We start from the raw sequence: 144,179 nt of genomic DNA, 5'->3' as shown, positions 1-144,179 counted from the left end.
CACCTGTGCACCTGCTCATTCATGCAGTTGTCTAATTAGCCGATTGTGGGGCTGCAGTGCATGAAGTCATGCAGGTACGGGCTAGCAGCTTCGGGTAATGCTCATCATATCAACCGTCAAAATGGGGTAAGCATATGATCTTGATTTTGACTGTGGTATGATTGTTGGTGCCAGACAGGCTGGTTTGAGTATTTCTATAACTGCTGATCTGGAATTTTCATGCACAACAGTTTCTAGAGTTTACACAGAACGGCGCAATAAAGAAAAAAACCTCCACTGAGCAGCAGTTCTGCAGACAGAAGAGACAAGAAACGTCCCTTTTTCAGGAAACTGTATTTTAAAGATAATTTTGTAAAATCCAAATAAGCTTCACAGATCTTTATTGGAAAGGGTTTAAACAATGTTTTTCACACGTTCAATGAAGCATAAGCAATTATTGCATATGCACCTGTTGAACAGTCCGTAAGATCCGAACAGTTTACAGGCGGTAGGCGATTAAGGTCACAGTTACAATAACAGGACACTAAAGAGACCTTTCTATTGACTCCGAAAAACACCAGAAGAAAGATGTCTAGGGTTCCTGCTCTCCTGCGTGAACATGCCATAGACCTGCTGCAGGGAGGCAATAGCTCTGCAGATGTGTCCAGAGCAATAAACTGCAATGTCGGTAACGTAAGACGCCTAAGACAGTGCTACAGGGAGACAGGAAGGACAGCTGATCGTCCTTGCACTGGACAATTACATGCAAGTATGTGTCCCTGCAGACATGATCGAGAACCTGCAAATGCCTTGGTGGAAGAATGGAGGAACATCTCACAGCAAGAACTGACAAATCTGGAGCAGTCCATGAGGATGAGATGCACTGTAGTATTTAAAGCAGCTGGAGGACACCAGATACTGATTGTTACTTTGGATATTGACCTCCTCTTTGTTCAGGGACTCATTATTCCATTTCTGTTCCTCAAATGTCTGTGAAACCTGTTTAGTTGTTGAATATTTTTATGTTAATACAAATATTTACACGTTAAGAAATTTTCTGGAAATAAAAGCGGTTGAATGTGAGAAATAGTTCCTTTTCAGCTGAATGCACATGCAGAAATGTATGAACATAAAGGAGCTTGTATATTCTATGTTGCATGTGACTTAATTCATACGTGTTCATGAGGTTGTCACTAATTCTGGAGTTGACTACAGTAGTGACTACTGAATAATGTCTTCCTCTCTGCTCTTTCATTACAACTACACAACCACTAGGTCAAATTAATCCAGGAACCAAAAAGAATTCCAACACCCTCTCATCAAAAGGCTTACTGACATGCTAGCAGCATGTCAACATTACACGTTGGATGCTTATTAACTTCCTCTTACTTAATTCTGATAAGACAGAAGTACTTGTATTAGGCCCACATGTAACTAGAAGTAATCTTTTTGATCACATAGTAACTCTGGATGGTCTTTCTGTATCATCATGTACAGCAGTTAAAGACCTTGGAGTGATTATTGACTCCAGTCTATCATCTGATGCTCATGTAGATAATATTACTAGGATAGTCTTCTTTCATCTCAGAAATATTTGCTAAGATAAGAAATATATTGTCACTACATGATGCGGAAATATTAGTTCATGCATTCCTCACCTCTAGACTAGATTACTGTAATGCCATACTGTCTGGATGTTCCAGTAGGAACATAAACAAACTCCAGTTAGTCCAGAATGCAGCTGCTAGAGTCCTCACTAGAACCAGAAGATACCTCCATATCACACCGATCTTATCGACACTGCATTGGCTCCCAGTGAAATCTCGCATTAACTATAAAATACTGTTATTAACTTATAAAGCACTAAATGGTCTCGCACCACAGTATCTAAGCGACCTTTTGGTTTTATATGATCCGCCACGCCTACTTAGATCAAAAGATGCAGGCTATTTGACGGTACCTCGAATAGTGAAGGCTACAGCAGGGGGAAGAGCTTTCTCTTATAGAGCCCCACAGTTATGGAACAGTCTTCCTATTAGTGTTCGGGACTCAGACACAGTCTCAGTGTTTAACTCAAGGCTTAAAACGTATTTGTTTACTCAAGCCTACCCTGACTAGACTTTCTGTTACGCTAAGCACAGTCCTAATAATCTTTTCTCTCCCTCTCTCCTTCTGTTGAGCCACACACGATTTTATGGAGATACTAGAGATCCTGATCCTTTCTGCTCTCCAGACCTGTCTGATCCGTTTCGGATGTCCTACCTCTGGACGGCGCTCTCATCTACTCCAGTTACAGATTGCTGGGACTACGGCTGCTCCTAACGCCATACAGACTTCATATAAATCCATAATGAACTTTTTCACACTAACTGTTGTTACCCAGATGAGGACGGGTTCCCTTCTGAGTCGGGTTCCTCTCAAGGTTTCTTCCTCTTAACATCTTAGGGAATTTTTCCTCACCACCGTCTCCACCGGCTCGCTCAATTGGGATAAATTCGCACCTTTAATATCTGTATACCGTGTTGATATTTCTGTAAACCTGCTTTGAGACAATGTCTATTGTAAAAAGCGCTATACAAATAAAATTGAGTTGAATTGAATTGAATCCCCATATACAAGCTCTAAGATTAAATCTTTATTTAATTATTTCCAAATAATTCTGAGTTTTGGTTAGTGATCTGGCCCTAAAAGTAATTTTGCCTATTCTGATCCTGCGTTCATGTTACCGCTATGTTAGGCTTTATCTATTTTAATGAACAGCTGTGTTTCATATCTGTGTAGCTTACAGCATGATTTCATTGTCATTAGAGTGTCTGTAACCTCTGTACCTCACACTGACTGAAATTTACTCTTCCTCTCAGAGGAAATAAAAAGTGGATTTCCCAAATCCAGCTATGGTGCTTAGCAGCCTGTTGTGTTTAACTGTAGACTTTGAACGCCATTCTCTGGGGAAATAAGCCATATCACTTGGGTAATAGACACAGCTCTTAAATCAAAAGTGGTGTCAGTTAATTCACAGCTCTTCCAATGGCTGTCCTCATTATAAACCTTAAGTCTCTGTGATTTGGGAGAGTTTGCCAAGCACAAGCTACTTAAAATCAGACATGAGACAGCAGTGTCAATATTGTAGGAATTGGAGGTAGATATGTGTGCATTGTATAATATGCACACATTCATCTTCAACCCACCATATAATGCCTGATGAGGTTGGAGAACACATGGCGAGGGATCTGAGAGCGTTCCTCCATACAGAATCTCTCCAGATCCTTCACATTTCGAGGTCCACGCTGGTGGAGTCTCCTCTTCAGTTCACCCCACAGGGTTTCTATGGGGTTCAGGTCAGGGGACTGGGATGGTCATGGTAGGACCTGGATTTTGTGGTCAGTAAACCATTTTTGTGTTGATTTTGATGATGTTTTGGATCATTGTCCTGCTGGAAGATCCAACCACGGCCCATTTGAAGCTTTCTGGCAGAGGCAGTCAGGTTTTCATTTAATATCTGTTGATGTTTGATCGAGTCCATGATGCCATGTATCCTAACAAAATGTCCAGGTCCTCTGGCAGTAAAACAGCCCCAAAACATTAAAGATCCTCCTCCATATTTAACCGTGGACATGAGGGACTTTTCCATACGGCTACCTCTCTGTGTGCTCTGGTGTTTATTACCAAAAAGCTCTATTCTGGTTTCATCTGACCGTAGAACCCAATCCCATTTGAAGTTCCAGTAGTGTCGGCACACTGAAGACGCTCGAGTTTGTTTTTGGATGAGAGTAGAGGCTTTTTTCCGGAAACACTTCCAAACAGCTTGTGGTGATGTAGGTGACTTCAGATTGTAGTTTTGGAGACTTTCTGACCCCAAGACACGACTAACATCTGCAGTTCTCCAGCTGTGATCCTTGGAGATTTTTATCCACTCGAACCGTCCTCTTCACAGTGCGTTGAGACGATATAGACACACGTCCAATTCCAGGTTGATTCATAACATTTCTAGTGGACTGGAACTTCTTAATTATTGTCCTGATGGTGGAAATGCGCATTTTCAATGCTTGTGCTATTTTCTTATAGTCACTTCCCATTGTGAGATGCTCAACAACCTTTTCCCGCACATCACAGCTATATTCCTCGCTCTTACCCATCGTTATGAATGACTAAGGGAATTTGTCCAATGTGTTACCTCATATTTATACCCCTGTGAAACAGGAAATCATGGTTGAACAGTTTCCTGTTCCTAGTTTTTGTTTTGTTTTTTTTTAAATATTAATGGGAATATACTTCAAATATATTTTTCTCACATTAATTCATAGGGGTGCCAATAATTGTTGCACCCAAAAAATATTTTTTTAGATAAACCTGTGTTGTTTGCAATTGTTTGATATCAATGAGAGTATTTTTGTGATTTTTTAACAAAAGATCAAAAGGTTACACAATAAAGGCAATTGACCAAGGATGCCGATATTAGTGGAGGGCACTGTATCTACATGCTCTTTAAAATGAACGAAAGTCTTAAAAAATAATAATACTGTAACTCGATAAACTGAACAAAACTTGGAAAGCCTTTGCATTCTATTTAATTATTTCTCATTTCTCAACATTATGAAAATCTGTGTTATTGTCATTTTACTAGTAACTAAATTAACCTATTACTTTACCAGCAAAGTGAAGTCATGGCTCCACTCACGGCTGATTAAAAATGGTCATATGCGCAGGGAAACATCTCAAAATATGACAGGACCACAAAATAAGAGTGCAGACATGATTATGCAATCTCTTCATTAGGTAAATGTCCTTAAAAACCTTTCCATGGACTCTGTTTTAATGCTATTCTCATTAGAAGTATTAGAGTCGAAATTCTTGAGAAATTGCATAGTGACATCCAGACAGCAGGAGTGCAGGCTTCCTGGAGAAGCATACCTTTCAGCAATGCCTTTGAGGAGACATTACATTGAGTATCCAAAGTTCGTTCCAAATAGTACCATACTGGACATGCCAAGCGATACTCTGCAGGTTCACTTTCATTGAATGTTAGTTCATATCAGAATGTTGTGAAATCAGATAATTGGCTACAAACGTGGGTGAAACCTCAGGCTTAGCCACAAAGACATGTCTGAATTATCTGGCCACAAATGCTTGCAAGAGTAGTTTATCTCTATTGCATTCACTCTCAGCTGAGGTGATCACCACCAGTTTTTTAAAAAAGCCAGTTTTAGAGACCTTTAGGTACTCCAGCACAAGGAGGAAGTGGGGGTGGGATACCACACCGAGCTATTGATACATGAAGTGACATATAGCATATGTGCTATCTTGACCTAGTACTGCCCTGGTGAACTTGACGGCCCGATAGACCACCCTCAGTTCCAGAAGACTGATGTGTTCTGATCTCACACCACCACACTGAACCGCTGCATGAGAAAAAATCCCTGCATCTCTGGATTTTGTGTGAGCATTTAAAGATAACCAAACTACAGTGAATTAAGGGTACAGCCAGGTTGGTCTATATGGTTGTGCTGTTTATAAAATTCTGAAATCTGTGTCCTCCAGGGCTTCTTTGGCAGCAGGCCTAAAGAGCAAAGCTGCCACACAGTGTACATTGTGCCGGGTTGATTTACACAGTTCATTTAAGCTAACTCAAACTAGCAGTCATGAAGAGCTTCATAAAGTGTATATGAGGTCGGATGTCACATGGAGCGAGAAGAAGAAAGTAGAAGGATATGAGACGAGAGTTTAGGATTTCAGCTTTCATTTCCTGGTGTTTACATCTAGATGTGTTAAACTACATAAAGCATAGAACCTTTTGTATCAGACCAGACAATTTTTAGGTGAGCAAACGTATAAACACAATAAGTCTTGAAGTAAATGAAAGTAAATAACACTTAATATTTGGTTGCATATCCCTTGCTTGCAATAACTGCATCAAGCCTGAGACTCACTGACATCACCAAATTGTTGGTTTCGTCCTTTGTGAAGCATTTCCAGGCTTTTACTGCAGCCTCTTTCAGTTGTTGTTTGTTTGGGGGGTTTCATCCTTCAGTCTCCTCTTCAGGAGGTGAAATGCTGCTCCACTGGTTTAAGGTCTGGGAATTGACTTGGCCAGTCTTAAATCTTCCACTTTTCCCCCCTGATAAAGTCCTTTGTTGATTTGGCAGTGAGTTGTGGATCATTGTCTTGCTGCATGATAAAGTTCCTTCTGATTAATCTGGGTGCATTTCTCTGTAGATCAGTAGACAAAATGTTCCTACAAACATCTGAATTCATTCTGCTGCTACCATCATGAGTAACATCATCAATAAAGATTAGTGAGCCTGTTCCAGAAGCAGCCATGAAAGCCCAAGCCATTATACTACCTCCACCATGTTTCTCACATGAGCTTGTATGTTTCGGCTCATGAGCAGATCCTTTCTGTCTCCACACTTTGGTAGAGGTTAGAACCTTTGTGACTCATCTCTGTATTTCTTTGCGAAATCCAATATGGCTTTCCAGTTCTTACTGCTGATGAGTGGTTTGCATTTTGTGGTATGGCCTCTATAATTCTGCACTTTAAGTCAAATGCTGGATTGTGATCCCTTCACCCTTGCCCTGCGGAGGTTGTTGTTGATGTCACTGAATGTTGTTTTTGGGGGTTTTCTTCACAGCTCTCACAATATTTCTGTAATCAGCTGTTGTTGTTTTTGTTGGCCGATCCGTTCGGTGTTTGTTGCTCAGCACACCAGTGGTTTCTTTCTTTTTCAGGACATTCTAAATTGTTGTATGCGCGATGTGTGTGCAATGCCTCCGATTGCTTTTCCCGCTGTTCTCGGCTTCAAAACGGCTTGCTTTACTCCCGTAGACAGCTCTCTGTTCTTCATGTTGGCTTATCCTTTTTAACAACAAATGCAGTTTTCACAGGTGAGACTGAAGGCTAAAACTAAGAGTAGATGCTCACAGCTATTTATTGTTTAAACAAATCAATCTAACACGACACACCTGGGTAACAAGAAACACCTGTCAGTCACGTGTTCCAATATTTTTGCTCGCCTACAAATTGGGTGGTCTGATGCTAAATGTGCTATGTTCTATGTCATTTAACACATCTGCATATAAATACCGGGAAATAAATGCTGAAATTCTAAACTCTCTTCTCATATTTATCGGTTGATCTCAAACCCAAATGTTTTCAGTGTATAGCAAAAACTAAAGAATTTCCCTTGCTGTTCCAATACTTTCGGAGGGTAGATGAATAAGAGCAGACTACAGCTTAATTCACACTTACGTGTAAATCACTGTAAAAATGTGTTGCTCTTGCTTGTTTCAGAGAACAGATGTCCTATTTTGTACTAATTTTATGGTTGTCCACATTTCATGTACTATTACTTAATAGGATTAAATGAAAACAATGCTCCTTATTACAAAACATAAATAAAGTATACAGGACAGTTGTTATTGGGGACTCATACAGTCCCAGTCGTGGCAAATTGTTCTACCTTGGAGGCATGAGGAAATTCATTGGTTCAAACAGCCATTGGGTGGAGCTTACATTCAGAATGTTGAGTAAATACCCTAGCTAGTTACAATCCTTGATTTTATTTTGATACTCTGTAGGAAGTGGGTATTTATATGGTGCAAGCAAAAAGCTAATGTTGGTTCATTTTCTTGTAGCTGTGTTAAACTGCTCAGAAATGTTGATAGCTCTATACGGTATAGAAACCATAAACTCATTTAATTGCTAACATTTGTTTGCAAAGTTCCATCAGTTATGACGAGTCGTCCAGGCCCAGATGTAGCAAAACAGGCCTAAACCATGACACTACCACCACCATGTTTTACATATGTGATAAGGTTTTTATGTTGGAATGCAGTGTTTTCCTTTCTCCAAACATAACACTTCTCTTTAAACCAAAAAGTTCTATTTTGGACTCATTTTTCCAATAGGCTTCTGGCTTGTCCATGTGATGTTTAGCAAACTGCGGATGGCCGCAATGTTCTTTTTGGAGATCAGTGGCTTTTTCCTTGCAACCCTGCCATGCACACCACTGTTGTTCAGTGTTCTCCTGATGGTGCTCTTGGAGTGATCTTTGTTGGTGGACCACTGCTGGGGAGGGTAACGATGGTCTTGAATTTCCTCCATTTGTACACAATCTGTCTGACTGTGGATCGGTGGAGTCCAAACTCTTTAGAGATGGTTTTGTGACCTTTTCCAGCCTGATAAACATCAACAACTCTTTTTCTGAGGTTCTCAGAACTTTGATAGATCCCTGTTCTTTAAATAAAACAAGGTGCTCACTCACACCTGACTGTCATCCCATTGATTGAAATCCCCTGACTCTAATTTCACCTTCAAATTAATTGCTAATCCTAGAGGTTTACTAAACCTGGTAAACCTTTGCCACTCAAAAATATGTAATATTGGATAATTTTCCTCAATAAATAAATGACCATGTATAATATTTTTGTCTCATTTGTTTAATTGAGTTCTCTTTGTCTACTTTTAGGACTTGTGTGAAAATCTGATCATGTTTAGGTTATATTTATACAGATATATAGAAAAATCTAAACACACACACACACACACACACACACACACACACACACACACACACACACACCACACACCACACACACCACACTCACACACACACACGCCACCAATAGAAGGCAGGAAATTACCAGCAGACACCCACAGGAACCATTAGAGTTTCCATTAAAACCATTACAAATTCTAAGAATTTTTCTATTGTTGTTTTTTTCAGCAGGGTAGAAAGTTGCTAGCTCTCTATGAAGCTCTCTTTTAATATATTTTATTCTCCCTTTCAACCAGAGCTACAGACGATATTTCTCATGAGCCCCCCAGAGCCCCCTTAACTTTTTGTGCTATCCTTGATTTTGAAACATTAATTTTGGATCAAAATTTGCTTGAAGATTAACTGATGGGGTCAGTCGTGTCTGTTACAGCAGGGACTGTGACTGACAACCACTAATTTGATTCTTTACACTACATTTGATTTAACGTCCTTCAGCTGTCCTTTGAAAAAAAAGAAGAAGAAAAAAAAACCCAGGGCCTAAATGGTTTCCCAGTGCATAACTAATCTACCTAATTGCAATATGACTTTACTTTAGTTTTAATTACTACAAGGCCTCTGAATATGGGTCATGTCTAATGGTTGATTTACTTTTCACTTACTACACATTTATGGATAAGAGGATGAGGTTCAGAAAGTGTCTTGGTGGATGAGATTAAAGGTTCTTTTTTAAATTACAAATGCTTTGCAATTGAAGAGGAAGCGTGGATACATTATAGCAACTAATTGCCAACTTACAAATATGCATTCAAAACCTTTCATTTCATGACTTGGTATTTGAGTGTAGTTTCATTCACTTCTTTTTTTAATTTCTTTTTGCCGCTGTCTTCTGGCTAGGTTTGAGCTGAATACAGTGCATCCGGAAAGTATTCACAGCGCTTCACTTTTCCCACATTTTGTTATGTTACAGCTTTATTCCAAAATGGATTCAATTCATTATTTCCACTCAATTTTGAGTGTCATGGCAAAGGCTGTGAATACTTATGTACATGTGCTTTTTTGTTGTTTTTTATTTTTAATAAATTTGCAAAGATTTCAAACAAACTTCTTTCACGTTGTCATTATGGGGTATTGCTTGTAGAATTTTGAGAAAATAATGAATTTAATTCATTTTGGAATAAGGCTGTAAAATGTGGAAAAAGTGAAGCGCTGTGAATACTTTCCGGATGCACTGTAGATTTGGTGAAAGCACGAGGACAATAGCACTACCCTGAATTATCACTGCCCTCTGTGTGTGTGTGTGTGTGGAGTTTGCATGTTCTCCCTGTGCTTCGATGGTTTCCTCCAGGTACTCTGGTTTCCTCCCCCAGTCCAAAGACATGCATGGTAGGCTGATTGGCATCTTTAAATTGTCCATAGTGTGTGAATGGGTGTGTGAGTGTGTGTGTGATTGTGCCCTGCAAAGGGTTGACACCCCATCCATGGTGCCCCTGCCTTGTGCCCTAGTCCACTGGGATAGACTCCAGGCTCCCCGAGACCCTGTGTAGGATAAGCAGTACAGAAAATGGATGGATGACCTAAAACCTATTACTGTAAAAAGGTAGGTGTGCTCCCTGCGATGGATTGAGACCCTGTCCAGGGTGTACCCCGCCTTGTGCCCAATGCTCCCTGGAATAGGCTCCAAGTTTCCCCGTGACCCTGAAATGGATAAGCGGTATAGAAGATAGATGGATGGATGGATGGTAGGTGAGCTAAGCCAAGCTCAATAGAAAGCCAAGACATTTATTAATTGAAAAATACGACAAGGTTAATCTGAGCTTGCCAGACTTCACTGGCAAACCTCACAAGCCTAAATGGTTAATAAGCCACTTGCTGTTGTGTGATAACATGTGTATCAATCAGTAGGCAATCTGACATCGTTTTCATCAGGGCATAAAAGAGTTCTTGCAGTTTTTAGTTACAATTAAATTGTAGTTAGGGGTGCATACATCTTGAATCTATGGTAAATGCTTAGATATTGACAGATCTTCAGTACCACAAAGTTATTTTTAACATTTCACAAGTCATTCTTTCAGTTCAGTATTCACTTTCCTCAGCTGTCAAAATATGTCTAATAGACTCAAAAATTAAAAGCCACTTCATGTCCTTCACATTATTGTCTTTGCACTTTCAATCATTTTTATACAGTTCAAAAGGATTTAAAGTTTCATGCACGTGCTCTACTTTTCTTCTGCATGTCCACACTCTAATACATGATGAAAGGGGTCATTCTCCAACCATATGAAATCTCTGTATCATCCAATAGAGGGGAGTGTTTAGTCTCTCAGCCACTCCTAAGTGGATTACTCTTCAACCAGGACGTAGAAGCCTGTCTGAGTGCCCTGGGCTGGAGATATGATTGTGCTCCTCCTCTTCCCCTCCTTTATCCCTCTTTCCATTATCCCTCAACCCAGCATGAAGACAGGATGAGAGGACTCTTCTCCCAGAAGCGATGTGTCCAATGAATCTTTCAAATTCCACTCTTGCAGCTCTGAATGTACATAAAAACTGGCTGGCAAACTCAAAGTTTGTACTCCATTAAAACACTTTGATGAACTTTATATTGAGTTTGATGAAAAGTCGCAGTTTAGTATCAATTACTTAAAGCTCCAGGCACCACAATCTCAAATATATATCTATGTAAAAAAAGACCATGATACTAAAGATCTGTTATTAAAAAAGCATTTACTAAGTGTTAGATTTGAGAATATAATATATCTATCCATCCATTTTCTGTACCACATACACAGGGCCGTGGTAGGCCTGGAGCCTATCCCAGGGGACTTGTGGCACAAGGCAGGGGACAACCTGGACAGGGTGCCAACTAATTGTAGGGCACAATCACACACATATTCACACATCAAAGACAATTTAGAGATGCCAATCAGCCTACAACACATGTCTTTGTTCTCCCCGTGCTGTGGGGGTTTCCTCTGGGTACTCCGGTTTCCTCCCCCAGTCCAAAGACATGCATGGTAGGCTGATTGGCGTGTCTAAAGTGTCCGTAGTGTATGAATGGGTGTGTGAGTGTGTATGTGATTGTGCCCTGCGATGGATTGGCACCCTGTCCAGGGTGTACCCCGCTTTGTGCCCCATGCTCCCTGGGATAGGCTCCAGGTTCCCCCGTGACCCTGAAGGAAGGATAAGCGGTATAGAAGATGGATGGAGAACTGTTTGGGAATGTCATATTGCTTACTGATTGAGAGCAGCATTTCCCCAGCAATGTAAACAGCAAGTGCTAGTACTAAAAAAGCATACACTTCCACAGAGCTTTTGTTTTTACACATGAAATGAGTCATGAAGGTGGTCTGGTGTTGTATTTTGTACATTCTAGCAGCATGGTGCTCTCAGAAGATCGCAAAATAATGCCAATTGTGTTTCACAACTTCTACACACTAGTAGCTAGTTTAAAATGCAACAGTGATCAGCAGAGCACCACACTGCAACATGCAGAAGCAGCAGGAATATTGTATGGCTGGTTTAATTAAAAATATTGATATTGATCACAGTCATTATTGGGGTTTTGCCAATGAAGCTTAGCGAGATCAGATTAACTTCGTCATATTTTTAGGTTCGTAATGTTATTACACAAACATGAACAACATTGTCAGAAATTGTATTCTTGGATTTACAAGTCTAAGTATTACAAAAAATGTGTTAATTAGACAAAAAGACAGGTTGCCTACATTCTGACAGTACAGTGTAAACCAGGATGAATGCTAATTCTCAATCTTTATGACATAGAACTAATCACCATTGTCACACAGACTACTACAATACACCAGCTGTAATCATTTAAAATGATTAAATTCTAACTATATTCAATTTTCAGTTCAATTTCAATTGTATAGCATGTTGAACAATGTACATTGTCACGAAGAAACTTTACAGAAACATATAAATGAAGGATATAAATTTAAATTGAGAAATTTATCCCCAATGAGCAAGTCAGGCAAGGAAAAACTCAGAGCCGATATGATGAAGAAACCTCGAGAGGAACCAGACTCAAAAGGGAACCCATCCTCATCTGGGTGACACCGGATATTACAATTATAAAGAAATCCATTCTATAACCGTGTACTACATGCTCAAAAAGTGCAGTTGTGGAACAAGGAGACCAGGAGACTGGAGTGCAGAACTCTTCATGGCAATTATAGTCCTAAACCATCGTAGCTTAACTGTTCACATCAAATGCTGCTCAAAGCCATCTTCATGGTTTTAAGTGCTACCATCCACACTAATTTCATTGATCTTTATTTGTTCATGTGTGACTGTCCTCAGCAACAGCGAGTGATGTTTAAGTAATGACAACTCAACCAGAAGTAGAGATAGTTATAGAAGTATAGTTACGGTAGTTATATGCAGTTTTGCTCACACTCAGACACAAAGAGGTGGACTAAACAGGAAAAAAGTCACTTCAGTTTCTGTAGTTGAGGAAAAAGGGGTAGCTGACGAGAGGAGATGGCTATTTCTGATTACTTTGGTAGCATTGACATGACCCTATACCAAATATAGTCCTGCCTAACTTGAATCAGCCAGAAGAAAATGACAGTAAAGAGGAAATTCAGAAATATCTTAAATGGAAAAAAAACACAAAACAAAACCTTTTGCAGTTGGTGGCAAATTCAAAGGGAAGCTATAGATAACAGTAAAAGCTAATTATACAGCTGAAACGAGGTGACAGGCTTAAAATGCCAAAAGCAGCTAGTGCTATGTAATACAATCATGTGCTATCTGAAACAACTCATTTTTATTCACTGTTAACTCCATTAGCATTTTTGGTCAGCCTCCGGATTTATGTGAGAACTCAGGACGAAGTGTTTATGAAGTGTTCATGTCAAGTTACGTTCCCTGGCAGAAGAAGCTGTCAGATGTTCTACACATACAGTAGCTGGCAAACAGCAAGTGTTAGTGCAACCTCGTTTTTGATACAGCCTGGTTGCTCCTTCATCCATTTAAAATATGCAAACGAATAAATAAAGGTTAATCTAACTATATATATATATATATATATATATATATATATATATATATATATATATATATATATATATATATATATATATATATATATACACTCATTTACAAAGTAGTTATATACATGAGAGTTGTGTAAATGTACAAATAAAGTGTACTGTACAATATAACTGTATAATATAAGTGACTGCTGTTGCACTTGAGTGCATTAAAAATCTTCACAGCTGCAGAGTGACTATAACAGATGTGAGATCCTGTGTGTAAACATCTCCATTCCCCCAGTCAGGCTCATATCTTCAGGTACGGAGATGCCATGCTATTGCGGGGGTGAGATTTATAAATGCCGTTCTCGGGTACATGTTATTCGAGCTCTCACCAACCTGCCAGACAGACCTCGACCAAGACTTGGCCAAAATAAATAAATAAATTCCAAAACCACAGATAATGAATTCTGCCTTTTAGTGCACAATCGTCCCTGCCCTAATAATATATTATTACGGGTGAAAATGCTACTTAGATTGCTTTTGCGCTATTCTAAGGTGACGGGGAGAAACCTGATTAGAGATGTTGATGTGGAAATTATAGCCTTCATATTGCATATTTAGCTGACACCTGTGTTTCACCATCTGTTTTTTCTGCAGAAACAGGTGATGGAACATATTGAATGCAGTCTGCCAAACCCATTTTCCTTGACTCCGGTTGTGCACACAGTAGTTAGGAAATGGGAATTTGCATCAAACTGCTTGCAATGTCCCGTTTTGCTGTCCATTGCACTGTGTCCTTGTAAGTGCTTTTCACAACTGTCCTGCAGCAAAAGACAACGATCCCAGTCAATTGCAACTCTACAAAACACTTTCATTGTTAATGCAATAATAATAATAATAATAATAATAATAATAATAATAATAATAATAATAATAATAATAATAATAATAATAATAATAATGGGCTATACACTCCAACCATTTAAAAAGAATAATTATTCCTTATTAAAGCAACTGGAATACACAAACACATTAACACAGGCCCAGAACTGCAATACAAGCGCATACTGGCTGATCTGCAGCTTTATTTTCCAACTTATTCCCCAGCAAACCATCACATCCAAAGAAAAATAGCTGACAGTCCTAAAGACAGTGAACAATTAATATGAAATTCCTAGAGAAAGGGAGACAGTGAGAGAGAGAGAGAGAGAGAGAGAGAGAGAGAGAGAGAGAGAGAGAAAGAGAGAGAGAGTGTGATTGATTAACCTGCTACATCCTTAATATGTGCTTGCAGTTGCTCTTGAATTTACTCCCAGTTAATAAATTTTCTGTGAATGAATACATTTCTCTGTGATGAATAAAGTTTCTGTGTAATGATCTTTGAAATGAGAATAAGCTCATATTGGAGTGCTCGCTGACTTTGTCCTTTTCTTTTTTTTTTTCTTTTTTATTCACTTCTTAATAATCTCAACTGGAGTTTTATGCGGGGAATACTTACAGTAGACATTTTACAATGGGGTGGCCAGGTTAGATCCAGTGATTTTATTTGGGTGGCCAATCTAGTGTATGGGCAATTCATAATCCGCATTTCCCAAAAATGACATAATGTGACTACCCCCATATGTCTATGTAGTAAGCTAGCATTAAGTATTGACTATCATTAGTTAACAGGAGCTAATAACAGAAATGCAATCATTGCTGCAATCAGGCAAGCGCTTCCGTTGTCTGATGGCTAAAACTGAGAGGCTCAGTAGGAGCTTCTTCCCTCAGGCCATCAGACTCCTCGACACAGACATGTCCTCCATACAGATCCCTTAGGACTCTACAATCACTCTGCACTCCACTGACACTCTGCACACCATACCTTCCACTTTGTCTTGTTACTACACGGAACATACTGAATATCTCGTACATCCATTTTTTTGCACATCCCCTGCTTATTTTGTACACCACTTTTTGCACAATCTTGTACGTATATTTAATATTTTCTTTTGAATTCTTATTTCTTATTCATTTCTGATTTTTTTTTACATTTTACTTTAGTATTTAATGGCCAGGTTTTCAATTCACGGCAAGTTATATACTGTATAAAACTGTGTACATGACAAATAAAAATACTGAATCTTGAATTGAATCAATGTTACGCCTGCAAATAATGAATATCATTTTCATTAAAAAAAAAATGTTGACCACTGATTGCTCACCTGTTTCATTGTTGTCACCAGTGGGGTCAGGGAGTATGGAGTGAAGTTAGAAATGTAGGTGCACATTAGTCATATTAGCCTCATATGGCATCTATCAGTACAGTATATACCATTTTCCAAAAAAAGAACAAAAAATAAAAAACTTTCACTGAAGTGCAACAGTTTACAAAAATGCTAAGGCTTATGAACTGCATAGGAAATAAATACAAGGTAACATACAGTTATATAGAATGCTATCCCTACATATCTTTCCAGTCGAAATACACATACAAATTGTGGAGTGGAAAATGAGTGGCTCCTTTGTAAAATAAATGACACCCTTATTGAGGTTGGGAGTCTGTGGCTTCCACTGAAGTATTACAGTCTAATGAAGTGCTATAATTGACTCTTTTGAAGGCTACTGTCTTTATAGATGTCCCCCAGCCTCTCAAGTTAATAGCAGTGATGGACCTGCTTTAGTGACAAAGCTTTTAGCAGCCATTTTATCGAAGGCTTGATGCTCTTTGCCACTGGCAGTTAAAAGAGTAAATGGATGACTAATAAAGGGCCAGCATGGGCATTTTTTTTTCTATCGTCAGTAGCAGAAGCTGTGCACACTATGCATCATAACAAACTTTACAAAAACGCGAGATTTCTCTGAGCACCTGCATCGTTTATGCTGAAAACGAGCATTATACATACCTACCAAGCTGACCAGTTCTACAGTAAGTATGATCTAATGAAAGCTTAAACTCTTCCCCACACTAAACTGGTGCTCGACAAAGTGAATGATTGAGCTGAATGATTCAGCTTGTAACGACACTAGTGGACTTGACTTGAATTACAACTTTGTCCAACTTTATTGCTGTGTTGCAGAGCCCTTTAGCTCTGTGTATCCAATGACAAACTCTCTTAATAAGACATTATTATTACATTTACACACTGACTACGATACCAATTCCACTATTACAGCTGGATGAAATTGTATCTACATCGTAACAGTGAATGTAATGCAGTAACGGCCTTGACCGGTCGAAGTGAATTCATGACCTCTTAATACAGTCTGTGGATTGATTCTGGATAGATTGAGTACTAGATTTGACTTCTCAGCTTGTCCTTAAAACCTTGTGTCGAGCTCTAGGTCTTGCCTTTCAGCATGGCATCATTTCCCAAGAGAGGCATTAGGATATTTAATGCTCAATAAATGTACCGCTGCTGCACATGGATCGATTTCTGAAAGACAAAAAAACATGCATCAGGAAAACCTTTACAGGATTTGCTGCAGAGATTTTTCAACTTCTGCACATTTTTTGAAAGTGAATCATACAGATTTATATAGAATAAGACCCGATTTGTGGCATTTGTTTGTACATGCAACCAGAAAGTCAGTGGGTAAATTCCCCTTCTATTGATTGCAAATCCATTAGCAACTACAACTTAAAGATAATACATTGGCAATTAGGTCTGTTCTTACAAGGTTGGAATTGCTGGGCTGTGACATCTAGAGGAATAGAATGCTTTAATCCAAAGAAATTTGTAAAGATATCCTGCAGGATACTGAGGATGGCTGCCAGACTAGCATTTGCCTGTTAGTTTTGTCACAAACTCTTCAGTAAAGTCATTCGTAAGGCTAGGCATGAGTCTATAAACGGCACGGATCTCTATAATGACTTCCAGGAAGTTCCATTCGGTGAATTTATGCCAAAGCTGAGATAATGGCAAGAAGAAAAAAAGTACTCAAACGTGTCTTGGGTGTTCTGGGGCAGTATACGACTCGCATACTCGAGCATCATCTGATTATTTATTTATTTATTTTTGAAAATTGAATTCTTAAAGGAAAAAACACGTTGTGCAAGGTAATTTTGCATTGAGACCTGGCCGACTTGCTGCACTCAGAGGAACCATAAGGCTCAAATAATTCGGATTAATATACATTATACAAACAAGCCCACATTTAAACTGTTGAACTATTTATTCCTTTAGGAATGTGTCCAAATTCAGCAACTGAGAGAATGATAAAGGATTATAGACATTATAGCATTTAAGTCATGTGATATATGATGTGGCCATAAACAATATCAGTTGTCCTGGCGTTTCTAACAGAGTTATTTAAGACAGCTTGCCATTACTAATATCCTTTTCAATCGCTATTTACCTGATGCTGCATAAATACATTATGCACAGGCTTGTTTCATCTAATTTCTAAACTGCCCTACACTTTTGGTTTAAACAACTGTCTTTAAACGTTATACATGGACAAAATACAATTTAAGAGCAGTCACTAGAAATTACTAAAAAAAAAAAAAAAAAACAACTAAAAGTTTCCACTGCAATGTATTATAGCCCATGCGTGAACTCTGAGATTACCATTTGAATCCTGTCTTTACTGGTGTACTCAAAGAAAAGCTGTACATCTCCTACACTTTGACACTAACCAAAGACAAGGACGGCAATAAACGTAACAAAAATGTCAGACAAAGCATTGTTGCATCGCTGAAAGACCATTCAATGTCCATGACAAAGCAGTATAACTTGCTTTGTCTTGGCATGGACATGTTTTTGTTCCTTTTAAAACCAAATTCCATGAGTGCTTGGTTGGGATTTACGTTGCCCAGTGTAGTAGTATGGTGTGTTTACAAGCCTTGGATGACAACCTTGGCATTTGACACTGGCTGGTTGCCCTTGGTACTACACTGATAGGAGATCCAGTGTAATATTTTATTCTGTTAGAGGCATTTAAAGACTATCTTACTGGTTCTTCAAAATGTATTTAAGGGTTCATTAGATAATTGTACCCTTGGATAAACGTTCTTAACTTGCAAGAAGGGTTCTAGTTGGAACCCTTTCCAGCAGAGAAATACTTCAGAGAAATACTTCAAGAGCTCCCCCAGAGAGACAACTGAAGGACCATTAAGGGATTAACAACCAGCCAATCCTTAGGATGTTACAAAAAACTAGATATTGAACCCAAGTAGCTGACAGTTTCAAACATAATCAATGCAAAATAGACTTATCACAGTCAAGTCTAGTGGCAAGTGAACCATTATGCCTGCCAACTATAACACTGATAAACTGCAGGCTTTGCAGGAGAGAACAAATACTTCGGTCCAAAATATAGACAGTCCAAACATGCATAATACAATACATGTACAATACAATAATAAAATAATGAATATCAGAAGAAACTAGAGGTCCTCTCAACTCTACAGCAGCAACAACATTATAATTATAGATTGTGGCACTGAAATGACAATTTAAGCTTATGATAACTAGTACATTTTGAGTGTCTTACTTTAGAAGCACATGTGGATAATCATGAAACAACATGAAACGACAAGTCCATGCACTGCTCAAGGGTCAAACAGCTAGTGAAGATAATTTATGTTAGTGGACCATTCTCAAGTTAAAAGCCTTCTGTGATTTCAGTTGATCCCTGGGCTTTCACAACGGTGACTTGACTTGCATGAAGACAGCGTTATTTATTTTCTTTCATGCTTAGCAATAGAGAGGTGTCTCCTGAAAGTCAGTATGAAATCCAGTCATATTTATTGCAGAATTAATAAAACAACAAGGGAATGCATTATTGTCCATAGTAATATCCAAATTAACTTTGTTATAGCACATGTAAGAATTCCTCACTGGACCGTGATGCCCCTCCTGGTTGGCAGGGGGCGCCTCTCTCCAGACTCATGCTCAACTGTGATGTGGGGTTATTAAACCTGATTTGTTACACCTGGGTTTTCCCCTATTTAACCAGCCTTGGACTATCCCTCACTGTTCAGTCTTGAGCCTATCTCACCTGCTGCAAGCTAAGTCTGTGTAATTCATGGTTGTTGGTGTGGACAGTGATTCCCACCTAACACAGCCTTGGTACAGCACAACTGAGACAAATATGGTATGTGTTGCTTAACAACACTTTCTTGGACTTCTTAATCTTTGAAGTGACAGTGCTTACAGTACCTCAATTTTGATGCAACGTAAAATGCATATTTAGTAGCTGACTTGACCTCTCAAACCAATCTTTTAATAAAGTGCTAAATAATGTTCTTAGTTTTAATTCACTGTTGTTATTAGTCACCAGTCACACCAAGATCTTCACACTCTGAAGAGCACTGATCAGCCTCAGTGTGTAGATTTATTAGTAACTAGGAATTGACAACCTCCTGTCATCATTATTTTGAATAAACTGGCATGACTTTTATTAAATTGTCAAATAATTATTGATGCTGGTTAACTTTCCATCTTTCCATCCATATGGTTACTATCCATCCACTGGTACATCCATCCATCCATCCATCCATCTTCTATACCGCTGTATCCTTTTCAGGGTCACGGGCGAACCTGGAGTCTATCCCAGGGAGCATCCGGCACAAGGCGATGTACACCCTGGACAGGGTGTGGACATGCCTACCATGCATGTCTTTGGACTTAGGGAGGAAACCAGAGTACCCAGAGGAAACCCCCGCAGCACATGGAGAACATGCAAACTCCACACACACAGAGCCACACCCTGGAGGTGTGAGGCAAACGTGCTAACCACTAATCCACCGTGCGCCTGCCTACTGTACATGAGAAGTCCTAACTGGGACTCATGCGTGTTAATATTAGAAAAAAGGTAGAACCTGGCCCCAGCACTGCTCATCTATAGCAGTTCAAATAGCACTTTAAAGATTCTGCATGAGGACTGTAGCGATGGAAAGTGTGCAGTGCTTTAATTGAAGAGATCAGCCTCAAGTTACGCTTGTGTCTCTGGATAATGGTGGACCAGGGATGAACTTGTTCCCCAGATGTGCATTCATTCATTCATTCATTCCTCTTTTGTAACCTTAGAGACGCCAGGCCACTGCAGGACACCATGCACACACATTCACATACTCATTCACATGTTGGGGCAATTTAGTATAGCCAATCTATTAATTGAATGTTTTACAGGAGGAATCCAGAGAACCCAAAGCAAAGAAATGTACTTATTTTTAATTGGTGATTTGGTGATTAAGACTCTAGATTATCTAGATTATCTATCCACTAACGTTATCGCTGATGCGAACGGTAGATATATTATAGTTGCTGGTACTCTAATGCAAAGACAGGTATTGTATACCCTCCTAACTTAGATGAATTTATTTATTTATTTATTCATTCATTCATTCATTCATTTATTTATTTATTTATTCATTTATTTATTTATTTATTTATTATTTAAATAAATGGCATCCCTTTATTGTATACTTTATGGAGTTACAGACACTTCCCACTTAAATTTTTGTGCCTGTTCTTGGGTTTTATAATATTTATATAACCAGCGACAGTTTTTGAGTAACCATGATGAGCCGGGGGGGTGTCCTTTTTTTTTCTTTTTTTCTCTCTTCTTCTTCTCAATGAAATATTTGGGAAGGGGAAGGGAGGAGAGAAGAGAAAAGGTAAATGAGTCACATGAAAATGAGTCACATGTAAATGAATCATATGAAAATGAATAAATAAATTAAAACGTAGATTTCAGTTTAAAAAAAAAAAACTGTATTATGCATGGGCTTTGTTTGAAGTTGCAGCTGTGCTTTTTGTAGTATCCTGTATTCCCCTGGCCTTTAAAGGACAACAGAGCACTATCTGAAATAAACCATTTTACAAGTTGTACATTTTAAAAAGCCTTTAAAAAAAAAACAAGAAGATATTTTCCTGAGTGTTCTCATAAATGCTTGATTTCGCTCCTTGGAAGAAACAATAATAACTAAGTGGTACATGCTGCTGCAAAATCTTTTACAGAGTTCTTTTCCAAGGTCTTCTGCAATACAATATCAGAGATGTCCATTATAAAGAAAACAAAGCTGAATAATTCTTAAGCATTCCATTTTAAAGCCTTGAAAAATAAATTAAGAGTTGTGCCTAAAAAAATGGGGTGGAAAAAAAAGAGCAAATGAATTTTGAGAGCAATAGAAAAGAAGGAAACAAATATTATCCAAATACAGAAGATTCTAATTCAAAATGTTTCTGAAAGCCAAAATGTCTATTCCGTTTGTGGTTCTCTACTCTGCTTCTCTTCAAATGTAGGAAGCACTTAATATTCAAGGACATGGCCATTCATGTATTGAGCACTTACTCAAATAGTTAAAAGTGCTCAGTAAAATGAGATTGCAGTTATTGCTGTTCTCCATTTTAAGATGATTTGTGTTTCACTACAGGCCTACACACACACACAAACGTACACAAAAAAACCCCTAATAAAGTCCCTCATAAAGTATATTGAAGTGTTACCTGAAGACACTAACTGAAACTAACAGGTTGGAGGTTCTATGATTTTATGTTGTTAAATGAAAGCACGTTATATATTTTAGTACATTGTTGTTTCTTGCATTTTTGAAAAACACGTTTTCGTAATGCAGGTTACTTATTCAATATATTAAAGTCCCCGGAAAGTGCCTTGAAACATGCAGCGTGATTCGATGTGTTGACGTAACTTCCATTGAAAGTCAGGGTGATTTTTATCATTTTGGGGACAGGGTACTTCAGTTTCTAGAAAATATTTGATCAAACATAAAATCTGATGAGAAGCTGAAAAGCAGAATGATGTCCTCAAAATTGTTGATCCCTATTGGTGGTAGAGAGAGACTGTACATTTTGAATGCATATATCTATTCGCCTCACACCTCCAGGGTCGGGGGTTCGATTCCCACCGTGGCCCTGTGTGTGTGGAGTTTGCATGTTCTCCCCGTGCTGCGGGGGTTTCCTCCGGGTACTCCGGTTTCCTCCCCCCAGTCCAAACACATGCATGGTAGGCTGATTGGCGTGTCTAAAGTGTCCGTAGTGTATGAATGGGTGTGTGAATGTGTATGTGATTGTGCCCTGCGATGGATTGGCACCCTGTCCAGGGTGTACCCCGCCTTGTGCTCCATGCTCCCTGGGATAGGCTCCAGGTTTCCCCGTGACCCTGAAGATGATAAGCGGTATAGAAGATGGATGGATGGAAGGATATCTATTTGCCTCTCACCTCCAGGGCTGGGGGTTCGATTCCTACCTCCGACCTGTGTGCACAGAGTTTGCATGTTCACCCTGTGCTTCAGGGGTTTCCTCAGGGTACTCCGGTTTCCTCCCCCCAGTCCAAAGACATGCATGGTAGGCTGAATGGCATCTCATTGTCTGTAGTGTGTAAATGGGTGTGTGAGTGTGTGTGCGATTGTGCCCTGCAATGGGTCGGGACCTCGGGGTGCCCCCGAGTCCCTGGGATTCCAGTCTCCCTGCCACCCTGTATGTATAAACAGTACAGAAAATGGCTGGATGCATATCTTCTAAATGTGAATTGTCATTGAAGCACATTAGCTTATAGATAACCTTAAAGCTAACACATTCATGCTAAAAGCCACAAAGCTACCATTTTTATTTCATGGGGACTTTAACTAAGAACTTGTAGGTGATTAATGTGATAACAGAATTTCAGTGTACAGCTTATTAAACAGTCATTTCTGATGGGCTCATGGTCTAGCAGCATTACAGCATTACTCTAACATGCAGCTCAGCAAGAAACATTCTGGTTTACTGAATAACTCAAAGCTTGAGCCAAAGGAATAATGAATACTCATGAATATGTATGCCATCAACCAAATCATGTCTCTGACTGATGTGAATTATACACATTCTTCTTTTTCTTGATAGAAAAAAAAAACCATTTTGAATGTAATTGTACTATATTTGACTAGCTTTTTTATTTTTATTTATTTATTTATTTATTTTTTTTTATTTTTTTGGGGGGCAACTATAATCAGTGTTGGCAGAAAAGTTAAAGCCATATGCAGTGTGCTGCAGAACATTCAGAGTACTGATCTTCTTCACCCGAAAAGGTCAGTAACACATTTATATTCTGCGTAATAAGTGAGGAATAAAACACAGGGTGTGCTGTTATAGGAAGATAATCAATGAAGGAGTGGTGTGATGTAACCCAACACAAAGCTACTAGAGTAACCGTTACCACTTTGATTATGGATGAAGTTGATTATTTTTCTATAACTGCGTGTCACGTTACTGTTATACAACTACAATTTGCCAATAAGTAAAGTTATGATTTTATTTATTAAAAATGACATCATACTTTTTTATACATATATATTTACATTACTGGCACCCTGTCCAGGGTGTACCCCGCCTTGTGCCCGATGCTCCATGGGATAGGCTCCAGGTTCCCCGTGACCCTGAGAAGGAGTAAGCGGTAGAAGATGGATGGATGGATGGATGGATATATATACAGTGAATGTTGTGGAACCTCACCGAAACAAGTTAGTGCCCTTTATCTCATTACAGCAGCTCTAAACAACTGTACCCTCTCTATCTCTGTCCTTAGATTTTCCCGGGGTGAAAACTTAAAGGAACGGGGTTTAGTTCTGACAATTACAAAGCCCTGAAACTGGAGACACCTTCCATAAATGTTAAATAATCATGTCTTCACCATAACAATGATTACACTGGACTTTTGTTTAAAAAAAAAAAAAGTGTTCCAGAAATTTTTGCTGATAATGGCAGCACAAAATCCATCCATCCATCCATCTTCTATACCACTTATAGAACTTCAGGGACACGGGCAAACCTGGAGCCTATCCCAGGAGCATGGGGCACAAGGCCCAAATTTGAGATTGTTTGTACCATATATTTCATATGTAAATAGTTTGACTAGTGTCTGATGCGTCTTATTAAGGTGTGAAACAATAATCTGCCAACATTTTTGGATTCCAGTTGCACTGCTACCGTTTTTCTATTATTGCGATGTCTTGAGACCTTTCACCAAGTTCATTACTCACTGTAACAAGATTTCCACAGCAGTCTGTGAGTGCATGAGTAAATGTGAGTGCAGGAAATTAATCTTTAGAAACATGCTGAACCCCATGATTCAACAAGTGATTTAAATTACAGGTGGTACTACGGTCAGAGCCATGGCTCCCTCGTAGACTCGTGACTAGCACGCGACAGGAACGGCCAGGGTTCGATTCCCAGTCAGGGATCTAACCCCACATACTGTAGTGTAGCATGATCCAGTGCACTCTCAGTGCCGGTCCCAAGCCTGGAATATGTGGAGGGTTGCGTCAGGAAGGGGATCCGGCGTAACACTTGCGCCAGAATCGATATGCAGATGGGTGATCCACTGTGGTGAACCATAACAGGAGCAGCCGAAAGAAAAAAAAAACTACGGTCAGACCGGAAATGAATCAACGCCTTCTGACCAATTTAAAGAAATCAACAGTGCTGCGGTATCAATTTGAAGGTGTTGATGGACAGCAACACCTTAATCTATGACATCTTACATCAGAACGTTTCATCAATTCTGACTACTGGACTTGTGTTTACTTTTTAATCTGATTAAAACATAACATTAATTCAACCGGCCCGACGTGGAGATGGGTGTGTATATATATATATATATATATATATATATATATATATATATATATTCATACGGCCACTGAGGTACAATTATCCAAAAAACCAAAAAGGCTTATTTTTTCTGTTGTACATCATTCAGTTATATTTACTCATTTGCCAGATGCTTTAGCGGAGCAGTTGAGGGTTAAGTGTCCTAGTCAAGGGCCCAGTAGTGGCTCTCTGGCAGCACTGGGATTTGAACACAACACAGAATACACAGAACCTCTATCTGTGGTCCAGCACTGTTGTGTCTGCTGAGAAAAGAATTAGACTTGCAGAATGGCGAACATCATATAGATATTATCATGTAGCAGCATATTGATTTCATTTATGTTTGACAAAATAGCTGTGATAGTGTCTATTCAGGCACTTAATGTGAAGCAATAAATAAATAAATAAATAAATAAATAAATAAATAATCAGGAGCATGTCCTCTATGGTCACGAGTCAAGAGTATTAAGAGATGAGTTATCAGCTGCAGTGATGCTTCATCAGGAACCATTAATTATTTTTTTACACTTAATTTTCCCAATGACATCAGCTTATACAAGCAGCACAGGCTTGACTACTCCGTGTGCTCACCTTGAGATTAATTTTAATATGTCGACAGTAATGAATTCAGTCTGGGCCACATTGTTTTGATAGAAGACCCTGGATGTGTGCAACCCGGTTAAAAAATTAAAAGCTGCAGGGTATTATCTAAATTATACAAGAAGCTGCTTGTGAGCAGGTTAATAGAAATGTGCAGAGTCCCATAAATCCAGCATCACAGGGTTCGCTTTATTTCGAACACCTGTACAGCTGCACATTCATGCAGTTATCTAATCCTCCAACCGTATGGCAGCAGCGCAATGTAAAAATAAAATAAAAATCAAGACAAGAGCTTCATATGTTCACATTAAACATCAGAATGAGGAAAAAGTGTGATCTCGGTGACTTTGATCAGGGCATGGATGTTCGTACCAGATGGACTGGTTTGAGTAGAAAATAAATAAATAAATCAAGAATTCTCAATAAATAAATAAATAAACAAATAAGGCGTGTCTGCTAAAAACGCTCGTCATACACAACAACTGAATGAAGTATTTTATCATATAAAATCATTTAGGCCTATGAACTTTTAAACGTACTGTTTTTTACTCTTAGTGTTATTGCCACGGTAGAACAGGCATGTATAATACAAAGGATACATGGAATATTTACAAAAACCTCCTGCGTTTTCTCAGTGAAAACAGGCCCTTAACCTTGTCTCCTAAGGAAAGGCTGAGAATGAGCCAAGAAACCCAAGCACTGACCTTATCAGGGAACAGCTGCTTCACTCGTGCATTCTCCTGGTGTGGCATTTAAACAAACGAAATGAGGATGGCCTTCCCGGACTGCCCGGTTTAATTCAATACCAATATGAAACCACGCCAGGGGTGACAAACTGCAGAGAGCGATTTAGTAATCTCAGTCTGCATCAAGAGAACGAGCCATTTTGTAATTGAATGCAAGCGGCTCTTTGTTTGGCTTGCATGGCATATTGTTATCTCCTATTAAATAATGTGTGTGCCTCTTTCTGTGTGTGTGTGTGTGTTTGTGTGTGTGAGAATCATTCTCTGGGGAAATAAATCACACACAGTAGTCTGCATCAACCCTAGGGAAGAACCATCAATTACATTCCAAAAAGAAAAGGGTGAGACTGAATCTACCTACTATTCTATCTACTATTAACTATTAACTATAACTACTCCTCTGAACTCATACAGATCCATCCAAATGCACATGCCCGCTGACTGAAAAGCTCTAAAGCAGGACTATCAGAAATTTACATTTGTGCAATATTACTAAAATACCATGAATTACATGTCATTTTGAATGCTCGAAATTTTTCAAAATGACTAGATTTTCCACAGATGTTGACCAAGATGTGTCACGTGACATCATCACAACATGCATTCAGCCAAAGCTTCCTTCAATTCATGTGCGTCAAACATGGGTACAGCTTAAAAGGTCTCATTTCCCAACAAACATCACAGTGAAAGAGCGTGCAAAACAATATCATGCCATTGCGATTTCACCGATTCAAGTAGTTTTCAACATAAAAAGCACAAACAACTCCACAAAAAACTTCAAGGAAAAAAAATCAAGCATCTTTGGCCGCAACAATCACACACACACAAAAAAACCCAAACAAAAAAACCCCTCTGAAATCCTCTATGGACTGATTAGGGCCTTTTTTTTTTTTAAGACTATGGTGTTATTTTACTAAACTCGAGAGCACAACAGTTTAACGCTTGAGCAGAAAATCTTTGTGAGCTTTCAGGTAAACACCCACACTCATCCATGTTTGCACATGGATTTGTTGTTCACATGCAAGACTGTATATGCACCTTCAGAATTATTCTTAGGCAAATTTGCTCTCATTGTATTTGGAAGCTTTTTAGGTAGAGTGCTGTGAAAAAGTGTCCCTATTTTCTTGTTTTTGTGTATATCTCATACTAAATTGTTTCAGAAATGAAAATGTCTGGGTTCCGCTTGTAATCCTGTAATCTCCTGTAGAGACTGGAGGGGATGCCCAGATCCAGGTTTATCTTGCTCACTGCTGATAGGATTGACCCTATGCATGCTGGGGATAGAAAACACCCTTATCATAGTAGAATCCCATATAACCTCTAGAAACGTTGTCCTCTGCAGTGGAGAAAGCATACCTTTCTTGAGGTTCAACTTGAGCCCCGAGCTCTTCACGTGGGCGAGAACATCATCTCCATATTGAATCACACTAGAATTAACCAGTTGTCCAGGTAGTTTGGTACACCAAAGTAATAGAGTCGCAAGGGAGCCAAAACAGCATCCATGCACTTTGTGAAGGTGCAAGGGGATAAAGCTAGCCTGAAGGGAAGAACCCGATATTAGTATAATGAAGCCCCATATTAATTGCTTGAGACAACACGTTTTGCATATTTGTGCTGTTGTAAGGGATTCTCATGGGGTTGAATAATTTTGAGACTGGAGAAGTCATTCTGAGTTGCATTTTCAGTTGAATTTTGGGAAACCACTTGAAGCGTTCGTCGTGTTGAACTATTTCAATCGCTTTTGTTTGATTTGTTCACTGCAAGCAGCTGAAAGTCTGTACATTTTCACATTAGGCCTGATTTGCAATGGGGGGTTGAATAACTTTGATTGCAGCTGTATGACCTTTAAACACTGAACAGAGCCAACCACTTTGCTGGCATGGTGCTGTTAGCTATAGTGATGTCAAAACTTTGATAGTACTAAAGCTAGCATTAGGAGAAAGTTGCAAATACAGCAAATTCCTCCATGGGGATTTAATATAGTTTCACAAACAAAAAAAACAACAACAACCTTGCAATACAATTGGGAGACTTACTCAGTCCTTTCCAAGTTTGTAGCCTTATTCGGATTGGACTAGTTTTAAATGAGCTAATTGTTGTAATTAATTATCAATGTAATTATTCCTTGAGTAATTATTAGTATCTCTGGGAAGTGTTTTAACAGACTGTGTGTGTGTGTGTGTGTGTGTGTGTGTGTGTGTGTGTGTGTGTGTGTGTGTGTGTGTGTGTGTGCATGTCTTACTGTGTAGTTTACCTTCTATAAAGTGAAAAGTAGATATACCCCCAGGTAATATACACTTATTATCCATTTGATCAGGAACACCTGTACACCTGCATGTTTATGCAGTTATCTAATCAGCCAATCATGGGGCAGAAGCGCAATGCAAAATATCATGCAGATACAGGTCGAGCTTCTGGGTGAGAAGGTTTGTGATACAGTCAGTATTCCAGTTCATCCCAAAAGTGTTCAGTGGAGTTGAGGTAAGGGCTCTGCGCAGGCCACTTGAGTTGAGTTACAGCATACAAAGACATTCTAGACACTTCTGTTCTTCCAATTTTGTGGCAACAGTTTGAAGAACCACATAAGGATGTGATGGTCAGGTGTCCACATATTTTTGGCAATACAGTGTATGCTCGTGTATGATTACTGCTTGTAAATGTATCACTTGGAAAAAAAAAAAAGTAACTTTCTTCAAGTTGATTATAACCCTAGATCGAGAATGTTTTATATCTCCTGATTTTTTTTTTTTTTTTTTTTTTGGTGTGACATGTTGATGTCTCACATGTGCAGACGCTCCCATGTTTTACACAGAGATCAGTTATCCTGTGCGAATTGAGCATCATTACACGTGTTCTCCGGGAACTACATACAGCCATGTTCACAAACTTTGCTACTTAGTTGATTTGATACCAAACCATATTAACTTGATTAATATGGTCAGTGGATTGAGGGTGAAGTGGTGATAAATATGTTTGAAAGACAAGTTAGATGGTGACGGATAGAATTATATTAATCTATAGGTCATGTTCAGGTTTAACCCACATTCATCATAAAACATTTCTTCCGAGACAAATAACGCAACATGTAACAACGCTTTCAAATATAAAACAATAATTTATTATTTCTCCCATTTTACAAGACATAAAATTGTGTTGGTAACTAAGGATTTGCTAGGTTGTGTTATTTCGCTTTGATACATAGAGTCCAATACAAAAGAGTTGTATTTTAGAAAAAAAAAAAAAAAAATTTATTTTACACCTTAAAGCATTTTGTAAAGGGCAAAGCCTGATACTCAATTTGTTTAAGACCAATTTGTTCACATCCTTTATGGTATGCTAGATATATACAATATGAATCATATTAAATGCACAACGATGCACACAAAGTGATTAAAACTTTGAAAGGTATTTTTGCAATACTGCGTCTGTGTCTCAAGAATTCTCTAAGATTTTGAGAACTGTACTTAAAACTGATTATTTCAGCAGATTAGTGACTAGGACTTTATGTTGTTCAAAGGAAAAAAAAAAAAATCCACACAATGTACCTTTTACAATGCAAACTGATTTACAGTTCATCAAATTGACATAAGGAGAACTTGCTCTCAGGAGGTACGCACCTTAAGTTATCTTGACCTATTTAACAACTGTAACACAATGTAACAAACTGTTTATAATGCAATTTTAAATAGCACCTTTAAATAATGTTGTTGTAATGTTGTCGGGAAAAAAAAAAAAAAAACTGTAACAATGTCCTCCCAAGGTATTGTGTTGGCCATGAAGCTAAATACATTGTATTACATTAAATAAGCAAAATGTATGCATCATAAGTAAAATACTGATAAAAAATGCTGCCGTTGGTTGTGTTATGACGTGGTCTTTAAACTATTTTCAGAAACATTTCAGAAAGGCCCAAATGTTAAGAAGCAGTTCCTTTATAATTACTCAAAAAGCAAGCGTGACATAAAAAGTATTATGCAAAATCATTTGTGTCATTTTTCTCTCCTAACAGTCCATTCTCTGAAACTCTCATCATACCTTCTCTTAACTGCTGATCACAAAACCCCTTCAAACAAAGAGACTCCTTCCTTATTTACAAAACATTGCCACATTGAACGAGGCAGGATACTTTACTCCAATCGGTAGTGTCCTATGTACAGCAGCTAGAGCACCAGTTCACACTGTGGTCACCGACAGCAGCGAGTTGTACACTCGCGTCCCATCTGGAGACCTTGCACCATGCGTGAGCAGTTCCTGGATGGTCATCCAGTTATCGAAGATCTTCTTGTTGCGTTTCTTCATCATTTTTTTGTGACTTAGTTCAATGATGTTGACCTCTTTTTTGTCATCAGTGCCACTCCCACTCTGCTCCTTCAGCCAGTCTGTGCGACTCTGCTTCATGAACTCGCGTCGCTGACGTTGTTCTTTGGCACGTACGGCGTGTTGCTTACGCTCCTCCTTGCTCCAGTAGCGGCCCATCTTCAGCTCACTGGCTGCGTCATCGTCCGTGGTCATGCCCCCACTGCGTTCCTCTCGGATGCGCAGGGCACGCTCCTTCAACAGGCGGTCACGTGCTGGCCTCTTGGTGATGTACCGAGTACCATCACTGCGTATCTTCACCTTCCACTCTGCTTTGGGCTCGGCCGATACTGGATCCCGGCACATGCTGGCAAGACTCATCTGGCTCTGTGCGTACTCTACAGCTGACTTCTGCTGAATCAACTGCATGTAACTTTGATAATGCTGTGCGTGTGCTGGGATATGGGCATGTTTGTAGGGTGAGTGTGGATGGCTGAGGCGACTCGACTTGCGTTCTTTGGCCTCAGAATGGTGGCCAGCATCAGGCTCTTTGGGAGAAGAAGTGTGGCTCCTGCTTGAGCCAGAAGCCTCTTGGACAGGTGAAAGCAGGGGCCTTAAAACTCTGGTATTGGGACCGGTTACAGTACCTCCTGCACTGGCTTCTGCAAGCTCTTCACTGGCTCGGCGTAAAGAGTTGTCCGGTGATAGCTCCAGGGTAAGTGGTGTGCTGCGGCAACTCTCTCCTGTATTGTAAGCACTTGAGCTGTCCTTGTCTGACTTCTCTGGCAGCTCGCTGATATCAGCCAGCTCATGGCGACGCGCATCCACACTTGTGTTGTAGTTGCGGAAGCCACTATTGTGCAACATCCATGGCTGGTCACGTAATTGCTGTGTACGGTGCGCCCGCACAATGCTCAGGCATTCAAGTTCGATGTTACGCAGCTCAGCGTTAAGAAGCTCCAGCTCCTTGTCCACATCATCATCTCCTGCACCACCAAATCCTTGTCCGCCATCTATGCCAAAACTGGGCCAGCTTATGCCCAAGCCACCCCCACTCCTCACCTGGCATTTAAGCTCCAACAGCTCCCTGAAGTGCTCACACTCATCAGCTGGGAAGTCACCCAGGAAATCTGCATCGGTGTAGTCGGCCGAGATGAAAGACTCATTGCTGAAGGGAAGGTCACTGCTTCCCAGCGTGTCCTGACTGTATGCCAGACGTCTGTGACTGCCCAGTGTGGTAGATGCACTGGTCTGGTCATCGCAGAGGTTCTCCTGCTCTGAGCTCTCATCATTGCGGGTGCTTTCATCCGTGCGTCCCACGCCACTGTCCTTTTCATGCTGCTGCGAGAGCAGTGTTCCTGTGTCCATCAAGCCTCCATCCTCCACCGGCTTCTTCTGGGAGAAAAAAAAAGCACCCAGAAGTAAGACCATGGAATTGTTAGGTTCTACTTGACAGTTGAATTAGTTATGTTTTCTACAAATGTTATTTACATACCAATAAATATATGTTCTGATGTTTTACCCCAAAATACTTCTACCAAGACAAAAAAATAAAATAAAATGTTGTCTGCTTTCACAAACCTTATGGCTTAAAATATTAAAATCACAGAACTGTCAGTTTGAGAGTACAGAACACACCCTTAAACAAATGACATTAAGAGTGATTTATAAGAAGAAGGTGGAGCTTCAGAGGTGGTCTTTCTCCCATACTCCTTACAGAACTGTGCCAGGCAAGAATCCTCAATCTTCTATAGTCAGTCTTAAATCGCATAGGTATTCATTAAAAATTTACAGATAAAAAAAAGGGACATGGAGGCAATAATAAGAATTCATACAAAAATGACTTGCTTCTGGTCATTTATCTGCTGGGACAGGCCTGTTCGACCACATGACTGACTGACGACTGTGACGGAGTTGGAGACTACATATTTGATGGACTGCTTTACCTGTTGGAGCATGCTGGCAGTGAACTGCATGGCCTGATGATGCTGCTGCTCGAGCATGTCCATGTGCAGATCATCCAGGAAATCATTTCTGTCATCTTCCATCCACCCGTCGTCGAGCTGTACCAGAAGACAGATGGGAAGAGCCGTCAATCTAAGCCTAACAAAGAGTGGTTACGTTTGTCCTAAAATTAAACACGTTTCAGAGATTTAAGAAAGTAATTGTGGATTAGAACTCTTTTTGTGTTTGATATAGAGCTTTCAATGCCTTTAGACCAAGACGGTCATAAGGATAATGGGGATTTTTAGGGGTGGGATTTCAGAACTCAAGCCCTGAATGTTTCACTGCCAGTCACAAATCATTTGTTCAGTCCTGAGTTACTGCACTTTCCTTCCCCACCACTCTCATTTTGAATATTCTATTACATAGCAGCAATCCAAATATTAGGCCAGGCACACTGTAAAACTCATTGGACCTCATTTTCAACGCATGCTGTAGAGTAACAAATATGGTTCCAACATTGCATTGTAAGCTATCCTAACTTGGTACATTTTTGTTTAGTCACAAAAGACCAAACTTTGAGCCATCACAGTGAGTAGCTTTGGAATTTCAAAAACGTAGTTAACATAAACATGCACTGCTTGGCCAAAAAAAGGGTCGCTGCTTGGATTTCAATAACCAAATACTTAAGAGCCTATGACAGGATCATTATTGCAGTGATTACCATGTTTCAGCTGTCAACAATTCTTTTAAGCCTAACTGAATGAGCGTGTAGCTTCTCATTTCTTAAACAACCATGTCGGAAGACGTATCCTATGGTCGTGGTAATTTTTTTTCCTGTGTTTCAGAAGGGGCAAATTATTGGCCTGCATCAAGCAAAGAAAACAACTAAGGGCATTGCTAAAATCCCTGGAATTGGGTTAAGAACTTTCCAAACGCATTATGTGGTTACGCATTATTCTTTGAGGAAGAAATGGGGTCGGAAAAATTTATGTTCAAAATCTTGAACGATCGCAATCAGAGACCTTTAAAATGCTCAGTCAAGTCACATAGTAAAAAATCTACAGTAGAACTCATGGCTATGCTTGACAGTGAACGTAAGAGCATTTCCACATGTACAATGCGATAAGAACTTACAGGATTAGGACTAAACAGCTGTTTGGCTTAATCAGTGTGAGGCTAATCAGATAAAAATGACTTCAATTTGCTGTGATTGTGATTGGACTGTGGAGCAATGGAAAAAGGTCATGTGGTCTGATGAGTCCAGATTTACCCTATTCCAAAGTGATGCATCAGGGTAAGAAGGGAGGTGCATGAAGCGATGCACCCAACATGCAGCGTGCCTACTGTACAAGCCTCTGGAGGCAGTGTTATGATCTTCTCTTATGGCACAAGAATACTCCAGGATGATAATGCCAAGATTAATCAGGCTCAAATTGTGCGAGTGCATGAGGATTCATTTTCGCACATGTCCTGACCTTAACCCCATTGAAAGTCTTTGGGGTGTGTTGGAGAAGACTCTGAGTGGTTTGACTCTCCTCTCTTCAATACAAGAGCTCGACCAAAAATTAATGCACCTCTGGATGGAAATCAACGTTGTCAAATTGCACAAGGTTGTCGAAACAAGGCCACGATGAATGTGGGCTGTAATCAAAGCTAAAGGTGTCGCAACAAAATTTTACGGATTAAGTCTACACTAAATCCCTGTTTCTTTTCACAACGTGTTTGAGAGTGCTTATATACCTGTATCTCCGGCCGAGCCACCAGCAGGCACACATTGCGGTTCTCTTCACTTGTGAGCAGAGACACCGCCTCCTCCCGATTCTGCACCTCTATGCCATTGATCTGAATAACAGACACATGAGCAACTTGTGCTGTAGCCTGAATGTCAAGATGCACTGGTGTGTGAAAGAGTTCTAGTATGTCTCCCACCCAGTACAAACCTGGATGATTCGGTCCCCTTCCCTGATTCGACCATCTCTTGCAGCAATGCTGTTTGGATCAATCTGTCAAAGGAAGTAAAAACGTTACTAAAAAATGACTAATTTTCGTTACTGACATCAGGTTCACTTCATCATATGATGGATCAATTGATCTAAACTGCAAAATGTAATAACATTGCAGAAGTTCTGAATATTTAATACAATAATGATAATTGCACTGATCATCATCATCATCATCATCATCATAATCATTATTACACAGCGCAATTTCAAGATCATACTGAAACAGCACAGGAAACTCTCCCATCAATGTTCCAGTCATAGATCAATAATACAATAATAATAATAGGATCATATAAATAACATCCATTGTTAATTCAGATTGTCTGTAAATCGTCTATAAAACAAAGACGATCACAGAGGGAGATGGAAAAGAGTTAGCGCCCACCTCGCTGACGTATATCCCAGTTTCATCCTCGTCATCAGTCCTATAGCACACAGTCAAGCCCAGCTTGTCCTGGATATTTGTCCTGTACAAATCCACTTCCTACAGAGAACACAACAACTTGTTCTTAACTGTGTCTATATATAGTGCATTAGCATATATAGTACATTACCAACATTAACAGGCAGATAGACATCAGCAGAACAACACAGACAAGGCCCCTCTTATCAGTCTCACAAGCTTTTAACTGGATTGGAGCCATTTCTTTTTCAGAGTCAGGGCTGACAGGATGAATGAAGAGCTCAGTACGGCACTAGAGTCGAGCCTCGTTTATCACCTGTCAACACCTGTAATCTGTAAAATACAGATTGCTATTTCCAAGAGAGGAGGCGGATCGAACGGCTGACTACCCAAATCTCCTTCAATCTCTTCTGCCTGCACTCCGGCGCTCCAGCTCAGCTTCAATTTCCACCAAAAACACTTGTTCATATGAGATGCCTTATTCTTAAATAAATCTGTCATCCATATTTTACGCTACCAGTGGTCCATCATACTTTTTTTTTTTTCTTAGCATGATCTACTAGTACACCATGATTCAAGTATGCGAGTCCTGCCAGCATTGGGCCTTATTTATCAATCTTTGAGTCAAGTTGCCTAAATTTTCAAAGGCCAAAACGAACTAAAAAATTTGTTTTCTTCATACTCAAGTGTTGATACCTGCCAATCATCCATAAATTACCAAGTGCACAGCAGATTCACATTTAGTGATGCCCAAAACCAAAATTCTAAAGATAAATTCAATTCAATTCAATTTTATTTGTATAGCGCTTTTTACAATAGACATTGTCTCAAAGCAGCTTTACAGAAATATCAACACGGTATACAGATATTAAAGGTGCGAATTTATCCCAACTGAGCAAGACACTGAGTGGCGATGGTGGAAAAACTCCCTAAGATGTTTTAAGAGGAAGAAACCTTGAGAGGAACCCGACTCAGAAGGGAACCCGTCCTCATCTGGGTAACAGATAGTGTGAAAAAGTTCATTATGGATTTATATGAAGTCTGTATGGCCTTAGGAGCAGCCGTAGTCCCAGCAGTCTGGAATTAGAGAAGATTTGAGCTCCATCCAGATGCAGAAAGGATCTGGATCTCTAGTATCTCCATAAATTCGTGTGGGGCTCGGCGAAAGGAGAGAGAGGGAGAAAAAAGATAATTATGACTGCGAAGTAGTAGAACAGAATCTAGTCAGGGTAGGCTTGAGTAAACAAATACGTTTTAAGCCTAGACTTAAACACTGAGACTGTGTCTGAGTCCCGAACACTAATAGGAAGACTGTTCCATAACTGTGGGGCTCTATAAGAGAAAGCTCTTCCCCCTGCTGTAGCCTTCACTATTCGAGGTACCGTCAGATAGCCTGCATCTTTTGATCTAAGTAGGCGTGGCGGATCATAGAAAACCAAAAGGTCGCTTAGATATTGTGGCACGAGACCATTTAGTGCTTTATAGGTTAATAAAAGTATTTTATAGTTAATGCGAGATTTCACTGGGAGCCAATGCAGTATTGATAATATCGGTGTGATATGGTCGTATCTTCTAGTTCTAGTTAGGACTCTAGCAGCTGCATTCTGGACTAACTGGAGCTTATTTATATTCCTACTGGAACATCCAGACAGTAAGGCATTACAGTAATCTAATCTAGAGGTGACGAATGCATGAACTAGTATTTCCGCATCATGTAGTGACAATATGTTTCTTATCTTAGAAATATTTCTGAGATGAAAGAAGGCTATCCTAGTAATATTATCTACATGAGCATCTAATGATAGGCTGGAGTCAATAATCACTCCAAGGTCTTTAACTGCTGCACATGATGAAACAGAAAGACCATCCAGAGTAACCATGTGATCAGAAAGAATACTTCTAGCTACAGGTGGGCCTAATAAAAGTATTTCTGTTTTATCAGAATTAAGTAGAAGGAAGTTAATTAACATCCAATGTCTAATGTCCTTTACACAATCCTCAACTTTACTAAGCTTATAAATCTCAGACAGCTGAAAACAACAAAATGACAACTAAATAGCAAAAGAGCAAAAGTGTGGCATGCGCTAAATCCTCCAGTAATGCAGCTCAGCCAATGCAGTGCATTGACAATAGACACACACTAAGTAATCTTCCTTTTATATAGTGCCATCTCTTTTATCCTAAATGAATAGCTATTTCTCTTAATTTGTAGATTTACTGAATAGTTCTCTTTCGAGTAATTAATATGACGCACAAGTGTTTGGCTCAGGTTCTCATTATATTTGTATTCAGCTGAAATGAATAAGCGATTTAAACTCGACAACATAATCTGTACATAACATTGCAGTAAATTATGGACAATTACATGACTTGAAGCCTGTCAAATGAGGTTCTCATCGAAGAGTCTCCTTAAATGTAAATGTTCACAAACCTAGGAGTTTTACAAACTAACTGGATTTTCATGAATACCATATATAGTGTAACTGTCCCTGCAAACAAATAAATTCATTCGTATCCAGTTTGATGAATGTTCTGGAAATACAAATTTAAAAAAAGGAACATCGAGGAAGATAGATTTGTCCACAATAAACTGCCCCATCGTGCCCCGCTTATAACCCCTACATTACACCTGAAGGCAAGACTTTATATTTGGTTGTGAGATGGCGTTGCTTTGGCTTTCTCTTAATCATTCATGTGTGTCTGTGGCTCCATGGTGATTTATGAACACTCCTCAGGAAAGGAAGGTCAAAGCAGAATTGTGTGCTGAACATCTGTCCCAAAAAAATGTGAACCTCACCTCATTATTAATACACTGATGACCCTAACGACACTTCATTTTTCTACTGCCTCTGCATTTTGACTGCAACCTCATTACAGTTTCTGTCTCCCACTCATCTGATTATAATCGTTCCATGAATCACTTCAGTTCGGAGACCTAGAAATCAGTGATATTTGTAAATGAACAATCTCACGGTGTGACGTGTTCAATGGGACTGGGCTGATGAGTGCTCAAATGGACTGGGATTGTCAATAGAATGGATCTACTGGAGGAGTGCATACAGAGTAAACCTTCTTAATGTTATTTTGCTGGAGACAGACAGGCTTTAAGCTGCGCAGTTAGACTACAGTGACAGCACACTAGAGATATATCTTCATTTATGTTTAGGGGAAGAGCTAGAGCAGGAAAATGAGAGAGAGAGAGAGAGAGGGCAAAAGAGAGATAAAGTGAAAGTGAAGAAGTAATAGTAACAAATAGACAAAATAAAAGACTAAGTCAAGTGTGTGTGTGTGTGTGTGTGTGTGTGTATTACCTCATACTCAAGTTCCTCTCTTTCCATATCTTGCGGCATGGTCTCTAGGTAATCATTCGGGTCGAAATACTCATGCCCGGGAGAATGTCTGTGAAAATAATACCACCACCATAAAACTTAAGATAAAACCATAAAATAAAGTTTTAGAGTTCTCTTGCTATGCTAAAAATATTTCCTCTATGACATCTCATTACAAACGCTTTTGGCCAAGGTGCTGCTTTTATTGTAGGTCCTAAAATTACTTCCAGGCCATGATATCGAAATATAGACTCGTTCTTCAAAAGACATGCGTTCTTTACTTTGAATTAATGTATAACCAACCAACCTACGCTTCAGTGAAAGCTCTTGTAATTAACATCTAGAATCCCATATGAACTGATATGTTAATGTTCTGGGGTAAAAGAAAGAAGGGTGGTTAATGACGTGAAAATGTAAAAATATCCGCCTCAACCATGCACTGGATATGTGAGAGCGGTTTAATGTCACTGAGCTGAGAAACCATTTAAAACTATCAGTCCTGATAGTGAAGGTGAAGTAATGCTGCCTTTAATATGAGACAAAGAAATGGCGCTTTAGGTGATACGGAGAGATCAGAGAAGGGACAAGTGCTTCCGGAGAAAACGCAAACCGAAATGAACAATTCCTACAGTAAGACGCAGCTGTGCAGACGTCCTGTAGGGTTTCTAGTGTTAATGAAGACATAAGTGAAAGACTGGAACCCGAGTGCTTCTTTGCTTGACATTTCAGGTTGTCCCATTACTGATGGCTATGGCTACACAATTGACCGTCTGAAAGACGGTCCCTGCTGCCCACAATTGTGCCCCTGCTGCTCTACAGGTCGTATTAAAGTAAACCGGAAAGTGTCATTTTATACCATTCCAAAAAAACACTAGTAAAATGGACTAGCGTAAACATTGTAAACATACCTTTGTAAAGTATACATATGCTCACATGTATGCTAGTGTCAAGACGATACATAAATGTCTAGTCATAAGAGGAGCTATCTATTTTTAGGTTTAATTACTTTAAAAAAAAAAATTGGTTGTAGTTCAGTGACTCTAGTTTTCTAAACCTAAACCAGCTCAGCTTCAAGAATAGATCCACAGTTGCAAATTATTTCAAATCACATGCATTTATGTAAATGATTTAGCTGAGGGCAGCTCATTGTACCACAGACCGTTGTCAGAAAAGCGAGAATTTTCATTCATTTTTCCTTTTATTCACACTCTCCGGTGTGATGCGCAAATTATTTAATTTGTTTAAAGGTGTCCGCACAGAGAAGTTTGTGTTTCTTCTCCCTGTGTCAAATTCAAAACCAAAATTCAAAAAGATATGCCTTGTCTGAGTCTGTGGCACCGAAACGCAACTATGAAAAACAACCACTTCAAATCGTCTTATTCATAGACATGGACTAATTATTAATGGTTAAGCATTAAAAGGTAACTGTTGTCACTTTTCAGTCATGTTAGTTGCTTATCCAGACCTTTGTAAGCAAATAATGTGATGTAACTGGACTGTTACAAATTTTATTTGAGTACCCCGCTGCTACAGAGCATCAAACCACAACGGGCAAATTATCTTAGTTATTTAGTTACTCATGTATGCAATATCTGTCATTTAAGATCAGCCCTATTCTGTGTGAGTGCTCCTCAAAAATATATCCGCTCCACTCTGTGCAGTCAGATTGGCCAAAAGACGTGCCACTCACCCTTCAGGTAGCATGTACTGATCAAGTGCAGGAGGTGTTGAGGCAGGCAGCTTGCTGAGGGCCATAATGTGCTGGAAGGTGATGTCTGTCTGTGTACTGATGTCCATCAGCTGTGCGTCTGCTTCAGGTCCTGCTGGTTTGGGCCTCGGCGTCCTGCGCAACACCTGCACCATGATAGGCTCTTTGGCTGTGCGGAAGGCTTCTACTGCTTGCTCATGAGTAGCACTGGACAGGTCTTTGCCATTTACCTGGACGCAGAGAGAAAGGAAAAGTCTTTTAGAGCTAAACTGTTGCTAAGAGGAGTGTTAAGGGATTGAGAGCAAGGGATCTAGTTGTACGATAGACACATACAACAAACGATAATAGTCATTATGGCTTATAAAAAAAAACAAACAAAAAAACCCAATGTCTATTCAAATGCAGCCCTGATTCATGATCATCATTCCAATATTATAAAGTGTGTGTTTTCGCTCAAATTGAAAATGTTAACATTCACACAGGGAGAGCGGACTTGTTAGTAGTAGGGACTGCTCACTCAACAGGGTCTATCCCTTTTCCAGAATTCCTTCTGAAACACAGATGGGGAAGCCAAGAGCCTTTTCTCTACCTCAGCAGGCTTTTCTCTCCCTATCAGTCATGCTTCAATTGCAGCCCAAAAGCAGGGATGAAGAAAAAAAAAAAAAAAGAAGATATGCATCAAATAGAACAGCACAGAGCAACAAACACCAGGTTTGTATAGTATTTGCATATAACGTTGATGCACAGAGTGACCGTTTTGATCAGTTTCGCCTTAACCAAGGACGAATTGTAATAATTTCACATGGCTTCTTTTCAGGGTCAGAGGCAAATGCTGCAGAATGGAAAAGTTAATTAGAACGAGCCCCTCTTTAATTAATCAGGGCTCTTAGGGAAACCAGATTGTGGAGAATAGTGGTGGGGGGGTGGGGGTTTGTCACGAAACAGATTTCTTGAGCTAAGCAATTTTAGGGCCAGTAAAATATGGTGCCACCCTGGGAGATTAAGTGAGCGCAGTATGTTAACCTGCAGAGATTAATTAATATGCACAACAAGCCAATAGTGGGGCGGAGAGAGTTAATTACAAAAAAGTGGGCCGTGCAATAAGACGTCTTTTTAAATTTGACTTGCTGTCAGTTGGTTGCCTAGAAGACTAAATCAACTAATCATCAGGGTCTGATGGATATCTGGACACAAACAGGTAGGCCTGTGTGTCAATTAATTACTCGGACAATAAACAATACTACTGTAACAATAAAAATATATATATTTCCTAGGTCACGGCTTGATGATCCGAACACTATTGGTGCATTAACCTAAGAAGTAAAGTGGCACTAAGTGAAACTGGCATTTTATAGAAGCAATATTTGCCAGACTAATTTAATCCACAGCGTATAGTAAACTGATATAATGGAAATAAACTCTTGACTGGTGGAAAGTACTTCAAGCTACGCATCGGCCCAGTCCCAGGAAAAATACACATTTCTGGGTTGTGGTTTTCTACAGGCTAAAAGAGTACCTTAGCTAGTTTAATTAAGGAGCCAGAGGCTATTTTAGCGCTACTGCTAACTGTATATTAAACCCAGGGTCAGCTGCCTCTCTTATCACAGCACTAACAGAGCTTTTCCCTTGGCGTTTCACCAGCCACAGCAATCCCAACATGTTCATTTGTGATTCCATAGATGAGAGACAGCTTTGATAGGATCTGTGCCTGGGGAATTTATACAGCCACGCACAACTCACAGTTTTCCAGCTGAGCAAAGCACAAATGCACATTCCTGGGATGATGAAACTGATGTGAATTCATAAGAAGCCGACTTGCAGCAAACCATTTCTGTAATTCACCTTGACATTAATATAATATAGTGGTATTCAGTGTTTCTTCAGTGCACAACATTAGTTTTCTGATGAGCATGAACGCACATTTTATCTGACACCCGTCATAAAGGCGTCTGTATGAAAGTCATAAACAAAGCCTCTCTCAAGGCATCCAAATGAGTTGTATCCTTGACCTTGCCTACTTAAAACTCAGTACGGAGACGTCTAAAGACATTATTACAGTGATGAGGGTTTTTGACTGTCAAAGAGACAGCGAAGAGGAAGCTCACTGAGGAGTCACGCACTTTTAACGTTAAAGCGGTTATGTGATACCTTATAACCAGAACGGATTAACTCGAATGCAAATTGAAGACAAACTGGATATCTGAAATGAGCTCGATGCCAAATTATGAAACGTCAGAAAAGACCATTTTAAAATAAGTCACCACCATCAGAGCAATTAGTTAAAAAAAAAAAATGCAAGTCCATAATAAACCATTTGAAAAGATAGGGCTACAGTAAAGCTAGTAAAGTTAAAACAATAAGCTGAAGGTTTTTAATGTGATTCAACTCTTTGCTAAATTCTAAAAGATGGATAAATTCTACTTGTGAAGCCTGACACTCTCATTCATTCTTCAAGAATGACTCCGTACATTCCCTTTCTCCTTCTATCCACTTTTCAATGTCTTCCTTTGTGCTTTTATTCCATCCTTTTTTCTGAGTAAAAAAAAAACAAAAAAACAACAATCACTCCTCTCGCTGTGCTCAGCTCCCTGCAAGATCTCCCTAGGAATCTCTTTCCTCTCTAGAATCCATGACCCCTGAGACAAAGCACTGGCCATGCAGCCTTCGCTCTACACCCAGCAGCCTCCCTTATCCAGCTCCCCAGCAGGGAATACACTCCACCAGAAACCCCATTCAACAAGCTCACCTTTGACACAGCCTACAATGGCTGAGAGCTGTAGCCTCTAGTCGCTAGCAACTCTGTGAACCAATACTCTTCACCCTGCTGAACTGCAGAGATGGTCACCCCTGGAGGACACTAGTAATGACATCACTGCTCAAACAGCCTTTCATTGACTCAAAGCCAGTGAGCAGGAATGTTACACTGACAAACTGCTCAACATCGGTTATGGAACAACCTTTGTTTATTTAGTTCTTGACGTTCTGCTGAATTTTACACGTCATAGGCTATTAATGCCTCAGAGGAAATTATGTTAAATGAGGCTGCTGGGTAAATGTTAATATTCAGCCGAGTCCTTGGTAATGGCAGAAGGCCACAGTGCGCACTCTTTGGCTGGAATAATAATGAGCAATAATGACGAGCACGAACAACGAGCAATAAAACACTGCTTTGCATTTCCAGTGCTACAGTTAGCAAGAGGCTGACTCTGGATGAAAAGTCAAACTGAATCAGCAGTGTGATTCTTCACGCTATGATGTGCTTTGAGTAACTAGTCTGAGTAATAGGCTATAAGAATTGATCAGAGCACTGGTTCATTCTGCACACACTGTGATTCCATCTAGTCCTTGGGAAAATGTGGCAATATGTCAGCTCTTCTAAACTGAGGTTTTAAGGCACCCACCTTTCTAATGTGCAAGGCTTCCTAATCAAATTCATCAAGATTGTTGATGCGTAAGAGGAGGCAAAAGACAAAGATGTTTGAGGTATGGACAGAAGTCAGAGCTGGACGACTCAGGAAGAGCCTGGAGAAATGGATTGGCAAAGATTCCTTTTACAGGGGAGGTCTGTCTACAGTTGTGTTTAATCCTCCTTTTCTTACATGTTTAGCAGTCTGGTCACGAGAATAAACCCAGAAGAACTGGTGCTGGTTTTATACTCCTTTAAGAGTTGTCAGGGGATGCCTAATGGCGGCAACGGGAGCTTCTTTGGACAGCGTGAGACCAAGCAACTTTTCTTCTCCAACGGCATGCATTCTTGATGTGGATTAGGCAGCAAAGACAGACCGCTTGTGATGGGCATAAGCTGCTTGGAAAAATACAGCATTATCCCCCCCCCCACTTAATCTTGTTTAAGCATTAGACATTGTATTTTCCAGAGGAGAACGATAAATCGAAAATGGTCACTTCCTCCAAGCTCTCCTTGGCCTTTCTACATGGCTTAATAAGCCACTGCTTCAGGTGTTTGTGGAGAACAAACTTTCCCATGCTCAGACGAGACAAAATTAGTTCAGGGCAGAATCAAGATACCAGTCTCCACACGGAACCGTTACATTTATTAATGGAAATTGACCAAGGAGCATTGATCAATCTCAATGATCTCTGATTCATATCTTTGACCATCTTGAACATTATTATGGAACTGTGTTACCGGTGATGGCACAAATGATAGAAAATCTTCGCTGAAGATGAAAACATGGGCCAGCAACATGACCGACACAAAAGTGTCTGTGGTGCGATAGAGACCAGAGGTTTCCTGTGAGTGGATAAGCTGCTAGACGGTAATGAGACGTTATAGTTAAACAGTAGCAATTCAGCATCTCAAATCATCTTGAAGGAAGGAGAAAAGTCATGTTGGCCAGTCTCAAGAGTCTTGTAAGTAAATTCAGTGGGATTTAAGTTCAGGGGAAAGCGAGGATTGATTCATTTTGCCAGTAATGATGAGAAAAGGCCAGAAGCTTACACCTACATCACCCTTAATTAGAGGTAGTTTCTCATTCTGCTAGCTTGATGAATGGCCTTTAACTACAGAAAGGTAGACTAGATCTCAAAACAACGGAGAGGAGGACTTGCTGTTGCCTAAATCTGCTGTCAGACTCGTAACAAATGGACACGCATGCATACATATGCAACATATGTTTGTTACAGAATCGTTATTCAAACGTTTGTGGACACCGTACACATCCATATTTCACCCATATGTGGACCTTCCCCAAACTGGTGCCACAAAGTTGGCATGAGACTTTCAGCACACAGTTGTATAGGTTGCCTGCAGCATTACAATTTCCCTTCACTGGAACCAAGAGGCCCAAACATGCTCCAGCATGAAAATGCCCCTGTGCACAAAGCCAAGTCCATGAAGAAATCGTTTGCCAAGGATACAGTGGAAGAACTCAAGTGGTCTACACAGAGCCCTGACCTCAACCCCACTGAACCCCTTGGTGTTGGATGAACTGGAATGCAGACTGCACCCCAGGACTTCTCGCTCAACATCAGTGCTTGACCTCACCAACGCTCTTGTGGCTGAATGAGCACAAATCCCCACTGCCACGCTACAAAATCTAGTGGAAAAAGTCTTCTTTCCAGAAGAGTGGACAGTAAAGGCAGTAAAGGCAGACTAAATCTGGCACGGGATGTTCAAAAAGCATATGGGAGTGATGCTCAAGTGTCCACAAATCTAATTTTCGGCCATTTAGTGTATTAGGAATAAAACATGATAGGGTTTGCTGTTATAGGATAATCTCAACAATGTGGTGGTGTAGTGCAGCTGAATGTAAAACTAAGGACAACTTACTGACTGTTACAAAGAACTCACACAAGAGACGTCTTCTATAAATGTTTAAATAAATGTCTTCTTACAGAAGGTTTCACCCAATCAATGAGTAGACATTTTTCTTTGTTAAATGACAGTAAGGTCTATTATTAGTTTTTAGATGAAACTGTAACATGACCGCCATAACAGTCATTACATATTATAATCAGCCCATTAATATAAACCTGTGATTTGAAATCAACAGCTGCAGTACTGTCACAGCTGCTTTTATCAAACGTTAACCACCTTCTGACCAGGTCAGAAATGAAAATTCAACAGCAATGTGGTATAAGTCATTATAAAGTGACAAATCCAAATGTATTGTTCCGAGTAATTTCTGGGAGCCAGTCATATCGTGCGGGCTTTTTACTGCCCGCCCAATTCTCTGCTCTCGCAGCCTCGGTTCCTACCTGGTTTTAGTTCCAAATCAAAAATATCTGCCGCAAAAAAACAGAAGAAAGACTTAAAACAACAGATACGTGATTTCCTGAGTTATATTATTTGTATTAAAATGCATTTTAAACAAAATTTGCCTACTATGGTTTATGGGCAATGATTTGTTTCTTTACTTGTTAGTGTGAACAAGCTTTACCAGGTTGAAGCAGGAAGTACGCAATGAGCTCATTCACTAGGTCTGAAGATACAAATATTTCACTATGGCTCATTTTTTAAAAGTGCATAATAATTTGCAATAGGTGCAGGCATTAATTTGTAAGAAACATACTTTTTGGATATTCTTTTACTTACTATATTATGTATATAGGTCAGAAATAATGCATCAACATGGATGTATTATTAAAAAAATTACTGTATTGAATTTCATACTCTCATAAGACCCTAGGACTATAAGCATTATTAAATGATGGCAAAATTAAAATCTTACTAAAAAAAAAAATGTTACTTCAAAAGATAAAATATTAAATTATGTTAGGTGGGTTTTTCACTGCCTCCGCTGCGTGTCCTAAATATCAGCTGTCCGGCACAGAGGGATAGCGATGATTAGGCACTGAGGGAGTACTCAGGCTGACGAGGAATAATGAGAAGTAATGGCTCTCCATCATCTGCATTTAAAAGGGGCCCACAGCTCTAACAAAGATTAGACCTCTCTGTCAGCATGTTTTATTCATCACTCGGCATGAACTCCAGGGATACATACCGCTTTTCACCTCCGAAACATGTGTTCACACATGCGATTTATATCGTTAATCATGTCCCATCATTTACCAGCGACTAACAAGCCTCCGGAGCAAAGCATTGGAGGTGTTAATACAAAGGAGTCTGCAAATGAACTCATTTATCCATAGCCTGTTGTCAGAATACTGACTGTTAACTGTTAATTAAAAAAAAAAAAAAAAAAGAACATCCAAAGCATGACACACTGCAATCATGGCATTTCTGTTCATACAACTGGAAGAACAAAGACATGCCAACAAAAGACATCATACGACGAGAAAAGCAGATGGCACATTTAATCTGCCCTGATGTCCGTTATTTTTGAGGACCAACACAAAGCATTTGTGAGCATCTGTTCAAACACATCACCTATAAAAAGTAAATAAAATAAGACCCAATAAACACCTGCTCCTGTATGTCCTCACACAACACCACACCTGTACTATATTTCAGTCTAAAATACAACAGCTCATATAGATTATACTGTTGTTAGAATATATTATTCATCTCATATACTGCACTAGTCCTCCTGTTATGTGTACTGTTTGGGTTATAGCTGTACAAATACAACTATGTGTTACATCGGCCTCACTACATCATCAATTGCTGTCACATTATATCTGTGAGTTGCTTGCATAAAGTCATGTTATGTCTGGATTAATCCTGTTATGATTAATCTCTCTCTTTTAAGTACAAAGTGTTTTGTTTGCCTGTTTATTATGCTGTAGCCTTGTTTTGTCTACATTTCATCTCTGCAGCCATCACTTTATATCTGCAGCCTGTCTGTGCCACTTGTACATCTTGTCATGTGAGAGAGATTGTTATGTCCTGGCTGGTCCTGAGTATACTGATCTGTCCCCAGTGACTGCTGGCCACCTGTTCCAATGTGAAACAGCTGTGGAGGCGCTGCGGCCTCAATCTGTCTCTGATTAAGCAAAGTGTCTGTCTCTCTCCCGATTTTCTTCAACTCATGCAACACAAGCTAACCACTGCTTCAGCATGGCTCTGTCGAGCCTCATTAGCACACAAACTTCAGGATGAGGATGTTCTTGACTGTCATATCCCTGTCTTATTAAGGGCCTTAACAAAATCTTAGTTTGGTGTTCCTTAATGTGCGATAAACAAATCGCATTCTCCATGGTAAAGCGCATATTATTCTTAACATTTAATTAGATTACCTAAACAAGTAGCATCCCAAATCTATTTCCCACTCTCCTTTATCTTGCACAAGATATGCGCCTTATCTCTACATGTAAGTTAATTAGATTTACGCTCATTTCCGACCAAAATGACCTTTTGCTTTTGTTCCATGAGACAATTTGTTCTAATCACATCAAAAGCACTCTTGGACAGAGAAAACATCATGGAAGCCAAGCTCTGTACAGAACCTTACTAGCTAGTAGGGAAAGGTAAAAGGGAAACAAAATACAGGCGCCATGGCGATTACCGGCTGCTTTCGGGTGATTTTAGGAGTCTCCATACAGTCAGCCATGCAGCCAGATTAAGAGCAAACACCAATGGAGGAATTTGCATCTCCACATGGTGCATACCTTGCCTGCTTTGAAGCTGTCAGCAGGGGGTTGTGGTGTACTTAGCGAGGTCAACTTTTGCAAGGATGGCAAGACAAAAATCACACTGTGCCTAGTCTGGGATTTAATTATCTTAACTGAGGGAGAAATGGCTTTTCTCTCCCCTTGTATGCGTTCAGGGAGTCAAGTGCTAATACACTTTTCCTAACAGACATTTTTCCGAATAGGATCCTTTCTCTGGAATCGATGGTAGAATGAAGTGCTATTTTCAAACACTAGAGTGAGCATAGTTTAAGCCTTGCCTAAGCATATACAAAGGCACAGAGGAGCTTAAGCTGTCCTTTAATGATAAATGTTCGAGCTTAGGGAGGTGGACTGGAGGAAGGAAATATGCCCTTCTAGCTCAGTGATACCATGGCATCATGACGACTCATATACCATAGATTTCTGGGATAATGAAAGTGTTAAGGGAGACTTGTAGTGGACCTTGAAGAGGAACTGACATCTGGAAGTATGTTTTGTTTCCTCTCTGTTGTTGACTAAGGCACTGATGAGAGAAATAATTATGGACCAGGGAAGATGGAGAAAGAAAGTGATAGAGGCTGGGGGTAGGCAAGATGCCAGACACCCTAATGAATAGGATGTGTGTGTATTATCTGTGGATGAGGCCAGCCTGGAGCCTGAACCTCCCTGAAACCCATCCATTCTCCCACAAACACACCCACTCTTCCCACACCAGACACGTCCCGGTTCACTCTCTCTGTATCTGCTACCATTGAAATATCCAGCAAAAGATAATCAAGTCCATGTATTCCCACACAGGTCTATGAGTACCACAGGCACACATCTATGGATGACAAGAGGGGATGAGACTTTCACATTTCAATCAAACGTTGGGCTCTGTTCATTAAATCAACAGTGCTGGGCTCCTATCCAGTGCAACAGAAAACGCTCGGTCTGTTGATGGATGAGTTTGAATCCTGATGTCGTCACAGCCATCCATACATGTACTTTCTGGGTGGAAGGGATGGTGTTACTCTTCCCTGTCAAATATGAGCAACACTATCCAGTTGTTGGCTTCTATGAGCTCATGTGTGCTGTGGATGGCAGCACGTGCTTTTCTCAGAGAATGTAGTGATACAGTCGATTGCTTCATATATCTAGGAGGAAGCACACACCAGCCTTCATCTAGCTATTGTGTGATAGGAAAGTGGTCCAAATTTCACCAGTGAAAAAAAATAAATAAATAAAAATCCACCAGTGCCACCCTACTACTCGTTCCTGGATTTACTTGGGTCTGACTGACACGCTGGCCCAAAATAAAATTTCTCAGTAACCATATCCTCACCACACTGCTCACTACATGTGCAAGAAAGAAAGTTTACAACATGATCTGATTAAGAAGTATCGGATCACATGGACAAGAAACATAAATCATCCCTCACTGAAGCAGTCAGACACAAAAATGCAAGAAGACTACTACGGCTCCAAGATCTGTCCTGATGCACCAATGGGTAACATTTACTGGTGAAATTTAATCATGCTGCTTGTCACTTGCTTTGGCAACGTCACACTGAGATAATTATCCCTTACATTCATTTAGAGGTAAAATGCCTCTCTCCTGACTTATCATTTCATAAGAAAGCTGGAGGAGAGAATTCAAGGTATACTGGATGAATTATCTGAGTAGTGATAGTTTGATGGAAAACATGGGTGATGGTCTTTGTGTGCTGAAGCTCAGTCCACTCAAGTGGTAGCCCTGCTAGGAGTAATTGGCAAGGCGAGGGGGCCATAAGACTAACAGCATGGTGCCCTTAGCTAACAGTCTGCCAATCAAGAGTCTCTATAGAGGATGGGAAGAGTAGGACAGAGGATTGTGATCTATTCAGTTGGCCCTATATTTCTTTTTTTCTCTGTAAAGAAAAAGCTGGATTGAAAACATGATTTAATGTTAGGGCACACACACACACACACACACACACACACACACACACACTTCCCCCAATATGGGACAAGGCTTTTAGTCCCACTCTCACATGGGTTTGATCAAAGCACAGCTCGTCTGCAGGCCCAGCAGAGGAGAACCTGCAGAGGACAATACAAATGAAAAATACACATAGTGGTTACCCATTAGCTTTCCTTTCACATGCGCAAACGCGCGCACACACACCCACAAAAAGTAGCTAAAACAATGATCTTTCTGGAGTTTCTTGTGTTTGTTGTTTGAAATAAAACATGCTTTCAGATTCTGACTCTGACCTCAGAATTATAAGAATATTTGAGCTTTTATCTTTTTGGGACATTTGCTGGTCCCCACAAGGGAAACTGCTTTTTTGCAGCTTTTATTTAAAACAAATAACTAAATAAATAAAAACTGTAACTGTAAAATGTATATATTTTTGTTACTGGGGTTAAGGTTATGATTAGACTTAGGCATAGCTTTGCAATGAATTAACTGCATTAATAATTACATGAACAGTAGGTCACAATGTGTGTGTGTGTGTGTGAATAATTGAACAAGTGAACGGGCTCTACACAGCCCCCTGCTGGCTCAATCACAGCCCCATCGACCATTCGCAACAGTAGATCTCAGCATCCCGAGACACAACAGAACTAAAAACCAACATCACAGACCATGAGGCAATATTATAAACCACACAGCACTAACATTTCCATACTTGTTCTATGTGCAAATGTTTTGCCTGAAAACAAAATAAAACCACACAGACAAACCTGATCTTTCGAATTACAGTTGCTGTGTGTTGTAGCTTCATTAAAATCTTCTAATCGTGAGAGCACGCATAAAAATCTATACGAATGAGGATGGTAACCCAAGTACAGTGTGAGATCTTAAACTTGAAAATGAATAGGAACAAATTCTCACAAACAGACCAGAACTGAAAACAGTATAAAAATTAAATAAATAAAAGCAAGCAGAGAATAGCTCAAGTTCTAAAGTGTTTCGATGTTAACTACAGACATAGAGGAAGGTGAAATTCACATGACATGGTGAAAGGCTCAGTTTATTCTCATTGACCTACACACATTACAACACCACCAACAGCTAAAACTGGGTTCCCAAACTTCTGCCTTTAACACCCTTATAACCACAACAAGGGAAAAACCTAATCTTAAAATGACACGTAATATTATAAATAATATAAAGTGTCACCAGAGGACATCACCAGACCATGAAATGAGAGATATTTTATAATGATATCATAAAAACAGATATTAGTTCATGCAAAGAACAAACAACAAGGCTCTGTTTTAAAGATTTTAACATCTAGCACTGATCCAAAAGGTTTGTAACAAATGCACAAGTGAATGAAAGTCAGTTACCCGGCACACTTCATACAGTAGTTTGTATCGCTCTGCCGGCTTCTGTAAAGTACAGAGGTTGCATCCCATGATGAAGAGTTCACACCATCCAGCCTTCCTTCTGGAAGAGAGCAGTAACTCTGTATGCTCTCTCCCTCCTTCCTGTAAGCTTCTCTCTCACGCTCTCCCTCACTGGTGAAGATTTATACTCACTCCACAATGCAGTGTTCTCTCTGTGTGAACACATCCAAGTGTGCAAGTGCAGTCATTTCCTGCCCTCTCCCTGTCTCTCTCACTCTCTCTCTCTCTCTCTCTCTCTCTCTGCCTTTTATACCACTAATACACTTCTGCTTACACACACCCACTCATGCATATTAAGCAGCGGATTCACTGAATATTCATAAGAGGGATGAGCCACTATGACAGGGAGGAAATGGGGAGTCTGAATGCTAATATAACTAACATAAAAACTAATTAGTAATCTCTTTTTTCAACACAACCACAAATCCCACGCATTGTCTTTCCTCTACAAGGAAGGCTCGGCCTTTAGGTCAGATAACTAATAAAACAGATGATTTACATTACTATATCACTACAAAAAGATGAACCCATATGTGAGGCAGATGGGAAAAACCTGTTGGATACCTCTACACCTACATTCTGGAAAAATCTCTATTTTTATTGACTATTCATGCAAATATTTTACTTTTACATCTCTACTTTATGAAATATGTCACCAAAACAACATGGAAATGTTTTATTTTGGCTACTTTCTAATAGGGCTGGGCGATTATATATCCATAATATCGATATCATGATAATTGATTACCCAATACACTTTTCCGAGATATTGTTAGTATGGTGATGTATTTTTATTTATTTATTATTATTATTTATTTTTTTATTTTTTTTTATAATTGCAAATTAAATGGTCCTCAAGTCAATGTTTTTTTTTTTTGGTTTATTTTATTACTGTTTTGCAGACAGTTTGTTAGCTAAATTATATATGATGACGCACATCGTGTATCCTCAAGTATTGTGATATGATATTTTTGTCATATCTTATGCCAGCCCTACTTCCCAACATTGCACTGATTGAGATGCATGAGAAAGAAATAGTTCCGTTCAGGAAGTTTTCAGAACTATATACAATGCCAGAATATTACCATGTGAAAGTGTTTCTCTGGACCCCATACATTTTAGACGAACAAATTTACAGTTATTCTCAGAAACAAGCCAACATCAGAAAGGCAAGAATTGACTAAAATGTCCTACAAGTGAAACAAATGAGGGGGAAATGGACAACACGCAGTGAGCCATTTAGTTAGTTATGTTTTCAGTGACCTTTAATGCATTTTCACACAAAACAGAAACAAAGACAATCCAGCAGACGACTGCCCCACCACTTGCTCCCGCTAATGGCTTGGCCCATTACCAAACAAATAGACAGACTGAAATACTCTCTGCCTCATCAACAAGGCATGTAGTACACTGCCAAACAATGCTGATTGATGTAAAACAACGTAGCCTTCTGAGTAGCATTCGTTCATTCAGCGCTCGCTCCATCTGACGCCGCGGTTAACAAAAGGGCAGCATAGACCTGGCGCCCTTCTGGCACTTCACTCTGGTGCCACTCAGCCAACCATACGTAAACTCCAATTAGAGACCAGCGGCATCAAGCCGGACATCTTTACTTGTACACACACACACACACACACACACACACACACACACAGACACACACACACACACACTCTACAGGTTCTTTCTGCAATGCCACACAATCACCATCAGCATCTCCCCCTTTGGAACTGGCTATTACAGGTCCGTGTGTAAAACCATTTTACATATCAATGTGCGATTGTTATGTATGATCCATACTACGTCCATGCCATCTGTTGCCTGTTTATTAATTGCAAATGATCTTAAAATTACAAGTGAACAGGTGCATCACCTCCACTGAGAAAATCCAAATATTATCAAATCCTTTTTTTGAGAACCCACAATCCAGACTAATACTAGTGGCTGGTTAATTGTTCTGGTAAAATTATTCAAAGTGATGGCCCTTAGTAGCTGGTATCCACTCATAATGGGTGAAAAATCAACTCTGCATAATGCACCATGTCCTCCAAAAGACTAAGTGTTGCCATAGCACTTCACTATTTCTTTAAAAAAAGGATTGATAACATTAGACCATTGAAGTGAGTGATTCACACTGCAGCTGTTATTGATAACACATTGCACTGATTTAAAAGATTTATTTATATGCTAGCCTCTTCAAACTGTTGGAATATAATATTCAGTACAGGCATTTTGTTCCTTGCTAAAGTGACACATTAGAGCATAACTAATGGTTACTTTTAATGTCTGTAGTGTATTCATTCATGAAATAATTTAATCATGACAAAGTGTACCATCAGTATAAATGTGAGCATAAGTTAATGTACCATATAAAGGGCAAAAAGAAAGGGTCATACAAGTTTGATGTCATTTGCCAACGTTTTCACATTTCTGGTTTCCTAAATCTCAACGTGCACATCCGATCAAAGCACAAGGTGGGAGAATTCACCCTGGATGGGCTGCCAGTCTATCGCACGGCACCATGCGCACACACATTCACATCTACTTAGCCAATCCACCAACCTGCACACTTTCAAACAGTGGAAGGAAACTGGAGAACCCGGAAGAAACCATACACACAGGGAGAACATGGATAACTCCACAGCGACATTGACCCGAGCTCAGGATCAAAGTGGGGACACTGGAGCTGTGAGACAGCAACACCACCCATATGGACTGCAGGGCAGAATTAAAGGTCTTACATTGAACATCAGATATGTGAATGGGAACTTAATGGTGGAACAGTGAAGTTCACAGTAATGCCTCAACTGCACAAATAAAGCTACAGAAGTGTACAAAATACATAACCACTACAGAAAACAGTAAAAAAAATATATATACATAAAATATTTTATATATATATATATATATAAAATCACATAAAATTATTATTTTTTATTAAGAACATGAACAGAAGTTAATATAAACATGCTGTTCAGACAACACTGTGGTATTATATTTAGCTGTCTATCTTCACCAATGACGTTCGCCTCAAAGACCATGGTGTCCAACTTAACATTCCATACATGCCATTTTATTTTCACATGTTGCACAGTGTGCGCCAAAGATAACATTGGGGTGTGAATTCTTTCCTCTGCTGGATCTGTGAGGTTATCACTTGAGGAAATGTTATTTCAGACAGGGAGGCTAAAATGGCCTCCACCCTGGATGGCCTAACACCTAAGTAGACAGGAAGCTGGCTTGCCGATGTGTAGTTCTCATACCTGTCTCTCTTACATGGGATAGGATGATAGCCAATGATGTGCCACTCTATGTGGGTTTTAGTGCCAGAGGTGGGATTTCCTGAGGCCAGATGTTTCCAAATGATCTGTGTGTCCTAGGTCTCCATTGTTTCCTATCCGTGGTAGAGTCATGAGCTCTCAAAATCCAATCAATCCCAGAGATCCTGCTGTTCTGAGACTCTTCCTTTTAGCATCTACCTGTCAACACCAAGTTTTCTTTTCACCATTGAGATCAGATGATGTTATAGTTTGCTGAAACCAATGAATAGAACTACAATTGTTGAAATACAGTACATGGGGGAAAAAAATGGAGGATTTTCCAGTTAATGTCCCTGTTTCCTTGGATAAATGGTTACATGGGTAGTTTTTTTGGCCTAGTGGAATATTGTTTTTTGTGAAATTAATCAGACTGATGATGGAAATGAACACTGCTGCTGTATTCTCACAAATTTAAACCTTTTATATACACATGCAAACAGACAGGGCATCTACAAATCCACAAGAAACAGAAAGAGCTATCTGCCCTCTTCCACATACATGAGCTCATTGCGGCTCACGATTGCCTAGTGTAACTGTAACTGACACCATTCCTCCCACCCGATGAGAAGCCATTTTGCTCTCTTCAACCCCCCAGACATGGATGCTTACTGCATCGTCAAGATTCAAGCTAGTGATCACTGGTGAATGCTTTTCTGTTGCGCCCATCTGGAGCAAGGGCATCTTCTTACAGCCTGATCCCTTACTCATCTTATATCAGCTATGCATCTTTCTATACCAACATACCAACACCACAGCAGATGAAACTTCACTCCAAAGTGCAAAAATGAATGGAGTGCAACCACCCCAACCTTAAGGACCACAGTAGATATCTTATTCAGGGATAACCATTCATTAACTAGTAGTATGATCTCTGTACTCTGGACACATAGAAGAGGTCTCCCAATGGAAATAATACAGGATTAGGCTATGACAAAGGAATACATGGGAAGGCATTCTAGCTGCTGGTGGTGGGAGGGTTCATCTACGAGAGGACAGCCGCTGCTTTATCCCTACTTTAATTAAAGCAACACAGGCTTTGACCCCTCCTGTCTGGACATTTGTTCTGATATGCCATCCATATTCATGGCCTGGTCTTGCTTAAATCGCACACTGTTGCACCACAGGAGCAGCCTTAACAGTTGGCTATGCTGTTATTTTAACTGGCACTACAAATGGATCAGGAGCCAGATGCATACTCCTGAAAATACACACTGCCTGAATCTCACTCTCAGGTTATATTAACCACATCAACACTGACAATGTAATGCTACTAAAGTGAATCATTGCATCATTTCTATGACCGAGTGCTAGGATCAGTCTGACCAATATCAATAGAGCAATATGCTTTGTTTCTTAAATCTCAACAGTTAAATATCCATTAATGGTTTTAGAAATTCCACATCTTTGTCACTATAACCTTAGCTACCTCTATAAACTCTAAGTGCATGAGGATAAAAGTGCTCTATATAACATGGCTCTAGCTGTGCAAGGGAATTTATCTTCCTCCGTTTAATACACTCTGTGAAGATCAGAGTTCAGACTCCAGTTAATAGAGCCATGCCCTCAACATTTCAGCCAAACACTAGAGGAAATGCCATGCTATCCATCTCTCTGAGCTACAGCAAGATCAACAGACAAAGAGAGGAGACAAACATGATTTACAGACACTGGTCCAGGCAACAACACAGTCAGAGTGGAGGGAGGGGGAGAGAGAGAGAGAGAGAGAGAGAGAGAGAGAGAGAGAGAGAGAGAGAGAGAGAGAGAGAGAGAGAGAGAGAGAGAGAGAGAGAGAGAGAGAGAGAGAGAGAGAGAGAGAGAGAGAGAGAGAGAGAGAGAGAGAGAGAGGACTTTTTACTATAATGCACTGGTTAGACTAGAAATGCACACGGACACATCTGACCACACCTGCTCTTTCCGCATTATAATGTCACATGGATGCTTAGTTTAAATCAACACTGTGATCCAGGATGGTGAGTCTCCCCACACAAAGTGCTGCTGGTATCCTGATCTGTTCTCCTCCCCCATCAGCATCCACCATCAACATTTTACAAGTAAACCTATGTGAAGTTCCTGCAAGATGAAAAGTAGTCCTTCCAAAAATTTTTTTAAAAAATGTAATGCATAGTGATGTCAAGCAATCAAAAAAAAAATCATAAAAATCTCCCAACCAATCCAGACGCAATTGGAAGGCAGGCATGAAAAAAACAATGAAACGTTTAGTTCAAAGTGTCTTGTTAGTGAGAGAATATGAGGAGATTTCCAAAATCTTGACTCAAAAACATCTCACGGTCAATATTTCAATGTAATATAACACCAAACATCAACTTGATTATTTCTGGGTGATTCACTGCTAGCTATGTGGCTATTGTTAAAGCAATCTTTATTTAATCTTTATTATTGATACTAATAATTTAATCTATTTATAGTAATCTACATGACAACCAAGAATAGTTAGCTGATATTCATTTACTTATTTGGCAAATGCTTCTATCCAAAGCAAAGTACAGTGGAGCTGAGCAGGTAAAGCTTAAGGGCAGTTCATCATGACCCCAGTGATGACTGCTTGGCGGTGCTGCAATCTGAACTCACAACCTTCCGATCAGTACGTCAAAGCCATGACTTCCTGTATATGCAGAGATTTGCACATGTTGGCAAGTATGTGTGGTGTGTACCTTGATACTAGAGCATTATGGTTACTGTGTGTGCATTTCATGTACCTTTAAAAAAAAAAAAAAAAAAAAATCCACACAAAGTACTTTGGCCAGCGCTTCATCTTTAAAAAACAAAAACAAAAAAAACTAGACATGATGAAGCAGTACTGAATAACAGATCCAATACTTGCACCAGGGTGAGGGGAGGGAAGGTACACACCACACATGCTTACCAACATGTGCAAATCTCTGGATATCGCCAGGATATTAAACAGGCACATGAGAGTTACTGACCAAATGAAAGAGACAGTGAACTGACAACCGACCACGCAGGTAATATGAATTAGATAACGAAACACACAAAAATGGAGAGCTGCTAGCAGTGTGAATGTGAACATAAGATTTCTCAGTGAACTGATATTTAAGAGCTATGATGCAGATTGTTAGAGGTTACAGTGGTGGAAATCACAACCACCCGTAATCAAAGCTGTATTTATTATCACATTCTTATCATTTTCATCCTATTTCATTAGTCATTTGAATTACATGGGCTCAATTCAAACACCAGTTACAACAACTAAGCTTGAATTTGTTCTGTTGGTGGAAACTGCAGGGGGATGGAGGGGGGAAACTAATAAACAGCCACTATACATATTTGAATAATGATCCTAATATTTTAATAGGTCATAAAATAAATCTGTACTGAGTGGTCCAGGGATCAGTGTCTGCAAAAACTTTGAAGCAGGGGGCTCTAGTAAATGGAAATAGGTGAAAAATATTCTGATGCTGGATGATGATCCAGTGAGAAATGCATAACCAGTTTGTGATCAACATTTCTACATCAGCAGTAACCAGAACTGAACACTGCACTATCATGACACTTATCATCAAGAGAGGTAGCCTGATTAGATCTGAGCTACATTAAGAATATTCCCCACCATATTCATTACTAATCCCTGACAGCCCAAGATATGTTTTCAATGTGACAAAGCCAAAAAAAAAAAAAAAAAAAAAAAACACCCAAAAAACCCTCCCACAATGAACAGAAAATGAAGAAGCGCCAATGAAAAGCTGTCAGGCACAGGGTTCTTAGTGAGGAGGATAAGAATGGATTTAAACGTAAATAAATTGGCTGAGGTGGTGAGAGAGGTGGGACTTGGCCCAGGGAAGTGTATTCTCTGACTGGCATTGCTAATAGGTCTTCAGTCTTGGCATGTTTCCAACGAACACAGAATCAGCCCTGCTGGTTAAGGCAGCATGAACGTCTATAATAAGGGCATTAAAATCGGGTCCTAACCTTTGCCACAATAAGTCCTCCTTTCACCCCACTCCAGACGGCGATAGTGAAGCCTAATAAAATCCTATTTACAGTTCATTATCCAAATGCCATGACAGTCCACTAGCCAGCTAACTTATGTGGCTTGTCAACGCTAGCTATTAGGCTGGATATTAAACGTGTTCATATTTCATCTGTCAGCCTTAATGAGATGGAAATGGGGTCTCATATCGTGGGGAGAAGAGCGCTGGACACCTTTTTCTTTCTGTCAGACCTGGGAAGAAGCCAGGCTTTCAGTGGCTAAAGCTTGATTTTTCAAATAAAAATGCTATGGTTGAGGAACTATTTTGACCGGTTATATGCTGGTTAAGATAAACAAAAAGTAATATTGAGTAGTATATAACATGCATGTAATTCCTAGTGTTCTGGATTTCTGTTCATATTAAATGTAAAATATATACAGCATAAAGAAGAATATGCTGTTTATCCATCACTTTTTTTTTTGTTTAGCTTCTATTAAGTCATCTTCTATTAAATCACGTACTGGTGCACTTTGGATTGCAGAGGATTAGTTTCCATTCTTACCCTTCCCATAGATTGCTTCAGTGGACTTTTATTCATTATACAACACTGCAAATGGGCATAATACCATATTGTAATCATAGTGCGACATACTACGATTATGAAATGCCTTGGAGTGCATTAAAAACAAACTGACGAACCTCTGATAAATTCAGAGTAAATTATTTTGATCAGAGTCAGACATGTACAGTCTCACACCATACAATAGATCGTGCTGCCCTTTTGAAATTCTGACACTTTCACTGCGGATTATCTACAATGTTCAAGCCTTATCAATACAAATCCCATTAGCACATTAAATCAATTTGATTATCCAGTCAACTAGCATGACAAAGTCCAATTCTTCACATTTTCAATTCCTAGGTCACCCTGCCTGCTTATACACAAAAGGGTGGCTTTTAAGTGCCAGTCCTTAATCTTTTTAGTGGAAGACATGAAAAATGTATTTGTACCAGCTATCTATTGAACTCTTCAATTTCCTGCACTTAATCGATGGGCTAATGAATAGCCATGATAATGACGAGCATGAAAACTGCTAGCTTACTTCAGGATGTGTAAAGAGAAAGAGCAGTGGAGAAAGATTAAACACTATACTGGATTATCCACATGGACTTACGCCTGTTTATAGATTGTATAGCTCTGTTGATAGATGTAGGACATCTCAGACTAGAAAATTAACGTGTCAACTATTCAAATGGCAAAACATGACTAGTAAAATTCCGAGAGCCATTTAAAAGGCTTCTCAGCCCACAACAAAAGCTTGTCAATACAACATCATTTGGGAGCCTCAAAAGAACCACTCAGAGCACTTTTAAAGAGCGAAAACAGACACAAGGTGCACTCGGCCATATGCCACTATTTCTCTTACAGCCTCGGTTATTAGCCTGACCATTACTCCCTAGTAGCTGTTTCCCTCCACACAGCTATCGAAAGCCTTCTGTTTGTCTGTAGATAATTCAATCCTCCTACCCCTTTACCCCCTGTTACAAGACAGAGAATGGGAGTAAAATGAACATCAGTCCCTTTCTTTCTCTTTTCTATAAAAAGACCAAAGACCCTGTAATTTTGCTCCAATTCAAACTTCATTTGCAGTGGAACACTCCTGCTATCATTTTTTTGGACTACAATGGCTCAGCTCAATTAGGACAGACATCATGAATCCATTAAGCTTGGCCAGGCAAGCCTGCACCATTCTTTTTCTGGCCAAGGTAGACCAAGGGAAAAGAGAAGGGTGTGCTCTTCAGTCATCGCATTTACAGATATAAAAAGCTTTATGGTTATATGTTTATGGTATATGTTTGAACTTATATTAGCGTATTAGAAGGATCAAAACCTGACTACTAGTTCAAAGTGTTTTTAAAAATACCTACCTACACTACAGCATTACTACCAAAACATTATGCTGCGTTTATAAATGTTGCTCGATAGGTCAACTGTGAAATATTCTTCCTTATTTTCCATGATTATGATTCAATCTTTTAAGTTCAGTTCGGTGTGATTTTTGCTTACTCATGGTCTTAAGTTTTTGGGTTTCAGTCCTTGATTATGTTTTTATCAAGGTGTTTTGTCTTTGTCTTATGTTTATTCTCTTATGTTTTCCTTAACTATCCTTGGGCATGTCGCTGGCACGTACAGCTGAGTATAAAAGCCAACTGTATCCAACTAATGTTTAGACTAAGATTGAGACTACGAAATGCCGTAGTGCCCAGTGTGTCTCTGCGCGCATAATAAACTATACCATGCCCTGACTATACCCTGGCGCTTGGTCTCCTGATTCTCCAAACATCTTACTTCTGGTGAAGCTGAACCATCAGACATGGTAGACCAGGGGAAAAGAGAAGCGTGTGCTCTTTATGTAGCAGGTTTGGAAAGTATTCCATGCATTTAATATATAGGATTACACAAAAGAAAATGTACACCTGAAGTGACTGTCTGGATGTGTGCATCTTCCCGTTTAATTTTCTGACTGCAGCGTATAAATGTTAACTTCCTGTCCTTGCACCTCCTCTTCTCTTCCCGCAGTGTGTTTGCGTGGGAGAGGTAGGATTTTAATAAACTCTGATAAATCTAATTTCATCTTTGCTTTAAAAAACACTTTTAAACTAGCATTCTTTTTCTAAATCATATTTAGCGCATCATTTCCCATGTATGATTTATTATTTTCATGTTTTCACTTTAATTAAGGTTATGATTAGTTTTATGCAACATCCGTGAACTTGAAGCACGTGTTAATTGCAGTGGACTTCTAATTTATTTTACGGAAATGTTGAGGGCGAAAGCAAACGCTGTAGGAGACTGTGTTATCTCTTTGTCGGAGAGTAAATGAAGAGTCGACCCAGTTGCCGTCCGCCTATTTATTCGGTCAAAAGAAAACACACATTTAGTCTTCACATATACCCATATAAAAAGCTTTATGGTATATGTTTGGGCGTATATTAGCGTATTAGAATGATCAAAACCTGACTACTGGTTCAAATTGTTTTTAAAAATACCTACCTACACTACTACCAAAACACTATGCTGCATGTTTATAAATGTTGTTCGATAGGTCAACCCTTTTGGCACGTAGGAGTTTAATCTTTGAAATATGTTTCAAAGACCAGAAATCGACGGGTCTCCCAACTAAACCGATCATGATGTGTCCTGTTTGTAGAACACATTTTCAATGAATGCAACTCCTATGTGCTCCTTTTGTGCTACTCACGATTAAGAGAAACCACATCAGCAGGGCCACTAGTACACAGGAACTGGTGGAACTGATGTAGTTCCCATAATGTGCAGATGAGAAATCAAACTCTTCGACTGGTTCAGTCCCCCTGCTGTCCATAAAACAGGACTTGGCCTTCACTGCTTTTTCTATGTCGCTGCTTTTAAATGTAATAGGCTCTTGTCTGTCATGCCACTGAGTATTTGAAGTAATGGATTATGGGAATGAGGTGGGGGACAGGAGGGGACGACATGACTGTAATAAAGTACATTGCTGCCGAGCAAGAAAAAAAAGTTCCCATTAGCATAGACATGTTGTCTATGATATGCGTCTCATTATTAGTAGACAACATATCGTTATTACAATGAAAGTATGTTGTTATTAGAAATCATGTGATTATTATAAGAAATCATCTGGTTAATATGGATGGACTGGATTGTTATGGATATATGCAATATTTTTCCTTTTCTCATATTACTTCTCCCGTCAGTCTGATATATTAATCATTCCTTCTCTCTTCAGCATCGGCTTATCTAATGGAGTGCACTGAAGCGCATCCTTCCTTTTTCAAGCCCTCTTCTCGTGATGTGTTTTCAATTACCGTTGCCCGGACCCACAAAGGCAACCTGTGTGCTAATTCAATAAAGACACAAAGGGGCCAGGGGATGGGGCAAGCCCTCCCATTGTCATGGTAACGGTTGACTGACAGTGCTTGTTCTGCTCCTCTCTCGTCTCCCTGAGTGGCAAATGCTTACTTTGTAACTGTCACTCAAATTTTGACACCAGGACGTTGCACAGCCTTCTGTGTGTGTGTGTGTGTGTGTATATGTGTGTGTGTGTGTGTGTGTGTGTGTGTGTGTGTGAGTGTGTGTGAGAGAGAGATGAGGTAGGGTAAAAGGGCTGTTGACCATGGCCCTTCCCAGCAGGACACAACCTTAAAACAGACCCTCAGAAAAGACATCTGCCAGATGGTGTTCCCTTTTCTTCGTTAACAAATTCTTCATAATCAAAACTACACTATGCACACTGCAGATAAAATGGTAGCATATTTAAATGCCTATAAGAACCAAAAGAAACATATTAAATGAAAGAAAATATATAGTAATTCATTGGCACCAGATTCATACTATTTTAGGAGCTACTAATTCAAGTTCTGATTTCCTCGCAGCACACCGTTTATTTAAGACATTCCGATCCTGTATGTGATAAATTACAAGACTATCACATACCAAAGATCAGTTTCTATCAACATGCACAGCTTGAGTGACTTGATCTACAGGGGCACTACGACACAGAGTTAGACCTTGGTAGAAAAATAATTACAGGCCTGCAAGGAATTAACAGGGCATGACTGCTGGTAATACGAGTAAATGTTTGAGAATCTTCTCAATATTCAACAATCGATCCAGCAAACCCACAGAGGGACTGTGAACAATACTGAGCACTGAGTTCATGTCAAACACATGAACATGGGTCGATCAGGATTTACGGTCAGCTAAAATGGTCATTACAGTGAAACATTTCTTGGATAGCACATCTATTATTATTGTGCCGTTTGTGATCATTATTCTATTGTTTGGAAAGCGACACGGTTTTGTTCTGACAAAACCAGAACTTTGGTTGGTAACTTTGGTAACACTGGGTTACAGTGCAGCATTTTAATCAACTGCTTATGTCCACATTATACTGTCATTAAGGGCCGTATTCAGAAAGGGTGACTCGAGTTCAAGAGTTAAAGCGAGTTTTCCTCATAGTTGCTCATATTCAGATTTGGATTACATACATGCCTAAGTCGCATTTAGAACATCACAATTAAGCACCAGCCTTTGCCTTTATACCCTCCAAAAATTAGGGATAGAAAATGAACACTGAAGATCATGCTTTTTGCCCATTTGCAGTCAAATGTGTATATGAAAAGATGGTAAGCACTGAAATAAACATCTAATAGGGAGTCTAGTATAGCGCCAATATATAGTTGCATGAATAGTCCTAAGGTGCATCCCAAATCGCATACTTGTGTTAGTCTATGCCATTTTGTAGTATAAATAGTGTGAAAAATGAAGTACCCGGACGATGCACTTATTCAACTGAAAAAAAGCGTGGAAGGTTGGACACTTCACGCACTCAACGGTCGCAGCTTTGCTTATGTAGCGGAAGAGGGGAGGGGCTACCAGGCACTGACGCTAGCTCAAATTTTCACAGAATAATAATAATAATAAAAAATGTCATGTTGCGCATAAAAGGTAACATCGACAAACGGTAAAATGAAGAAATAAATTTTTGTTCACACTGGGTAATCTGATAAAGCTAGTGGCATCACATTACATGTGTTTGATGTCATTTGCCATCGACTGGGTAATGGCTTATACTTCAGGTTAGTTTAAAAAAAAAAAAAATTCCAATTGAGAGGATACTACCCTACTAAATTTCATATGCAGGCATAGTGTGTAGTACATCATTTTGAGAGACAGCTCTAGATTAACTTAAACAACATGGCTTCCACTCATTACCAGACAGTTTATACTATAACACTTGATCCAGCACCTCCCATTATGTTACATTTCATAAGTTTATATTACATCATGCTCTGACAATAACTCATGCACACAACATAATGAAGCCATGAGATGCTAAACTGGTCATACATTCTTATTGTGTGCGTGTGTGTGTGTGAGAGAGAGACAGAGAGAGACAGAGAATAAGCTATTTTATAATGCTTTTAATTTGCTAATTTGAGTTGTGCATGTATTAAATAACGGCAAAGTTTTAGTAATTCGATACGATCTACTGTAAAGAAAACATGCTGAAGGTTAAGCTGATTGAGCGCTACACTTACAGCTCATTAAGTTAATTCCTAATTTTACCCATAAATTATTCAATCCTTGAGATAATCACGCCATAAGATTTTGTCCCAGAATGCTATGCACTTTTTAATGTATGCTTTAGCAAACTAATCTGGCATTCTGCTCTGTGGTAGTCTTTTAAACATTATGCCTATATCGTAGATGATGTTTGTGGTCAGATGGGAAACAGTGTTGTGCTATGTACATTAGGGATGTCATGAGAACCGATACTTCGGTACCAACATTCTTAAAACATGACGGTAGTTGTTTTTCTGCAGTAGCTCGATGGATCCCCTGATAGGCCAGGGAAAGCTAGCATTCTACGCTTTTATTTTGAATCTAAGGGAGTTAAAACAGCAAAAGTTGTCATTGTCAAATAATTACACGGCACACAGCATGTCTGCAAGCCATGCTCATTATTTGAGTCCAATTTTCTCTACCCCCTTTCCCACCCAACCTCTCTCTTTGATTCGGTGTGTGAGTGGGAATTGCAGCAGTCGACCTATTCGAAAGTGACAGTTGCATCCCAGGTTCACGTCTTTTTTTTTTTTTTTAATGTCTTAAGCTACCTTTGATGTATTTTTCCACATGGTTAATTCAGTCACAATTAAGATTTTATACGTGACTGCAGCTCAGGTGGTAATTTGCCTTACACTGTGATTCTAATTGCCTGTTCAAACTTCAGTTATGATTATTATTAGCAATGCAGTGTAACAGCAGCTGTGTGTATGTTTGCGTTCCCTCTCTCTTTCAGCCTGTCCATCTCTCAGTGGGGATTTGTAGTGCTCAGTGGTAGTGGGACATGGAGTGATGGATGCTCATTACTCCAAACTCCCTTCGCTTTCGTGCTCCGTCACGCTTTACCACACACCAGCCGATAATGAGGCAGACAGGTGAGAGAGATTACAACACCCATACACACACACAAGGAAGAGTGAACAAGAGAACCATAACATCTGAACCAGATAAAAGCTCTTTGAAATCTGCATGAGGGGGAAAAAAAATGTTGAAAAAGGGAAAAGCTCACATCTTCCCTGCAGAGGAGAGCCACAGACTTGTAAGGAACATAACGCACACAAAACTAATCTCTACTGTCCAAAACACACTAACAGACACTACACAGAAAGAGTACGAAACGAAAACAGCCAGAGTTCGCATATTCTATAAGTAACAGCCAGGGCAGTCGGTTGTTATTGTGTGAAATAAACATCCAATAAGAATCTAGTACATCGCCAATATATTGCTTCCCAAATCGCATACTTATGTACTATTCTACACCATTTTGTAGTTATAGTGTGTTGCTATAAGCATCCTCTTCTTTAAAAGTGCTCGACAGATGGCTGCTATTGCCTGAAAACACACACCATATCAAACTAATCAGCTATGAAGAATAAGAGTTCAAACAAAAACCAAGAGGGTTAACAAAACATGCTGACACTGCAGCCTCAATGCTAGATATGAACGGATACAGTGCTTAGCAGGGTTGCAAGGCCTCAGCAAAATTTTTAGCCAAACTAAATCCCGAAAACCCACACAAAAGACCTGAAACTAGCCTGGAATGTTTGGGTACTGGAAAAGGGAGATGCGTTTTTCTATTTTCTTCACCCTCTTAGTCTTTGCACAGAAAACTAGTTTACTGTGGTATATTTTTTCATTTGAATTTTGTTTTTGATCTGCAATATGCCTTTTTTATGAGCGCCTGCTCCAGACATTGTACACTCCATAATCTCACTTTCCCCTTCACAATCTTAGCAATATAGAACGGTTTCTGTACATCATACATACACACTGTCTGCACTTATATGTTCTCTTTGTTTGCACTGCCTTTGTTTCCAGTAAATGTGTTAGACTTAATTCCAAATATTTGGTATGTTTGTGCCACCTGTGGAGCACCTACAACCACCTACAATCTGAAACCAGCCCAAATTTTGGCATGAAACACATGATCCGTTCAACCCTGGTGTAAAAAATAATTTCAATAAGAGACTTGACTCATTCTGCCTCACTGCCTTTACTTTATCTTTATAGCACTCAGTCTTTTGACACCACTAGGAGACCCTAGAAGGCCTCTAATATAAAAAAAAAGGCAAGTTTCTGCTTTGCATTCAAAGAAAGGTACTATATTAAACATTTTTTCTCTACTAATCATTTACACCTATTTAAGACCTGAGGAAACAAAGTTTCTGTATATGTTATTATAACAGATGGTTTCTCTGAAAAGAACAATTAACCATCCAAAGAACCCTTGATGAATATTTATTCTAAGAGTGTAGTGAACCATGCTGTACTACAGAAATATAACATGGCAAGAATTAAATGCCTTATTCTTCAACTTGAGGTGAAAAGATTACACAAACAAGTTTTCTTTCTTTTGCCATTGTGGTCACTAAGGTCTCCCTTCCTGTTGTAAAACTAGTGACCCAAACACTACTAATGTGGAACCTTTCAGAATATTAAATGTGTTTCAATGAACATTGATCATTTTACATTTTAAATTCTAAAGTTAATTTAGTTTTAATCCAACTGTCTGTCTTTCAAAATTGGCAATTATAAAAGAAATATAGGCGATAACGATAACGACTATTCAATCACAGGCACAAAGCTTCCTAGAGGTGCACTACATCAGCAGGCCTTTTACTCTCTAAAGCCCTAAATCTCTCTGCTAGAGTGAGATTTAAAGAGAGATAGAATGCGATAGAGTTCTCTGAGGTGAAGAGATCCTTTTGATGGATGTTAGTAGTTTGATAATGTCCAATGGGTGAGACCAGTACTGCGGTTTAGAGTAATGGAGTAAAGCAGAATAGCAGTGCAATGCAGGTGGAGATATATATGTGAAAATATAATGACTTCAGAGCTTCAATGGACCTTGTTATAGATTCTGCAAGTCTCTGGAATGTACTGGAGGGTTGAAACACCAGTCTTATATAGGAATGGTCTTCCATCCCTCCAGTACATTCCAGAGTCTTGCGGAATCTATAACAAGGTCCACTGAAGCTCTGACGTCCATATTTCATATGTATATATTATATTATATATACACACACACACACACACACACACACACACACATATATATATATATATATATATATATATATATATATATATATATATACATATACACACACACATATATATATATATATATATATATATACACACACACACACACACACACACACACACACACACGTATGTGAGAGTTAGATCAGCAGTGAGCAAAGGGGAAAACAGATGGAACACATTAGTTCATCTGAAGAGGAGCCAGTATGATCATGTCATTGGTGAGGTTATATTTCCCCCCACAGGCAGAAAGTGGAATTACATTAAAATTATGACAAATCAAAAAGTGCATTGAGTCAGATGATGTTATCATGGATGTGATGATGTTATCCACTTCCTGTAGTGGCAACTAATTAATTCACAATTCATTTAAATATAACATTCTCTCTCTATCTATCGATATATAAATGAAACCTTGAGCCTTGAGGTGGATGGGCTAAAACAGCAAAAGACCACATGGGGTTACACTCCTGTCAGCCAAGAACAGGAATCTGAAGCCATCATGATCACAGCCTCATTGAAACTGGACAGTTTAATTAGAAATGAAAAGAAAATCACCTGGACTTTTTCCAGTCTTCAAGTGTCTGGTTTTGGTGAATATCTGTGTCCATATGAGAGAGAGAGAGAGAGAGAGAGAGAGAGAGAGAGAGAGAGAGAGAGAGAGAGAGAGAGCCCTATAAATCTTCCCTGAACTAACCTCTGTGCACCCAAATACACTTTACTTCTTCAGCTCCTACTCCTCCTCTATTGACTGCTCAAGTCATTCTCTGCTATCTATTTACTGTGTGTCAAGATATTTGTGGATTATACGCAATGTTTGATTTTTGCTGATGCCTCTAGCTGTGCTTGAGATATTGTGCTGTCTGAAATGAAATGGCCTGTCTACCCTGAACTCCAATCGAACTGCTCTGGGAAAAGTTGGATTGAAAGGTTCAAGAGAGGGAGGCATTCAATCAGCTCCACAAAGCTCTGTCAAGTCCGGCAAGATTCACTGCAGTGAAGCAGTGGAGGGAAAAAACAGTTTGTGAACAAAGTGTTTGCAGCATTTATAGGTCCTTAAGACCTGTCAGCGCTGCGTTTCTTTTCTCTGCTCTCTCAGATATTAAAAAACAACAACAAATTTCTGAGAATGTGTAGTGTTCCCTTTCAAAAGGAACTCCACGTTGCGTTTAGCGTAACACTATGGGAGTGCCCTCGTGCACGACCAGCTGCTTACTTGCCACGTCACCTGAGCATGATTTTACACAAGCTTCAGATGCCGGTCACACGCAAGGGCGCTCTCATAGTGTTATGCTAAACGCAACCTCTCGTTCCCTTCTCAGGGAACAGGGTTACATACACTACCCAGACGTTTCTTGCTCTACTAAACAAAGAAGGCTTATGACACATTCCACTCATCAATAAACCTCCTTAGAAAATCCACCTTAAAAGGTTTTGAAGACAAAAATAAAAATTTTAATTATAGCCATGTTTCATTTTCCAGGCTCATCTTCATTAATACATTTCACTAAATGTTCAGCATGTATGATACACAGGTAGACATACAGAGCCTTTTGGACCATGGGAAGTCCAAGTGAGTGTGTCTCTCTCTCTTTAGTTTTCTGGTGGAAGCCACAAATGTTTAATAAGAAAAGAAAAGAAAAGGAAAGTAAAGAAATAAAGAGCAGAGGAAATGAAAATCTCTAGTAAACCCTTCAGTCTGTACGTCAGACACAAGACCCTGGTTCTGAACTCAGTCCGTCACACAGGTTGTCCAAAAGTAGAATCTTCTACCGAGGTCTGCTTCGTTTAAATCTGTTTGGGAAAACTAACAACCAACAAATCTATCATTCTTCAAGATCAAAATGCAGCACTTACTGAAAGCTGTTGCAATGAACTTCCATTTGAACTTACAGGCATAATTCTGGAAAGTGGGAGGAAACCAAAGAAACAAACACAAGCAAAGAACGTGCAAACCTCCACGCAGACAGTGTGGAGCTCAGGCTCAAACTGGGGACCCTGGAGCTGTGAGGTGGCACCGCTACATGTGCTGCACGCTTAACACATTTATGACCATTTCAATTAAAATGAACATTACAACAATAACAACAAGCAGCAACACTGTGTGAATAATATATTTATATGTATTAGTCTGTACCACTTTCAAACTGCTAGAATGACAGCTTGAATCCTTAAAGACAAGTCTGTGATTGCTTTCTAATTAAGTTGGTTTTATACACACACACACACACACACACACACACACACACACACACACACACACACACACACACACACACACTATGCATATAGATCACATGAGTAACTGATGTTCTACTGTCAACATGGACCATTCACCATAATTTCTGCCAATTTTATGTAAATATGGTAGAACTAATTATGAGTAAAGCCTGCAACAATCATAAGCCTGATGTCACGTCTCTCTGATTAAGTGTTCACAGCGGCCCATTCATCTCTGAGCAACAGAAAACCTAACCTTTTGAGTGTAGTGCCTTGTGATACTTCTATAATGTAGAGTTGAACAATCCCAGTTCTGCTTGGGCCATTATGTATAGTTCTGCTTGAGTGGTATAGCAGTCTTTAAAAAAAAATTTAAGCAGAAGAATGTCAATCAATTGTACTTATTAGGATATCAGGCCATGTTCAGATGTGTTTGTTTAATCATATTTCATTGCCTACTAGCTGCTATGGTGAGAAATGGCTTTAACTATTCAGAGGCATGCATTTTCCCGTTTCTTTCTGAAAGGAACTACCAGCTAGCTACTCAGCTTTTTTTTTGGATTAAATGTATTTTGATTTATTACTGGCATCTTATTTTAAAGGGGTCATGACATGCAAAAAAAAATCCTTGATCTTTTGACAAAATAAGAGGTCATTATACCATTAAAATGTCCTTGCAAGTTTCATAGCTTAATTCGCCCTCCACGGTACAAAAAGAGTATTTATTTAAACACCAAAAATGGCTCCAAAAATGGCTCATTTGGATGTTACACAGGCAAATACATTAGCATATGTCTGCCCCTACAGCAAGGCATTGGCACCTACTTTTACATCATTGCACCATCGGCTCAGTCGCTGAAAAGAGTTCCACCCATGCTATGGCAGGGGGTGTTGATAAATCATTTATTGGCAAAGAGGTTAGCCAATCATAGCAGTTGGTAGTTACAGTGACGTCTTAAAGATAAAGATAAAGGACATAAAAACCGATCATTTCAGTCAGAGGTTCAGAGACACGGTGGAAAAAGGTCATACATCACAAAATTTTTGTATGTTTTTGTGCAAAATCTTTTACTAATATTATAATTATACTTCAGGGAAGATAATAATAATAATAATAATAATAATAATAATAAAAACACGTCGTCATGACCCCTTTACAACAGTTCCACAAAAATATTTAAAGGTATTTTATGGTACTGTTACTCATATACACTTATCACATAACTGTACAGATCAGAAATTATTTTTTTAGTTTATTTCATCATCAACCCATGAAATTAAACTCCTGGCTACACCACTGCTATCAGAGTAAAATATTCTTCTTGGCAAAGAAGAATGTTCTTATTTTACAATTTAGGATATAAAAGATGGACGCAAAAACTGATTTCAGCTCAAAGTCTTGAATCTTTAACAGTCTGATACAGAAACTGCAGAGTATATAAGCAGAAATAAGACTGTATAGGCTTAGTGTATATACTTAAGTATATCTAATGGAAACCGGTCAAAAGACTACCGGTAAAAAATCCAAAATAATTTAATATTTTAGCATCTTCAAAGTAGACCGCCTTTTTGCCTAGAATTTTCAGAAATGTATTCTTGGCATTTTCTCGACCGATTTCTTGAGGAATTCCCCCGAGATGCTTTTTAAACAGTATTAAAGGAGTTCACACCTACTGTACGCTGGACACCTACTGGCTCCTTTTCGGAATTTTTCACTCCGAGTCATCCGTTAAAAAAAAAAAAAACATTTACTTGTAAATAAAATCCAAGTTTCCTAATGAAAGTTATGAACAAGTCGGCACAATCATATTTTTGTCTACAACCCTGATTTCAAACATTTAATCATACACCTTCAGATCAAAAGCTTTTTAAGATGATGAGAAACTTTTTCAGTTTTTCAGATGTTGACCGGCAGTGTATGATTTGCATTCAACTGAAAGACTCTCAAAAGCAGCAACGTAATGATTCATATAGATACAGTGTAGTCTTGCTAAACACACATGCAGCAGCTGAACTGACATGAAGTGATGACATGAAGCTCTATGCTGCTGATGAGCACATCTGTCCTTTTTTTTTTTTTTTTTTTTTTTTAATAACATTATAACACCTGCCTGGAATATAGTACAGTAAGCCATTTACAACCAAAACAAGCTAAGGCTTCCTAAACAGAACATAACAGCCTGTTTTGTCAGACGCTACACCTGGTGTTTACCCAACGTGTTGCAACTTGCTACATTCGGCTCAAGACAGACTTAACGACAGACTTTGCTTTCTCAAAACATCCTCCAAGCCATGGCCAGAATGAACGCTGTCTCTGGAGGGAAAAACCGAAGCATTTAAAACAGCATGGGGAAGAAAGGCTCGTTTCACACACTTCGGACTGAAGCAATTTCTTTACAGCAGGTCCACTAGGGGACACTGCTCTCCTTGGTTCTTGTGCTTTTTCCATCCTTCATCAGTTGAGTCCAGCTGGCCACTTGGCACAACTTGAGGAAGGAGATGAAATTCTCTGGGCCTCTCTGAAAACTAATTCCACTCAAGAGTTAACTGAGGCCTGCCGGATCACTTCTTTTATGACCTAAAAAAACCCACGTTTCAATGAGCATGTAAATATTTAATGATGACACTACACAGGGGCATGTAACTCAGCTCTCTATTAACTAAAAAAACAAACAAAAAAACAACAAAAAACGTTTCAACTCAGCGTAGTAACACCATATAGAACACTGCAATACTTATGCAAACTACATACATATATATAGTAAGCATTGCAAAGGCAGGAATGGACTGTATCATAAAAAGTCCAGGGAGTCAAATGACAATGAGCTTAGGTTTATGCACTGCGCAGTCACAGATTATATGGTTCACCGCTGACAAACCATAAACAAATAATGCTTAGCTTTCAACCCACTAACCTAAATGTGGCCAATGAGTTCACTGTTTAAATGTAATAGAAGGGCAGAAAAAGGTGGCTTTAGGGGAGGACAGACGTAGGAAAAGAAGGGACTAAAGCACTAAAGGTTAAAAAAAATTCACTTGCGTCTACTAAACAGAACGGAAACACTTGGACAGCATATGAGAAGCAATCCAAATGGAATCTGTGTGTGTACTTTCATGAGCCTGTTGCTCAATGCCTGGCCACCCAGTTTACATAAACACACTGCCCTTCCAGCAGCACAACCACCACTCGGCTTTGTCTCGAGCTCATGTTTATACATTATGTGGCCTCCATTTTAAACACACCTACCTTCTCTCAAGACTGATTGACCATTTCATCAGGTAAACCTACTATATAGATGCACGTTATACTGAATGTAGTCCTTCTGTTGCTATGTACAGTCTGTCTTACCTTTACCCAATCCATCATTAGAAAAGGGAGCAATGCTGACCTGAGGTTTGGACGGTGGACCTCAGCACAGCAGTGACACGGACATGATACTTGCTTAATTGTGTGTGTGTGTGTGTTTTTTTTTTTTTTGGGGGGGGGGCAGGGTGCGAGTGGGGGTGGTTCGCTGACATTATGACACCTGAATGTCAGTTCTGGGCTGAGAAACAGTTGAATAACCAAAAACAGTGGTGCTGTTGTCAGGAACTTACACTGGTGATGAGTTAATACAATTAACGTGTTGAAAGACTTTCACAGTTTGGGGTGTAAAAATACACAAATGCCATGATCGATCGATTGATCTACACACAGTGTATATACACACACACACACACACACACACTCCAGGATTTTATGATTTTTCCATCGTAGAAATTAATACAAATTCAAGCAAACTCCACAATACTCACAAGAGCGTGCAATTTTTCAAAATTCCCACAGATTTTCCGCAGATTTGGGCCAAGACGTTTCCTTAGATGTTTCCCTTAGAAACTGCCTGAAGCGTCTGTCTGAAAAGGGTGCCAGTGAACTTTTTATCCTGTAAATAAATTTAATTGTGCCTACTTGTCCACTAGGCAACTACGAATAAAAACTGGGATAGCAGTTTGTCCGTGGAGCTTCTGTATCTCATACACTCATGCCATTAACACACAAACACTGTCATGTTAGTGTCACTGCTGTGCTGAAAATGATGTTCCAAATCACATCTGATCAGTGGTGGTCTTATTGTGGGTTGGAACAGAATAAACCAGGGCATGTAGCACTTAAATTGTAGGTGTACCTAGAGAAAAGTGACCACTGAGTGTGTTTGTGTGCCTGAGGATTGTCCAGGCCTTCTCTAGCTGTTGTTGAGGTTTCTTAATGTTTGTCGCAGCAGTGCTGGTATATTGGTGTGTGCGTGTGGTGCATGTGGCTGAGCCCATGCTGGGATTCGCTCGTGGCTGCAGCAGACAGAGCCTGGAGACCCAAAGTAAACAAGCTTCTTATCCACTTGCACAAAGGGGCCTTCTTCTGCCACAAATGACAGCCTACAAGAAGACTTCCACCCCTAAAGCTCTGTGTGCATGTTTGTGTGAATGTGTGTGCATGTTTGCAACGGAGGTCTCTTGATTTGGCTTTTCCAAATTCATCTTTTATGACCGTGCATTCCAAACCACAAGTTCAGGCAAAAAATGCCGTCATACGATAGAGCAACGTTTGCTAATGTACTGCTGTTTCCTTTAATTACACCAAAGCTTTAAGTTCTGATACTTCCTAAGTTACATCATGCTCCTTCTAATGTGCTCTGAAATCAGTATACAGCTTACAGCGCATGGAAATCAAAAATCCAGTATCTCAAAATATTAGAATAAAGAATTTATAATACAGAAATGTCGATCTTCTGAAAAGTATTTTAATCTATGCATTCAGTACTTGGTCAGGGCTCCTTCTGCATGAATTACTGCATCAGTGTGGCGTGGCATGGAGGCGATCAGCCTGTGGCACTGCTGAGGTGTTCTGGAAGTCCAGGTTGCTTTGATAGCGGTCTTCAGCTCGTCTGTATTGTCGGGTTTGGTGTCTCTCATAGATTCTCTATGGGGTTCGGGTCAGGCGAATCGGCCGGACAATCGAGCACAGTAATACCATGGACAGCAAACCACTTACTAGTAGTTTTGGCACTGTGGGCAGGTGCAGAGTCCTGCTGGAAAAGGAAATCAGCATCTCCATAAAGCTCGTCAGCAGATGAAGCATGAAGTTCTCTAAAATCTCCTGGTAGACGCTGCATCGACTCTCGACTTGAGAAAACACACTGCACCAACACCAGCAGATGACATGGCAACCCAAATCATCACCGACTATGGAAACTTCACACTGGACTTCAAGCAACGTGGATTCTGTGCCTCTCCACTCTTCCTCCAGACTCTGGAACCTTGATTTCCAAATGAAATGCAGCATTTACTTTCATCTTCCCCGTGATTGTGGTTGTATGTACTGAACCAGACAGCGCTTAAAGGCTCAGGACAGTTTTGCAGGTGTTTTGAGGTAATTAGCTGATTAAAGCTCTTCTCATGTCGACATTGCTGTATTATAAATTCTTTATTCTAATATTTTGAGAAACTGGACATTTGATTTCCATGAGCCGTAAGCCGTAATCAAGATTAAAACCAAAAAGGCTTGAAATATTTCACTGTTTGTGTAATGAATCTAGGATATATGAAAGTTCCACTTTTTGAATTAAATTACGGGAAAAAAACTTTTTCCACGATATGAATTTTTACATTTTTTTTAGATGCACCTGTACCCTGTTCCGGGCAAAATGTGTGGTGCACGTACTATACTTTCAACATCAATGTCATTTAAGACATTGTGTATGTTGCAGTCTACTATTCAACTTGGCTTTGGACTTGAGGTTACTATTTAACACCATATTACAATCCTGTGCAGCAGTGAAGCCTCTGATGTTAACCATTTCACACAACCCTGGCAGTTAATGATATACGACACTCATGAAACAGGCCGCAGGTTAAAATGGCATGCTTCACACTCGACTTCCATGTTCTTAAAAGCAACCAGTCTAGCGGCAGAATGAAAGGTTACTACTTTAATTGACAGTAATCTTGAGAAAATGCTTGAGGGGGGGGGGAAAAAAAGTAATCTGTAATCACCAGTAGACAATTGACAGTGCACATGCCTACACTACTGTTCTCTGTGTAAAGATTTACTTTTGATAAACATAGGCTTGAAAATGTCTAAGCAAACATTACAGGAAAAGGGCAAACATGCTTTTAAAGCATATATGCACTCGCTGTCCACAGACTAATGTTAGTCAAAGACCCACCAGAGCTTGTCAGAGTTGGTCAGGGACTAGAATGCAAGAAGGAAAGTCACAAAGCAAAATGGCTCAACTGGTCATGGCTTAAAGGAACATCTCCCCCAAATGTGCCAAACTGATTAAAGGCTTGTGAGATTAGTTAGCACTAGCTGTTTAGAAAAGAAGTTGAGCGGCACCTGTTGTTTTACTCATTATTAGCAACGTGAGAATTTCATTTAGACTCAAGTTAAAGTCAGCGTTTACAACATCATTATGTTCACAGCTGGAACGTCTCTTTGGAGTGAAAAGGGACTGAGACCATCCATCTTCTTTAAACTATAAAATATCATCTAATTTATGCTCTTTGTTCATTAGCGATATCATACACTAAAGCTGACAGATGCAAGATTTTTGCTCTCTCTATTGCTTTTCCATGAGCATTCAAGGCTGCAAACTGCATTCTATGCACTAAATATGAATGATAAACAGCAAAGACACCACAGGCATACTAGCATACTCTATTAGGGTAGAATGTGGTTTGGGATGTGTCCCAAGTATTTATGACTCTGAAGACATAATTATCTGCTGTTACTCTAGTCTGCTCATGTTTGTAAAAGCATTAGCCACTAGCCCACAAACGTTAGCATGAAAGCTAAAACAGAGCAGCAAATGAAAATAACACATCTGTAGAAACATTTTAAATGCATAAAGTACAGACTAATAAGAAACACACAAACATTTTTATGTCAGCCACTAGATGGCCTGTGTTATTATTATTATTATTATTATTATTATTATTATTATTATTATTATTATTATGCTAGCTAAAACAGTTCAGGATAAATAGACACAGATCTGTCAAAATTAAAGCACGAAGTGTGAACAGAAATATCGATTCACTTGTTGCTCTTGCCCAATTTGTTTGAAATGCAAAAATACACATCAAGCACACCCCATTAGCTCCAGCCAGCCAGTTAAAACAACTTAACAACTGACTAATAAATGCACCCAAAGAGAATAGATCAGCTGACTGTCATTCACCTATTTCCCACCAAATTACGAACAAATAAATGTCTTACCTGTTCAGAAAGTTACAAAAAAAAAAAAAGTCACCATGTAACCCTAACCATTTCCTTTACTTTCATGGCGGTTGCCTATAATAGAGATCGACCGATTGATCAGTTTTGCACTGATAACCGATTGCTGAAACGATCGGTTATCTGCAAAAATTCACACAGTTTTTCCCGGTTGCTTCCGTTGCGAGAGTGAACGAGAAGGGTCCGCTGTCATTATACAGCATGAGAGCAGCCTCTAGAGGCAAAATAAAACAAGATCGCTGAAAAATTTTATTCTGTTATTTGAAGCATTTTTTTGTATTCATTTTGGATGTCTCAATTTTTGTTATTTGGACTGTTACTTGTATATCTTGTATTTAGTTTAATATTTATAAATAGTTCATACATATTATTTATATTTTATTCCTTTAAAAAAGTACAGTACATTTTCACGGTAGTCAGTACTGTTTATTTTTGTAATAAAAGTTCAGCAATATTTTACTTTGAGTGTTATGTTTTCATTCAGAATCAATTTTAAAAAACTATTGTTTGATTAATCTGTTATCGGCAGGTTCTGCCCAACTTAGTTAATGATATCAGTAAAATCCACTAAGCGGTCTAGCCTATAATACTTTAATTAACTATACCTATTAACATATCATAATTCCACTAAACCTGACTACACACCCTCTGTCTGTCAGTGCCTAATTAACAAACTGAAAGATCAGGTTTACTCCTGGACTGCAGCCTCGCTCACCTCAAGAGGCTGGAGAGGCTCGGTTTAGAGGTGAGGGGGCAGTTGAACGTGAGGTGCACTGGTACAGATTAACGCTAATCTCTTGGCTAATGAAAACAGGGGTGTGTGCAATGGAGCCTGTAGGGCCTTTGAAGATGGCTCAGCAGGGTGGAATAAAAAGAAATCTCCCAGAGCAGGGGTCCCAAGGGGCAGAGCTCCAGTCTGAGTTATCAGAGGTCAAATCTGGCTTTGGCAGGTCCTTACGCCCAATTCTGTTGTCACTCATTTGGAGGTGAATAAAAGTCATAGTTGTCTCCTGGCTGAGTTACAGCAACCTGGGGTCCAGTAACGTAGGTCTTCTTTACCTAATGGAAGTCTCTTAACTTGGGCAAGATCCAGCTCATTTCACAGAGAATGTGTGTTTTCATAAAGGCAAAAAGAGAAAGACAGACACTGAGAGAAAGACAGCATGTCAGTGTAGTAGCTTGTACATTACCATGGGCAGCAGAGAGACGGAGGCTCAGACTTGGCGCAGGCTAAAGGTCGTAACATCAAAGAATCAGCGAAAGCCGCAGAGGCTCATTGAGTCCACTTCAACAAAGCAGTCCGAGTCCATAATCAGAGCCCACTTGATTAGAAATGTAAATGCCGTACTGCCCAGCCAAGCAAAATGGCTTCAAGCACCCTACCAGGACTGCTGAACTGAAGAGACTCCTGGTGTGCTCAGCAATTTCAGCTCTCTGCTGCTTGTCTTAGCCACAGTGAAGAAAGTTCAATTCGTCAAACACTGAGCTAACAACAGGCCACTGAGTATGCTGCTGACATGGCCTGTCTTTATTAAGGCTACACTTCAGCGTCCAAAACCAAGCGGTCTCTTTGGTTTTTGGATATTGATACTCCCATTGCAGGTTTATTTTTATTTGAAAGAACAAAATCAAGGCAAATTTTAAAAAAAAAAAAAAAAAAAAAAAATTCACCACTGTGGTGAATATAACCCATTCTCTTCTACACCAAATCCCTGCTGGAGTGGTGGGGGATTTACCATATTTTCCATGTAGTCTCAGTCAGCCTCCAGTGCATATACTCTCTCGCTCCACGCTAAATTACTGTCTTTGAACCAGAAATAGAGCTTGATGGAGGTTTTGGATGTCTGTTTCGTGGAAATCAAAAGTGCTAGTCTGTCCAGAGAGCCAGTAAAAAAAATAAAATTAAATTAAAAAAAAAACAAAAACCAAGACAGACAAACCAGCAAACCTCTGCATGCTGTCACTCAGGGCTGAAACCGAATGAGGATGCAAGCAAAGGCCAGATATGAGTAAAAGCGTTTAAAAATATTGCTGGTCTGAGAGAAATACACTTGGCTTGACCCTTTGACCACAGTGATGTTTCCAAACTTTCCAACATCAGAGTGGTGAGGGGAGAAAAAAAAAATTGGTATGAGTGTCTCACAGAGAAGGAGAACATGAAGGAGAAATGGAGAGCGAGAGAATATATTTCAGGGTAAACAATCAGGACAGCAGACGGCAATGGCCAGAAGGAGTTATTTATCCCCTGTCTGAGTGCTTGTCTTATTAAACAACTCTCCCTGACTGCTGACACACACACAATACTTTCTGAGTCACCATGTATTTAGGCCATTTACTTCAAACTCCTCGGTTTTGACTCGTCGTCCTATTTGCCACAGCTGTGGATGAGTCCTTTCTCATTGTATTGCCAAATAGAGCTCGTCAGACATACTTCTACTTGTCCAAGTTCAGATACCATATAAAGACAACAGAACAGGCATGAAGAATGAGCTAGATCCTGACGTGAGTGCTAACAATGGCTTTACCAATCATCCACTGGCCTGAAAACAAGCATGCCCAGATGGTCTTGCAGTTGTAAAACTGTATCCAGAGCTCTCTGCTATGCTAGCACTTTGCTCTTTCTTCACTCCGTTTACCCAGAAGTCTCTCCACCACAGGCCAGCCCAACTCCCATAAACACAATTAGATCAGGCGAAACCTCATAAATGCTGTTTTTGCGCTTGGTGTGGATCGCAGTGCTGACCTGCAGAACTCCAGCTAATTTCAGAATGTTTAGTTGAGCGCTCATAATTGCAAACGTTTATAAATAGTGCAAAATATAGTTTTGCAAACGATCTGGATTGATAGTTCTAATTGGCTTCACTGATGTAAGAAACAGCTTGCTATATGTAGCAAAAAGAGAGTGGAAAGAAAGAATCAGCAATAGCGGTCACAGGACCGTTTGTGTGGTCTGGGCGAGGTGCACAGAGGTTTGGAAATGAAACAAAGCGGAATGGGAGGTTTTACGCAATGTTCCTGGACACATGGGCTGTGGTGTTATGGCTCCAATAAACATGCCAATGGCACTTCTAAATCCAGAGCCTAAATATAATAGGCTATGGTCTCACTGGTATCTTTTCTCAGTATATCCTGTGAAAATTGCACTTGTTAAATGATACACAACCAAATTTTAGAAGATAGCAATACACAATTTGTAGAAAACCCATAATACTAAAGATTTCTCCTCAGTGCAGGAAAGAACCATTTAATTTTTATGCACAGTTTTTAAAAACACCACTAGAGATTGTGATGCATTATGGTCTTTTAAGCATCTGTAGCAAAGCATTCAGAGAGTTAATATGCTCCACCGTTCTCACTCCTATTTTCCAGAGTTTGGGTTTGGGTTCTTCTTTTCCCTCCTTCTTCTGTGACCCTTTTCTCAATCTCTCATTTCTAGCCAAGCATGTCCTCCCAGGTTCTGTCTGGGAAACATTATGTAAACCTGGCACTGTGAGCATGTGTGTCATTAAGCAAGCGGAGGGCAGAGGATAGCCTCCCCTGCTAAAGTTAGGTGCTTTTCACAAAAACCCAGAGTGACCAAACAGCCACAGCTGACACTTTCTCATTTTCACTACCTTGATCTTTCAGCGTCCTCAGTGTAGAGTACAAAGAAGCAGTATTACTGCTTTATCGTGCCTAGCCTGACATGTCACCCTCAATAGGCCTTAACACTCATGCTCTATTCACTGCTTAATGGGTGCATGGTTGGTGCAGGCCATTTTGTTTGATTTATACTGCAATACAATTGCAAGTCCTATCCTGTCTTCAGGTCAATTTTTAGTAATTTTTACAAGAATACACACACAATACTGTCAGTTGCTTGGGGATCCTCCTGATATAAGATGTGTGTGTGTCTGTGTAGATGTGGTATTGTAATTGGATATGCTAATAAGAGGTGAAAGAGATGTAAAGAGAAGTTAAATTCATTCATTATTAGTAATAATAGTAATTATTTTACTAAAAAATTAGTAATCACTTTATCTTAGTCAGGGTCTTGGTGGATCCAGAACCTATCCTAGGAACAGAGGCCTGTGGCATGAAGCAGGTGTTGGTAGGTAAGATTGCATTTAGTGTGAGCAAATGCTGGTTTTTCAGTCTCAACAAGGTGGACTGGTTGTCGGCGACTTTCATCACCATGGTATCTTCACTACATGGCTAACCTGCTCCGGAGCAGGGTTTATTCTGGGTAAGAGAACTCCAACCCAAATTGGACCAATCAGCTGTGCGCAAAGTGATCTACAGCTGATGCATCAAAGTTAATCATTTAGAGTTCATAGCGATGACTTCACCATTTGTGGAGAATCCTGTGTAGCTCAGAGCGCAAATAATAATAAGGGCACTTAGAAGGGAAAGAACTTTTAGGGACAGACAAAATTCCCTGGATTTCCCCAGTGATCATCTGCATGAAATATTGATTTTCGGCTTCTTGAGCTGCACATTAAAAATCTGACACGCAGGAGCCACGCTCTTACTGTATGTATTGCTTTGGGGGTTCTTTGCCAGTGGTAAACACAATGGGGGAAATAAGTCTTAAACACATAATTTTTTTCAGTAAATATATTTCTGATGAGGCTATTCACATGAAATTTTCTCCAGACAGCAGTATTATCTCAAGAAATCTGCAATTATAAAGAATTCACAACATTAAAGTCCATAAATAAAAAGTTATGTGTAATAAAGTGGAATGACATGGGAAAAAAGTATTTAAAAAAACACGTCAAGAAAAAAAAGCAGTTCTCCAAGGCAAGACAAGGAAACAGCTGAAATCCGTAAGTAAATATACCCCCTATCTGTGCAAATTAATATCAGCTGGGTTAGTAAATTGATGGTCTATAAAAAGGCTTTTCATTACCAAGGTGTCACACAAGAAACATCTCATGATGGGTAAAAGCAAAGAGCTCTCCCAAAACCTTCACAACTTTATTGTTGCAAAACATACAGTGAGGGAAAAAAGTATTTGATCCCCTGCTGATTTTGTACGTTTGCCCACTGACAAAGAAATGATCAGTCTATAATTTTAATGGTAGGTTTATTTGAACAGTGAGAGACAGAATAACAACAAAAAAAATCCAGAAAAACGCATGTCAAAAATGTTAGAAATTGATTTGCATTTTAATGAAGGAAATAAGTATTTGACCCCCTCTCAATCAGAAAGATTTCTGGGTCCCAGGTGTCTTTTATACAGATAACGAGCTGAGATTAGGAGCACACTCTTAAAGGGAGTGCTCCTAATCTCAGCTTGTTACCTGTATAAAAGATACCTGTCCACAGAAGCAATCAATCAATCAGATTCCAAACTCTCCACCATGGCCAAGACCAAAGAGCTCTCCAAGGACGTCAGGGACAAGATTGTAGACCTACACAAGTCTGGAATGGGCTACAAGACCATTGCCAAGCAGCTTGGTGAGAAGGTGACAACAGTTGGTGCGATTATTCGCAAATAGAAGAAACACAAAAGAACTGTCAGTCTCCCTCGGCCTTGGGCTCCATGCAAGATCTCACCTCGTGGAGTTGCAGTGATCATGAGAACAGTGAGGAATCAGCCCAGAACTACACGGGAGGATCTTGTCAATGATCTCAAGGCAGCTGGGACCATAGTCACCAAGAAAAAAAATGGTAACACACTACGCCATGAAGGACTGAAATCCTGCAGCGCCCGCAAGGTCCCCCTGCTCAAGAAAGCACATATACATGCCCGTCTGAAGTTTGCCAATGAACATCTGAATGATTCAGAGGACAACTGGGTGAAAGTGTTGTGGTCAGATGAGACCAAAATGGAGTTCTTTGGCATCAACTCAACTCGCCGTGTTTGGAGGAGGAGGAATGCTGCCGATGACCCCAAGAACACCATCCCCACCGTCAAACATGGAGGTGGAAACATTATGCTTTGGGGGTGTTTTTCTGCTAAGGGGACAGGAAAACTTCACCGCATCAAAGGGACGATGGACGGGGCCATGTACCGTCAAATCTTGGGTGAGAACCTCCTTCCCTCAGCCAGGGCATTGAAAATGGGTCGTGGATGGGTATTCCAGCATGACAATGACCCAAAACACACGGCCAAGGCAACAAAGGAGTGGCTCAAGAAGCAGCACATTAAGGTCCTGGAGTTGCCTAACCAGTCTCCAACCCTTAATCCCATAGAAATTCTGTGGAGGGAGCCGAAGGTTCGAGTTGCCAAATGTCAGCCTCGAAACCTTAATGACTTGGAGAAGATCTGCAAAGAGGAGTGGGACAAAATCCCTCCTGAGATGTGTGCAAACCTGGTGGTCAACTACAAGAAACGTCTGACCTCTGTGATTGCCAACAAGGGTTTTGCCACCAAGTACTAAGTCATGTTTTGCAGAGGGGTCAAATACTTATTTCCCTCATTAAAATGCAAATCAATTTATAACATTTTTGACATGCGTTTTTCTGGATTTTTTTGTTGTTATTCTGTCTCTCACTGTACAAATAAATCTACCATTAAAATTATAGAATGATCATTTCTTTGTCAGTGGGCAAATGTACAAAATCAGCAGGGGATCAAATACTTTTTTCCCTCACTGTATTGATGGAATCAGATACAGACGTATTTCAAAACTTCTGAGTCTTCCAGTAAGTATCATTGGGCCAATTATCTGGAAGCAGAAGCAACATCACTCCATGATCAACCGGCCACGCACAGGAGCTTCTCGCAAGATTTCTGACCACGGAATCAGAAGAATAGTCAGAAGAGTAGCCTAAGAGCCAAGGACCACTCGGAAAGAGCTCCAGAAACACTTGGAGGCAGCAGGTGCCATCGTCACAGAGAAAACAATAGGCAATGCACTCCACTGCTCACGCTCACCCCACAAGACTCCATTACTAAAGAAAAGGCATGTCCAAGCTCGTTTAAAGTTTGCTACAACTCATTTGGACAAGCCTATGAGATACTGGGAGAGTATCTCGTCTGGTCAGACGAGAGCAAAAATTTTTTTCTTCAACTTTTTGGCTGTCATACTACACACCATGTTTGCAGAAGAAATGTCACTGCACATCACCCTAAAAACACTACACCAACAGTGAAGTTTGGAGGTGAAGCATCATGGTGTTCGGCTGTTTTTCATCACATGGTACTGGCAGACTTCATATAATTGAAGGAACGATGAATGGAGCCCTTTACCGGAAGATTCTTGAGAAGAATCTGCTGCCATCCACCAGGATGATGATGATGAGACGTGGGTGGACAAAATATTGAGATATTTTGTGAGATACTGTATACATATATATATACACACACACACACATATGCACACACATACACACATATATACATATGAGCAGTATATACAACAATGTACAGTCCCACTATACAAATAGCCCATGTACATATCGCAAATGTACAGTGTACACAATACTATATACATATTGCAGCTGTACGTTATAATCAGTGTAGACATATAACAATAACTATGAGGCAGTGATGTGTAAGCAGTACAAATAGTACAACATGGTACCCATATTACTGCAGTGTAGCAGCATATATCTAGTGTAGTAAAGTAAGGTCAAGGGTGGGGTTTTATTTCTCATTCTCTTCCCCACCACTGTCTCCAGATTGTTCAGCTTGTGACCAACAACAGAGCTAGCCTTCTTCACCAACTTGTTGAGTTTGTCAGGCTATATAGCCTTAATTCCACCTCCCCAGCATGTCGCAGCAAAGAACAGGACGCTGGATACCACAGATTGATAGAACATCTGCAGTAGCTTGTTGCTCACGTCAAAGGACCTGAGCCTCCTTAGAAAAAACGTCTGCTCTGAGAGCTGAGAGCTTCAGTGTTTTCCCACCAGTCCAGTTTGCTGTTAATGTGCACTCCCAGGAACTTGTACGAGTCCACCATCTCTATTTTCTCCCCCTGGATGGTAATAGGTGTTGAGGGCTTTTAGTTCAGCGGAAGTCCACTATCAACTTTTTGGTATTGCAGATGTTGAGCTGAAGTTGGTTATCCTCAGACAATCTGACGAAGCTCTCCACTACGCCTCTGTAGTCCTCCTCTTTATCTTCAGTGATGCAGCCTACGATGGAGAAGACATCAGAAAATCTCAGGAGGTGGCATGTTCCAGAGTTGTAGCTAAAGTCAGAGGTGTATATGGTGAATTGGAAAGGTGAAAGCACAGTTCCTTGAGGTGTGCCGGTGTTGCACATCACCACATCTGACAGGCTGCCCTGCAGTCGGATATACTGTGGTCTGCTGATAAGATGGTCCATGATCCAGGCCACCATGTCATGGTATACTGCATGTCAGAGAGCTGTTCTGCAAGCGGGGGGGTATTTATTGCACTGGAAAAATGTAAACGCATGATTCTCACTGTGCTTCCTGGCCTCTCCAGGTGAGCGCAAGCCCTGTGCTGTAGCTATATGACCGCGTTGTCCACGCTGATTGGGTCTGGTATGCGAACTGCAGCGGATCAAGGGAGTCACTTACGATCAGCTTCAGGTGCCTCAGAACCAGTCTCTCAAAGGTCTTCATGACATGTGAGGTCAGGACCACAGGTCTGTAATCATTTGAGGTACTGGGATGACCTTTCTTGGATACCGGAACAATGCAGGAGCTCTTCCACAGTTGTTCCACCTTTTTCAGCCTTAGGGAAAGATTGAAGAGGTGCTGAACACCTGCAAACTGTGTAGCACACACCTTGAGCAGCCTGGGGTTGATGTTGTCTGGGCCCATAGATTTGTTGATTCGAAGCTTGGATAGCTCCCGTCTCACCTGGCTTGAAGTTATTAATGGGCAAGGTGGAGGGGGTCATTGGGGTGCCTGTGTCTGAAGTTTCCTGTATTATCTTCAGCATCAGGAGTGTGCGACTGTCTTTTTGAGCTCTCAGGGGTGGAGGCCGAGTCAAACCTCATGAAATTTGTGGTCTGATCTGCCCAGAGGGGGGAGGGCAGTGGAACTGTACGCCCCATTCAAATTAGCATACAGCTTGTCCAAGATTTTATTCTCCTTCGTTTTGCATTTTACATATTGTTTGAAGGTTGTAAGCGTTTTAGAGAGGGGGGCATGGTTGAAGTCCCCGTTTATTATCATGAGTGCACTTAGGTGTTGTGTCTGAAGTTTTTTAATGCTGGATGATGTCACAGGTGCGTGTCGCCACTGCCGATGGTGGTACACAGTCACAATAATGGCATGAGAGAACTCCCTGGGCAAGTAGTATGGTCTCAGTCCCACAGCCAGTAGCTCTAGATCTGGAGTACACATGCTCTCCTTCACCGTTATGTGTTCAGCATTGCACCATTTTGAGTCAACAAAGACAGCTCCTCCCTTCTTCTTACCGCTCTGTTTTCCTCTGTCTGCTTGAACTAGTAAGAAGCCAGCTAGCTCGACCAAGGAATCAGGAATGTTCCCTGTTAGTCATGTCTCTGTGAAGCACAACCAACTGGCCTCCCTGTACTCGCGCCAGCTACTCATCAGTGCTGCAATCTCATCTGATTCGTTGGCCAGCGATCTTACATTCCCCATAACAAATAATAGAAGGCAAGGTTTGAGTCTCCTTTTTCTCTCCTGCTTCTCCCTAACCTTCGCACCCGGTCTCGTCCCTCCCCTGTGCCTCCGTAGCTTTGCTGGTATATTCGCCGGCAAAGCCGCCACTCTAGTCTGATACACCAGGAGCTGTTTCCTTGAATAGACAAGCATTGTCCAAGTAATCTTGGTGGGTCCGAAAAAATACGGCAAGAAATGTGTTTAAAACGACAAAATTCGGGCACACATATGGACAATAAAGTGAAAATAAAAAGTCTGGTCTAAAAAAAAGAACAGTAGAAAGTTGGAAAGAGGTTAACGTTAAAAAGCTACAGGAGTTGCTGTGACCGGCTGCCTCTCGTGTCGGCGCCTAAATATTATATAGTGTTGTCTGTTAGTTTGGTACAGGTTTGTTTGAGCAAGGCAAAATCCAGTCAGATGAATTCTGTGAATTTACTTTGGATTCTGCCACTGTGACGGATCTTGTTGGGAAACCAAATGTTACATCAGCGATCTGGGAACATTTTGGATTTGTGCGTAACGAGAGAGGTGAACCAATAAATTTGGATGGAGCCATGTGTCAGCTTTGTGGGGGTGGGGCGTGTTAAACAGGCAAACACTACAAATCTCAGGAGCCATCTCCAGGCAGGTCATCTAACCGCGTTTTTAAAAGAAATTTCTTTAATATTTGAATTTTAAAAAAAATTTTTAGGTTACCGTCCTACTGGTATTTCTTTCAAAGTTTTATAGGCTTATGGTATACTACACTTGTAAAAAAAAATAAAGTATTCGTCAGAGTAGTGTTTCACTCAATCTCTTTATTATCCACTTCTTCCCCTTCTCCACTTCTGGGTCAATCACAATACTGTATCCCACAGCGCCCTCAGGCTGTTTCTCATTGCAACAACACGACACAACAAGGCTGCACTGAGTTGTTTCAGTGACGGAAGTGCTAAAATAAAGCCTCATTTAATTCTGTAATATTTAGGTTTTTATTTAGCCTATAAAATGATATAATATATTTATATTAATTTCACCCAGCCCCACCGTCACAGCCCTACATGGAAGAGTGGTAAAAAAAAAACTCCAACAAGCCTGGTGGACATGGGTCGCCAGTCCATCACAGGGCACCATGTGTTCACGTTCACACACTAACTCACACCTAAGGGCAATCTGGAGTAGCCAATACACTTAACAGGCATATGTTTTTGGCAGGTGGGGGGGAAACCGGAGAACCGACGGAAACCTAAAGAGGCACAGGGAGAACATAGTATAAAACTACACACAGACAGTAACCTGAGCTCAGAATCAAACCGTGGACCCTGCAGCTGTGAGGCAGCAATGCTACCCGCTGCACCACCATGCCAACTAGTAAAAGCCACATCTATAGACATATTCAAGGTAATTAAGGCAATTACATTGTACAAGTAATGGGAAGTTGCAGAATTTAAATTTTAGGACAGCCCTTGAGCAAGACCCATAACCTTGAATTGTAAGCGGACTCGCATATAAAATCACTTTTGATAAAAGTTAAATCTGTCAAATGACTGCAATAGTTTTTTTTTTTTTTTTTTTTAAACCTTAAATGTTTATGTTTGTTACAGATATTTATCCACACATATAAAGTGACATGTTTGAAAATAAAATTCCACTGCTGAAATATATAATTATATAATCATCATGAGGGATAAGTGTTTGGCAGATGAGAAACTAATTACAGACACACTAGTGATGTGTTCTAGCTGGGGATTATGCAAACAAAGTCAATAAAGGTTAAGTATCAATTACAGCTGAGCCAACAGTGGCTGGGGGAAAAAAAAAATCAGATGTTTGTGACAGTTAGGTGGTTCGAGAAAGAGGAGATAAACTCGACTTATGCTTGCAATCACCAGCTTTGTTTGACTGACAGTAGGCTTACAGTAGGGTGGAGAGTGCGTTTTCTGTTCTACCTGCACACGCAGACACACATTTTTGTGGAGGCAGGTTGCTCAAGCCTTTGTCAAAACAATATTATTGTTGCAGTCAACACAAATCTTAAAGCTACTTACACAGATGATCATGCACTGTACAGATGAGGAGTTTCAAATCTTACCTGTAAATAGAGAGAGAGAGAGAGAGAAAGAATAACACCGTCACATGAGTGTACAGTAACACTCAATATATACACTTTATACTGTGGATACTTAATGCAGGACACTCAATAATAGGTGGTTAGGGGGAAAAAAGCCTTTTCAAATACAGCATCTATTTATTTATTTTAATAAAACTGATCAAACATTTTAATTTTATTGATTCCAGCCCTAACATGCATGCAGAATTTGAACATTTAAAAAAACCCAGAAACAACAAGTGATATAAGAAAATAAATACATGCATGAAGCAAAACGATATGGCAAAAATTTTTTTTAACCTGCTAAAGATTTTCTTGCTTTACAATGACTTCTAACATCTAGTCTAATGTATTTCTATTAGATGGATCATCGCATCACAGGTTTCTCAGGCTATTATTGCTGACATGCTGGTAGTTTAACAGTCTGTCAGGCTGTGTTGAGTGGTAAGGGTGCAGTGCTGGCCTTATTTGGTGAGCTGGCTGGTTGTGTTTAATGAAGGAGGCTTTCACAGAGCTGGTTTCGCCACTCTTTACAGACGTGTGCGCATATATATTTGCTTGCATATTCCTAAAAATTATGGACTGCCGTTTTTATCCTATCAAACATTCCACACACTAAAACAGCAGTACTGGTCGAAACATTTACTACTTCCTACAGGTTCAATGGAATCTTGTTTCCACTGACTAGACTGTAGAATATATAGCTCTTCCAGCATGGGTACATTATGCCACCTAGAAAGCTTCTCTATATGTCTGAGAAGATAATCAGGTGATCATTATCTACTTAGTGAACCAATCTAAATTCTCTGATTCCCTTTTAGTTTCTCTCAAAGAACATTTAACAATAAATCAAAGCTAGTACCCACTGTTTAGTATTCTACACCCGTGATCATGCTAATTGCTTCTTTTCATTAGTTCTGTTGGAGAACGTGATGGTTAAATGTCCTTGTTCACCTTCATTTTCTATTCTCTGCAACTCTATATCTGATCCACATTGAGCCACAATGTGGATGACACAAGTTCAGGCACAGTTGCTACCCCTGCTGAAAAAAAAGAAAGAAACAAACAAAAAAATATAATAGAAACCATCACAGAAATGTTAATGGTTTCAACTACAAATGCCATTACAAACCATCAGCTAACCATTAAACGCCTTACCATTGTTGATACTTAATGGTATCCACTAAACATGCCACCAACAGAAGGCAACAAATTACCAGTCGAGACCAACAGGGACCATTACAGTTTCCATTCAAACCAATACAATTCCCATTAAAACCATTACAAATTCTATAAGGGTTTCTATTGTTTTTTTCAGCAGGGACCTTTCATTATTTTGTTAGAAAGTTATACTCATGCTGGATACAGTAAAATACCCGAGCTCTAGCAAGAGTTCAGATTATACTGCTGGGTTGTACGAAGGAATAGTAAGTGGACTGAGGACATGGCTCTCTGGCACGCCTTGTCTGTCCACAGGTTTAAATTTAGCCTCGATCAGTGCAAGTGATGTGCCCAACCATCAACAGGAGCATTATCATCACTTACCCGGTCTGCCGCAGGAGATGCTACCAGGCCAAAAGCACGGCAGAGTCGAACCAGCAACCGGAAAACATCACACGCTGAACCAGACATTAAAACAAAGTGGCCTGGTCTCCAAAGTAGCTTTTGAGTTACAGAAGCCAAGGAAAACCAAATAGTACTCTAGTGACCTTGGCGAATACAGTTTTTTTTGGTTGGCATATTTGCAGACAAACTTCTGTCTGAAAACATAATCTTTTCCTTTGTGTGATAAAAAATTCTCTGTTACATGCAGATTAGTCTCAGATAAGTCGGAAGAAAAATACACAAACAGGGGGGGGGGAACTACTTACACAGCCTTTGGCTGAATCGTCTCTCTCTCTCTCTTTTTTTTAAACATCAAAGTGTTTGGTTTGTAGCCATTATGCGTTTCCTTGTCTGTTGTCAGTGCGCTGCTGTCTCTTCTATAATTGTCCTTTATTATACAGACCAGATAAGTATGCAGTATGAGTGATGTAGCAAGTGTGAGTGTGTCTGTCTTTGTGGGTCTCTACTTGTGTGTTTTGGAGTGTAAAGGAAGCCTTGGCTCTAGTCTGGTCTTAACAGACTCCGTGGAGTCAATGCAGCTGTTTCTGCACAGCCACAAAGGGGAGCTTTTAATTGCTAGTGAACGCAAAGACCAAGGCTTTCAATTTGGTCAGTGCTGTGGAGAAAAGCAATGCTCTTAATGTTCGTATGTCTGTACATTCGTCCTGTACTGATGTTTCTTACCCACCCCGCCCAAATACTTTAAGTAGCTATGACAGAGTTGTCCAGAATGAAGCACAAGTGCCAACAACCACTGTTATTAATGATCGCATCCCAGACATTAGGGGTTGTGAAAAGGGGCGTACAAGCGCGATAAGATTTATTTCTGTTTTTTCACTCGTTTGAAGACATCTCCGTCTTTCTGTCTCCCTCTCTTCCCCCCCAAAGGCATTAGGTCATCTGACTGCTCTCTGTTTGGGAAAGTGGTGGGCCAATCGAGCTGGTTTACAAGCCTATTTATAAACAGCTGTAATTGTGTGATAACTCAACCACAGAACATACAACATGACGCAATGCTCGACCCCCAGACCAACCACCAATCCCCTCCCGCCCCCACGACTGAAGCAAGGGGATGAAAAACAATGGAAAACATTGCATGAGTAGTATGAAAGAGCAAGCCAAACTCGTTTGATTTTTCCCCCCGATTTGCTAACGTGCAGCCGTGACAGATAGTCATATGGAGTTCATTTAAGCACTGCTGTAGGTATGAGAGAAATAGTTGGGGGGAGGAAGTACAAAGAGTCAGCCAAAGATCCACAGATAACCAAATTTCTACGTCTGATTCAGTGCTTTCTGTTGTGCTAGGAACAGTTGGCTCTATAAATGCTTAAACAGTGGATTGTCACCCCCCCAACCACTCCCAGCCTAAAATAAGGCATTGTTTAACTTTCCAGATGAGCCACGTCTGTCAGGTTCAATCCCCCTTCCCCTTAAGAACCACACACACACAATTTCAGTCAGTGTAAATAAGACACACTCAGTGTCCAATTCACTAACTGGCCAAATGAGACACTGCACCTTTTACAACTCTTCAAATGTAAACATGGCCATTTTGCCACTTGGGCAAGTTGAGGGAGAAAAAGTCATCTGGTATGTCAACACTAACTACAAACAGACCAACAAGGACATGTGCACAGCTGGCACCGGTTTCAATGTATAGAATTTAAAGTGCTATAACGTGCTCGCTTAAAGTTTAATATAGGTTTAGATATTCAAGCAGAAACATATGTAATTATCCATCATTAGGAAACAAATTAAATACATGTTAACTGCCTTTCAGTTACTACTAGCCAGGTTAGCATTTTTGGAATATTGCTTTAATGGAACGGTGACTAGTGTAGTGAGGTTAAGACCGGCGATCATGAGTTCTTGATATAATTATGCTACCTAAAAAAGACTTGTTACAAAGGCATATGTTCAGTCTACAGTATGCTAAAAACCTGATTGGTATTGATTAATTTTCTATAACAGCAGTAGTGCCAGCTATAAGGTTTATTGTAATATACATTTTAATACAGTAATTTAATAATAATAATAATAATAATAATAATAATAATAATGTTTAAAAAATGCTATTTAACAAATAGATATATACTCATTCATATGGCAAAGTTTTCTGCTCTCTGATGTATATTTAACATTTATGGAAGGAGTCTCTAGCATCAACAGTCAATAAGTTTGGGGGGGGGGGGGGGGTGATAGAGCCAGGTGGGTGGAAGGCTCTGTGTAGCTGCCATAATGCAAGTGAAAACAGGAAATAACTTGTTTCATGGATGTCCCACAACATCAAATATAATTAACTATAAAATGCAATGGATTAAATGATACATCATACTTTTTTCATAAATTGTTGTGGTATAAGAGGAATAAAACACTCTGGGACGTGCTGCTATTATTTAATAAAAAGAAAAAAAAAAGTCAACTGGTTACATCACACCATCCTGTTGATTATTTTCTTATAACAGTATCGTGTTATTTTGTATTTTAATTTCGGCAAAATAATAAATATAAACTGCAACAGACGTATTATAAATAAGTAGAGATGCACCGAAATGAAAATTCTTGGCCGACACCGAAACCGAATATAATGAAAAACTTGGCTGAAAGCCGAAGGCCGAACACATTTTTTCAATTTATTTTGCCAGTTTTTTTCACCACTGCATAAATTAAATAGTCAAAATGTGCTTTTTACTATTTTGTCTTGCTTTTCAAAGAAAAAAAAATCAATTACAAAAACTACAATTTCAAACTGTTTATTTAACATTGAACATTTTTTTTCATTCCAGCAGGCATAGCCTACCAACAAGGCACAATATAACTTTAAATAAATAAACGAGTAAAATAAAAATATTTTGATGTGGTCATCTTTGAGCCCCTTCAATAGCCGATGTTAGGCCTATAACTGACTGCCGAAAGAATGGAACACTCTGTAGCCTACAACAAAAACGTGCATTAAAAAGAGCATTGACAAGAGTGCAGAAAATGGTTCTATTCAGTTATACACGTCTGATGATATTGGGGATATATACCGCTCGCGTCCCTGTACACCTCGTGGAGTATTAGAGTAGATATAGTATAGTTAGATACGTTGTTAATGTTCTGTTCCTTGATAGATTTAGTTAGTTTGAGCTATAGATCAGTTCATTTAGTCCCAGCTGGTTTCTCTGCTCCCAGTCCATAGTACTAGTTCATGTTTCTTGTTTTGTGTTGTGACCGCGACTCTGATGCCTGGTTTTCCTCCATTTATGCCTGTTTACCGATTGCCCAATAACCCTTTGCCTGTCTTGACTACGTTTTTTGGATTAGGATTTGGATTTGTCTGCCTGCCCTTAAATAAATACGTCTTTACCTGCTTCCGTACTCTACTCCCTTACGTCTCGCGATGAGACAGAATACTCCGGAACAGAAACAAAACAAACGCACGTGTCCACAGTAAACTTCCGTCAACATCCGAAGAGCATGTAGCTCCTGCACATAGCTCGTGCATGCGCGCGCCCCCTCATCGAGGTCGTGACATTCGCGCGTTTCACTCTGGTTGCTAGGCTATTTGGTCGTGTCATCAAACACATCATTGTTCGGTCAAATTTATTCGCCTTTTCACTAATTTCGGTTGCCGAACATTCGGTGCATCCCTATAAATAACTGTAGTGGTTAGACAATGAGATGGGTTAGTATTACATTATTTCACACATATATCTCCCAAGCCTTTAATAAATAATTTTGACATTTTTTTTAAATTCCAGATTCAGACTGAAATAAGTAATGAAAACATTCACACAGAAATGCTAGATGGGCTTAAAAAAAAAAAAAAAAGTAAATTAAAAAAAAAACTCATCACTAAAAATGCTTTTAATTATAGTGATTTTTTAAATATTACTGATTTATGTGAATGGAGATCAAATTAAATGTCAAACACGGCCTGGAAACTGTCTGCCTTGTGTTTCTTAAACTGAGTTTAAGAGCACACAACTCAACACTATCATTGTACACTGTCGGTTTGGACACCAGACAGAGGATCAAGCTGTGAATATAATTTTCCTCTTAAACCGATAAGAAGATGAGAGTAGATGATCAAGAAGACAGAGAGGACTGGGAAAGAGGACAGCAAAAGGGAAAGAAGCATGTGGGAGCTGAAATTCTCTCTAAGTGTCTGTGCATGGCTGATGCCAAAAAACAAGGCTTAAGCAAGGTCTGGAATCTGATTTCAGCAGAGAAGCAAGGCAGGAAACACTGGTCCTCTGGGGGGAGGGGTGGGGGATTCATAGCCATGGAATTCGCCCAAACGTCCGCTCTCCAAAAGCACTCTTGAAAACATTTTCAAAGCCCACCTTTCTTTTTTTCTCTCCCCTTCTCGGTTACAAACCCTGGGTCAGCACCACGGTCCACTAGCACGCCTCACTCCATTCTCTGACTTGTTTGCTCTTCTGTGGAACCAGGATTCTGGCAAAGAGATTTGTCCGGGACATATCGCGTTTCACACTTGGGCTGGTGTCACCCTGCCAGTGAATGAAGGGCAATAAGAGGTAGGACCTTTGTGTCATCAGAAGGTCACACTGGTTCAGCATTATGGCAATAGCAAGAAAGGGCCGGTATCTCTACCTAGATCAGATAACTACCACTTCGGAATAGGAGCCCAATTGGATATCTCCTCTACCAGAGGTAGATTCTCGCACGTTACAGCTTGTATCCTGGCTGGAGGTTGCACGATGGAGTATTTGCAGTAAAAGAGGTCCTGGCCCTCCATTTTGTGGCCTTCATATGGGATTAATGATGCCAGATGTGACCAATCAAGTCTATAAAGAGCCAGGTCTGCCGTGAGCCCAACTTGCAGCTGTGAACACAGCTGGACCGTGCCTCTTTCTTCCCTTCACCTAGAGTTCTTGCTTTTAGACAAAGCAGGCCTACTTTAATGCTTTGCTGGTGAAAAGTTACATTTTAAAAGTGGATATAAGCTAAAGACAGCTATTAGACTGACTTATTTATTCGATCGACTTGAGGATTTAGTGCTAAATTGCAGATAGCATTTCCAGATCCTTTGGAAATAACATCAGGAAACTAGAGAGATGGAGGATTAACGCCCACTCACTGACAATCATACGTGGTGTGACTCAAAGGCAGGATGTCTATGTAGAGGCTCTGGATGATGGTGATGAGGTGAAATGGTATCAGATCAAACACATTTTCTATTTCTGCTGTTATTATCGACAAGTCATATGTGCCACTTTGGTGCATTCATGTTATTCTTCTGAAGATGACAAAAAGCAGTACTATTAGCTAAACGGTATCTGGCATAGAAAATGACCCAACACTGTTGGCTCAGTTGGTGGCATGGAAAATGACCTGTCTCATTGTGCTCATCCACATTTTTAAAGGTGTGATCCAGTTGGAGTTACAGACTGAAGGTTATTTACAATTGTATGCTGCCAGAAAGACTCTCCTGTTGGCTGAAAGTATTCACACACTAAACATACTTAACAGCTTGTGTGAGGCATTTCTCGCATTTTTTTTCCCGTGAGAGCTGACGCAGTTCCACCGGTGCCTCACAAGAGCGTCTCTGTTCAGGGTCTCTGAGAGAAGTTAGGCTTCGCTAGGCTCCAGGCAAGCATGAATGTGGGCATTTAAAAAAATCTCCTGTGTATGGACTGGGCCTTAATTAAAACCCCATGTTTCAGCACACAGGGGGGTTGCAGCAGCATGCCACTGGTGAAGATCATATGCTATAAACAAACAAACCCAACAAAAAAAAACACTTCTCTCTCTAAGCTAAGGGTATGCTAATCACACAGTGAGGGATAGAAACATGCTCACAAACAAATTTCGTTTCTGCTCTTCCCATTAGAGTTCTAGAAGATTCCACTTTCCAGAATTCACAGAAAACAGCTGCAGCTGTGTGTGTGTGTGTGTGTGTGTGTGTGTGTGTGTGTGTGTGTGTGTGCGCGCGCACCTCCTAAGCTGCATTCTGATACAGTATTAATGGATTTAGGACAGGAAGGGGCCTTGAAAAGGCTAAACAAGACTGCTATTCAGTCTCTGATTGGGCTGTTACTCTAATAGCACAGTGAAAGTTTGGCAGAGATCTTAAGTGCAGAAATACACATGGCATGTCAATAACTGTGACGGACTAATAATAAAAATTGTTAATGATCAGTCAGCAAGCTTCTCATATGTTCAAGCTTCACGTATGCCAAGATATTGGTGCATCACTGGTGGTTATCAGCATAAATCTTCGGAGAAAGCCATGCACATGGATTAAATTACATTGCATGCCAACATGCCACAGTTGCCTGTTGATAGATATTGGTTTCAAAGTGTTCATGATTTCAGCTTGGGCTTCAAGCTCACCACTGACTTGTCAGACTTTTTTCCATTCAAAATCCTGTCTTGACATATTGCACACCTTAAAACCTTGATATGGATATGAGGGTGAAGGAGCAATCCCATAGTAAGCACAGATACAAGCGTAAAGGTCTACTTGCGAACACCTTACATTTAGTTCTTTGAAAATCCAATGATTGATTAGTTTGTTTTCAAAAGTGCAGTCATGTGTTTATCAACAGACATGCTCAGGCTATTAATTATAGCAGACACTATAACAGTAGAGTGGATGGTGTCAAAACATGGCAACCACAGAAAAACAAAAACTGAAATGAAGACTAAAAAAAAAAGTCAAGTAGTAGACCAAAAGTAAAAGATGGAATCTGAAAAGCAGGTACCTGTGATTCAACCTTGTAACCATAGTTCAAGTGTCAGCAGAAGACCCTGCAGAAGTTCCAACTATTTGAACATCTCAAGAACATGATAATGGTAAACATTACAAGAGTGCAGCTAGAATAAGGACAAGCTTTCTACTGAAGGAGTCACTAAAATATTCTCCCTTCCCTTAACTATATTTTTCAACATGCAGCTAGACTCGAAAGTTATGGAGCTAGGGGCCCCTTTAACGTTAAACCCCCCTTAGCGCAGATTTATTATTTGAACATAATCCAACTATTTAAATATTAGGCTCATGATTTAAATGCATACAGTAATATTCTGGCAAATTATCGATGCTATAAATCTTTTACTGCAGAACACGCTAGAGCCAAACTGACATTATTCAAAGGTCAACTTGTTTTTTTGGATGTTGAATTTTTCATTACACCCATTCAATTCAAGGGACCAGTTCAAAACGGGCTAAACAGGCATAATAATCAAGGACTCAAAAATAAATATAGTTTAGTTTATAGTTCATTATCAAAGCTATATATCTTTGAGATATAACTTTGATAATGGAGGATTGTGATTTACTTATCCAAAAGAAAAAATAAGATGACTACAGTGGTTCTCGTTCATATAGAAACAGAGATGCTAGACAGTCAAAGATAACAGGATGTTAGATAACAAGATAACAGGATGCTCACTACACTTCATAAGTTTGCAGTAAGCTATGCTAATAATGTACAGGATCTAGATAATGCAGCAGAGGAGTAGGCAACATCTGCACTTTTATGTATAATAAATACCTTTGACCTCGGATAATTTTTTTCAATATTTGTATGGAGCACGTAAAATTGATTATGATGGGTTACCACTTCCCATCCACATGAGACACCTGATGAATCTCCTGTGTCTGCTTTAATTAAGGTGGCGACTCACTGAAACAAAGCCAATGTGGAATAAATAATGTCGATGTACCATCACCGAAGCCAAAGACAATATCTGCTTCCTCTATTAAGGTTAAAAAAAGTTTGAAAATGCAGTGCAAGAGAATTAAGCTTGGAGAATACATAAATCAACACTGGGGGGGGAAAAAAAAAAACAGCAAAGTGCAATAAGTGCAATAAGTATTTCCCTAATAAGCTATGGAACATGAACACAAGAGGAAAAATAGATTGTCTGCTAATGAAATTAGAAAGGATGATCAGTGAGCACTGGTCATGGGTTACTTCCCCCATCCATTTTGGTAATGAGGCAGTCACAAGCTTAGACATGAGCAGTGATTCATGAGCTTACCTAAAACTAATCTCAATCTTGGAGTAATGCAGTCTGTATGGAAGTTCATCATACAAGTCACTGTGGGATTGGAGGAAATGGAACGAAATTAAAAGGAGTGTGGTCACAATATAATAATCCTGCAGGTACGTCCTTCGTGATGGCAACAATTTGTCTGCCGAATCAGTTTTAAAGAAGCACACTAAAGCGCTTCATTTCTGACCAACAGTGTCTTTCATGGGGCATTTTCAGTTCCAGGATGGTGGACAGACACAATACCCTAAGATTTACAGCCAATTCACAAGTCCCACCTTCTGCAGTAAGCCAGCAGCATGTGTTGGCAATTTGCAGGCAGTTGATGTTGATTAGTGTGGGCATGACATCTCTGGACCTCAGCTGTTGCTGTGTATAAGGGGACACATCCCCCCCAATTAGCTGTAGCATGTTACCAGATCAGGATTTACAAGACCTCCAGAAACACCTAGCACTAGGACTTCTTTTATTAAAAAAAAAAAAAAAAAAAAAAAAAAAGAGGAAACATTCCCTAAATGTGCAATTGTATTATCACATTACAGGTAAAAAATAAAAAGAATGAATAGCCCTTCCTAAGTTGCAGGACTGTTCTAACCCAAGAATTCTGAAATTATATTATATTCATTAGGCTTTAAAAATCAAAGCCAGGTTGTAATGCAGAGAAGACCCTTGAATTCAATTAACGTTGTTGTTGAAGTAAACAAATCAAGTTGTAACTACTTATGATGTTTGTGCGACTTAGTAGAGGTGAAAAAAGAGAGCTCGCTAGGGAATAAATGGTTTAATAGGAGTAAATAAGATATTAAGAGAATATTTTCCCCCTTTTTTCCTCTGGCTTGTTTGATTTATATAAAAAAAATTATATTAATATTTCAGTCACAAACCTTAAATGAAAAGATTCCAGTGCCTTATTTAATATATCTCACTACCACCCTAAATTTTAATATTTTGTTATACAGTATTGGCTCTGTCCCCCACCCCAACTATCAGTTAATTCACTGCATAACAAAGTCACAAATCACACGCAAACTAAGGCTTGGTTAAAAAAAACCCTGGTAAATGGATTGGGATTTGAGTTTATTGTATAATACATACTGCATGGGAGATGAGCAGTCATACTGAAGTGCGTGCCCAACTCCCATCGCGATAACCTCACATTTAGTCATTCGCAACTTGTGTGTTCCTCCCACTGGCCTTATTTTTTTTTCCTGCTGATTTTGGATGATAAAGTGCTTATAATGACTTAATGACTTAATATATTTTAAAATATATTGAATAATGATATATAATGATTTAACTGCATGTGACATTTAGACTGAAGCCTGACTTTTGACTAGAGCTACAACAACTAATCGATAAAATGGATAATAGTCGATTATGAAAATCGTGGTCAACGAATCTCATTATGGATTAGTTAGTCTTCGCACGGCACGGGGGAGACTTACTCATTACGTTACTTCTGTTCCGAAAACATGTAAAATAATAAACAAAAGTAAAATAATATGTCTAAAGAGAGTGAGGAACAGAAACCACAAGGTCCAGTGAAAGTGAGATTTTATTAGTAATTTACGACTGTAGTTTAATTCAGTGCTTTTTGTGCCTCCATAAAAATAATGCTATCTATCTCTCTCTTTCTCTCTCTCTATCTATATATAAATAATTTATCTTATTTAGTTAGTTTATATTTATATTATATATAAGTACTTATGCATTATTTTTTACGGATTCACAAAAAGCACCGAATTAAACTACAGTCCATAATTAATAATATATATTCTGGGGTGTGTGTGTGTGTGTGTGTGTATTGGGTTCTTTTCTGTTTTGGACAAACAGTTGTGTAAAGTTTTAGTCTGACTTTATATTTGTAACACTCAATTTGTGGATTTAATTTTAAATAAACAACAAAAAAAGGCGCTGAAGTTTGCCCCGCCCCATCCGATTAACCGGAAAAAAAATAATCGGCCAACCAATCGATTATGAAAATAATCATTAGTTGCAGCCCTACTTTTGACCAAATGAGTGCATTACGGAGCTCTCTGTTTTCTATTCAGCGGTTTGCGTAAGCTTGTGTACTAGTAGCTAAGATCATGCGAAGCTTCTTTAGTGCTGCACATCAAACGGCACCGCTGTCTCCCACTGGGGCCCCACTTAGCTCTGAAGTAGACCCAATCCCAGTTGGCCTACTCTTCTTTTTAAATAATTTCCTCTTCGGATAACAGTTTGAGAACACCATCCCAGTCCATTGGGATCAGACTAAACAAAGTTACATACCGTGAAATGTTCCAAAAATGGCACCCTGCTACCCCAGACTCCATTTCAACACACTTTATGCTTTCAAAGAAATTCATCAATTCAAAAGAAAGTAGAAGAAAACAATTTTCCTTTTCCTGCTGAAATATTTACCATTTTGGGATCTAGTTCCCAATCTCTCATTTTGCTGAGCAAGTCACTTGGGTTAAGTACCCCCTTCTCTCTGAACAAGCCCTGTTCTTTCTCTAGTTCTTAAATCTCCACTGATTGACAGATAGCATGAAGGTCAAACTCGAAGAACAGAGTCTCCATAGAAGAATGCGGAGAATGACCCTAACCAAAGCTTTGGACAGAGAGACTATCTGTGAATTCAGACAGGTCTGGCACACGGGTCTACATGTTTGACCCGTCACTGCAGATAACTGATTTGGTTGACCGTCTGGAGATGGAACTATGAAGCTCACTTCCAACAAAACTTGATTTCTGTTCATTTAACCCCATAGTTCATTATGGATTGTGTGCTTTAGCATTTGTGGTTTGTCCTAGTCGTTTATATAAGCAGGATTTAGCAAGAAATAAAACAGCAAACAATTCAAATTCAACACAGGCCCTACCAGCAGGCTGACCATGAGGTCTCGCATCATAGTGCATATTTCAACACTGCAATGTGATATTTATATCCGTAAGTTGCCTACTTTCCAACATGCCATGCAGCTTTTAACATCAAAAATTGACAGTAGGGTAGTCACCTCATTTCGTTCTTCAAATCAATTAGTTTTAATACAAAAACTATCAAATAATACACTATTATATCTCTGTTACTAAGCTGTTAACGTCACAATAACATTTCTGAAATGCAATGCCGTGTGTCACATGAGAAGCAATTCTTTTTATAGTATGTCCAGTGTAGAGATTCAAGTATCAAGATGGTAAAAAGCAGCTACAAACACAGCACCACCTATATCTCGTATGATTTTTTTTATTTTTTATAATAAAATAGCAACTTTATCCAAATAACTTCTATTACACTATGGCTATTTTTAATTTTGCTATTCAAGCAACATAGGTTTAACAAAAAGGCTTCTGGAAAATGCCTGGGTATGTGTCTGAATAAATTATAATGTTAGCAAAAACTGTTTTGGCTTAATAAAAATATTTAAACGGTAGTCTCTTCAGCCTTACAACCTTGAACTGAGGCTCTGCAAAATGGTGGCTTGCACTCTACCATAGAGCAGGTTGGCTGGAGTTAAGTTGGCACTGAGCAGGCATCTCTCCTGGCTGTAGGTGGTCCATTGTGCTGATGACTAACGTCGGTCATTGAGGTAACACCAGACCACACAACCTGCCGTATGCAGCCGAGCTTGGCGTTGAGCAGGCGGTTCAGAACTGAACCTGATATGCTTAGATTAGCTCAGCAGAAGGAGACCGGACACTAACAGGAAAACCCATAACCACTTGGGGGAAAAAATGCAAGTAAGTAAGAAAGTAACTGAATCTAGAGAATAAAATAAAATTCACGCTTTATATATAGGGACATCTGAATTGAAATGTTGGGCTTTGGCTGTAGGTCTACATTTTTTTAGTCAAATACTCCTTACTGTTGTATTCTGGCTAACATTAACTAGCTCTTATTTTGTCATGGGTTTTTAGGCTCTGACGGTGCATTTACAGTTGGTGATTAAACATCAGTAAGTCATTTGCAATTTGCCCGCCTATTACTCGCTTTCATGGGCAGCATGGTGGCGCATCGCATAGCTTTGACTTGCAGTTCCAGGATCTCCAGTTTGATCGTGAGTTCAGGTTTCCTCTATGTTCAGCTCCCAAAATCCTGTCAGCAGGTGGGGATTGGATATACAGTACTAAATTGTCTGAATGAGTGTGAATGTGTGCGCATGGTGCCCTGTGAGGGACCCAGTGCTTCCGGGATCGAGCCAGTGCGACTCTCACCATGATAAAGCAATTACTTGAAGATGAATGAATTTCTCCCTTTTTATAAGCTAAACATTGTTTTGGACATTAACATACCTTAAATACTTGCCACCTGTTTGTGTTTTGCTTCTTTGGGATTGATATGTCAAAAACAACGTACACAGCTCTGTCTCCCTTCCTAAACCAACAACTCGCCTACTTTCTATGGCCTCCTCACATTTACTGACATTTCCACACCATTAGAAGAGCAGCTAAGCACCATTTTAAAACAGTCCAACCCATTTATATTTAAAAGCTACTAATTTTAAACTCTTGAGGTCAAGTTACTCTAGTAGTATGGAATATATGTATACTTTGAACGAAATGAATCGGGCACCATCTGTACAACTGGAGACGCCAGTTCTTCACAACACCCTCACTTCACTTATACACCACTGGAGTGGGTGATGCAATAAAAAAAAAGCATATCACAACACATTGTTACACAATATGCATCATGATCTATAGGTTTGCTAAGAAACTTCAAGCAAAACAGTATTGTTGCATTTGAAAAGCACAATTTTTATGAGTTTAATCTACAAGTCTACAATACTGAAAAGTTCAGAATTTCTGTCAAATGTTTAACATTTGACAATTCTGAAGATTCACTACAAACATTTAAACACCAAATCAGCTCTCTCAATATACATGACATCACAGAAAAGTGTATTGTGACATAATTTCTCCTATTTTATATTATATTGTCATACTGACCACTACTATACCAAAACGCTTTCATGAAAGGCATCATGGGGTTATAGAGAAAAGTCTTCCATAATAAAATGAACAAAACTATCATCATATCTTTACATCAACAAAATGATCCCTAGTCAGAGGCATAGTCCTAATCAAGTTTTATATACACTGAACAAATCATTATCTACATTTTTAGACTTTAAGCAGCTTGTTAATTTGCACCGTCAGAGCCGGGGAATATTTTGTCTCATTAGTCACATGTCTATGCCTCAGAAAGACCCACTGATAAGCATATGAGCAATTGTGTGTGTCTATGTGCAATCTGTTACAACCATCTTTCATTAATAAACTCCCAAAAGATGCATGCTGTTGTAATTTCTTAGCTGCTTCATTGCATCCTTTGTGCCAAAGGCCTGCCATGGTGCCTCTAACTCACTCCCTTACTCCCTCCTTTTCCTCTTTTCTCTCTCATCCTCCCTTGTTCTCCCTCTGCCTTGAGTTGCTCTTGGTAATCAATTAGCTACAAGTCTGTAGAATGAATGGGACCAAGAGGGAGAAGTATATTTAAAAAGACTACAAAAAGCAACACTGAAGGGTGATGAAGTTAGGAAAGAACACTGTAACAAGCCAGCTATAAATGAGTGTGTGCTATGCAAGCACTTGTGCATGTGTGACGAGAACAGATTAGAAAAATGATGAGAGCGCTTATATAAGCAACGGTGTCTATGTAAAATGTATACAGTATATTATATTACTGTATGATGATTTGATTCATCACAATAAGAGTAAGAATAAAAATGACAAGGTGACCTGTGCAGGTCTGTTCATATACGTAGGTCTGTATAGCTTTGTCAGAGGATACCCAGTCACCCGTGAATGTTAAATGTAACCTTGCTTTCACAGGAACAGCAAGAGGAGGAGTTGAGGAGGAGCGTGTGGTTTTGGAGCCACACTTATGACAACTACACAAAATAAACTCAAACTCATATGGGCATTCGACTTATGTAGAGACCATACAGAATCTGTTGCAGCTAAACTGCTATGCCTACATCTTAGGCCTGCACAATTCTTGATGAAATAGGAATCACAAACATTGAAATAGAAATGAGATCTCTATTCGCAATAATGACTCTTTGACCAATATTGTGTTGAACAAAATAAAATAATTATATTATAGAATATTTATTATATAAATTTGATATATATAAAACTGTTACAGTAACGTAGCAGAGCATTGTAGTTACATTTTCCTAGTAGATGTTTGTGAAGAACGTCATGGTTGTCATGGTGAATTTCCTGAATTCCTAATGACATTACAGTGCAGTGTGTCATCCCAGCGTTTAAGGAAACCAGCAATATTAAAGACTGGTTAAATATAACATGGCATTGGTCATGATGTTTAAGTCCTTCTGCAGAGAGCAACTCGTAAGCTTAAGTGCTCTAAGCATAATTGGGAGAAGTAAGTGAAAATTTAATATCCAGTACATAATATTAAAAGCTTGTTTTAAAATGTATTCATTTTTCACCACACATGGGTGTTTGGGTCATTTAAAAGTTTGCTCACAGCTTTCCAGTGTTGTTTCTCCCCCTTTACTTCTGTAGACTCGCCACACGTCAGGTGCGTGCATGAAGTTATGCGGTCCGTGGCCACAGCAAACAAAGGCACGGTGGCTGCCCGAGTGCAATTACTACAGAATCGACATTATTCTGTAATCAAACTGCATTGAGAAACAAAACAAGATTACAACATTAACATGATTTTTTGGGGGAGCCCTAATACACCTGAAATGCTTTAGCTCATGAAATCTAATGGCCTATTTTTGGATTTTGAAGTGAAGACTACAATATGTATAAACATTTTAGATCAGAAATTGCAATTTCTCAATGATGCCATGAATCCATAATTTACATGCACTTCTGTTATAAAGAAAAATATAATGTACATGTGTGATCCAGTTCTATTCATCAGCCACAACACGTAATCGTAATTGTAAGTAATGCAAAAGTAATTGACTTTGAAGTGTCACCTGTTATTGGTAGTGGATCGTCAGTTGGAAACATAGTACACACTATAAGCTGAGTTATATTGGAACATACTTTTACATGAACTTACTGTATATAATGCCATTGTAATAATCAAGGGATCTGCAGTTAATTTGTAATTATTTCTTCAGACTTAATATTTAGTAAGGCTCCTTTTCCTTTAGACTTCAGGCTAAGATGACGTATATGCCAGAGCAGAATACATTCTTTCCTATGGGAGTCATAGCTCATTAATCTTAGAAACAGCATTCAGAGGTTGAGTGAGGGAGGGAGAGAGAAGGACCTGAGAGAGAAATGTCAAAAGCTAAAAACTCAAGTGAAACAGAAGGGGGGGAAGGCATCTTTTTAAAAAGAAGCTGTAATGAAGATGCTCAGCCCCTCGCTGGTTGGGCAGAAGTCTGGAGTCAGAAGTCTGGATCCCTGAAGGTCATAAATCATGTCATCTAAATCACAGAGTGCATGTCTCTGCTAGTTTGCAGTCTGACAGCTAGAGCCAGATTAGGTCCAACATGTGCCCTGAATGAAACCTCGGCACACTTGCTCCTTAACAAGCGGAGCTACTCCCCACGCCAGTCTGTGGCTTTCTATCTAATTTGTTCTCTGATGAATGAGCTTGTTAGACCACAAAGCAGAAAAGTTTCCAGTAATTGCAGTTGTACAGTTTGGATTTACTTGCCGTCACAGAGGTATTTCTGGGCTTTGGTGATCTAATTCTGTGAAAATATATGGGCATGTGGATTATATGTTCGACGGAAAAGGCTCTTGGGGATGTAAGAAATGGAGGTTGCCACAGAGTGACACAATTGAGTCCAAGTTTTGGATTTGAGGAACTGTTAGGAAAATATCACCTTCTAAGCTTGATCCAGATGTGAATTTGAGAGTCAATGAGAGGCATTTTGCTTCACCCCTGCATGAAGGATGACAGATTTCTGACTCGAGGACTGTAAATCTTTTTCTGGCTTCACTTAGCCCAAATAAAAACCTCAAATCAGGACCAAAGATTAGCGCCCAAATCCACAGCCCTCATCTTAGACAGTTTGACAGAGATAGGGAGTATTTTGCCTCATTAGCCACAAGTCTATGCCCCAGCATGTGTATCTTTTTACAATCTGTTACAAATGTCGGTTATAAGTAAACTCCCTAAAAATGCAAACTGTTGTAATTTTTTTTTTTTTTTGCTTTACCGTGAAATAGGGCCTCAAATCGATTAAGCCCAGTATGAAATTAAGCAAAAGCATAATACCAATATTTCCAAATAAATTACTATGTATACAAATGTTTCATTATTACTATAAATCATAAAGACAGCTCATCACTCACACGATTTCCACGTGGAAATGCCTCCTACTCCATTACATTACACGATGACCGGAGTGCTTTTAAATCCTGTGTGAAATTAAACTGCCATTTCACACTCGGGCTCAGTGTACTTCACATGATAGACTGGTGAACCTTGCTGACCCTTAGCTGCATTATGGTCTTCTGGAGAGATGAGTCATCACAATGCTTATAAGAGTTGTCTGACTGGCTCACATTGAGTAACCGGCCATTCATCCATCCATCCATCCACACACACACACAAAGAGTGACAGTTGGAACATGCAACATTCTTTTTCACACTCATAAGCGTGTCCACGATGAGGAGTTATGGCCAGGTGCTTGCACAAATGCTTAAGCTCTATTTAGATGGGAAATGTTCTTCAAACATAATGTTGCACAGGCATATCTGAAATAATTATGACTGATTCACAGGGGATAGGGGAGAGAAGAATATGTCCTTATGGCACATGTGCCACATACAGCATATACTATAATTAATACAACCTGATTGTTTAGACCTTTATTACAACTGCTTGCTGTATGGGTTGTGGCTGTACTTGAATATTAGTAGATTACATGCCCATAACATAAGGCTACACCTGTCCTAGGAACTCTCGGTCTTTTAGACATGGTGTTTTTTTTAAATCAGTGTTTCAACTCAGTCAACACTTGGTTTCAGTGGCAGACAACAGACAGTAGTGCTTCCTGGAGTCTCTGTATAGCTCTATACACAGGATATGATGGAATGTTTAGTAACATGTCAATTGATGGGACTAAAATGGTGGTGAAATAGCATATCCCACCTCCCCATGTAAAACAAATCCAGTCCAATAGGGCTTAAGATACAGTACACAGAGCTGTCGGTAAAAGTATGAGCCTCTAGCACTGACTTTCCAAAGTGTGCATTATAAGTGAACAAATATGAAGAACCCATATTATGGTAAAATATGCCATATTAAAATAGAAGCTTGATATCCATGCTCAGAAAACCATGTGACAAGGAAATCGTCTGCTGAATTGGCTGCAAAATTAAGCTATGTAAATAAACCAAACACCACCTATAGACCTACCACAACACTGATGTTATGGGCAAACTAAATCTGAAACAACAAGATCATATATGGCAATGTTATTCTTACATCAAGAAGCAGGGAATTCCATTTTCAAGCACTTCAGCAAAACATTTGTGTTTGATCAGCAAGATCACAGTCTAAAGAAGGTTTTTGTGTGTGCGGGTATAAAAAGACTATCTTAGAGAGGCAGAGTCTCTCAGAAGTAAAGATGGGATGGAATCTGGATGGAAGTAGATGTTGCTCTAAAACCTGTATATACCTTTCAGCATTGATGGTGCCTTTCCAGATGTGCAAGCTGCCCATTTCACTAATGCACCACCATACTATCACAGATGCAGGCTTTTGAACTGAGTGCTGATTAAAAAAACCTGATGTTCTCCCTATTTGGTCCTCTTTATTTTAGAAGACACGGCATCCATGGTTTCCAAAAAGAATTTCAAATTTCGATTCATCTGACCACAGAACAGTTTTCCAGTTTACCTCAGTCCATTTTAAATGAGCATTGGCCCAGAGAAGATGGCGGCGTTTCTGGATCCTGTTCACATATGGCTTCTTCTTTGCATGATAGAGCTTTATCCAGCATTAGTGGATGGCACGGCGAACTGTGTTCACAGAGAATGAGTTCTGGAGGTGTTTCTGAGACCATGCAGCGATTTCCATTACAGAATCAGGCCTATTTTTAATGCAGTGCAGCCTGAAGGCCGAAGATCATGGGCGTGCAATATTGATTTTCACCCTTGTCCCTTGTGCACAGAGATTTCTCCAGATTCTCTGAATATTTTGATGATATTATGTACTGTAGATGATGAGATGTTCATAGTCTTCACAATTTTACGTTGAGGAACATTCTTCTGAAATTGTTCCACAAATTGTAGATGCAGTTTTTCACCTATTGGTGAACCTCAGCCCATCGTTACTTCTGAAGGACTCTGGGTATAAAAAGAGTATCTTGGAGCGGCAATCAACCTCCAGCTGTTTCCTTTTAGTAACACTTACTTTTCCAGCCTTTGTTGCTCCGTCCCAACCTTTTGAGACGTGTTGCTGACCTCAAATTCAAAATTACCTTATTTTTTCTTAAAATGGTACATTTCCTCAATTGAAACATTTGATATGTTTTCTATGTTTTACTGTGAGTAGGGCTGCAACAACTAATTGATAAAAATCTATAATAACCGATAATTAAAATAATCTGGAACGGATTTCATCATGGATGAGTCGGGTCTGTGACGACACTGTGGATAACCCCAGTCAGTGACGTCACTTCACCGTGGTGAAAAACGCATTTCTAGGAGTAACGCACACCTGAGAGACAGCGAGGTCACAGAGTGAGCTTCTGAGGGAAAAGTGCACGATCCAGGTCGTACAAAACGGGAGAATGTTTTATATTAAGCGCTTCAAACAAACTGGTGAGTGCATTAACGCGGCTCGTCGTGTCGGACGGTTTAATGTGTTCCACACGCGTTTTCTTCAGCACAGGAATGACACTTTTACCTTTAGATCCTTATCTGTAAACAATAGACGTTCACACCAGCATTTCCGTTTAACATAAAGTCTCGTCCTGAGAGCGCGCGCGTCTCCGTTAAACTTCACTGAACGAGCGCGAGTCCGCACATACGCGCCAATCGAACACCGCGCAATAGAAAGGAAGCACAATAACTCTGACTAAAATATTCATTCTGATCAAATCTGTTGCTTGATGCTATATTTAGCGATATACATAGAAACTAAAGTAATTGTGTTTTTTTATGAGAGCGGTAACTGTAATTCCCTCAAATGAGTGAACGAGTGAACGCGTGTGTTACTGCAGAACATTCAACCTCTCACCAGTTAACACTTAGTTTGTGATTTTGCTTTTCTTCTTTAGCATTTTTAAGAGACCAATTTAAATTCTGCTTTAAAGCTTGTGGACAATCGGTTGTTTTACGTTTTCAATATAATGTTATCCATCCATCTTCTACTGCTTACTCCTTTTCACGGTCACGGGGAAACCTGGAGTCTATCCCAGGGAGCATCGGGCACAAGGCGGGGTACACCCTGGACAGGGTGCCAATCCATCGCAGAGCACAATATAATGTTAATATTTTTTAAAATCCTTTGCACAACGTATAGCATAACCCACATAGATGCATTTAATACCTTTTTCATTGCCTTCAATTTGCAAGAACTTTTTTTTTAAATACAGAAAAAATGTTGGCCTTTTATTCTAATTAATCGAAGAAATAATCGTCAGATTAATCTACTATCAAAATAATCTTTAGTTGCAGCCCTAATTGTGAATAACATACATAAGTTTATGAGATTTGCAAATAATTGCATTGTGTTTTTATTTACATTTCACAGTGTCCCAACTTTTTTGGAATTGGGGTTGTAAATGTTTGGAAAGAAACTGAGCTTCACCCAGTATTTCTCCCTTTCCCCTCCCCCCAACTTTTGCATATCTTCAGAATGTAGCCAAACACGTGGTTCTCATTTTCTGAGCTTAACACAAGTGATAATGCTTGAAAATATTATTTCATGTATGGCTTTCAACCACTCTGAGAACCAAACAGGAAACTGAAGTGAAATCAAATGAGGGCAGATTAAATGAGGGCACACATGTACTTCCACTTATCTACATCATACAGGCTCGTTGTACTGGCCTGCAACATGCACATGACCTTTTTGATCCCTTGGGGCTAAATAAAGACTATTTTTCACATGCCTCAAAGCATGTTCATCTACACACGTGCTTGCTAGACTGGGTTCTTAGTTAGGATATTTACAAATGTTCACACATTAGCAACTTTGAACCTTCAGAAGACCTCAAATTCCTCACATACTAAATCAAAACCAGCATGCTCCCACAAAATCAGAATGCATATACATCTACAAGCACCAATTTCTTTGAAAAACTGCAAACAGTTACACGTAAAAGTTTGAAATGAACAATTGTAATATGCTATTTTGTACATTATACCATAGTCTGTTTGAAATATTATATATATATACAAATTATATATATATATATATATATATATATATATATATATATATATATATATATATATATATATATATATATATATATATATATACACACACACACACACACACATTGCCACCCTATATACCACAAGTAGTTCTGGTCAGTTTAATCCCGGTTCTAAATTAATGCGCTGCCTATAAACAACTGTAACCATAGTAACATACAGTTAAACTCCCAGCTTCATTAGTAGGGACACAGCACAGATGCAGGAAATTCTCACATGTATTCTCTCTTGCTCTCTCTCTAATAACCGTTTATTATAATTCATTCAAATATATAATCTTCTCACACTACTTTATCTCTTTAAACACACATGTTTGAACTGCAAACATCAAAGACAGTTTTAACTCGTCAATGCTGGCGAGTGACCATGGTATAAGTGGGATAATGTATGGCTAGGTGTGCGTTACAGGATTTTAATGAACTCTACATCTGGTGGTTCTTAGCCACCAAGTCATGCATTAGAATTGTGTATCGCCCACACCTACTCATGGTATAGCATTTCAAGAACTTTATTTAAATATAATGAAAATGCACTTGCTTGAATAAATTAAAGTTGGAGCACTTACCTTACCACATGCTAAATTACTGCACTCATTATTTCACAATTATAATCCGTCAGTAGAGGGTATTGGGGTAGTTACAGGATCCTGAATTGAATTCATTACTAGTGTTCTTAAATATATTAAGCGTTTATGGACAATGTAAACACACTCCACTTTTAAACCATGCAGGCTTGTACTCACGCATACAACCATTTAAGAAATTGGTAGTGTGCTGTATATTCTTCAACCTGCCTAATGTGAGGCTAAATACACACAGTTAAGCTGCACATCATAATCATCAGGATTCTCCAAGTACATGAAACCAATGGTGTGGTGATGTTGCAAGAGGATGACTGCAAGAAACTACCAAAAAAAAAAACCCCAAAAAAACTCTTTACGCAAGAGCAGCTCTGTCTGGGAACTGTTTAGGCAACTAGCATGTCTTAACACAGAAAAGAGCAGCTGTTACCCTGATATAGCAGTGAAGTGGAGGGGACAGCTAAGTTCAGCATTTCTATGCTTATGCCCTCTCTAGCTCTCTTCTCACACAAACCAAACCAGAGAAGACCCATCGTTTCTTTCAAATTTCTCGACAAATCATTCAACATGAAAACAGATTGATATTAGCACAACAAAGTATTATGCAAGATTATGTCACTGGACAAATCACAAGAAACTACGGTCCAGCACATGTCCCATTGTGCTCAGTTCATTTCATAAAAAGGGATTTCATTACTATTCAAGACATGTGCTCTACTCACAGCTTAGATACATTTTATGATAAGCTAAACGTCATTTAGGCATCTGTTAAGTGAAATTCTTTCACTCACACATTACGTTCACTTCTCCCAAGATAACTTGCCTAGACAGAATGAGGTTAGATGAAGACACATCACAGAAAAGCAACAATGATCCCTTACATAAATCTAAATGATGCATCGAATGTTACCCATTGCAAATCAAAGAGAGGAGGATAGCTGTTCAGAGAGAGCCGAGTTTCCTCTAGTCCACAAAGGAACGCTTGTCAGGCTGCCAGTACAGTCCGAAACTTGATGCCTGGCTGCAGATGTGCTGTGGTTTATTTAACATCACCTACCTTGTCTGACAGAACTTGCACTAAAGCCACCCCTGCTGTACCCGACCCCTTCCACACACACCCCACTGAGATAAATGACCATCTCCTCTGGCCTGATCCGTTTCATCTCCAGCCTTGTATTTCCGCCACCTCTCCGCAGATTAAGTCGACCATCTATGAATGAGTCGAGCTCCACAATGGGCAGTTGTCTTCTGTTCCAGTGTGAAGCCAGACAGGTATGCTCTCAGGGCATGAAGAACACATGAACATCTCCTCCTTAAGTGCTGCTACAATACTAAGCTGGCATTCTCTTGTTATTCTGTATGCTAGTGGTTACATCTGGAATCCCTCACAACTGATGCCAAGTCAAAGAACAAACAGTCAAACAGAGCAGTTATCATTTTAACACTCTGTAATGAATTAACTATAAAAAGAACAAACAGAAAGGTGAAAATCTGAGGCGCATGTGATTTAAACATTCATAGGAGATACAGATGAACAAGTTCAGCTTATGACGTCTACAATTGCACATAACATACCATTGTACAGAATATAATCCAAGTAAGCAATGCATGTAACATGTTTTAATTTCAACTCAATTCCATTTGATTTCTATAGCACTTAAAGCAGCTTTACAGAAATCAGGATGTAGATATAGATCCTTAATGAGCAAGCTAGAGGTGACAGGAAAAAAAACAACTTAACAGTAATAGACTCAAAAGGGAACTCTTCTAAGTGACACCAAAGAAAGCTATAAATCTTTACAAAAATTATTCACAGGTTACCTGGAATTATATTTTAAAATAGAACCCATTTTTATTATTCTTTTCAGACAATAAATGAGGTTTAATCTAAAACCATAAATGTTTTTTCCTTCTGTCTGGGAAACGTTCAAGGTTCTGTGTAGAATTCAATTCTGTTCATTTCAGAAATAGGTTTCAAGTCGAATCCCTTTAGAATAACCACCCAAAAGGGCTCATGGGGACTCTTTCCTTAAAATGCAACCACTGAACCTGAACAGCTAACTGCAGGGAAAAACATCTTTATTTGTTTGACCCCATGCCACTGACTCTGGATTGGATCAAGATCTCAGTGGGTGCTCGCTGGAAGGCCTGGGAGTTACTTTCATTGACTCATGCAGCCTTAAATGCCAGTTTCTTCTACCAGTTTGTGCTTTAGAGTCACTGGTTTTGGAGGCAGAATAAATTGAGAGCCCGGGTTTTTTGTTGTTGTTGTTGTTTAATGTTTCTGTAATGCCTCCTACTGCACTTCTGTTCTATTGATGGCCAATTCCAAAGGATGGCCTAAATCCTGATCCAGACCAAAAATGCATCCAGGCTCACTCACCTTATAGCCTACATCAGGCTACCACATTCTCCTGTTTAAGCAGGAAGTCCAGAATCAAACAGAGATGATGAATGTGAAAGGCACTACATCTCTCTCTGGGGGTCAGGGGCAGGACACGAAGGAGTCAGCGGCAAACAGAGTTAGCTTAGGAACATTGTTTTCTATTTTCACACATCTGCATGAGAACGGCACACAGCAGCTGCTGGTTCCACTTTGTTTGGACAATGAAGGACTGCTTATTTAAAAGACTGCTGAAGGAAACACTACAGAATGGGGGTGAAGGCATTTGTAAAGCAGACATTTGGTATTAAGAGGTGTCAGAGGCAGAAGTCCAAAAAGGCTCTAATGATCAAACTCAAATTTTGTTTTCAGTGGTCACATAATGAATAAACAAAGTCTTCCCCACTCCCCACACACTGGATTAAAACAATACGCCCCATTAGATAAAGTACTTAATAATCTGAAGGCTGTTGTTATCAATGATGTACTCCAAATATGTGTACTGTATCCATAAATGTGAATATAAAACAAATAAGCCATGTACTGAGATCATTATAAATTGATCCACAGATTCTCTGATTCAAGTATGTGCTTTCATCAGAGCAGGTCTGTGATTGCAGACACAGAGCTTTACATAGTACAGTTGATAGCAGGAAGAAAAATAAATGCTTAGACTCGTATGTCAGTGATTTACGAGAGGAAATGTTACTGCAAGGGCTGCCGCTCGCATGCAGAGTGACTTTATTGTTAGATCGTGAAAGAACCATTGAAATACAGCACAAACGTTACTCAAATTACAGCATGGTCATTTCAATCTGAGCATTTACAAGGGCAGCAGTAACTCTGGCTTGACTTGGAGAAGGGAAAAATAGTAACAATGGGCTTCAAGTTTTAAAATAGGAATGTTATCTTCATGCCTCAGGATAAAATGACAAGAGATGTCATTTACATCCCTGTTCATACCATATTTGGAAATCATGAATAACTGTAACAGGCATTTTAATAGATATAATACATGCAAGGCTGTGCTGTTAGAACATGAGAACCATTGACTGGAACTGTAAAAGATGTCAAATCAAATAAATAAATAAATAAATAAATAAATAAATGATGTGTGTATATGGAAGAAGGGCTGACTGGTCAGCAGCAGTTCTCAGGACATGACCTCAGTAACAAAGTGAGCTGAAAAATTCATCATGGACCCCCTACACACCGAGTGAACTCTATTTCAGAAACTCCTCTCAAGCAAAAACTATCAGAATCAGGACCACAAAACATCCAAGCATTTTCTACAACTACAGTCACTCTACCCAACAAGCCATCTACAACTATCAACAGAAACTGGCCTTCCCCTTTTCCCATATAGCGTTGTATGCTGACTTATGTTAATTGGTATTAGGGCTGCAACTAACAATTATTTTCATAATAGATTAATCAGGTGTCGAAACCCAAACTTGTATTATACACACACACGATCAATAAGTATTTGTGCTTTTTTTTTTTTTTTTTTTACGGATACACAAAAAAGCACTGATAATTGATAAAGAAAATCTCCATTTCACTGCACTTTATGGTTTCTCTTACTTGCTGCTTTTAGGCATATTGTTTTCCTCATGTTTTCGTTGATCATAGTGCTTTAATTAGACATTACAGATCTTACTTGCACTACACTGTTTATCACCGCATCTACATTGTGAGTGAGGAGCAACACGGCCTTGTTACTAATAGATCGCTACCATTATAACAAGCGACAGAATTTACACTGCACGCGCGCAAATACAGCGTATAATGACAAACCTGAATTAAACTAAATCTCTTAAGCAACTTGTACCACTTTCCCCAACCCCTAGAACAGTGGAGCATTTTGGATATAAATGCGTAAAAAGGTGAACTGAAGAAATTCATTTTCGTTGACTGCGGGTATTCTGCTAAAGCTAACGGCATCACATTACATACGTTTGACGTCGTGTACCAGACTGTGAAACGGCTTATACTTCGGGTTAGTAAAAAAAAAAAGGCTAGTGTTCCAACTGAGACGATACTACCCTTATTAAATTCATATGCTAGACAGCAGACCACATAGTTCATAGTGTAAGTGTACAGTACGTCATTTGGGACAAAACTTCAGTATTTTACTCTCCGAAGCGTGTTTTTGGAAGAGACGTAACGTAATGAGTAAACGTACCCCGTGCCGCGCGCAGACCAACTAATCCATAATGAAATTCGTTGACAACGATTTTCATAATCGATTATTACCGATTTATTGATAAGTTGTTGCAGCTCTAGTTATATTCGTATCGTTCCCACGATGAATGTTTATCTTGTTCTCATTTGTGGTAGTTCTGTTCACTTCCAAATAGAAAATAAGAGAAAAGAAAAAGTGCCTTTCACTGGTGTTTAGTTCACAGAATTATCAAAAAGCGGTCACGAGTGCATGCAGCTATTTTGTATAGATAATATTTTTTCCCCAACAATTTTAGAGAAAGCATAAATGCATCGTGTTTCAAGTTTTAGGAATCCAAACAAATCTAAAACAGAAGTGCCACGCTTTTCAGGTACAAGTTCCTCATCTTTTAGCTGATGCCTGTTCTGTGTCAGAGTATTGTGGGGAGCTCAGCCGTGTGTTATTCCCCTGCATGCTCATTTTCGGTTGGGTTACAGCGCACTGTTAGTAGCTCCTTGCTCCGACCTTAATGACGTAAATCGCCTGGCACAAAGTGGCTTTTGCAACATTGGTGATCTAGACGATATAGGAATATATATAGCAATAAATTTTTCTATATTGTCCTATGATATTTATCAGCATATCGCACAGCTGTACATGGAAGGTGGGGTGGAAAGGGTGGGGGGTTGAACGTTTCTGACTGAGAGAGCAGCTGGCCAGGCAACCTGAGACTAGTTACATTTATGTTTAGGCAAACCTGGTTGATTGATTGGCAAGATAATTAGCTTTAATTGCATATGCCTATTATAACTGCCTAGACCCTCCGGGGCTGTAAATTAGCACTGTGATGCCCGTAAATACAGCAAAGCTAAGGACGCTTTTTTTTTGCTATTCCAAGCACATTTAGGCTAGGTTTAGGCCTGACTGACGGCTACATGCTAGCAGTTTCGGGAGGGCTGGATAGGGTTGACGATATTTCATGAAACAAGCATGTCCCTAATCACTCAGTGTTAATATACTGATCACGCGTCGTAACAGTGTCAGTGTAGCTTCTTGCTGCCTTGTTCTCGTTCACATTTTTCTTGGAAGACCTTCCCTTTTCCCAGCTACAGCTACATTCTACCAAATAACACAAAGCTGTCCTATCAGTCTCAGCATGTCACCTCTTCCTCATAATCAGGAACAGACGCTGAGTATGGCCCCTTTATTTCCACTAAATCTAATATCTTTAGTTAGGTGAGCCAGGCAGGACTAGATTGCCCCTCTCAGCTGGGACTCTATAGAGGACTCTTGCAAGGCATACTAGTTCCATCTAGATTAAACTGCCTGCATGCCTTACCTTGCCTTGGTAGGACACATTCTGCTGGTGCCAAATCCAATAAAGATATTCACAAAGGCCCACTTCTTGCCATGAGACACCAACAGATAACATGATCTTTCCCTCGTGATTTATCCCTCATCTCTGGACAGAAGTGAACACAGAGGACCTTGTGACACATGTCCAGCTCAAAACATCATGTGCTCTAACAATGTATTAGGGGCATTGCAAAGAGAATGAAAAAGTTTAAGGGTTTCAACCTCACGCTGGTTTGACCTGACTTACTGACCCTGTGGAAACTAAAAATGGACCCCCGGATCTAAATGTGTCAATTATGCCAATGCTGATCAGAAATGTTTGTAAGAACAGATTAGGGTTGGCTGGAACAAGTAAAAAGAGGTGGACTGAAGTTTCTTAACAAAACCCTTTAACCTCACTGACCTGCAGCTGAAGAGTTACACAAGTTCCAACACACCTTTATGCTTTTCGCAGAAAGGACAGAACTTCAAAAACATTTCATGAGGCCTCTTACTAAATGGTTAACTTGGGTTATTTCTAACCATACAAGCTATTCAAAATATGAACTGAAAAAACAAACAAACATTAGAGCATGCATTCAACTTGGGTGCCTGACGCCTGATTTAAAGCTCCCATAGGGCTGGAACAACTCAAAGCCTGGGCATATTCAGAATGACTGGCACCCAAAAGAAAATAGGCAAACATGATTATATAAAATAAATACCATACTGGAAAAACTACCTTCATCCAAGTCTTTCCTCTAACAAAAGTTATTCCCATAACAGTAACCTGTCACTAGACACTAGAGGTTCAAGTCTCCAGAACCTCTCGTATTGTTTTTAACCATTTATACAAATATTTTTAATTAAATAAGTAATTAAAAACAATTAAGTGTCACAAAAAGTTTCCAAAGTCTGAAATGTTCCAGGAAGAAAACTAGGGTTTCAGCACTGCTTTGTCACCAAGTGATCCAAAGGCTCCTGTCCCAATTTATGCTGTCCCAAATTGAACTACGTACCTGACTGCCTCTGCCAGGACAGTAAGAGTCGTTTAGATTTTTTACCCCAACAAAAAGAGGACAAACCCAAATCAGCACAAATGGTTACAGGAACCAAAAAAATCAATGCCTATCTCACTGGATTTGAACTTTACTGAAAACATGCGCTCTTAATTGAAGAAGGCATATACATGCAGAAATGTATGAGCATAAAGGATCTGGCTCATTAACTCTTAAACATTTGAATATTAAAATTAAGCATAAAGCATATTAAAATTAAGCTAAATATTTTCTTTGGGGGGGGGCACACTAGGCATAAGATTAGATGTTATAGATCTATAGTATTTAAGTTTAAACTTAAATACTAGATGTTGCATGTTTTATTTTTATTTATTTTATATATAAATATATATAAATATATATATATATATATATATATATATATATATATATATATACACATATATATACATATATATATATATATATATATATATATATCATGAATGTTGTCACTAATTCTGGAGTTGACTACAATAGAGACCACTGAAGAATGTCTTCCTCTCTGCTCTTTCACCGCAACAACACAAACCACTACCTCACGTTAATCCAGGAGCCAAAAAGAATTCCAACACCCTCTCATCAAAAGAAGGCTCATTGACATGCTAGCAACAGGTCCCTTCCGCTAAGCACTCACTTCCCATTTCTAATACAGTCTATTCCGTAAAAGGCTATCCTGAAGCCATTTAGCACCCACTTAGCCTGAAAAAACTCGAGTAGGTGCGGGGTGCTAAGTGCCACTCCATGGGTAATCGCACGTGTCACCGACCCCAAAGTGAGATAAGCAACTAAAGGTCCTACAAGCAAGCTTTGCTACAAAGGTCAGAATTTTTAGCAGAATTTACTTTGTCAAAACTAGGGCTGCAACTAACGATTATTTTCATAATCAAATAGTTGGCCGATTATTTTCTCTCTCTCTCTCTCTCTCTCTCTCTCTCGATTAATCGGATGGGGGCGGGGCAGACTTTCCGTGCCATTTTTTTGTTTATTTAAAATAAAATCCACAAATTGACTGGTACAAATATAAACCTCAGACTAAAACTTGACAACAGTTTGTACAAAACAGAAAAGAACCCATGACACACACACACACCCCCCAGAATATATTATTAATTTAGGACTGTAGTTTAATTCTGTGCTTTTTGTGTATCCATAAAAAATAATGCATGAATACTTTTATATATATATATATATATATATATATATATATATATATATATATATATATATATATATATATATATGTATATATATATAAGAAGCTGCTTAGTGATAAGCAGACTTGCCCTTATAAAAAAAATTAAATAAATAAAAATGTCTTGGGTCGGAGTTGCACAAAATAGAAATATAAAACTGTGACGACCTGCAGTAAATGCAAACAAACTAGGGGAGCCATGATGTGCCATGGTAAAATATATTGTGTGTATACATTATATATTTTATAAAAAGAAAAAAGGTTCAAAAAAGAAAAACAATAAAGAAACAATGCATGCAGCTCTAGTACATACTGTTCCTCTTTAAAGTTTTAAAATAAAATGACTCATCTAGTCTATTCGACACTAGGATGCAGTTTATTGCTTTCCATCTAATCATTATGACACAGTTAAGCTAGAACTTTTCAGATGTATTTATTTTTATTTCAGTCCAAATCAATGCAAAATTCCAAAACTATAATGAATGGTTTCAACAACTCTGTCTTACTATGCAGGAATAATAGTTACCTCTTTTATCATAAGGTCAGACACATTGGTCTTTTGACATGCGAATGCTTAGATTTGGTATAGCTCCAATGAAACTCCGCAAGCAAATAAGTCTAAACACAGAAGATTTTCAGCTTTGAGAGCAGGCAAAAGCAACCACAGCACCATTTTTATGAGAAAATGTCTGAACCAAACAAGGTCCCATTCATCCAACAAATCATTTGAGTCTGCTTCACTTTAGCACCACAACACCACTATGAATGTTTGATTCTAGAGTTTTCTTGGAGATAGTCTTGATTTCTCACAGATACATGTTAGCAATTATGAGCTTGTTTTGGTTTGGTACGAAGCAAGGCAGCTGTGCTTCATTTGGGCTTAGTTCAGGTGATCCCTGCGGCAAGTTGTTTAGCGATGACGCATGGATGGTATTTCTCATGATCTGCTTTTGTTCATGAAAAAGAACTTTAGGAGTACTTTTTCTGTCAAGAATATACACAACAAAAATATACCAAATGTAGTCATGAAGGAAACCATACACCATTATATTTCCATGTTCTAACTACTTGTAAATACCCAGGTAAAGTTAATAACTCTTAGAAATTTTTTTATTGATTAGTGAGGGGAAAAATATGAATAGTCTACAGCTATGTTTTAGACAATTAAAGGCATTTGTAAGGTTAGTATATGTTGTTATAGGGAAATGTAGCACACCTGCAGTGATGCTCCATCAACCACCGGCATAAAGCCAATTTCATCAGTGTGACCATCAGTGGACTATCAAAGTGGGACGGCATTCAAATTGAATGCAGGCAAGAAATGCAGTGTCCCAGAACAACAAGGCATTGCTCTAAAGGTAATTCACAGCGTACTTCTAAAACTAGACTGTTATGACTGGATTCAGACTCTTGAGATCGCAAAAGACAGCCAGGTAACTTGTCACCCTGTCATAGCTGTAGACTGGAGAAAATAATGACTGAAACAAGTACTGAAAATACTGTAAGGTAGAGAACACACCCCAAGCTTCAACTATTTTATACTCTTAACTTGAGTATGCAAGCCATCAAAATCCTGACACAATGTACAGCATACCCCAAAAAAGACTGAGCTGAATTAATGAGCCTCATGGCCCTGTTGGAGGTATTGACAACAAAAGAGGTGAAGGCACTGATTTTCAAAAAGATAATAATGAAGGGAGAAGATCAAAATGTTACCATTGACTCTTGGTTTAACTACATACAATCAAAAAAGAGGTATTTAGTTCCCTCTCGTTTATATTTCCAGTGAGATGCATTACTCAGAGCATAGTAACATGAGATGGTGTACAGTACTGCACAGAGGGCTATATGACCACAAGCCATATAATTCACTAATTCAGTGCGCAGACACACCTCAGCTAACAAAAGCTTATAACTGTGCCTTTTCCAAAAAAAAAAAGAGTTATTACAGATGATTAAAACTGTGGATCAGGGGATTACTTACAGCAATTTTACACCATCACATTATAACGCTATGCTCGACTCCTATTTCAGCGGCAGACTAGTGACATTGTTAAATGAGAAACATATGACCATCGTCCATTATTAATCACACTTGAGATGCGATTATCTAAACACTGCAGACCCCATTCCAACAATCACAAAGCTCGTGAAGCAGTAAGAGTATAAACATGCATCAACTGATGCTATGCAGCATGATGTATAGTAATCTATATTTAATTCGTCTGTGAGGCCTCTCAAAACCAGCATTAATACATATTACAGGATATAGCTGATGATTCCACTGAATCTGCTCATGAGGGAAAATGATTTGATATGAATGATATGAATTCCATATTTGGTGGATACTGAATCTGCTATGATACAATTCGATTTAGTAACCTCAGACTGATACATGACCAACTTCGCTTAGAATCTGGGGTAAACTTACCATTCATTCATGAATTATGAGGATAAAGGACTACTTTAAGTGACAGAGTTCTGGGAAAGTCACCTAGCTAGCCTATTTTCTCATCAGTTTAAAAATAGTTATTTACCCCCCACACCAGCTATCTGTTTATAATAACATATAATAATAATAATAATGATAATAATAATAATAATAATAATAATAATAATAATAATAATAATAATAATAATAACAATAAAAACCTATGGTTGTCGCCTCGATTCATTTTTGAAAGCTATTAAAAACTTGAATCTGAATGAAATAGTTCTCTTTTAGTTATCTAAACGTAATTCCATTAACCATCCTTTATTTATCCTTTATAGAAGCCTTTGTCACATATACAGTACAGAACAGCGAAATTCAGAGGGTCAGAGTGCAGGGTCAGCCATGATACAGCACCCCTGAAGCAGAAAGCATTAAGAGCCTTGCTCAAGGTCCCAACAGTGGTAGCTTGGCAATGCTGGGGCTTGAACCTGCCCCACTAATGAAAGCTGCAGTGGAATATTCCCAGACGTACCAACATGGCTAACAAACAAAAAAGATCCTAACAGACAGAGGAAAAAAAGACAAACGACCCAAATTTACCATAAATCCATAGCACGTCAGTGGATGGGGTTAACTCCATGCTAACACAATAAGTGCTATTATACATATACTGGTTGATATTGAAGTGCTATTTAACTGCAATCTGCTCAAAAGTCTGGATTTGATTGGATTTAACCCACTTAAAAACGACTGCCTCTAAATCCACATAAAGCATACTTTATGCAAAATTAACCAGTATACGTCCGATAAAGCACAATCAAATTTCTCCCACCGAGATCCAGCCAGATGTACCAGGTAAACTAAATGATCACATGATCAACAATTCGCAAAAATCAATATTATGTAGGTTCTAGCAGATGTGATTTTGGAGGTAATGCTAGCTAGCTAATGCGTTTGGCTCCCCCCCATTAGATGTGCACCAAATAACAGTGAGAAGTCAATGAAGGGGGTGGGTGGGTGGGTGGGTGGGGTGTCCTGCGTGAGCGCTACTTAATGAATGAATGGCGCCTCTGTTATTTTACTAGTCAAACATTTCCACCTTACTGTTTTCTCAGTCCCACCTACCTTTTTTTCTAGCAGCTCACAAACCTGAGGTTCACAGCTCAAAAGTTCACCAGGAAAAAAATGTGATGAAAAAAAGTAACCACTACCACAAACAAATGTGCTTTCCATGTTACATGACTTTCTGCTTCTGCCATGGAAATTTTATGTGTAGTTTTCAAGTCTCTCTTGTATCACCATACCATGGGGTCAAAAATCATCACTTACACTTGGGCCAATTCTGCATCTGCACATAGTAAAAATATTTACATTGACCTAGTTAAACAATCATAGAGACCTGGCCCACCAACCATCATCACAGAAGAACACATTTAAACCATGTGCTGTCTGAATTCAAACATGCACTACATGCTACTATAAAAACATCTGTACACTACACTTTTCATGCACCCTAAAAAATGACCTCCAGTTCAAATAGCCTAGATTTTGTTCCAAGGTAAGAGGGAGCTTTGGGGACAGCTGCATGCCAGGATGGATTCATTCAAGTGAGTAAACAACGTCTTCTCAGTTACACAGCAGAACCAAAAGGTGTAGAAAAGTCTGTAATGTTCACCGTGCAGCTTCATTTATGCCTGTGGATTCGAACGCGAATTGGAAAAGCATGCACTATGAATGTCTAAGCTATGCTATTCCTAGTATACTTTCTTTCTATAATTGTTGATGGCTTTACTGCACATATGTACTGGTTCATTATTGAAATGTAACAATCAATTTTGACATGCTGTCGTATCAAGAGTGGAACGAAAAGAAAAAGAAAAATAGTTGAGTAATGCCACCACACCTCCATTATTCTGTCATGAATCTGAATTCCTCCTTCTTTATCCACTGGTCCATGCTCCACAATCTTTGATACAAAGATACCGTCATTTGAAGTCCCGTCTTCATTGTCCTGAAAACACAACAATAAGATGCAACATGATCAAACTGGCTATGCAATAGCATGTATTACTTACACTCCAGTTAAAGAAAATAAATGAATAAATAAATAACACATTCTGACAAACTGTATAAATATGAACATTTCTAATGGCTCTCAGTAAACAGAAACTGCTGGGACATATTGAACATTTCCTAGGGTATAAATACAAGAGAAGACACGTGTAAAATCTTTGTCATCCATTACTCGAGCAAAGACTGCAGCTTTCAACACAAAAATATAGATGGTTTTTGACCTGAACAAGTCAGCTAATGGATATAAATAAAGTTACAGATTTTATTAAGAACAATGAGTACGTTTACATGGACAGCAGTAATCTAATTATTGACCTTATTCTGAATAAGACAAAATTGTGATTAAAGTGAGTTGATGAGTTAATCAACGAGTTGATTTTAGATATACCTTTCATGTTCCCGTTTTACATGTTATAGAACATAGATCGATTAACAGCACACGTCACTACGTCCCCGCGCCACGCCACGCAGAATTTCACACATCAACATAGAGTTGGTCTTCGTTATGGAACCGTATACAGGTTTGGGTGTTTCATTTTTAATTTTACAAATGCTTCAAGTGCAGGTATTTATTAGTCATGCTGTACGTACAAATAGACGACTGCTTGAAGCCGTGGGCTGCGTCCAAATCCACATACTTACCTACTATATAGTAGCTGAGATACATGTATTTCACCTGTATTCCAACGACATTTGGAGAAGAAGCAGGCACGTTATCTGCAATGGAACAAGCTGTCCGAATCACTCAGCCTTAATCCATTTGATTGGTGCCAGAATGTGTTGGATTGAGAGGTTTAAGAGAGAAAGTTATCCAACCACAGGCTCTGCCGAGTAGTGCTGAGAAAAGTCTGGAAAAACTGACTCTTCAAGTCTTTAGCAGACACAGCTGCTTTATGTAGTTCATATCTTTAAAGATATTGCCACAAATATTTACATGAGATACAGTTTTCCTTCAAATAAACACAGTTTGTCTAACATACCACAGCAAAAAAATGCTCAGTGATTACAATTTCTTACTTAAACTATTCATGGGTTGTGTATCTTCAGTGCACGAGAACACTGCTTCAATGTTCAGTAACTTAAACCCACATGACATAAAGGTCAGATGTAGCCAAGAGTCCAACACAGATAACCATCACGGCAGCAATTCACGTGCGTGCACACACACACACACACACGCACACACACACGCACTACTTAATCTAGTCACTCACTGCTAGGCTACCAGCTACTAAAATGACAAGTAATTGGTTGCAGGTGCTCACAGCAAATTGTGAATTTGTGCTTTGCTAAGCTACATTACTGAAAATAATCGTCACTTGAAATACTTCCCAACCCAAGCCTGAAGTAGTATCATGATCCTCAGAGATCATGCCAAGTAAGAGAGTATGGTTGAAAAGCATAAAGACAGCCATTCAAGTGTCCAGCACAGAGCCATAAACCGATAGCATGGGCTTGAGGCTTTAAACATTTTATACAACCACATCAAACCCGAGCTCACTTCATGCCAAGTCGTACAACACTGCTGAGTAATTTTTAATGGAATAGTTTAGAAACCACAGGAAGTCAAGCTGTGAATGCTGCAGCTAATTACTGCGAGGATTACTTCCTCTCTTTTTCTCTCATCACTACAACAACAAAAACAAGACACTCGTTTACTTGAGAATACTCTTCACATGCAGGATAAAGATGGATTGTAGAAAGACATATTTTTAATTTCTTGGCTTCAGTGATCAGCATGTATAAGCGCAAGTATTCAGTGTTTATAGTGTGGAAAATAATCAATAACAAGGTGGTGTGATGACATAATTTTCCAGTAACAGCATGTACTGAAGTGTTTTGTGTTCCTCTTGTATAACAAACAGCCAACGCTTACAATTTTTCATTAATTAACTAAATGACGTGTCATATTTTGTTTTACCCATTTATAGGTAGGTTTACTGAAACTACCACTGACCTGAAAGTAGGACTGGGCGCTATGACCAAAATGTCATATCACGATACTTGAGGACATTTCTATGATACACTATGCTCATCACGATATTTAATTTAGCCAACAAACTGTTCACAAAACAGCAGAAAATAAAGAAAAGTACAGTTAAACTGACTTAATTTTCTTTAATGCATACAAAGACAAAGGATTCAATAAAAAATAAAAAAAAAGTCAAACCAATGACATCCATTGGGTACCATTTAATCTGTAATGATTAAAAACCAAAAAATACATAACCATACCAACGATATCTCAGAAGTCTATTGCATAATCATTTATCATTATATCAATATTATATCGATATATCGTCCAGCCCTACTAGAAAGTCCTTCCAAAAATGCTAAATAACTAAATGCATGAATATAATCGCTGCAGCAGTTGCAGTGCCGTTAAAGAAAATCAAGCACTCAACAGTACTGTGGTTCATCATAAACAAGGATATCCTGGATCACCACATAAATGGAGTGGAATATGACAACCAATAACTAAAATGGTGAAGAAGCTACAATACTACAAAGCTGATCCCTCAGTTACAGACTGAGATAAGTTCAGGCTTCTTTATCTTTAATATCTTACGTTAGGCACCTCCTCCAACACTATATCCAAACATCACACAATCTACTTCAAATATACTTGGTTGGAGTTCTGAATATGGTTTATAGTTTTCCTGTAGTAAAAATACAACTTTTGCTGGAATGATCCAGTTAAGAAGAGCAAAGTGCATCAAACTTCTATTCTGGACATGCCTCACGAAAACTTCAGCACATATTCTTGCTGATACGGATACCACAACTACTAGTTCATAAAGAACCACAATGCCACTGCAGAGTTCTGGATAGCGTTAGTTGCAAGCTTTCAAGTACCCTGACAACTCTGAGAACATTGTGCTACTGCATGATAGAAGGAAAAAAAGATTTTTCTTTAGCCCAGAATAATTCTCCACTTGGAGCGGTTTGTCACTACGTAACTGAACGTCAGTTAAAGAAGACGTCGTTGTTGTAATTTTATATCTTCAGTGAACGGAGGCGAGACCAATCAGACAGGGTTTACAGGAAAATACGTGGAAAGACTTGTGTCTTACTGGCTGACAGCTCTCACTTCTGCCAAATGCTAGATCACACAGTCAGTGAAAGGAAAAATGGATACATGGGGTTGAAACTGAAACCGTAACATCCACTCATGCTGAGCAGGAAAACAAGGTGTGTAAATGTTTATATGAGTTACAGTTTATGTAAACATGACATGAGCAGAGCGTAAGGAAAGATAATGTACTTTGCATGGCACTGAAGGAGCTAAACCCATAGCTTAGTTGTGCCTCCCCTTGGCTAGCGACACCAAACTAGCCTAGTTAGAAACGTTTTATATTTTATCCGTCTGGTAGTCCTACAAACAGTGACAACACCCGAGGCAAGTTTTACGATAAATGCAACTTTTTCTGATCATGTCACACAGACAGCCTCAACATCCACAAAAAACAAAATGTAAGCTATTAGATGAGCTGGAAAAAATGCATGAAGAGGAGTCTGGGCTTAGCCCTGGATGATTAACAGTCCCGCTAATGCCCCTGGTCATGTCACTGATTTAATGAAGCAGTTACAGGTATTGTGTGACATTCCCCAAGATACAGTGCGTCCGGAAAAGTATTCACAGCGCTTCACTTTTTCCATATGTTATTATGTTGCAGCCTTACTCCAAAATGGATTAAATTCATTATTTTCCTCAAAATTCTACAAACAATACTCCATAATGACAAGGTGAAATAAGTTTGCTTGAAATCTTTGCAAATTTATTAAAAAAAAGCACATGTACCTAAGTATTCACAACCATTGCCATGACACTCAAAATTGAGCTCAAGTGCAACCTTCCAGAAGAACAACCATCTTTGCAGAACTCCACCAATCAGGCCTGAATGGTAGAGTGGCCAGACAGAAGCCACTCATCAGTAAAAGGCACATGACGGCCCGCCTGGAGTTTGCCAAAAGACTCTCAGACCATGATGAAACAAAGACTGAACTCTTTGGCCTGAATGGCAAGCGTCATGTCTGGAGGAAACCAGGCACCAGCCATCACCTGGCCAATACCATCCCTACAGTGAAGCATGGTGGTGGCAGCATCATGCTGTGGTGATGTTTTTCAGCGACAGGAACTGGGAGACTAGTCAGGATCGAGGAAAAGATGAATGCAGCAATGTACAGAGACATCCTTGATGAAAACCTGCTCTAGAGCGCTCTGGACTTCAGACTGGGGTGAAGGTTCATCTTCCAACAGTACCCTAAGCACCCTAAGCACGACCCTAAGCACACAACAAAGATAACAAAGGAGTGGCTACAGGACAACTCTGTGAATGTCCTTGAGTGGCCCAGTCAGAGCCCAGACTTGAACCCGATTGAACATCTCTGGAGAGATCTGAAAATGGCTGTGCACCGACTCTCACCATCCAACCTGATGGAGCTTGAGACGTCCTGCAAAGAAGAATGGGAGAAACTGCCCAAAAATAGGTGTGCCAAGCTTGTAGCATCATTCTCAAAAAGACTTGAGGCTGTAATTGGTGCCAAAGGAGCTTCAACAAAGTATTGAGCAAAGGCTGCGAATACTTATGTACATGTGCTTTTTTTGTTTTTTATTTTTAATAAATTTGCTAAGATTTCAAACAAACTTCTTTCACGTTGTCATTATGGGGTATTGTTTGTAGAATTTTGAGGAAAATAATGAATTAAATCCATTTTGGAATAAGGCTGTAACATAACAAAATGTGGAAAAAGTGAAGTGCTGTGAATACTTTCCGGATGCACTGTAAGAAAATATGACTAAGAATTGGCAATATGTTAAGCCTGTCTGAGACTTACCAAACATGGTCTTCCTCCAACAATATTAAAGCCCAAAGATCCAGATTCTCTGTGGAGCACAACTGTGACACTTTTGCTCTCGCCACCCTGAAAAAAGGCAAATAATACAAATGAGAAAAATGGCACATTCTCATCTTCTGTATGTTGATTAAAATGTTATAAATTTATATTGGTAAATCGTTCAATACATATACATAACCTTAAACAATGGAACGTAAACTGACAACTGTTTAGCGCTTAAGTCTTGGACAAAAGAGCTGTCAAGTGACCATTAGCTTTCAGGGTTAAAAGCTTTGGCATTTCCAGATATGTTAAGCTTATTAATAAACCTATAGCCACTTCCAAAAGAGGGATGACAAGAGGGATTTGGAAACCAGACTTGTGTCTAATCCCTCTGTCTGTTAAGGTGGCGGTAGATGGCAGTCAGCTGTCCGTTCTATACACCATAGGATACTGTGTCTTAAATAGAACACATATTTTAATGGTATGTACAGTGTCAGCCATTTATAGCTGTCTGGAGGCAGTGCAGGGGTCTTGGTTTGGAATGCAACAAGCCAAAACAGATGCCTAAACACTGGAATTCCATGGGAAACCATGAGTGTGCTAAAACGAGTAGAGGGTGAATGTTATTTTCTTAATTGACAAGAACATAGTAATGTGACGATCATGATAAAAGGTATGTGACTTGACAATGACTTGAAATGGAACACAACAAAAAACACTGTCTATTAAAAAAAGCAAAAAATAGTCATATACCAACAAAATAGGTGGATTTAATGACAGATGACAGCCAATCATCACACAACTTTCTCCAGCTATGCATGCTGTCATGATTGGCATTCTCTTGACTGAAGGAACATTCAGTGGGAACAACAACGAGAAAGTGCATTACTCAACTAGATTTGGCCAGTAGTTTATTTGTCGTTGCTAATATCAATTAACACTGTATGCCCACTCATTGGAAGTGATGCCTTTACTATCTCAAGTAGTAATTATTCCCCCCTTAAATATCATGGCTTGCTGATGTAGTGCTTGTTTTGTCAATGGACTGATGAGAGGATCGGACCCATTTCTAGAGGTCCTCGCTGTGTATGGAACTTTATTAAATCAAACTCCAGTCCCTCCAGGATTTTGCGATTGCAGAAATTAATGCAAAAATCGAGGAAATATTTTGAGGAACCTTGCAATTTTTCAAAATTATCGCAAATTTTCCACAGATTTGGGGCAAGCGTCATCATTTGACTTCATCACAACGTGCCATGTAACAGCACAAAACACATGAAGCCCCTTTCGATTCATATGCGTCGAACATGAGTACAGCTAAAAGGTATCATTTACCAACAAATGTCACAACGAATGTCAACGTCAAAACAATTGTGCAATTGCAGTTTCACCAAATCAAGAACTTTTTCACAAAAAAACCTCATTGCAAAACAAACTGGATTGCAAATTTAGAAAAAAAAAAGACGCAGCAAAAACAAACATTTTTGGCCGCAACAGTCAAAAAAAACAAAAAAAAAACTCCTGTACAGACTGAAACTCAAATAACAAACAGATCAAAGCTGGGTCAATTGAGCATTATCTGGTTTGAGGCTCATTACTGATCCACGTTTGACCTACTCTCTACTGTTTCTGAAGCACAAAGGAATTCAACATTTACATTATAAAATCCTGGCTTAGTCTACGCAGCCTACTGAGAATGTTAAGACTCCATACAGGTTTTCCCATATTCAGCAATCTTTCAAGGCATAGCTCTACTACATTCACCTGGCCCATGATAAGGCATTTCTCTTCAATAAATATTCACACAGGGCTCATTGACCATGTCTAAAAAACATTTCAATAAGAACTTTACTGTCTCTTCAAAAACATACACCCATGTAGTCTTTTCCTGTTTATAATGCTCCTCTACAGAAAATTAATACACTGAAGGTTAGCAGAGAAGCTAATTTGTGTGCTTGTGAAGACTGCAGATTCATAAACATTCCCTTCCCCCTCTCAGCAGGCTAAGAACTGTAGCTGACAGGCATGACTAGACAAGGGAAAGAAACCCCTCTCCCCCCCTCAGCTCAATGACACTACTTTGTCAGAGTTCTCAAAAAAAAAAGAAAAAAAAAGAAAAAAGAAAAAAAAGAAGCTGTGTCAAAGCAGGTAGGAGACTGAACACCAACATGAATCAAAGTAAAAAGCCACAACCACTTGGTGCGTTTGATTTTGAAATATTTGCTAAAAACTGTAACCAACGAGGTATATGGTAAGAGAAATATGTGAGCAGTACATAGGCAGCTAAATCTAAAACATTTGCCCAAAAATAGGATAATTATCCATGGAAATCCATAAAAATGAACACCGATCATTGTCAAGAGCAGTGTCAAAACTTTATTGACATTTTAAAATAACAGTGTGGAAACAAATCACATCTTTGGCAGCCTAGAAAGCAAGTTAGCAAATCTTGCACTTTAAATTTATCTATGAGTTGAGTGAATACAACATGACAAATCAAATTTTTCGTCACGTGATGGCAAAGTTAGAATTTACCTGACTGGGCTTAATCTGTTCTGGGTATACGGACCGTAAATTAAGCAATCATACATGCAGCATTAATCCGATGAGCGCAGGACACAAAAGAAGTCAATACCGCTGGAGTTTTCAGTACTGTCTGAATATCATGATTATGAATATATAATTAAATTTTGAAGAGGTTTCCCATAATGTCGGTTGGGGGAGTTGACACTGTAAGGAAATGATGAGCAAGTGCATGCGATAGTTATAATGTTGGATAAAATGTAGTTTACTACATTATATGGTCTAAACTGATGTTTAGTAGTTTAGTAGGTATATTTGGCCTGAATTCAACACTTAATAGTTTGAGCCAAGGGGGTAACCATGGTATGGACATTATAGGGGTCCAACGGACTCGGCGGGAGGATATGCAAGTGAATGTAACGTTAATGGTCAAAAACTGGAACTGACGTTAGCCTAGCCTACTTCGTGGGTGTGCAAATATCAACGGTTAATTTACGTTCTTAAGAACAAACCAAGCCATGGTATGATGCCTTCTATACTAAGCTAAGGTTACCTACTATTTACGTATCTAGTTACTGACTGTCTGGAAAAAAAAGCTTGTATGTTCTGCTGCACTTTTCTACGCTTGGCTGCTGTCTTCATTTCATTTCTTACAGACTGAGCTGTTAAAATATATCAACAAACTTGCGTTGAGTATGGACGCAACCAAGTCTACAATTGGGGGGGGACCTATTTTCCTTACCAAATGGAGATATATTAAAAAGGAGTAAACATAAATAAATAGAATAGATGAAGAAAAGCCAGATCCGTTGGCAGGGTTCATTAAATGGGGACATATAGAAAATATTTTGTGCTGTATATTGGGGGCAGATTGGTATTTCCTCAACAATGGGGGGGGCTAGGCTTATTTTAGTTTCACTCTGTAGCCAACAGCAAGAAGGCTAATGAGTGTTAGCAATGACATGAGCTCACACATCCTTTGTCGTCCTTCCTTATTAATTAAGTGGAGAAGAGTAGCTTACTGAATTTTACTACATTGTAAAATTATGCTTTGAATTAGAGGCCAATATTATATTTTACCTACATAAATACTGGGGGAAGGTTTTCATTTGCAACATACTTCCTTTACATTTGAAAATCCTGAAACAGGACACGATTATAAATGTTAAATTACTCAGTGCCTGAAGACTTTACATGTGGTGAACTCAAAGTATTCCGAAATCTGAGAAGTACCTCCACAGCATGATGCTGCTACCACTACGCTTCACCATAGGCATGAGCAGTACCTGGTTTTCTCGAAGTGTACCTGAAGTCCTTTAAGTGCCATGTACCCTTTACTCAGAATAAGCCTCTGTCTAGCCACACTACCATAAAGGCAATAATGGAGCATTTCTGGGATAATGGTTCTCCTTCTGACAGGGTCTCCCATCTCTGCAGAGAACCTTTGAAGCTCATGCCTTAGAACCTTAGAGTGGCTATTGGGTTCTTGATCACCTCCCTGACCATGGCTGTTCTAGTCCAGTTACTGGGTTTTAGGAAAAGACCTGGTGGTTCCAAACTTCTTCCATTTCACAATGATGGAGACACAGAGCTCCTTGGATTTCATGTCTTGTCTTTTGTTCTGACATGCACTCTTAAGTGTGCTACCTTATACACATATGTGTCTTTCTAAATCATGTCCACTCAACTGAGTTTGCCTCAGGTGGACTCCGGTCGAGTTCTAAATAATCCAAGCAAACATGATGTACCTGAGCTCAGTTTGGAGTGCCTTAGTCAAGGGTCTGAATGCTTATTTAAACAACAGATTCCACTTTTTGATTTTTAATACTTTTGCACAAGTTTCTAGAAACTTCACTTTATCATTATTGTGTTATTGTACTGAAGGTGCCTGAATATTTTCTGAACCCACTGCATGTTTTTATTTAACTGGTGAACGTGAGATTCTCATTCATTCACTTTGAGTATCCTGGTCATGGACGTGGTGGATCCGGGGCCCATCCCGGGAACACTGGGTGTGAGGAGGGAATCCACCCTGGATGGGATGCCAATCCAACTCAGAGCTCCATGCGCATACATTCACAATTGGGGAAATTTATCTTTATCTAGCCAATCACTTACTGGCATGTTTTTGGGAGGCAGGAGATAACCCACACTGACACAGGAAGAACATGCACAAAAACTTAACACAGACAGTAACCTGTGTTTAAGATAGGAAAAAGTGGCAGAGAGTCTAAATGCATGCAATAAATAGATATATGACTAAAGAAAAAAACAGTTTAGTTAGGCTTCCCATCGGTGGTGTCTCCTTGATTAAGTTAGACTTCTGAGGCTTAATATCTGGGCCCTCATTTATCTACATTGCATAGAAATATCTGTTTAATAAATCCCAATAAATAAATTTGAAAAAATCACATGGTTGAAATAACATGCACAGGTAGTACCTGTGATCCTTGTTTCCTTCTCCAACTTACATTTCAACTGATGGCACAAAAATATCAGTACTGGTTTAGATAAGGCAATTAGGAGTTTTACACCACACTGCGTTCATCAACACGCCCAATCAGTCAGCATTTCATGGGATTTGAACATAACCGAAAACTTCTTTGTGTTTAACTTAACCCAGGGGCATAACCTGGCCTGGGCATTCGTGGCTGAAGCCCTGAAGAATTTTTCTTTAACCCCGAATAATTCTCCACTTGGAGGTGTTGGTCATTACATAACTGAACATCAGTAAAATAAGACGGCGGTGTTGTCATTTTTGTATCTTCAGTGAATGGAGTCTTGTATTTTATAGTCAATGAATGGAGGCATGACCAATCAGCCAGGATTAACAGGAAAATACATAGAAATACTTGTGTCTTATTGGCTATCAGGTCTCAACAGCCAAAAAGTTTGATATTTTAGCAGCCTGGTAGTCTGGAGAAGGTTTATGATAAATCCAACTGTTTGTCTAATCATGTCATACATTAAGTTACCCCAGCTTCCATAAAACAAAACTTTAGGCTACTAGCTGAGCTGGAGAACTGACCATTACTTTTTGTGTCTATAATTTTAATTAGACAGAATTCAGTCATGGTCTTCATTTTCTATTGATTATTTTCTCATGTTTTACTACTTGTACCTTCGAAGTAGGAGCATCAGAAATGATTCTGCAACCAGATTAAGAAAGTTTACCCAGTCACTTTGACTAGTTAACCATTTTCAAGTCCCAATCATGAACTTGCCATTGTATTACAGTTTTGGAGGATTTTCCATCATGTAGGCCTAGTAATAGCTAATGGTAGTAGGTATCTGATATTACGCTGGTTTGATTATATGGCAAATCAAATCCAAATCAATCCTTCCCCAATTTTCACATTTTTTAAGCAACTGGACCTCAGGTGCAAGAAAAAAAAAGAGTGTATTTTAAAAAGTGTTTTGATGGAGAAGAATCCGGGCTTAGCCCTGGATGATAAACAGTCCAGCTGTTTCAGAGGTACTACAACGTATATGCAGTCCAACCCCATGATCCAACAACGCCCTGCATGGAGCGCTCCTGAGAGAACTACATTACACTCCTGCTTTGTTTTCCACCGCTGGTTGTTTTGCCCCAAACTGTGATTAAATAAACACCCAAATCTAAGGAAATCATACACTTTGCGTTGAGAGGTTGGTACACAATTTATGCACATATTCCCAAATGTCCTGGTTTAGTTCAACAAAACTGAGCAGGTTATTTTCACAAGGTAAACTGGAATACTTTCTGGAATATCAGTCTGGACAACATTTTGGCTTTTTGATTAGCTATTGAATGAAAATTAAGTCTATGTGAGAAAACTACATCAAAGCTCTCCTTCGTCACAAAAAACTGTTTTACATGGACCACAATCCATCCAAGACATCAACAACTTTCCGACAACTGCACAGCTGCATGTGTAATGCGCAATGATTTTGCGCATTGTAGGCTAAGCCATGTCAATTTGGGCAACACGGTCATAAATACCAAGTGGAAGCAGTTCATGAAGTTTACCTACTGCCAGAATGACTTAATTGAACCTGTGAAGAAAAAAAAAAAAGAATAACAACCTTAACAGGCGGCGCAAAGCTCTTGGTGAGCGAGTCGATGCGCGCGCTGTACTCGGTGAACTTTTTCTGGTAGCGGAGCGCCGTCATTTGCAGCTCGTTGTGCACGGATGAGAGTTGTGCCAGCAGTGACTTCTCCCGTTTGCTCGCGCGCATCGCCTGCTTTTTACACTCCTTCTCCAAGGTGGTGACTTTGGCCTGTAGCGCGCTGTTGTGCGCCTTCAGCGAGCGCACGCAGCAGTGGCCGTCCAGATAGCGCTCTCGGTGCGTGAGGCCGAGCCCGCAGCTCTGTTCGCAGACGCCAGCCGGCCGGTACTCACAGGCGTCGCGCATATGCAAGTGCACGTCCTTGAGGTTGAGCACCTCGCTGCAGCCGTCGTTGCGGCAGCGCGCCGGGGCGAAGTCACACGCCTCTGCGTGCTCGGCGAGCTGCTGGAGCTTGACGACTTGGCGGCAGCCCCGTGCGTGATGCTCGCAGCGGATGTCCAGCTTGAGCACCAGGCTCTTGAGTGGCGGCACATGGTGAAGCTCCTGGGCTGATACACGCCGCCGGCACTGCGCCGGACAGCTGCGCTGCTGAGCCACCCACGGCAACACACACGCCGCACAGAAGACGTGGCCGCACGGCGTTGTCAGAGGCTCCTCCAGCACTTTGTGGCAGAGATTGCACTTCAAGTCCGGGTCCACGGCACCGCTGAACCGCTCCAACTCGAAGCCCATGGTTTGGTTTCAACTGAGAAAAGTTAGATAAAAGCGCCACAGAATCAGCGCTTAGCTGCGGACTCGAGCATTGGAAGGAGTCGCACCGCTTGTCTGTGAGCTGCTTCTCCCCGAACAAACTAATTGCCTGAAACTTTGTGAGGAGGGGGCAGTGTGGAAAAATGCGCTACCGTAACGAGTCTAAAAGCGGCGCATCTACTTTCAATGTATCATTGGCTTTGTACAAAATATGGCAATGACACTAATCAGTGGCTACCTAAAACAGCTAACTATAGTAAATAGTAGTATTTTTTTTCTCTAAAAGTGTATCACACTAATATAACAATATAGTATATTACAATAGTATAATAGGTTAGTATAGTGGCTTAGTGGTTACTACGTTCGCCTCACACCTCCAGGGTTGGGGGTTCGATTCACTCCGGGGTCCTGTGTGTGCAGAGTTTGCATGTTCTCCCCGTGCTGCGGGGGTTTCCTCCGGGTACTCCGGTTTCCTCCCCCAGTCCAAAGACATGCATGGTAGGCTGATTGGTGTGTCCAAAGTGTCTGTAGTGTATGAACGGGTGTGTGAATGTGTATGTGATTGTGCCCTGCGATGGATTGGCACCCTGTGTCAGGGTTGTTGCCGGTGTACCCTGCCTTGAGCCCCATGCTCACCCCATACTGAAAAGGATAAAGTGGTATAGATGGATGGACAATATTATAGTACTATACTAATATATTAATAATACATGACATACTATTTAATGCTAGCATACAGCTTTTAACATAGACATGGTTTATATCATCAGTCCGTACAGGATTTCGCTGAGTTGTGGCCAAAAATGCTTAATTTTGCTGCGACTTTTAAAAATTCAATTGCAATTTGCATCATCAAGTTTTTTGTGCTGGAATTGGCAAAATTGCAACTGGACAGAACTGTTTTGCATGGTCTTTCGCAGTGAAGTTGGTTTGTAAATGAGATCTTTCAACGCATGTGAATCAAAGAGGGCTGTGGCATGTTGTGATGACTTCACATGATGTCTATTGTCCCAAATCTGCCGAAAATTTTGAAAAATCGCAAGCTCCTCCAAATATTGCGGAGTTTGCTTGGATTGAGTTTGCTGCGATTGCAAAATCGTGAAATCCTGGAGGGACTGTATCATGCTTTTATATGTGTATTATTTTGATGTACTATTTCATGTTATAGATAGATAGATAGATAGAATAATATGAAGGCTATCATTGAAATGGCGCATATGCATGTTATGTCAAATGAATAATTTTTAACAAGGATAATAAGACTTTTATTGTGTATACTAATCAACTGGGTGATTCATTAAAACTTAACATAACTTTTTTTTCTCCTAAAGTATGTGCATAATTAAATAGAGGTGAACCTTAGAAGATAAATTACTGTCCCTTCAAATTCACTGAGAAAGAATTTGTGTGTTCTGCTAGTACACATGCAGTATGCATGGAGAAAACCTACTCTTGAAATATGACTCATCTGAATAAGAGCATTTTCCACCTCTGTGGAAAGCATTGCAGTCAAAAATGCATAAGGACCCATAGCAAACGTCAGCAAGAGGAACAGAATGGCCTGGTCCATGGTTACTTCTCTACCTTTGCAAAAACATTTTGCCCGCTACAGATGGAAAGCGCTCTGTTCTCGTCAACTATCAGGGAAATCAAATTACTTGTGATATTATGCTTTAGCAAATCAACCACATGTGTGCTAATAAAATATAGGACTCCCAGCTCATCAGTTTCTCAGAGGAAATAAAGCAAAGACAAAAGCATGCATGCAATCACTCCCAAACGAATGTGAAGTCTCTACCTCTTCTCTCTTGCACGGAAAGAGATCTGGTCTTCAGTAAAAGGCATGTCACATTGGAGCTGTGCTGTAACTCAATAGGTGCTCAGACAGAAGCTCTAAGTAATGCAATCAATGCTTCAAAAGTAGACCCAGATACTGCATTAGTGTCCCAGACAGAACATAAAGGAAGGATTTGTGGCAAGCACGAGAATCAGTCAGAGGTTGTTTTTTTTACAGGTCACAACATATGCAGTCTGCTTACTATTTTCATTTCAAAGTTAAATGTTAAATACTACATAGAGGTTTCCACCTACATACAGCATTGTGAAAGAAAATTTTATCTGGCAGCATGAGAGATTTAGAATTAGTAGTACTCTCTCTCTCTCTCTCTCTCTCTCTCTCTCTCTCTCTCTCTCTCTCTCTCTCTCTGTATGGTGAGTCAAATAAAAACATTATTTTTGTTTGTTTTGCATTGCATTTTGCATTTTATTTGCATTGCGAATAGCTGTCACAAATGTGTATAATTCTACATTATCTCCATTTCCTTCAGTGCAATTAATGAGTGTCTGGATTTCACCAGAAAGAAATTCTATTCATTTCAAATTTATGTTTTAAGGTTTACATTCATCTCACCCTCGTATTTACTTTTGTACAGTACTGTGAAAAAAGTATTTGATTTCTTCTGGATTTGTGTAGATCTCATACTAAATTGTTTCAGAAATGAAAACAAAATCTAAGATAAAACAAAGTACACTACAAAAACACAAAATACAGTTTTTAAATTATAAACTTGTTTATGGAAGCAAAAATGTTATCCAGTACCAACTCTGACTGTGTGAAAATGTATTTGCCCCTGTAGTTACTAATTCCCCAAATCTATGAAACTGCATTGATAATGGGGTTCAGCTGGACTGGGCGCAATCAAGCCTGATTACTGCAAACCCTGTTCAATCAAATCAATAAACAGGTCTTTTTTCAACAGCAAGAAGCTGGTTAAAAGGTCTTACTCAGTAACACACTATACCAAATTTGAAAGAAATTCCAGAAATGTTGAGGAAGAAGGTGATTGAAATACATCAGTCTGGGAAGGGTTACAAAGCTATTTACAAACGCTCTGGAACTTCAAAGAACCACAGCGAGTGCCGTTATCTCCAAATGGAAAAAAACTCTGCACAGTAGTGAACCTTCTCAGAAATGGCCGACCTTCCAAAATTCCTCCAAGAGAACAGCAACTACTCATCCAGGAAGTCAAAAAAGAGCCAAGGACAACATCAACCTACAGGCCTCTCTTGCCTCAGTAAAGGACACTGTTCATGACTCCACTATCAGAAAGACACTGGGGGAAAAATGGCTTCCATGGAAGAGTGGCGAGGTGAAAACCACTGCTAACCCAGAAGAACATTAAAGTTCATCTGAATTTTGCCAAAACACACCTTGATGGTCTCCAAACCTTTTGGGAGAATGTTCTGTGTATTGATGAGTTAAAAGTGGAAGTGTTTGGAAGACAGGGGTCCCGTTACATCTGGTGGAAACCTACCACAGAATTCCACACACAAAAAAATCATACTTACAGTCAAGCATGGTGGTGGGAGTGTGATGGTGTGGGGATGCTTTGCTGCTTCAGGGCCTGGGCAACTTGCAATAATTGAGGGAAACATGAATTCTGCTCTCTACCAGAAAATCCTAAAGGAGAATGTCCAGTCTTCAGTCTGTAAGTTGAAACTCAAGTGCAACTGGATTGTGCAGCAAGTCAATGATCCAAAGCATGGGAGTAAATCCTATTACTAGTAAGTGAAAGTCTTATTTCCAGTTATCGGAAACCTTTGGCTGCAGTTATTGCTGCTAAAAGTGGTACAAACAGATTTTAAATTTAAGGGGGCAATTAGTTTTTCACACTGGTGATAGGTGTTAGATAACTTTTGATTATTTGATTTTAATAACGTCTGAAGATCTAACACTACAGTTTGTAGTATGAGATATACACAAAAATAGAAGAAATTAGGATACTTTTTCACAGAACTGTAAATCATCTCACAGTTATGAGCTTATGTTAATTGTAATTCATGCCATGACACAGATCTGAAGTAGACAATAGCTTGCAGTAATAACAAGAAACAGTGTTATAATTGCACATATGCTTTATCTAGGTGTGGTGTCGTTAGAAATATACAACTTTTCCAGTAAAATTTCAACAGAAGTTTTAAGACACACTGCTCAGAGTTGCTTTGACATACATTTTTACCTCACCACATACATTATCACAACCTTGTATTAATACAGGTTTAGACAAAAGCACTTATTTCAGTAATTGCTAAACAAGTAATTGCTAAGCAAGACAGCTGCAAAATGAGAGCACTTTACTAAATGTACATGCCAGGTTTAATCAGTAATAAGATGTAATCCAGAACTTGCACAACCTCAGACTGCACCTAATCTCCCATGAATTCCTCAATCCCTGCTTTCCATCTAAGTGCATATGTCAACTGCACCCTTGGCCTGCCATCCTCCATCTACTTAGATACACTTCTCTGCAATTTCACCTGATTTATAGTGAGGAAAAGCATTTATTAGTGGGTTATTGACCTTGAAATGTGTAAAGTCAGTAAAAAAATGTGGCATCATGATCCAAGTTTTTGTATGGTTATTGTGGTGTGTTTTAAAAATAGTGAGAGTCATGGCTTATGCCTCTTCCCAAAAATGGTAGGTAAATAAACCAGAGCACTAATAAGCACTGCAAAAGAAATGCTAATGCTTTAGGCATATATGTATATGACCCAATTATTACTGCATGATGATGTTCAGCTGTTCATGTAATATTAAAAGCATATTATGTTCATATATAATACAGTATCTCACAAAAGTAAGTACACCCCTCACATTTTTGTAAATATTTGATTATATCTTTTAATGTGGCAACCCTGAAGAAATGACACTTTGATACAATGTAAAGTAGTGAGTGCACAGCTTGTGTAACAGTGTAAATTTGCTGTCCCCTCAAAATAACTCAACACACAGACATTAATGTCTAAACCGCTGGCAACAAAAGTGAGTACACCCCTAAGTGAAAATGTCCAAATTGGGCCCAAAGTGTAAATATTTTGTGTGGCCACCATTATTTTCCAGCACTGCCTTAACCCTCTTGGGCATGGAGTTCACCAGAGCTTCACAGGTTGCCACTGGAGTCCTCTTCCACTCCTCCATGACGACATCATGGAGCTGGTGGATGTTAGAGACCTTGTGCTCCTCCACCTTCCGTTTGAGGATGCCCCACAGATGCTCAATAGGGTTTAGGTCTGGAGACATGCTTGGCCAGTCCATCACCTTCACCCTCAGCTTCTTTAGCAAGGCAGTGGTCGTCTTGGAGGTGTGTTTGGGGTCGTTATCATGCTGGAATACTGCCCTGCGGCCCAGTCTCCAAAGGGAGGGGATCATGGACATTTTCACTGAGGGGTGTACTCACTTTTGTTGCCAGCGGTTTAGACATTAATGGCTGTGTGTTGAGTTATTTTGAGGGGGCAGCAAATTTACACTTTTACACAAGCTGTACACTCACTACTTTACATTGTAGCAAAGTTTCATTTCTTCAGTGTTTTATATATATATATATATATATATATATATATATATATATATATATATATATATATATATATATATTCTTAAAGCAAGGAGAAAAAGTTTGAGAATTGGGCAGCAACCATCTCTAACCTTTTACCTACCTATGTATTAAGACCATCTTGTGTACAAGCTTTGATCGTTGCTTCTTTGTTCTACAGACACTGTTGAAGTGATACAGATAGATCTACATTACGAGCATGAGGACAAAGTTTTTGGAGCCTGGCCATAAAGCAATCATCACCAGTCTCCTTTAGTTACAATATGTCAAGAACATGAGGGCAAGGTGGCACCTTGTAGAGATGAATAAGTGCTCTTTTAGGATCTGTTTTCATTCAGCAGTTGGTTACCTACCCATGACAAAAAAAAAAGGTGGAATGAACACCTATTAGTGTACATTATCCCAATTTCATAAACCTTGAAAAAAAATTACAAAACTCATCATAAGTTATTTAAATTGATTAGCTGAGAAGAAAACAAAGCAAGAGAGTAGACTACAAATCCATTTACATACCCTTGACAGATTTTCATCTGTAAAGAGTTCCCACACTGACTGATTTTATGTATCCATGCATAAGGACCGTGGAGCATATAGAAGTGTGTGTTTTGGAATGGAGTGGAACATGTCCGTACGAATCTCTCAGTGACCTTGTGATCCTTTTCTTCTGAATTGGGGTGGGGTAGGAATCACAGCCTGGAGGGGGCAAGGCCACACTTGTTTTCTGGAAGATGCTGATGACAGATGGTGTGAATAACATAAAATCACTCTTCAGTGACTTTCATCATTTTACACAGGCAAAGATCCAGGACATTGATTTCTATAGACACATCTGGTGCAACTCCTGTGCTGCACTTGGCTCATGATGTCACTGAAGTGGTTGGTGTTTGGTATAAGTACTCAAATCCATCTCCTGAGGCATACAGAATGAAATACCTATATACAGAAGGGTGACAAAAAACAACAACAACCTGGTGGCTCTGTTTTGCTGTAGGGAGCGTTTTGTTGGCATGGTTTTGGTTCCGCTTTTCCCATTTAGTGTAAGGTGTGAAACTTATTTTAAATAAGGGACCACATTACACTTAGTCCAATGTCAAAATGGACAGACCAATAACACATCAACCCCTTTTAAATATCTTCATTAATCAGCAATTATCCTAAAACTACATTCTCAATACACAAATGGATTGAACATATACAGCCAGAGTAACAGGTTGCAATTCATTACCAAGAAAACAAATGATGGTTTTACTTTACAGTCTTGCATAAACATTCACCCATTTGAACTGTTCCACATTTTGTAGTGTTATACCCTGGAAGTGAAATGGACTTAATTGGGATTAAATATGAAATTGACTTAATTGGGATTACTATATATGTATAATTTAGCCTGCTAGTCCAGAATTAGATCCTATTGCCACATTGAATTTAAGTTTGTTGCTCTATTTTGCTCCCTGGTGAAATAACAGAGTCCAACTCTTTTGTTTGATCTTTCACTTCAATTATGGTTAAGGAGCTGATTTTAATTTATTCGGTGGGCTAGATTAGAAACTTTAATGGGCCAGTTGCAGTCTGTGGGCTATATGTTTAATGCTCTTGTCTTAGATGGAGAGTCACTGCAAATCAGAACAACGTTATTCTGACTGATCACTTTTATCCTATGTTGAAACATCTCTATCTTGATAGGGGTGGTTTATTCCAGCATGACAGCACCTCCATCCACAGTGCACTCTCTTCCACCATCATCAAAACACCAACTGAGGTAATATCTTTTGAAAGAATTGTGTTCATCCTTTAATACAGTTCCAGAGAATCAGTAACAAAGTGTACTGCAGCTGTTCTGGTGTCTCAACACCTTACCAAGTTAATTTATTTTAGTATTTCCTTTAATTTGTATATTCAATCTGTATATAAGATGTAGTAAGAGAATATTAGCTCATTACCGACTGCAAGCCACATATTTGGTACGTAATAGTAAGATAATTTCTACACACATTTATATATTTAACAAGAAACAAGGAAGATTCATGTTTTTCTTCAATGCACTTGCAGGAATGCTTCGCCCATGTCATTTGTTTTGATAAGAAAGTGGATAGGTAAATGCAGGTAGCTGAGGAACCCTAGCTCCAGAGGACATCTGCTGATAGAAAGCTAATCTCACAATTGCATGTAGGGAATCGGAAAACACAATCTGACCTATTTCCGAGGCTGCACGCACAGTAGCTTCTGCTTGGTTCATGCTAAACATTCTGAGAAAAAACGTATGCAGGGTTTTCTTACCACACAAATTCAAATCAAGAAGGAAGTGAAATATGTGCTTTGTGGAAAATTGAGTGTCGATCCAAATCAAGGACTAGTTAAGGGAT

General features: G+C 39.4%; 1 protein-coding gene across 4 annotated transcripts; it reads right to left on the bottom strand.

Moving 5' to 3' along the window:
• Window positions 1-29,485: 29,485 nt before the first annotated feature.
• On the bottom strand, window positions 29,486-136,530 carry pdzrn3b (PDZ domain containing RING finger 3b). 4 transcript variants are annotated; one of them, XM_017480301.3, is made up of 10 exons: window positions 135,689-136,530; window positions 129,098-129,184; window positions 124,089-124,196; window positions 40,059-40,306; window positions 38,351-38,438; window positions 35,022-35,120; window positions 34,574-34,636; window positions 34,374-34,475; window positions 32,633-32,749; window positions 29,486-32,081 (listed from the first exon to the last, which is right to left on the bottom strand). In XM_017480301.3, the coding sequence occupies exons 1-10, from the start codon at window positions 136,403-136,405 to the stop codon at window positions 30,564-30,566; spliced, it is 3,147 nt and encodes a 1,048-aa protein (XP_017335790.1). In that variant the 5' UTR covers window positions 136,406-136,530; the 3' UTR covers window positions 29,486-30,563. The 4 variants fall into 4 exon arrangements, with proteins under 4 accessions (XP_017335790.1, XP_017335791.1, XP_047014645.1 ...); XM_017480302.3 differs by having other exon boundaries at window positions 29,486-32,078; XM_047158689.2 differs by lacking the exon at window positions 129,098-129,184.
• Window positions 136,531-144,179: the final 7,649 nt, after the last annotated feature.

The sequence above is a fragment of the Ictalurus punctatus genome, chromosome 11, assembly GCF_001660625.3.
Source record: "Ictalurus punctatus breed USDA103 chromosome 11, Coco_2.0, whole genome shotgun sequence".
Classification (NCBI taxonomy): Eukaryota; Metazoa; Chordata; class Actinopteri; order Siluriformes; family Ictaluridae; genus Ictalurus; species Ictalurus punctatus.
Note: the sequence above shows the minus strand (reverse complement) of the source record. Positions and strands in the feature narration are given on the sequence as shown.

Coding starts and splice junctions, on each gene's coding strand:
- pdzrn3b (XM_017480301.3), bottom strand. CDS start 136,405: ATGGGCTTCGAGTTGGAGCGGTTCAGCGGTGCCGTGGACCCGGACTTG. Junction 124,197..129,097: donor TTGGAGGAAGACCATGTTTG/GTAAGTCTCAGA, acceptor TTGTGTTTTCAG/GACAATGAAGACGGGACTTC. Junction 35,121..38,350: donor GAGAGGAACTTGAGTATGAG/GTAATACACACA, acceptor TGTTCTCTGTAG/GAAGTGGATTTGTACAGGAC.